The following is a 108,990-nucleotide window of genomic DNA, read 5'->3' as shown; positions in this document are numbered from 1 at the left end:
TTAACATACATCTGAAGTCAAGATAAATAATTATTATATACCACTGTACTGTACTACTGACTGTACAGGCTCTAATTTACGAACCATCAAGGACCTTGCATAAATCTTTACACAATTTCACGGAATCCACTGACCGCTCAACGTCCACATAGTCACAATTTTATATGACTGCGTTTAGCCAGCTAAAGGGCTTCACCGCCGTGTACCCTGAGTAATTTAGCGCTAACTTGTTTTTTTTAAATGATTTAAGATCACTTGCCGGCTAGCATAATGAGCTCGTCGAAGTTAGCCTACGTGGGTAGAACAAGCTCAAGCAATCTAGTAGTTATTAGGCTAAATAATTAGGGGAAATAACAAGGGTACGTCGCTAGAAATCACAAAACTATTATCTATACTATAGATGCTAAGAAGTCAATTGTAGCAAACATAGTTAATGAGATAGACTACCTTACACTGACACAGTCTTTAAGTTGCCAGCAAGCTAACATCAACAGTAGCTACTTGTTACGCGCTTGCATTTCATGTCTCGCCCTTTGCATTCTGGGATGAATTTTTCATTAACTCACCAGTCCATTCTCAGTCAATTCACATCAGTTTTTGGTTTATAGTTAATGAGATTGACTACCATATTCACTGATAGTAATTTGTACAATTCTGGGTTTAACAGTGAGAGATATTAACTTTTTGTGAATTGTCTTAAATTATCACCACAAGAAAGACACAAGCCCATGGCCCACACCAGAGCCGGCCGACACTAACCTACTGAAACCAACAGTGACCTCATAGCAGATTTGCATTACCCCACATGGCCGACAAGTGGAGACAAACACTGAAACATGATTACACATCATTACTGGAAATTTCACTCAAAGAAATGGCAAGAGGTAGTTCACTGCACCTAATCCAATGTCTTCTAATTTGATTATTTCAAACGAAACACAAGTTTCTGACAGATAGTTAAACTGAATATTATGCTATGTTTGTAGAACTTGTTCACAAGTACAGTGTATCTGCCTGAACATTAAATAGCTTCCATTGTTATTGTTCTGATCTCTGCATTGTCGCTTATTAACTTAAAGATCCTGTAAAGTAAATTCCATGTTTTGCTTCTAAGTACATTATATACCTGTGAAATGAGTTCCTGAAAGCATGTGCAAAGCGCTAAAACTTTGTTGCACTGAAATGTGGAGTTAGACCGAAGAACAGTTTCTCTTCCGTTTTCAGATCAGGTTTTAATGGGCGGAGCCAAAAAATGCCCTATCTACGTCATTTCGCCCCATCTACGTCAGATCACTGAATGGCTCCTCCTGCTGTACTATTATTGTAGCTTACATCAGCTAGCTAGCTAGCTTCAGGATGTCTCCCACTGCATCTTCCCTGGATGCAAGAACTAGCTGCGCTGCAACGCCATTTAAGAGCCACGCTCATGGAAAGCTTCGGATAAACTCCAACAGCCACCTCTGCGCCACTGACCATTTCATGGCGGACAGTTTTAACATGGACCAGAGACAGACGGGGTTCACCAACACATGGCTTCTCTTGCAGCGCGGAGCCGTACCGAGCATCGCCCCCCCGGCCGTTCATCCTCCGGTCGCACCTGGACCATCCACCGCCGCCAGCAGTTCATCACTCAGTTCTGTGTGCTTGTTATAATTATACTAGATACCTTTTCCAGAGGTATATCTGCTATAATTAGTGCAAACCGCTAACTTGATATTAGGCTACTCGGTGTAGAATGATGGTATTTTGGTGAAATGGTAGCTAATGTGTTAGAAGTAGAAGTTGGAGAGCTCACTGTCTGCTGTCTCTGCTGTAAATGTTTACTCCTGTGTTACAGCTCAGGGGAATATTTCATTTATATGCATCTGTATGTTTCACTCATTGAACAAATACATTCTAATTGGGTGTGCTTTGCCTTCGGCAAGGGCACAACCTTTGTTCTCTCACATATATATTATTATTAGGATTCCTCCGTAAGGAGGAAACCTATTGTTATTGTTAGTTTTATTATTGGGTGTGCTCAAGCCTTCGGCGAGAGCACAACCTTTGTTCTCTCACATATATATTATTATTATTATTATTATTTTTATTTCTTTTTGCCCCCCTAAAACTCAGTAAATACTTGGCCTACATAGACAACGTAGGTGTCAAAAGTTTCGTCTTGGTAGCGATTGAGTTGCTTCTATTGGAATTTACGTTCCGTTGCATGGTTTAAGCTTAAATTAAGTTTTTGTGGCGAAAAGTGAAGCTAACGGTGGCTAATTTGCTAGCCACAGTCACTGACGTTACTAACGTCACTGCGTCACTAACGTCACGAAAACACGCGTGACTACCTTTGCCAGAACATTCGTTTAGCATCTGTTAACTTGGGGGATAGCTAGGCTAACTATAGCTTTACTGCAAGGCAGCTGCAGAAACGCCACAAGAAAAGAGGCCAGGGTGATAACTATTTACTCATTTTACTTTGTGATATGACACACAATTGTGATGTGTAATGTACAATATAAGCTGATATTATTAAGGAAGTACATCTACTTTCGGAAACAGTAGTCTACTATTTCACTGAAGTATTAGCATCATGACATTAGCCTGTGTTTCCCGGGCAACACATACTACAGTGGTCTATGATGCATCTGTTTTCAATCGTTAAATTAAACATTCCTCACAAATACATTTTCGTTGTAGGATTTATTATGACATTAGATTACAAGTAAACGATTTGTGGGTGAAATTATCATTACCTGTGGTTTCAAACTAGTGTAGCTCACTGCAACGTTGTAGCCTACGCGAGACACATACATATACATATAAAACATATACACAGCTGTTTAGGAAGTCAAACGGCGACAGAACATGTTCGGCACTCCCCTTACTTAAATCAAAAGTCTAACTACTAACCTGAACTTCATTGCCACAGCCTAAACTTTGTCAATCTGTTCATGAAAATAATTAATTTCAGCCTAAACCGTACAACGGAACGTTAATTCAAATTCAACCAACGCAATCGCTACCAAGACGAACACAGCAGTAGTCTAGTACTGTACCGTAGTAGTACAATTTACCGGGGCTTCTCTACACAGGGCTATATCGCATTTTGCGTTGTTACTGACAATGATCGCTACCAGTGAGCTTTTTATGAATGAGCAATTTTCCACTAAATAAATGTCAAGCTTATTTACGTTTTGGGGGGCATATTTTCAGTTAGCAGATGGTACCGTTTGAATTGCGATTCCATCTTCTACTGCCGGGTAACGTCGTAGAATAATCTTCAAAGGGGTTGTTTATTCATGAATGAATGCAATATGAGTAGGCTAAATGCCTGAAAATATCATGAGAAGAGAAAAACTTAAAATGACGTTTAAATCATAGAGATTAGGTCAATTTTTACACCGGTCTGCAATAATGTCACGAAAACACGCGTGACTACCTTTGGCAGAACATTCGTTTGGCATCTGTTAACTTGGGGGATAGCTAGGCTAACTATAGCTTTACTGCAAGGCAGCTGCAGAAACGCCACAAACAAAGAGGCCAGGGTGATAAATATTTACTCATTTTACTTTGTGATATGACACACAATTGTGATGTGTAATGTACAATATAAGCTGATATTATTAAGGAAGTACATCTACTTTCGGAAACAGTAGTCTACTATTTCACTGACATATTAGCATCATGACATTAGCCTGTGTTGCCCGGGCAACACATACTACAGTGGTCTATGATGTATCTGTTTTCAATCGTTAAAATAAACATTCCTCACATATACATTTTCGTTGTAGGATTTATTCTGACATTAGTAAACGATTTGTTGGTGAAATTACCATTACCTGTGGTTTCAAACCAGTGTAGCTCACTGCAACGCTGTAGCCTACTGTACCCGAGACACTAGTGTGAGTAGCTAACAACAACTCCTCAGCTGTTTAAGTCAAACGGCAACAGAACATGTTCGGCACTCCCCTTACTCAAAAGTCTTTCAGTAGGGAAACTATCTGACTACTAACCTGAACTTCATTGCCACAGCCTAAACTTTGTCAATCTGTTCATGAAAATAATTAATTTCAGCCTAAACCGTACAACGGAACGTTTAATCGAATTCAACCAACGCAATCGCTATCAAGACGAACACAGCAGTAGTCTACTAGTAGTACTGTACTGTAGTAGTAGAATTTACCGGGCAGCTTCTCCACACAGGGCTATATCGCATTTTGAGTTGTTACTGACAATGATCGCTACCAGTGAGCTTTTTATGAATGAGCTATTTTCCACTAAATAAATGTCAAGCTTATTTACGTTTTTGGGGGCATATTTTCAGTTAGCAGATGGTACTGTTTGAATCGCGATTCTATCTTCTGCCGGTAAAGTCGTAGAATAATCTTCAAAGGGGGTTCTTTATTAATGAATGAATGCAATATGAGTAGGCTAAATGCCTGAAAATATCACGAGAAGGGACAACTTAAAAGGACGTTTAAGTCATAGAGATTAGGTCCATTTGTACACCGGTCTGCCAAATGTATTCGTTTTGATTCAGCCTGTCAGCTGCCTCTTGCAGGGGAAATGAGAAGACGTCATATTTCATTCTACACTTCACTCGTATTTTGAGTTGTAAATGAGCAGCAAAAAAAAGATGCTTTTAAATCTATGTAATCTTTATAAATAATAAGTAGGCCCGATGCATTTTTATATAAAATATACAGACCCCTGTGCAACCGACGCAAGCAAGCACACCCTACAATTTCCCCAGAAATTGTATCCTCTCTAGTTATTAGGATTCCTCCGTAAGGAGGAAACCTATTGTTATTGTTAGTTTTATTATTAGGATTCCTCCGTAAGGAGGAAACCTATTGTTATTGTTAGTTTTATTATTATTATTATTATTATTATTATTATTATTCTAGTTCCATGGGAGTCAATGGCAGCCCCTAGAACCCTTGGATAACTTTTTGTTAAATTTGGCACACTCATTAAGGACAGTTCCTTCTATACCTACACCAAGTTTCATGTATCCCATCAGACCACTCTAGCGCCACCAATGGGTCAAAGTTGGACTTGTGTTTACACACGCAACTTTTGAACCATATGACTGATTTTCAAAAATGAGGTACCATTGGATTCCCTGGATCAAGACGAGTTCAACGCACCCTATGACGTCAATTTCCGGTTATATAGATTTTCCGCTATTTCCGGTTGTATCAAAAACCTTTGAAAGCCTACTCCTCCTACAATTTTTGTCATATTTTCTTCAAAAAGACCAGAGATGATCTTCAGACCAAGCCTCACAAAAGTTATCCCATGGCGTTTTGATTTTCTAAACCGTTTGTCCGGCACAGCCAATCAAAATCAGCAAAAAAGTAACTAAACAGGAACTTGGGTCAAATCTCAGCAAATCTTTGAGATATCAACACTAAACTTGGTATATCAGTAGACGACACTACAACATGTTACCATGTGCAAAGGCAACTTCATATCTCAAAAAATGATTGATATAAAGCAAATCGAATTTATCGCTAACGCTAAAATAATGCTTTACACATCCGCCGGTCAAAAACTGATACTTTGATTCAATCACAAGTTCATATGAAGATTCTTGAAAATGTTTAGTACACAAATCTGAGGAAAAGTTGACTGTAACATGAAAAGTCGATTTGTGGTGAATATTTGAAACATGCATGCTTGGCTAATTGATGACGAAATTTCCAATGAAATGTCTCCCCTGCTCTTCAGCGCGCGCGTGCTCCACATTCTCACACACTCAGCCTTTCCCTTGACACACACGCGGGCTTGGCGAGACGCATACACAACATTTCAGGCAATTGTGGGCTGACCAAGCCCCCACTCATTCCTTGGCTTGAAGTGAAGGCCCTTGTGGATCTTGATGGTAATGCATTTTAGAAAAAGTTCTCAAAATCCTGAAACATTGATAGTATAGGCCAGGAGTAACTACCACACCACAAATGACGCACCATTATCCATAGGTGGCGCTACGGCCAAGCCCCAATTTTCCATTTACAAAGTGATGCCATTCGCATCCCATTTGTCCCAAAATTCTGAAATTCATTAGATATGCCTTATTTCTCATGAGGAACAAAAAAGCCTCAATAACCTATAACGGCCGCCATATTGGATTTTTTTGTACAATAAAGATTTAGGAAACACGTTTTTTTGCTACTTCTCCTACAATTTTTGTCCAATCTTCCCCAGAATTGGCAGGTATCATCGTCAGAGCAACCCTCACTGAACTCTTCAACAGATTTTTGAATTTCAAAACCGTTTGTCCGGTACAGCCAATCAAAATCGTCAACAAAGCAACCAAACAGGAAGTTGGATCAAATCTCAGCAAATCTTTGAAATATCACCACCAAACTTGGTGTGTCACGTGAAAGACACTACATCATGTTCCCATGTGAGAAGGCAAATTAATATCTTCAAAAATGATTGAAATAAAGGAAATCTAATTTATTTCTAACGCTCAAATAATGCTTTACACATTCGCCGGTGCAAAACTGATACTCTGATACAATCACAAGTTCATGAAGACTCTTGAGAATGTTTAGTACACAAATCTCAGAAAAGGTTGACTGTAAGGTGAAAAGTTGAATTTTGGTGAATATTTTAAAAATGCATGCTTGGCTAATTGTTAAGGAAATTTCTAATTAAATGTCTCCCCTGCTCCTCAGTGCGCGCGCTCCACATTCTCACACACTCAGCCTTTCCCTTGACACACGCGCAAGCTTAGCGAGACGCATACACAACATTTCAGGCAATTGTGGGCTGACCAAGCCCCCACTCATTGCTTGGTCTTTAGCAAAGGCCCATGTGGATCTTGATGGTATTGCATTTCCGATTTTGTATGCAATGGTAAAAAGTTCTCAAAATCCTGAAACATTGATAGTATAGGCCGCGGGCTGAATCCGGCCCCCGAGCAGCTCTGGACTGGCCCCCGGAGTGTGGTCTGGTAACCTCATTCAGTTCGTGATTACGAAAAAATTAAAATTCACTCGTGACCAGGGCCGGACTTACCATTGGGCTTGACTGGGCTCCAGCCCATGGGCCCCGTCCTGTAGGGGGCCCCGCCCGTTTACGTGCAGCGGAGGACTGAGCTATTAGCCAGAAAGCTAAGTTATGCTAGCAAGATTCATAGACAAGAACATTGTGTACGGTTGACAATCCGTAAATATAATTTGACAATATGTTTGACAAGAAGACTAGCTAGCTAACAAGCCATGTCATTGTCCCCAAATCAATATCAAGGTTTTCACGAACAAGGTATCGGCCATATACTAGTACTAGGCTACAGTACGGCCGCAGCATGTGTAGCGGGTTGAATAGCAAATGGATGTGAGATGATCGCATCAAAGTTGACATATTCTCCAAACAGTAATTATAATTTGACAGTATGTTTAACAACAAGACTAGCCAGCAATCTAGCCATGTAATTGTCCCCAAATCAAATCAAGATTTGTATGTGTTGGCCGCAGCATGTCTAAAGTAGAGCTAGGTTGACTAGCGAGGTGAATGGAATGGGATTTGAGATGAGTGGTTACGTGACACTGACTGACACAGTAAATTCAGAAAAGTAAAATTTTCCAAATAGGTTAAAAGAAATATTGAAGTCACTCATTGTTGTAATTACATGTTTGCTTGGTAAAGTTTCTAAAAATTGTAAACAGAGGTTTTGACTGTGTGACTGCGTCCCTGATGTTATTGTTACTTATTTCAGACACTTTGTACAGGCTCATACCAAGGAAAGATGTTCTTTGCTCATACAACGTAACCCGCTCAATAATTTAGAACGGTGAACAATTTTGCTGGAACTACTTGGCTGAAAATCTATGTTATGTTCTCTGATTATGTCGCCGAGTGGTAACATATAAAGAGAAAAAAGTAATGGACCTAAGCAGCTTCCTTGAGCAACCCCGTAGCAGTTCTGATGTTTCTTGGACCTATGGTCACCTAAACTAACATAAAACTTCCTTCCTGTGATATATGATTTCAGCCAGTTCAATACACTATCCGTGAACCCAATAAGCTTTTCCAGTCTATTGATTAGGATGTCGTGATCAATTGTATCAAATGCTGCACTGAGATCTAACAGGATAAGGATAGAGACTTTATTTGCATCAGAGTTTAGTCTGAGGTCGCTAATTATTTTGGTGAGAGCAGTTTCAGTACTGTGATATTTCCTGAAACCTGACTGCGAGACTTCCAGGATGTTATTTTCTTCAAGAAAAGAATTTAATTGGACTAAAACTATCTTTTCCAGTACTTTACTAATAAATGGGAGGTTTGATATTGGTCTGTAATTTGCAAGTAGACTGTTATCCAATTTGGGTTTCTTTAATAGGGGCTTTACAACAGCTGTTTTGAAGGCATCTGGGAAGACGCCAGTTCTAAGGGATGTGTTTATAATCTCTAGCACCGGACCTGAGACACTATCAAACACTCGCTTAAAGAATGTTGTGGGTATAGGATCAATATCTGAGGTTGTGGAGTTAGATTCGCTGACAATTTTGGAAAGTTCACTAAGTGTGATACAGGTAAATGTGCTCATGGTTATGTTGCAGAATCTACTGATGTCAGTTTCGACCCCACTATTAATAATACTCGCTCTAATCAAAGTTATTTTGTTCTTGAAGAACAAAGCAAGCTCTTCACATTTAACTGCTGAGGATGGAGGTGGGGCAGGGACAGTGTTTAGCAGCTGGTCAATGGTGGAGAAAAGAACTCTGGAATTTCTGGCATTTTCTGTAATAATGTTGGAGAAATATTCTCTCCTTGCTAGACGGATGGTTTTGTTAAAGGTGGTTAGTGTATCTTTGTAGATATTGTAGTGGATAGTGATCTTTGTTTTCCTCCATTTTCTCTCTGCTGCACGGCATTTTCTTTTCGTTTCACTAACATTTTTATTTCTCAGCCATGGGGAGGTTCTGCTTGTGCACTTCTTTTTGGTTTTCAGTGGTGCAACAGAGTCTAACACAGATAATAGTGCATAATTGAGGTTCTCTACCATTTCATTCAGAGAGCAATCATGGTAAGTCGGCTCATGTAGAGCAAATTGTTCAGAAAATGTCATCATAGCTGTATCGTCTAAATATCTTCTATGGACTAAGAATTCTTTTTTGGTTTTTGTTAGGATAATTTCCACATTAAAAAGTATATAATGATGGTCTGAGAGGGGTAGATCAGTTATTGAAATATTATTGATATTTAGTCCAGTTGTTATCACTAGATCTAGTGTGTTTCCGATAGTATAGGCCAGGAGTAACTACCACACCACAAATGACACACCATTATCCATAGGTGGCGCTACGGCCAAGCCCCAATTGTCCATTTACAAAGTGATGCCATTCGCATCCCTTTTGTCCCAAAATTCTGAAATTCATTAGATATGCCTTATTTCTCATGAGGAACAAAAAAGCCTCAATAACCTATAACGGCCGCCATATTGGATTTTTTTGTACAATAAAGATTTAGGAAACACGTTTTTTCGCTACTTCTCCTACAATTTTTGTCCAATCTTCCCCAGAATTGGCAGGTATCATCGTCAGAGCAACCCTCACTGAACTCTTCAACAGATTTTTGAATTTCAAAACCGTTTGTCTGGTACAGCCAATCAAAATCGTCAACAAAGCAACCAAACAGGAAGTTGGATCAAATCTCAGCAAATCTTTGAAATATCAACACCAAACTTGGTGTGTCACGTGAAAGACACTACATCATGTTCCCATGTGAGAAGGCAAATTAATATCTTAAAAAATGATTGAAATAAAGGAAATCTTTTTTATTTCTAACGCTAAAATAATGCTTTACACATCCGCCAGTCAAAAACTGATACTCTGATTCAATCACAAGTTCATGAAGACTCTTGAGAATGTTTAGTACACAAATCTCAGAAAAAGTTGACTGTAAAATGAAAAGTTGATTTTTGGTGAATATAAAAAAAATGCATGCTTGGCTAATTGTTAAGGAAATTTCCAATGAAATGTCTCCCCTGCTCCTCAGCGCGCGCGCTCCACATTCTCACACACTCAGCCTTTCACTTGACACACGCGCAAGCTTGACGAGACGCATACACAACATTTCAGGCAATTGTGGGCTGACCAAGCCCCCACTCATAGCTTGGTCTTTAGCAAAGGCCCATGTGGATCTTGATGGTATTGCATTTCCGATTTTGTATGCAATGCTAAAAAGTTCTCAAAATCCTGAAACATTGATAGTATAGGCCATGAGAAACTACCACACCACAAATGACCCACCATTACCCATAGGTGGCGCTACGGCCACGCCCCAATTGTCCATTTTCAAAGTGATGGCATTCCCACACCATCAGTCTAAAACGTCGGAAACTATACATGCCTTATTTATAATGGGAAACTATACAGTGGTGACCCATACAGTCCACCATGTACGGTGAACATTTTGAAAACGTACAAATATCTTCTTATGAACCATGACTCCAATTGACTAGAAGTTTTGTTTGATGTGTAGGCCACACGTAGTTATGCTTGTTTGCTACCACAATAGCTATGGGAATAAGAGTGAATGCAATGAAGAGGTTATTGAAACGCAATACTCTGAGTTGGTGCATGTCAGTTTAGGCAGAGGTAGCTTTTTAAACCTCTTCAGCCATGCCCCAATTTGCCTATATTCAAAGTGATGCCATTTGCATCCCATTTGTCCCAAAATTCTGAAATTCATTAGATATGCCTTATTTCTCATGAGGAACAAAAAAACCTCAAGAACCTATAACGGGCGCCATATTGGATTTTTCTGTACAATAAAGATTAAGGAAACACGTTTTTTCGCTACTCCTCCTTCAATTCTGGTGCAATCTTCCCCAGAATTGGCACACATCATCGTCAGAGCAACCCTCACTCATGTATTCAACAGATTTTTTATTTTCACAACCGTTTGTCTGGTACAGCTCCTCAGCGCGCGCGTGCTCCACATTCTCACACACTCAGCCTTTCCCTTGACACACGGGCAAGCTTGGCGAGACGCATACACAACATTTCAGGCAATTGTGGGCTGACCAAGCCCCCACTCATTGCTTGGTCTTTAGCAAAGGCCCATGTGGATCTTGGTGGTATTGCATTTCCGATTTTGTATGCAATGGTAAAAAGTTCTCAAAATCCTGAAAGATTGATAGTATAGGCCAAGAGTAACTACCACACCACAAATGGCCCAATATCACCCATAAGTGACGCTACAGGCCAAAGATACAAGGCTTTCTGGAATGGGTAGGCTCACCAAGCCCCCACCCTTCACTCCTTGGCTTGAAATAAAAGCCCTTGTGGATCTTGATGGTATTGCATTTCAGATTTGGTATCCCATTGGTAAGTCTACAGCATGGATGTTTGTATACAGTGACAATTTGTGAAGAATATACATTTTTCAATGGTTCGCAATGTTTTGGAGGAATCCGCCATTGCTGCTTGCAGCTATATTTATTATTATTATTATTCTAGTTCCATGGGAGTCAATGGCAGCCCCTAGAACCCTTGGATAACTTTTTGTTAAATTTGGCACACTCATTAAGGACAGTTCCTTCTATACCTACACCAAGTTTCATGTATCCCATCAGACCACTCTAGCGCCACCAATGGGTCAAAGTTGGACTTGTGTTTACACACGCAACTTTTGAACCGTATGACTGATTTTCAAAAATGAGGTACCATTGGATTCCCTGGATCAAGACGAGTTCAACGCACCCTATGACGTCAATTTCCGGTTATATAGATTTCCCGCTATTTCCGGTTGTATCAAAAACATTTGAAAGCCTACTCCTCCTACAATTTTTGTCATATCTTCTTCAAAATGACCAGAGATGATCTTCAGACCAAGCCTAACAAAAGTTATCCCATGGCGTTTTGATTTTCTAAACCGTTTGTCCGGCACAGCCAATCAAAATCAGCAAAAAAGTAACCAAACAGGAACTTGGGTCAAATCTCAGCAAATCTTTGAGATATCAACACTAAACTTGGTATATCGGTGGACGACACTACAACATGATACCATGTGCAAAGGCAACTTCATATCTCAAAAAATGATTGATATAAAGCAAATCGAATTTATCGCTCACGCTAAAATAATGCTTTACACATCCGCCGGTCAAAAACTGATACTTTGATTCAATCACAAGTTCATATGAAGACTCTTGAGAATGTTTAGTACACAAATCTGAGGAAAAGTTGACTGTAACATGAAAAGTCGATTTTATGTGAATATTTGAAACATGCATGCTTGGCTAATTGCTAACAAAATTTTCAATGAAATGTCTCCCCTGCTCTTCAGCGTGCGCGTGCTCCACATTCTCACACACTCAGCCTTTCCCTTGACACACGCGCGGGCTTGGCGAGACGCATACACAACATTTCAGGCAATTGTGGGCTGACCAAGCCCCCACTCATTCCTTGGCTTGAAGTGAAGGCCCTTGTGGATCTTGATGGTAATGCATTTTAGAAAATGTTCTCAAAATCCTGAAACATTGATAGTAAGTAAGTAAGTAAGTAAGTAAGACTTTATTTATATAGCACATTTCATACAAGAATTGTAGCTCAAGGTACTTTACATAAAATCAATAAAAACAATAATACAAGTGATAAATAATTCAAACAATAATAAAAATCCCAATAAGATCTCTGTTCAAGAGAGAAAACAACTTTAAAAAGTAGGAAAACCCTTTTGAGATAAAATTACTTAAATGCTTCGGTAAAAAGGTAGGTTTTAAGCTGTCTTTTAAAAATGTCTAGAGTGTTAGCTTCCCTAATATTTATGGGTAATTTGTTCCATAGTTTTGGGGCGTAATTGACAAAGGCCGAATCACCAATCTTCTTATGACTGCTTCTGGTGACCTCTAATAGGCCTGCATTTGATGATCGCAGTGTTCTAGCTGGTGTGTAGTTTATAAAGGAGTTAGCAATGTAGCTAGGTCCTTGTCCGTGTAGAGCTTTGTATGTGAGAAAAAGGACCTTAAAGTCAATTCTGAAGGTAACAGGGAGCCAGTGTAAAGTAGCTAGGACAGGACTAATGTGTTTTCTCCTTTTAGTTTTGGTTAATAATCTAGCTGCAGAATTTTGAATGAGCTGTAGTCTTTCAGTGGTTTTCTTGGGAAGACCAGTGAAAAGTACGTTACAGTAGTCCAGCCGGCTGGATATAAAAGCATGAATTAACTTCTCTGCATCATTTTGGTTTATGAATGGTCGTACCTTTGCTATATTCCTCAGGTGAAAGAAAGCTGTTTTGGTCACTTTATTAATGTGAGAGTTGAAATTCAAATCTGAGTCCAGGATTACGCAGAGACTCGTCACCTCTGGTTTAAGACAGGGGGTTAAGCCTCCAAGATTCTTAATAAGCATCTCTCTTTTGGATTTGGGGCCACATAGTAGGACTTCGGTTTTGTCTTAATTTAATTTAAGAAAGTTATCATTCATCCATTTGTTTATTGCCAACAGGCAGTTTGTAATGGAATTGATGGCCGTTGCATCGTTGGGTTCAGTGGATATATATAGTTGTGTGTCATCCGCATAGCTATGGAAATCTATGTTATGTTTTCTGATTATGTCGCCGAGTGGTAACATATAAAGAGAAAAAAGTAATGGACCTAAGCAGCTTCCTTGAGCAACCCCGTAGCAGTTCTGATGTTTCTTGGACCTATGGTCACCTAAACTAACATAAAACTTCCTTCCTGTGATATATGATTTCAGCCAGTTCAATACACTATCCGTGAACCCAATAAGCTTTTCCAGTCTATTGATTAGGATGTCGTGATCAATTGTATCAAATGCTGCACTGAGATCTAACAGGATAAGAATAGAGACTTTATTTGCATCAGAGTTTAGTCTGAGGTCGCTAATTATTTTGGTGAGAGCAGTTTCAGTACTGTGATATTTCCTGAAACCTGACTGCGAGACTTCCAGGATGTTATTTTCTTCAAGAAAATAATTTAATTGGACTAAAACTATCTTTTCCAGTACTTTACTAATAAATGGGAGGTTTGATATTGGTCTGTAATTTGCAAGTAGACTGTTATCCAATTTGGGTTTCTTTAATAGGGGCTTTACAACAGCTGTTTTGAAGGCATCTGGGAAGACGCCAGTTCTAAGGGATGTGTTTATAATCTCTAGCACCGGACCTGAGACACTATCAAACACTCGCTTAAAGAATGTTGTGGGTATAGGATCAATATCTGAGGTTGTGGAGTTAGATTCGCTGACAATTTTGGAAAGTTCACTAAGTGTGATACAGGTAAATGTGCTCATGGTTATGTTGCAGAATCTACTGATGTCAGTTTCGACCCCACTATTAATAATACTCGCTCTAATCAAAGTTATTTTGTTCTTGAAGAACAAAGCAAGCTCTTCACATTTAACTGCTGAGGATGGAGGTGGGGCAGGGACAGTGTTTAGCAGCTGGTCAATGGTGGAGAAAAGAACTCTGGAATTTCTGGCATTTTCTGTAATAATGTTGGAGAAATATTCTCTCCTTGCTAGACGGATGGTTTTGTTAAAGGTGGTTAGTGTATCTTTGTAGATATTGTAGTGGATAGTGATCTTTGTTTTCCTCCATTTTCTCTCTGCTGCACGGCATTTTCTTTTCGTTTCACTAACATTTTTATTTCTCAGCCATGGGGAGGTTCTGCTTGTGCACTTCTTTTTGGTTTTCAGTGGTGCAACAGAGTCTAACACAGATAATAGTGCATAATTGAGGTTCTCTACCATTTCATTCAGAGAGCAATCATGGTAAGTCGGCTCATGTAGAGCAAATTGTTCAGAAAATGTCATCATAGCTGTATCGTCTAAATATCTTCTATGGACTAAGAATTCTTTTTTGGTTTTTGTTAGGATAATTTCCACATTAAAAAGTATATAATGATGGTCTGAGAGGGGTAGATCAGTTATTGAAATATTATTGATATTTAGTCCAGTTGTTATCACTAGATCTAGTGTGTTTCTGATAGTATAGGCCAGGAGTAACTACCACACCACAAATGACGCACCATTATCCATAGGTGGCGCTACGGCCAAGCCCCAATTTTCCATTTACAAAGTGATGCCATTCACATCCCATTTGTCCCAAAATTCTGAAATTCATTATATATGCCTTATTTCTCATGAGGAACAAAAAAGCCTCAATAACCTATAACGGCCGCCATATTGGATTTTTTTGTACAATAAAGATTTAGGAAACACGTTTTTTTGCTACTTCTCCTACAATTTTTGTCCAATCTTCCCCAGAATTGGCAGGTATCATCGTCAGAGCAACCCTCACTGAAATCTTCAACAGATTTTTGAATTTCATAACCGTTTGTCCGGTACAGCCAATCAAAATCGTCAACAAAGCAACCAAACAGGCAGTTGGATCAAATCTCAGCAAATCTTTGAAATATCACCACCAAACTTGGTGTGTCACGTGAAAGACACTACATCATGTTCCCATGTGAGAAGGCAAATTAATATCTTAAAAAATGATTGAAATAAAGGAAATCTAATTTATTTCTATCTAACGCTAAAATAATGCTTTACACTTCCGCCAGTCAAAAAACTCTAATTCAATCACAAGTTCATGAAGACTCTTGCGAATGTTTAGTACTCAAATCTCAGAAAAAGTTGACTCTAAGATGAAAAGCTGATTTTTGGTGAATATTTGAAAAATGCATGCTTGGCTAATTATTAAGGAAATTTCCAACTAAATGTCTCCCCTGACCCTCAGCGCGCGCGCTCCACATTCTCACACACTCAGCCTTTCCCTTGACACACGCGCAAGCTTGGCGAGACGCATACACAACATTTCAGGCAATTGTGGGCTGACCAAGCCCCCACTCATTGCTTGGTCTTTAGCAAAGGCCCATGTGGATCTTGGTGGTATTGCATTTCCGATTTTGTATGCAATGGTAAAAAGTTCTCAAAATCCTGAAACATTGATAGTATAGGCCAAGAGTAACTACCACACCACAAATGGCCCAATATCACCCATAAGTGACGCTACAGGCCACGCCCTGATACACAAAGATACAAGCCTTTCTGGAATGGGTAGGCTCACCATAGACCCTGAAGCCGACGCCAAAGCCAGCTAATATTTTGTAAGCCAAATTGAGCCACCATCTGATATTTTTTGGCTCAGCCAGATGTAATTATTTGCGTCAAACAATAATTATATCTATCACATAGAGACATACACACACAAAAAATCAATGATAAACTAAATCAATTTTGCACACCGGATTCGCCACAGTCTTGTGCTCGTTGGTATGATACACAGGACTCACAGTGAATTGATGACCAATTAAAATTGTGCGTTTTCCAATAGTGATGATCATAGACATAGACAGTAAAAGCAGCAATGCGTCTTTCTCTCACGCTGAGCTGAAATGGCGGAAACAACTAGAAAAGGTAATTGTGTTGTTCTCACATACTTTCTTAAATTCTATGTTGCATACTCAGACGTTTGTTAGATCTTCAGTTTTTGGAAGTAAGAATGCCGTTTTGTCAGGACTAGTGTTTTATCGATATTTTTGTACTCTTTTAGAACTTGGAAATATTGAGATCTAGTAAATCAGTATAACATACACATCTGTAGACATGAAGTGGCAGCTTCAGGCATTTGTAGCTATTAACATTTTGGCGGCTGTAGCAGCCATTTAGGTTTTGGCTGAGCGGGCTAGCCAGCCAATAACTTCATCAGCCAGCCATTATTCTCAAAACAAATGGCTTCGGGGTCTAGCTCACCAAGCCCCATCCCTTCACTCCTTGGCTTGAAATAAAAGCCCTTGTGGATCTTGATGGTATTGCATTTCAGATTTGGTATCCCATTGGTAAGTCTACAGCATGGATTTTTCTATACAGTGACAATTTGTGAAGAATATACATTTTTCAATGGTTCGCATTGTTTTGGAGGAATCTGCCATTGCTGCTTGCAGCTATATTTATTATTATTATTATTATTATTATTCTAGTTCCATGGGAGTCAATGGCAGCCCCTAGAACCCTTGGATAACTTTTTGTTAAATTTGGCACACTCATTAAGGACAGTTCCTTCTATACCTACACCAAGTTTCATGTATCCCATCAGACCACTCTAGCGCCACCAATGGGTCAAAGTTGGACTTGTGTTTACACACGCAACTTTTGAACCGTATGACTGATTTACAAAAATGAGGTACCATTGGATTCCCTGGATGAAGACGAGTTCAACGCACCCTATGACGTCAATTTCCGGTTGTATAGATTTTCCGCTATTTCCGGTTGTATCAAAAACCTTTGAAAGCCTACTCCTCCTACAATTATTGTCATATCTTCTTCAAAATGACCATAGATGATCTTCAGACCAAGCCTCACAAAAGTTATCCCATGGCGTTTTGATTTTCTAAACCGTTTGTCCGGCACAACCAATCAAAATCAGCAAAAAAGTAACCAAACAGGAACTTGGGTCAAATCTCAGCAAATCTTTGAGATATCAACACTAAACTTGGTATATCGGTGGACGACACTACAACATGTTACCATGTGCAAAGGCAACTTCATATCTCAAAAGATGATTGATATAAAGCAAATCGAATTTATCGCTAACGCTAAAATAATGCTTTACACATCCGCCGGTCAAAAACTGATACTTTGATTCAATCACAAGTTCATATGAAGACTCTTGAGAATGTTTAGTACACAAATCTGAGGAAAAGTTGACTGTAACATGAAAAGTCGATTTTATGTGAATATTTGAAACATGCATGCTTGGCTAATTGCTAACGAAATTTTCAATGAAATGTCTCCCCTGCTCTTCAGCGCGCGCGTGCTCCACATTCTCACACACTCAGCCTTTCCCTTGACACACGCGCGGGCTTGGCGAGACGCATACACAACATTTCAGGCAATTGTGGGCTGACCAAGCCCCCACTCATTCCTTGGCTTGAAGTGAAGGCCCTTGTGGATCTTGATGGTAATGCATTTTAGAAAAAGTTCTCAAAATCCTGAAACATTGATAGTATAGGCCAGGAGTAACTACCACACCACAAATGACGCACCATTATCCATAGGTGGCGCTACGGCCAAGCCCCAATTTTCCATTTACAAAGTGATGCCATTCGCATCCCATTTGTCCCAAAATTCTGAAATTCATTAGATATGCCTTATTTCTCATGAGGAACAAAAAAGCCTCAATAACCTATAACGGCCGCCATATTGGATGTTTTTGTACAATAAAGATTTAGGAAACACGTTTTTTTGCTACTTCTCCTACAATTCTTGTCCAATCTTCCCCAGAATTGGCAGGTATCATCGTCAGAGCAACCCTCACTGAATTCTTTAACAGATTTTTGAATTTCAAAACCGTTTGTCCGGTACAGCCAATCAAAATCGTCAACAAAGCAACCAAACAGGAAGTTGGATCAAATCTCAGCAAATCTTTGAAATATCAACACCAAACTTGGTGTGTCACGTGAAAGACACTACGTCATGTTCCCATGTAGGAAGGCAAATTAATATCTTCAAAAATGATTGAAATGAAGGAAATCAAATTTATTTCTAACGCTAAAATAATGCTTTACACATCCGCCAGTCAAAAAACTCTGATTCAATCACAAGTTCATGAAGACTTTTGAGAATGTTTAGTACACAAATCTCAGAAAAAGTTGACTGTAAGATGAAAAGTTGAATTTAGGTGAATATTTGAAAAATGCATGCTTGGCTAATTGTTAAGGAAATTTCCAATGAAATGTCTCCCCTGCTCCTCAGCACGCGCGCTCCACATTCTCACACACTCAGCCTTTCCCTTGACACACGCACAAGCTTGGCGAGACGCATACACAACATTTCAGGCAATTGTGGGCTGACCAAGCCCCACTCATTGCTTGGTCTTTAGCAAAGGACCATGTGGATCTTGATGGTATTGCATTTCCGATTTTGTATGCAATGGTAAAAAGTTCTCAAAATCCTGAAACATTGATAGTATAGGCCAAGAGTAACTACCACACCACAAATGGCCCAATATCACCCATAAGTGACGCTACAGGCCACGCCCTGGTACACAAAGATACAAGGCTTTCTGGAATGGGTAGGCTCACCAAGCCCCCTCCCTTCACTCCTTGGCTTGAAATAAAAGCCCTTGTGGATCTTGATGGTATTGCATTTCAGATTTGGTATCCCATTGGTAAGTCTGCAGCATGGATTTTTACAGTGACAATTTGTGAAGAATATAAATTTTTCAGTGGTTTGCAATGTTTGGAGGAATCCGCCATTGCTGCTTGCAGTTATATTTAGGATTCCTCCGTAAGGAGGAAACCTATTGTTATTGTTAGTTTTATTATTATTATTATTATTATTATTATTATTATTCTAGTTCCATGGGAGTCAATGGCAGCCCCTAGAACCCTTGGATAACTTTTTGTTAAATTTGGCACACTCATTAAGGACAGTTCCTTCTATACCTACACCAAGTTTCATGTATCCCATCAGACCACTCTAGCGCCACCAATGGGTCAAAGTTGGACTTGTGTTTACACACGCAACTTTTGAACCGTATGACTGATTTACAAAAATGAGGTACCATTGGATTCCCTGGATGAAGACGAGTTCAACGCACCCTATGACGTCAATTTCCGGTTGTATAGATTTTCCGCTATTTCCGGTTGTATCAAAAACCTTTGAAAGCCTACTCCTCCTACAATTATTGTCATATCTTCTTCAAAATGACCATAGATGATCTTCAGACCAAGCCTCACAAAAGTTATCCCATGGCGTTTTGATTTTCTAAACCGTTTGTCCGGCACAACCAATCAAAATCAGCAAAAAAGTAACCAAACAGGAACTTGGGTCAAATCTCAGCAAATCTTTGAGATATCAACACTAAACTTGGTATATCGGTGGACGACACTACAACATGTTACCATGTGCAAAGGCAACTTCATATCTCAAAAGATGATTGATATAAAGCAAATCGAATTTATCGCTAACGCTAAAATAATGCTTTACACATCCGCCGGTCAAAAACTGATACTTTGATTCAATCACAAGTTCATATGAAGACTCTTGAGAATGTTTAGTACACAAATCTGAGGAAAAGTTGACTGTAACATGAAAAGTCGATTTTATGTGAATATTTGAAACATGCATGCTTGGCTAATTGCTAACGAAATTTTCAATGAAATGTCTCCCCTGCTCTTCAGCGCGCGCGTGCTCCACATTCTCACACACTCAGCCTTTCCCTTGACACACGCGCGGGCTTGGCGAGACGCATACACAACATTTCAGGCAATTGTGGGCTGACCAAGCCCCCACTCATTCCTTGGCTTGAAGTGAAGGCCCTTGTGGATCTTGATGGTAATGCATTTTAGAAAAAGTTCTCAAAATCCTGAAACATTGATAGTATAGGCCAGGAGTAACTACCACACCACAAATGACGCACCATTATCCATAGGTGGCGCTACGGCCAAGCCCCAATTTTCCATTTACAAAGTGATGCCATTCGCATCCCATTTGTCCCAAAATTCTGAAATTCATTAGATATGCCTTATTTCTCATGAGGAACAAAAAAGCCTCAATAACCTATAACGGCCGCCATATTGGATGTTTTTGTACAATAAAGATTTAGGAAACACGTTTTTTTGCTACTTCTCCTACAATTCTTGTCCAATCTTCCCCAGAATTGGCAGGTATCATCGTCAGAGCAACCCTCACTGAATTCTTTAACAGATTTTTGAATTTCAAAACCGTTTGTCCGGTACAGCCAATCAAAATCGTCAACAAAGCAACCAAACAGGAAGTTGGATCAAATCTCAGCAAATCTTTGAAATATCAACACCAAACTTGGTAAGATGACTCGGAACCGTCTTCTGAGGATGTCCAATCAATTTGGTGTCATGTGATCGTGTCATGTGATCGGCGTGGCCGCAGAAACCAAAAATGTTTTTTGGCCAATAACTGTTGATTTGTTTGCCTTTAGTTCATGAAAACTCTTGAGAATGTTTAGTACACAAATCTCAGAAAAAGTTGACTGTAAGATGAAAAGTTGAATTTTGGTGAATATTTGAAAAATGCATGCTTGGCTAATTGTTAAGGAAATTTCCAATGAAACGTCTCCCTCTGCTCCTCAGCGCGCGCGCTACACATTCTCACACACTCAGCCTTTCCCTTGACACACGCGCAAGCTTGACGAGACGCATACACAACATTTCAGGCAATTGTGGGCTGACCAAGCCCCCACTCATTGCTTGGTCTTTAGCAAAGGCCCATGTGGATCTTGATGGTATTGCATTTCCGATTTTGTATGCAATGGTAAAAGTTCTCAAAATCCTGAAACATTTATAGTATAGGCCAAGAGTAACTACCACACCACAAATGGCCCAATATCACCCATAAGTGACGCTACAGGCCACGCCCTGATACACAAAGATACAAGGCTTTCTGGAATGGGTAGGCTCAACCAAGCCCCCTCCCTTCACTCCTTGGCTTTAAATAAAAGCCCTTGTGGATCTTGATGGTATTGCATTTCATATTTGGTATCCCATTGGTAAGTCTGCGGCATGGAATTTTACAGTGACTATTTGTAAAGAATATACATTTTTCAGTGGTTTGCAATGTTTGGAGGAATCCGCCATTGCTGCTTGCAGTTATATTTATTATTATTATTCTAGTTCCATGGGAGTCAATGGCAGCCCCTAGAACCCTTGGATAACTTTTTGTTAAATTTGGCACACTCATTAAGGACAGTTCCTTCTATACCTACACCAAGTTTCATGTATCCCATCAGACCACTCTAGCGCCACCAATGGGTCAAAGTTGGACTTGTGTTTACACACGCAACTTTTGAACCGTATGACTGATTTTCAAAAATGAGGTACCATTGGATTCCCTGGATCAAGACGAGTTCAACGCACCCTATGACGTCAATTTCCGGTTATATAGATTTTCCGCTATTTCCGGTTGTATCAAAAACCTTTGAAAGCCTACTCCTCCTACAATTTTTGTCATATCTTCTTCAAAATGACCAGAGATGATCTTCAGACCAAGCCTCACAAAAGTTATCCCATGGCGTTTTGATTTTATAAACCGTTTGTCCGGCACAGCCAATCAAAATCAGCAAAAAAGTAACCAAACAGGAACTTGGGTCAAATCTCAGCAAATCTTTGAGATATCAACACTAAACTTGGTATATCGGTGGACGACACTACAACATGTTACCATGTGCAAAGGCAACTTCATATCTCCAAAAATGATTGATATAAAGCAAATCGAATTTATCGCTAACGCTAAAATAATGCTTTACACATCCGCCGGTCAAAAACTGATACTTTGATTCAATCACAAGTTCATATGAAGACTCTTGAGAATGTTTAGTACACAAATCTGAGGAAAAGTTGACTGTAACATGAAAAGTCGATTTTATGTGAATATTTGAAACATGCATGCTTGGCTAATTGCTAACGAAATTTTCAATGAAATGTCTCCCCTGCTCTTCAGCGCGCGCGTGCTCCACATTCTCACACACTCAGCCTTTCCCTTGACACACGCGCGGGCTTGGCGAGACGCATACACAACATTTCAGGCAATTGTGGGCTGACCAAGCCCCCACTCATTCCTTGGCTTGAAGTGAAGGCCCTTGTGGATCTTGATGGTAATGCATTTTAGAAAATGTTCTCAAAATCCTGAAACATTGATAGTATAGGCCAGGAGTAACTACCACACCACAAATGACGCACCATTATCCATAGGTGGCGCTACGGCCAAGCCCCAATTTTCCATTTACAAAGTGATGCCATTCGCATCCCATTTGTCCCAAAATTCTGAAATTCATTAGATATACCTTATGTCTCATGAGGAACAAAAAAGCCTCAATAACCTATAACGGCCGCCATATTGGATTTTTTTGTACAATAAAGATTTAGGAAAAACGTTTTTTTGCTACTTCTCCTACAATTTTTGTCCAATCTTCCCCAGAATTGGCAGGTATCATCGTCAGAGCAACCCTCACTGAATTCTTCAACAGATTTTTGAATTTCAAAACCGTTTGTCCGGCACAGCCAATCAAAATCAGCAAAAAAGTAACCAAACAGGAACTTGGGTCAAATCTCAGCAAATCTTTGAGATATCAACACTAAACTTGGTATATCGGTGGACGACACTACAACATGTTACCATGTGCAAAGACAACTTCATATCTCAAAAAATGATTGATATAAAGCAAATCGAATTTATCGCTAACGCTAAAATAATGCTTTACACATCCGCCGGTCAAAAACTGATACTTTGATTCAATCACAAGTTCATATGAAGACTCTTGAGAATGTTTAGTACACAAATCTGAGGAAAGGTTGACTGTAACATGAAAAGTCGATTTTATGTGAATATTTGAAACATGCATGCTTGGCTAATTGCTAACGAAATTTTCAATGAAATGTCTCCCCTGCTCTTCAGCGCGCGCGTGCTCCACATTCTCACACACTGAGCCTTTCCCTTGACACACGCGCGGGCTTGGCGAGACGCATACACAACATTTCAGGCAATTGTGGGCTGACCAAGCCCCCACTCATTCCTTGGCTTGAAGTGAAGGCCCTTGTGGATCTTGATGGTAATGCATTTTAGAAAAAGTTCTCAAAATCCTGAAACATTGATAGTATTGGCCAGGAGTAACTACCACACCACAAATGACACACCATTATCCATAGGTGGCGCTACGGCCAAGCCCCAATTGTCCATTTACAAAGTGATGCCATTCGCATCCCTTTTGTCCCAAAATTCTGAAATTCATTAGATATGCCTTATTTCTCATGAGGAACAAAAAAGCCTCAATAACCTATAACGGCCGCCATATTGGATTTTTTTGTACAATAAAGATTTAGGAAACACGTTTTGTTGCTACTTCTCCTACAATTTTTGTCCAATCTTCCCCAGAATTGGCAGGTATCATCGTCAGAGCAACCCTCACTGAACTCTTCAACAGATTTTTGAATTTCAAAACCGTTTGTCCGGTACAGCCAATCAAAATCGTCAACAAAGCAACCAAACAGGAAGTTGGATCAAATCTCAGCAAATCTTTGAAATATCAACACCAAACTTGGTGTGTCACGTGAAAGACACTACATCATGTTCCCATGTGAGAAGGCAAATTAATATCTTAAAAAATGATTGAAATAAAGGAAATCTAATTTATTTCTAACGCTAAAATAATGCTTTACACATTCGCCGGTGCAAAACTGATACTCTGATACAATCACAAGTTCATGAAGACTCTTGAGAATGTTTAGTACACAAATCTCAGAAAAAGTTGACTGTAAGGTGAAAAGTTGAATTTTGGTGAATATTTGAAAAATGCATGCTTGGCTAATTGCTAACGAAATTTCCAATGTAATGTCTCCCTCTGCTCCTCAGCGCGCGCGCTCCACATTCTCACACACTCAGCCTTTCCCTTGACACACGCGCGGGCTTGGCGAGACGCATACACAACATTTCAGGCAATTGTGGGCTGACCAAGCCCCCACTCATTCCTTGGCTTGAAGTGAAGGCCCTTGTGGATCTTGATGGTAATGCATTTTAGAAAAAGTTCTCAAAATCCTGAAACATTGATAGTATAGGCCAGGAGTAACTACCACACCACAAATGACGCACCATTATCCATAGGTGGCGCTACGGCCAAGCCCCAATTTTCCATTTACAAAGTGATGCCATTCGCATCCCATTTGTCCCAAAATTCTGAAATTCATTAGATATACCTTATGTCTCATGAGGAACAAAAAAGCCTCAATAACCTATAACGGCCGCCATATTGGATTTTTTTGTACAATAAAGATTTAGGAAACAAGTTTTTTTGCTACTTCTCCTACAATTTTTGTCCAATCTTCCCCAGAATTGGCAGGTATCATTGTCAGAGCAACCCTCACTGAATTTCTTCAACAGATTTTTGAATTTCAAAACCGTTTGTCCGGTACAGCCAATCAAAATCGTCAACAAAGCAACCAAACAGGAAGTTGGATCAAATCTCAGCAAATCTTTGAAATATCACCACCAAACTTGGTGTGTCACGTGAAAGACACTACCTCATGTTCCCATGTGAGAAGGCAAATTAATATCTTAAAAAATGATTGAAATAAAGTAAATCTAATTTATTTCTAACGCTAAAATAATGCTTTACACAAAGTTGACTGTAAGATGAAAAGTTGAATTTTTGTGAATATTTGAAAAATGCATGCTTGGCTAATTGTTAAGGACATTTCGAATGAAATGTCTCCCCTGATCCTCAGCACGCGCGCTCCACATTCTCACACACTCAGCCTTTCCCTTGACACACGCGCAAGCTTGGCGAGACGCATACACAACATTTCAGGCAATTGTGGGCTGACCAAGCCCCCACTCATTGCTTGGTCTTTAGCAAAGGCCCATGTGGATCTTGGTGGTATTGCATTTCCGATTTTGTATGCAATGGTAAAAAGTTCTCAAAATCCTGAAAGATTGATAGTATAGGCCAAGAGTAACTACCACACCACAAATGGCCCAATATCACCCATAAGTGACGCTACAGGCCACGCCCTGATACACAAAGATACAAGGCTTTTTGGAATGGGTAGGCTCACCAAGCCCCCTCCCTTTACTCCTTGGCTTGAAATAAAAGCCCTTGTGGATCTTGATGGTATTGCATTTCAGATTTGGTATCCCATTGGTAAGTCTACAGCATTGATGTTTCTATACAGTGACAATTTGTGAAGAAAATACATTTTTCAATGGTTCGCAATGTTTTGGAGGAATCCGCCATTGCTGCTTGCAGCTATATTTATTATTATTATTCTTTTTGCCCCCCTAAAACTCAGTCAATATTTGGCCTACATAGACAACGTAGGTGTCAAACGTTTCGTCTTGGTAGCGATTGAGTTGCTTCTATTGGAATTTACGTTCCGTTGCATGGTTTAGGCTGAAGTTAAGTTTTTGTGGCGAAAAGTGAAGCTAATGGTGGCTAATTTGCTAGCCACAGTCACTGATGTTACTAACGTCACTGCGTCACTAACGTCACGAAAACACGCGTGACTACCTTTGGCAGAACATTCGTTTCGCATCTGTTAACTTGGGGGATAGCTAGGCTAACTATAGCTTTACTGCAAGGCAGCTGCAGAAACGCCACAAGAAAAGAGGCCAGGGTGATAACTATTTACTCATTTTACTTTGTGATATGACACACAATTGTGATGTGTAATGTACAATATAAGCTGATATTATTAAGGAAGTACATCTACTTTCGGAAACAGTAGTCTACTATTTCACTGAAGTATTAGCATCACGACATTAGCCTCTGTTGCCCGGGCAACACATACTACAGTGGTCTATGATGCATCTGTTTTCAATCGTTAAATTAAACATTCCTCACAAATACATTTTCGTTGTAGGATTTATTATGACATTAGATTACAAGTAAACGATTTGTGGGTGAAATTATCATTACCTGTGGTTTCAAACTAGTGTAGCTCACTGCAACGTTGTAGCCTACGCGAGACACATACATATACATATAAAACATATACACAGCTGTTTAGGAAGTCAAACGGCGACAGAACATGTTCGGCACTCCCCTTACTTAAATCAAAAGTCTAACTACTAACCTGAACTTCATTGCCACAGCCTAAACTTTGTCAATCTGTTCATGAAAATAATTAATTTCAGCCTAAACCGTACAACGGAACGTTAATTCAAATTCAACCAACGCAATCGCTACCAAGACGAACACAGCAGTAGTCTAGTACTGTACCGTAGTAGTACAATTTACCGGGGCTTCTCTACACAGGGCTATATCGCATTTTGCGTTGTTACTGACAATGATCGCTACCAGTGAGCTTTTTATGAATGAGCAATTTTCCACTAAATAAATGTCAAGCTTATTTACGTTTTGGGGGGCATATTTTCAGTTAGCAGATGGTACCGTTTGAATTGCGATTCCATCTTCTACTGCCGGGTAACGTCGTAGAATAATCTTCAAAGGGGTTGTTTATTCATGAATGAATGCAATATGAGTAGGCTAAATGCCTGAAAATATCATGAGAAGAGAAAAACTTAAAATGACGTTTAAATCATAGAGATTAGGTCAATTTTTACACCGGTCTGCAATAATGTCACGAAAACACGCGTGACTACCTTTGGCAGAACATTCGTTTGGCATCTGTTAACTTGGGGGATAGCTAGGCTAACTATAGCTTTACTGCAAGGCAGCTGCAGAAACGCCACAAACAAAGAGGCCAGGGTGATAAATATTTACTCATTTTACTTTGTGATATGACACACAATTGTGATGTGTAATGTACAATATAAGCTGATATTATTAAGGAAGTACATCTACTTTCGGAAACAGTAGTCTACTATTTCACTGACATATTAGCATCATGACATTAGCCTGTGTTGCCCGGGCAACACATACTACAGTGGTCTATGATGTATCTGTTTTCAATCGTTAAAATAAACATTCCTCACATATACATTTTCGTTGTAGGATTTATTCTGACATTAGTAAACGATTTGTTGGTGAAATTACCATTACCTGTGGTTTCAAACCAGTGTAGCTCACTGCAACGCTGTAGCCTACTGTACCCGAGACACTAGTGTGAGTAGCTAACAACAACTCCTCAGCTGTTTAAGTCAAACGGCAACAGAACATGTTCGGCACTCCCCTTACTCAAAAGTCTTTCAGTAGGGAAACTATCTGACTACTAACCTGAACTTCATTGCCACAGCCTAAACTTTGTCAATCTGTTCATGAAAATAATTAATTTCAGCCTAAACCGTACAACGGAACGTTTAATCGAATTCAACCAACGCAATCGCTATCAAGACGAACACAGCAGTAGTCTACTAGTAGTACTGTACTGTAGTAGTAGAATTTACCGGGCAGCTTCTCCACACAGGGCTATATCGCATTTTGAGTTGTTACTGACAATGATCGCTACCAGTGAGCTTTTTATGAATGAGCTATTTTCCACTAAATAAATGTCAAGCTTATTTACGTTTTTGGGGGCATATTTTCAGTTAGCAGATGGTACTGTTTGAATCGCGATTCTATCTTCTGCCGGTAAAGTCGTAGAATAATCTTCAAAGGGGGTTCTTTATTAATGAATGAATGCAATATGAGTAGGCTAAATGCCTGAAAATATCACGAGAAGGGACAACTTAAAAGGACGTTTAAGTCATAGAGATTAGGTCCATTTGTACACCGGTCTGCCAAATGTATTCGTTTTGATTCAGCCTGTCAGCTGCCTCTTGCAGGGGAAATGAGAAGACGTCATATTTCATTCTACACTTCACTCGTATTTTGAGTTGTAAATGAGCAGCAAAAAAAAGATGCTTTTAAATCTATGTAATCTTTATAAATAATAAGTAGGCCCGATGCATTTTTATATAAAATATACAGACCCCTGTGCAACCGACGCAAGCAAGCACACCCTACAATTTCCCCAGAAATTGTATCCTCTCTAGTTATTAGGATTCCTCCGTAAGGAGGAAACCTATTGTTATTGTTAGTTTTATTATTATTATTATTATTATTCTAGTTCCATGGGAGTCAATGGCAGCCCCTAGAACCCTTGGATAACTTTTTGTTAAATTTGGCACACTCATTAAGGACAGTTCCTTCTATACCTACACCAAGTTTCATGTATCCCATCAGACCACTCTAGCGCCACCAATGGGTCAAAGTTGGACTTGTGTTTACACACGCAACTTTTGAACCGTATGACTGATTTTCAAAAATGAGGTACCATTGGATTCCCTGGATCAAGATGAGTTCAACGCACCCTATGACGTCAATTTCCGGTTATATAGATTTTCCGCTATTTCCGGTTGTATCAAAAACCTTTGAAAGCCTACTCCTCCTACACTTTTTGTCATATCTTCTTCAAAATGACCATAGATGATCTTCAGACCAAGCCTCACAAAAGTTATCCCATGGCGTTTTGATTTTATAAACCGTTTGTCCGGCACAGCCAATCAAAATCAGCAATAAAAGAAACCAAACAGGAACTTGGGTCAAATCTCAGCAAATCTTTGAGATATCAACACTAAACTTGGTATATCGGTGGACGACACTACAACATGTTACCATATGCAAAGGCTATTTCATATCTCCAAAAATGGTTGATATAAAGCAAATCAAATTTATCGCTAACGCTAAAATAATGCTTTACACATCCGCCAGTAAAAAACTGATACTCTGATTCAATCACAAGTTCATATGAAGACTCTTGAGAATGTTTAGTACACAAATCTGAGGAAAGGTTGACTGTAACATGAAAAGTAGATTTTTGGTGAATATTTGAAACATGCATGCTTGGCTAATTGCTAACGAAATTTTCAATGTAATGTCTCCCTCTGCTCCTCAGCACGCGCGCTCCACATTCTCACACACTCAGCCTTTCCCTTGACACACGCGCGGGCTTGGCGAGATGCATACACAACATTTCAGGCAATTGTGGGCTGACCAAGCCCCCACTCATTCCTTGGCTTGAAGTGAAGGCCCTTGTGGATCTTGATGGTAATGCATTTTAGAAAAAGTTCTCAAAATCCTGAAACATTGATAGTATAGGCCAGGAGTAACTACCACACCACAAATGACGCACCATTATCCATAGGTGGCGCTACGGCCAAGCCCAATATCACCCATAAGTGACGCTACAGGCCACGCCCTGATACACAAAGATACAAGGCTTTCTGGAATGGGTAGGCTCACCAAGCCCCCTCCCTTCAATCCTTGGCTTGAAATAAAAGCCCTTGTGGATCTTGATGGTATTGCATTTCAGATTTGGTATCCCATTGGTAAATCTGCAGCATGGGATTTTCTATACAGTGACAATTTGTGAAGAATATACATTTTTCAATGGTTCGCAATGTTAGGAGGAATCCGCCATTGCTGCTTGCAGCTATATTTATTATTATTATTCTAGTTCCATGGGAGTCAATGGCAGCCCCTAGAACCCTTGGATAACTTTTTGTTAAATTTGGCACACTCATTAAGGACAGTTCCTTCTATACCTACACCAAGTTTCATGTATCCCATCAGACCACTCTAGCGCCACCAATGGGTCAAAGTTGGACTTGTGTTTACACACGCAACTTTTGAACCGTATGACTGATTTTCAAAAATGAGGTACCATTGGATTCCCTGGATCAAGACGAGTTCAACGCACCCTATGACGTCAATTTCCGGTTATATAGATTTTCCGCTATTTCCGGTTGTATCAAAAACCTTTGAAAGCCTACTCCTCCTACAATTTTTGTCATATCTTCTTCAAAATGACCAGAGATGATCTTCAGACCAAGCCTCACAAAAGTTATCCCATGGCGTTTTGATTTTATAAACCGTTTGTCCGGCACAGCCAATCAAAATCAGCAAAAAAGTAACCAAACAGGAACTTGGGTCAAATCTCAGCAAATCTTTGAGATATCAACACTAAACTTGGTATATCGGTGGACGACACTACAACATGTTACCATGTGCAAAGGCAACTTCATATCTCCAAAAATGATTGATATAAAGCAAATCGAATTTATCGCTAACGCTAAAATAATGCTTTACACATCCGCCGGTCAAAAACTGATACTTTGATTCAATCACAAGTTCATATGAAGACTCTTGAGAATGTTTAGTACACAAATCTGAGGAAAAGTTGACTGTAACATGAAAAGTCGATTTTATGTGAATATTTGAAACATGCATGCTTGGCTAATTGCTAACGAAATTTTCAATGAAATGTCTCCCCTGCTCTTCAGCGCGCGCGTGCTCCACATTCTCACACACTCAGCCTTTCCCTTGACACACGCGCGGGCTTGGCGAGACGCATACACAACATTTCAGGCAATTGTGGGCTGACCAAGCCCCCACTCATTCCTTGGCTTGAAGTGAAGGCCCTTGTGGATCTTGATGGTAATGCATTTTAGAAAATGTTCTCAAAATCCTGAAACATTGATAGTATAGGCCAGGAGTAACTACCACACCACAAATGACGCACCATTATCCATAGGTGGCGCTACGGCCAAGCCCCAATTTTCCATTTACAAAGTGATGCCATTCGCATCCCATTTGTCCCAAAATTCTGAAATTCATTAGATATACCTTATGTCTCATGAGGAACAAAAAAGCCTCAATAACCTATAACGGCCGCCATATTGGATTTTTTTGTACAATAAAGATTTAGGAAAAACGTTTTTTTGCTACTTCTCCTACAATTTTTGTCCAATCTTCCCCAGAATTGGCAGGTATCATCGTCAGAGCAACCCTCACTGAATTCTTCAACAGATTTTTGAATTTCAAAACCGTTTGTCCGGCACAGCCAATCAAAATCAGCAAAAAAGTAACCAAACAGGAACTTGGGTCAAATCTCAGCAAATCTTTGAGATATCAACACTAAACTTGGTATATCGGTGGACGACACTACAACATGTTACCATGTGCAAAGACAACTTCATATCTCAAAAAATGATTGATATAAAGCAAATCGAATTTATCGCTAACGCTAAAATAATGCTTTACACATCCGCCGGTCAAAAACTGATACTTTGATTCAATCACAAGTTCATATGAAGACTCTTGAGAATGTTTAGTACACAAATCTGAGGAAAGGTTGACTGTAACATGAAAAGTCGATTTTATGTGAATATTTGAAACATGCATGCTTGGCTAATTGCTAACGAAATTTTCAATGAAATGTCTCCCCTGCTCTTCAGCGCGCGCGTGCTCCACATTCTCACACACTGAGCCTTTCCCTTGACACACGCGCGGGCTTGGCGAGACGCATACACAACATTTCAGGCAATTGTGGGCTGACCAAGCCCCCACTCATTCCTTGGCTTGAAGTGAAGGCCCTTGTGGATCTTGATGGTAATGCATTTTAGAAAAAGTTCTCAAAATCCTGAAACATTGATAGTATTGGCCAGGAGTAACTACCACACCACAAATGACACACCATTATCCATAGGTGGCGCTACGGCCAAGCCCCAATTGTCCATTTACAAAGTGATGCCATTCGCATCCCTTTTGTCCCAAAATTCTGAAATTCATTAGATATGCCTTATTTCTCATGAGGAACAAAAAAGCCTCAATAACCTATAACGGCCGCCATATTGGATTTTTTTGTACAATAAAGATTTAGGAAACACGTTTTGTTGCTACTTCTCCTACAATTTTTGTCCAATCTTCCCCAGAATTGGCAGGTATCATCGTCAGAGCAACCCTCACTGAACTCTTCAACAGATTTTTGAATTTCAAAACCGTTTGTCCGGTACAGCCAATCAAAATCGTCAACAAAGCAACCAAACAGGAAGTTGGATCAAATCTCAGCAAATCTTTGAAATATCAACACCAAACTTGGTGTGTCACGTGAAAGACACTACATCATGTTCCCATGTGAGAAGGCAAATTAATATCTTAAAAAATGATTGAAATAAAGGAAATCTAATTTATTTCTAACGCTAAAATAATGCTTTACACATTCGCCGGTGCAAAACTGATACTCTGATACAATCACAAGTTCATGAAGACTCTTGAGAATGTTTAGTACACAAATCTCAGAAAAAGTTGACTGTAAGGTGAAAAGTTGAATTTTGGTGAATATTTGAAAAATGCATGCTTGGCTAATTGCTAACGAAATTTCCAATGTAATGTCTCCCTCTGCTCCTCAGCGCGCGCGCTCCACATTCTCACACACTCAGCCTTTCCCTTGACACACGCGCGGGCTTGGCGAGACGCATACACAACATTTCAGGCAATTGTGGGCTGACCAAGCCCCCACTCATTCCTTGGCTTGAAGTGAAGGCCCTTGTGGATCTTGATGGTAATGCATTTTAGAAAAAGTTCTCAAAATCCTGAAACATTGATAGTATAGGCCAGGAGTAACTACCACACCACAAATGACGCACCATTATCCATAGGTGGCGCTACGGCCAAGCCCCAATTTTCCATTTACAAAGTGATGCCATTCGCATCCCATTTGTCCCAAAATTCTGAAATTCATTAGATATACCTTATGTCTCATGAGGAACAAAAAAGCCTCAATAACCTATAACGGCCGCCATATTGGATTTTTTTGTACAATAAAGATTTAGGAAACAAGTTTTTTTGCTACTTCTCCTACAATTTTTGTCCAATCTTCCCCAGAATTGGCAGGTATCATTGTCAGAGCAACCCTCACTGAATTTCTTCAACAGATTTTTGAATTTCAAAACCGTTTGTCCGGTACAGCCAATCAAAATCGTCAACAAAGCAACCAAACAGGAAGTTGGATCAAATCTCAGCAAATCTTTGAAATATCACCACCAAACTTGGTGTGTCACGTGAAAGACACTACCTCATGTTCCCATGTGAGAAGGCAAATTAATATCTTAAAAAATGATTGAAATAAAGTAAATCTAATTTATTTCTAACGCTAAAATAATGCTTTACACAAAGTTGACTGTAAGATGAAAAGTTGAATTTTTGTGAATATTTGAAAAATGCATGCTTGGCTAATTGTTAAGGACATTTCGAATGAAATGTCTCCCCTGATCCTCAGCACGCGCGCTCCACATTCTCACACACTCAGCCTTTCCCTTGACACACGCGCAAGCTTGGCGAGACGCATACACAACATTTCAGGCAATTGTGGGCTGACCAAGCCCCCACTCATTGCTTGGTCTTTAGCAAAGGCCCATGTGGATCTTGGTGGTATTGCATTTCCGATTTTGTATGCAATGGTAAAAAGTTCTCAAAATCCTGAAAGATTGATAGTATAGGCCAAGAGTAACTACCACACCACAAATGGCCCAATATCACCCATAAGTGACGCTACAGGCCACGCCCTGATACACAAAGATACAAGGCTTTTTGGAATGGGTAGGCTCACCAAGCCCCCTCCCTTTACTCCTTGGCTTGAAATAAAAGCCCTTGTGGATCTTGATGGTATTGCATTTCAGATTTGGTATCCCATTGGTAAGTCTACAGCATTGATGTTTCTATACAGTGACAATTTGTGAAGAAAATACATTTTTCAATGGTTCGCAATGTTTTGGAGGAATCCGCCATTGCTGCTTGCAGCTATATTTATTATTATTATTCTTTTTGCCCCCCTAAAACTCAGTCAATATTTGGCCTACATAGACAACGTAGGTGTCAAACGTTTCGTCTTGGTAGCGATTGAGTTGCTTCTATTGGAATTTACGTTCCGTTGCATGGTTTAGGCTGAAGTTAAGTTTTTGTGGCGAAAAGTGAAGCTAATGGTGGCTAATTTGCTAGCCACAGTCACTGATGTTACTAACGTCACTGCGTCACTAACGTCACGAAAACACGCGTGACTACCTTTGGCAGAACATTCGTTTCGCATCTGTTAACTTGGGGGATAGCTAGGCTAACTATAGCTTTACTGCAAGGCAGCTGCAGAAACGCCACAAGAAAAGAGGCCAGGGTGATAACTATTTACTCATTTTACTTTGTGATATGACACACAATTGTGATGTGTAATGTACAATATAAGCTGATATTATTAAGGAAGTACATCTACTTTCGGAAACAGTAGTCTACTATTTCACTGAAGTATTAGCATCACGACATTAGCCTCTGTTGCCCGGGCAACACATACTACAGTGGTCTATGATGCATCTGTTTTCAATCGTTAAATTAAACATTCCTCACAAATACATTTTCGTTGTAGGATTTATTATGACATTAGATTACAAGTAAACGATTTGTGGGTGAAATTATCATTACCTGTGGTTTCAAACTAGTGTAGCTCACTGCAACGTTGTAGCCTACGCGAGACACATACATATACATATAAAACATATACACAGCTGTTTAGGAAGTCAAACGGCGACAGAACATGTTCGGCACTCCCCTTACTTAAATCAAAAGTCTAACTACTAACCTGAACTTCATTGCCACAGCCTAAACTTTGTCAATCTGTTCATGAAAATAATTAATTTCAGCCTAAACCGTACAACGGAACGTTAATTCAAATTCAACCAACGCAATCGCTACCAAGACGAACACAGCAGTAGTCTAGTACTGTACCGTAGTAGTACAATTTACCGGGGCTTCTCTACACAGGGCTATATCGCATTTTGCGTTGTTACTGACAATGATCGCTACCAGTGAGCTTTTTATGAATGAGCGATTTTCCACTAAATAAATGTCAAGCTTATTTACGTTTTGGGGGCCATATTTTCAGTTAGCAGATGGTACTGTTTGAATCGCGATTCCATCTTCTACTGCCGGTAACGTCGTAGAATAATCTTCAAAGGGGGTTCTTTTTTAATGAATGAATGCAATGAGTAGGCTAAATGCCTGAAAATATCACGAGAAACGAAAAACATAAAAGGACGTTTAAGTCATAGAGATTAGGTCAATTTTTACACTGGTCTGCCAAATGTATTCGTTTTGATTCAACGATGAGGCTGCCTCTTGCAGGGGAAATGAGAAGACATCATATTTCATTCTACACTTCACTCGTATTTTGAGTTATAAATGAGTAGCAAAAAAGGATGCTTTTAAATCTATGTGATCTTTATAAATAATAAGTAGGCCCTATGCATTTTTATATAAAATATACAGACCCCTGTGCAACCGACGCAAGCAAGCACACCCTAACATTTCCCCAGAAATTGTACCCTCTCTAGTTCTATACTGTTTTGTTCGGCTTGACGTAGCGTCCATTATCTGGGTCGTAGGTAGCATACTTGAGAGAGGTGGCGCCTTCCAGCAAGGGGGCCGAGCTTCAGCTCCTTCAGGCGACACGCCCCCCCAGTCTCAAACAGAGAAGACTGCTGATTTTCTTACAATTTCAAAGCCTAATTTAACATACTTGTCTGTGTTTTTTTTTCCTTCGAATTTGGATGGGTAGTTAATAACACATTATTCTGTGGTGTGGTGAACTTTAAACTTGTTTTTAATTCCACTTTACAGGATCTTTAAGTTCATGAAATCTTCAACCTGACCTATAGTATAAAATTGGATTCAAATTGTTTACGTAAATATCTTATTTTAACAATCAGTTAATCTGTTTTGTGCTGACACATAATTAGCAGTTACACTTTACATTTAAATAATAAATTCAGGAATAGCCTTTTATTAATTTCCAGTGGCATTTAAAGATGGGGACTTTTGTTATTCAGTTGTGTAGACTTGAAAGTAAAACCTATGACACCTGAATAGCAGTTATGATTGTTTACTGAGGATGACAGTGCTTTTACCAACTGCATTAATCTTATTTGTATAATGTTGAGTATTTTACCTCAGGTACATCTGCCTTGGAGGGAAGATTCTCATGGGAGAGTTACTAGCAGCATACTGTCACAGTCATCAAAATTGGTGTCTCGAACCAAAGCCTGAGGAGAGGCATGAGGTACACACACACATACATGCATGCATGCACGTGCACATAGACATACACACACACACACACACACAAACATGCAGGTAGAGTAACACAGACACACTCACACATGTACACACACAGAGAAACACGTCCTATTTTTAGCTTCGTTAATGCTGCATCCCTGGGGATTCAGGGCTCCCTGCAGTTTTCACTTCTCCACTAGCCTCCTGTTATGAGGGGCAGGGTCAGGGAGACCATATCTTCACTTAGGATTGTCTGTTCCTCACAGAACACACTACACCACAGTGCATGCACCCAACCCAAAACAAGAATATTAATTGATGTTTGTCTATAGAGATGTTTACTATAGTGTACATGGACAATTATTTCTGCATGTGATGTCCAAGATAAGGTTCCCTCTGGGAAAAAAGGTATGATCTTATTGGGTGTGCTTTGCCTTCGGCAAGGGCACAACCTTTGTTCTCTCACATATATATTTCTTTATTATTAGTGTGTTTGCTGCAAGCAAAAACACTATTGTTATTCTGCATACTTATTGTTGGAATGCTGCTTCGGCATTCCAAGTATTGTTCTTTGAATCTTTATTGTTGGAATGCTAATTCAGCATTCCAAGTATTGTTCTTTAAATCTTTATTCAACTTATTGTTGGAATGCTGCTTCAGCATTCCAAGTATTGTTCTTTGAATCTTTAATCAACTTATTATTTTTCTTCTATTTCTTCCGTGGCACCTTTCAGCGCCTTCAGATCTTCAGCTATTAAAACAGCTATCAAAAAATTCAGCAGTGTCAGGCCATGGGTGCTGTGACTTTTCAGCTTTGTACCTCTTATGCTTGAATTAATATAAATCAATATTCATAATATTTTAAACATGGGTTTCCAATGGAGTTTTCTTTCAAATCCTCTCAAACTTCTTTAAACTTCTTCAACTTCCAAATCCTTCTTCTTCCTCAATCTTTCAGCTAGAGCCACCATTTAAACTTTAAAATGTTGACAAAACCCTAAACTATTTTTAAATAATTCAGCTTTTTGATATCAATTAAACTTTTTTCAATTTCACTGATTATGTTTCATGACTTTTTCAAGCCGTTTCTGAGATTTACATGGGTGTGTACGTGAAACCCTAGAGTGCAGACTGAAACGCTTAGAGTGGAGTGGAGCTTCGGATGTTGTTGAAAAAATATTTCTAGTTTGCCAGCATTGCCACAATTTTTGCTCTTCATGCTTCTTTTTTGAATCAATAGATAGCTAATTTTGTGCTGGTCGTAGACAGTTGTCTGTTGAATCCAACAGACGTACACATTTGTTCAAAGCCCCACAAAAGCGAGACAAAGTCCAACTCTTGCCCCATAGAGACCAATGCAAATCTGGTGACAAAATCTTAAATTTCAGCAAAAAGAACAAGATATTGAAAATGCCGGTAGAGTCGTATTTCTGACCGCACAGAAATATAAGGGACATCTCTGGTTTCGGCAGAGTCTTGGGTCTCGGAAAATATCCTTATTTTTTGGATTGGACGTATAGTTTTGCGTCTAGGTTAACTTGTTTGAGGTGTGGATTCTAGCTACATTTCTGTTATTCTCTGCCCTCAGCGCGTTAGCAATCATAGCTGCACCATCACCGTGGCAACGACAGACACACACCACTCAGTCTCTCACACTAGTGATGGGCATTCCGGTGTTGGACCGAATTCTCACTCCCCCGCAGAATCCCACTCCCCTACGCGTGAACGCACACTGCCTTCCTAGCATATTGCTAGTTGTCGTTTGACGGACCGAGGCGATTTTTACAAGGTTCCCTCGTCTTAGGCTTTGAGGAAACTGTCAGTAGGCTATTTAATTCATGTTTCATCAAAATATAAGTTATGTTGTGCTGCACTTGAGAGCCTATATGATTTGTATGTCGTGCTACTCGTAAAATCCGAATGATTGTCTCAAGAAAATACATTTACATTACATTTATTCATTTAGCAGACGCTTTTATCCAAAGCGACTTCCAAGAGAGAGCTTTACAAAGTGCATAGGTCACTGATCATAACAACAAGATAGCCAAAAAACATCGCGAGTAGCCAAAACATGAAGCACACATTGTGAACAACCAAAGTAAGTGCCAAAGGGAAGAACCATAAGAGCATGTAGTTAAACAAGTTACAATTAAACAACATGAACCGCTAAGTGCAAGTGCAAGTGTACCTGTGGAAAAAAAAAGCAAGCAACAGTAATAAAAACAATATATTACAGCGAGAATTATTTTTTTTAATCAGTTACCACTAACCACAAGAGCAACAAGTCTCTAAGCAAGAGTCAATGTGATCCTTGAGGAAACTAACATCCGGTCAAGCGAACCATTCCTAAGTACCGTTGTACTCCCGGAACAAGTGCGTCTTGAGCCTTTTCTTGAAGGTGGAGAGACAGTCAGTATCTCTGATGGAGGTGGGGAGTTGATTCCACCACTGGGGGGCCAGACAGGAGAAGAGCTTGTGTTGGGACCGGGCGGTCTTGAGCGGTGGGACCACCAGGCGGTTGTCTGAAGAAGACCGTAGGTGACGGGTGGGGGTGTAAGGCTGCAGGAGAGACTTGATGTAGACGGGTGCAGTCCCGTTCACTGCTCGGAAGGTCAATACCAGGGTCTTGAATCTGATACGGGCCATGATAGGTAGCCAGTGGAGAGAGACGAGGAGCGGGGTAACATGGGAGCGTCTGGGTAGATTGTAGACCAGGCGGGCCGCTGCGTTTTGAATCCTCTGAAGAGGGCGGGTTGCACATGCTGGGAGACCAGCGAGCAGCGAGTTGCAATAGTCCAACTTGGAGAGGACAAGTGCTTGGACTAGCAGCTGGGTGGAGTGCTCAGACAGGTATCTCCTGATCTTCCGGATGTTGTAGAGGGTGAATCTACACGACCGGGAGACCCCAGCAATGTGGGCCGTGAGGGAGAGCTCGTCGTCCATGGTAACCCCAAGGTTCCTGGCAGAGGATGAAGGGGTCACCGTCGCAGATCCCAGGGTGATTGAGAGATCGTGGGAGATGGAGGGTTTAGCCGGGATGATGAGAAGTTCTGTTTTGGCGAGGTTCAGCTGGAGGTGGTGCTCGGTCATCCAGGCGGAGATGTCTGTGAGGCAGGCCTCAATCCTAGCTGAGATCCCCGGATCGGTCGGGGGGAACGACAGGTACAGCTGCGTGTCGTCAGCGTAGCAGTGGTAGGAGAAGCCATGGGAGGTGATGATTGGTCCAAGTGAGGTGGTGTACAGAGAGAAGAGGAGGGGTCCAAGGACGGAGCCCTGTGGGACGCCAGTGGAGAGCTGGCGAGGTCCTGACAGTTTGCCTCCCCAGGAAACCTGGTAGGATCTTCCCGACAGGTAGGATGAGATCCACTGGAGTGCAGTGCCAGTGATGCCCATCTCAGAAAGTCTGGCGAGCAGGATCTGGTGGTTAACCGTATCAAACGCTGCAGAAAGGTCCAGCAGAATGATGACGGATGACCTGGAAGCCGCTCTGGCAGACTGGAGGGCAGTGGTGACTGAAAGGAGGGCAGTCTCTGTGGAGTGGCCAGTCTTGAAGCCCGATTGGTTGGGGTCAAGCAGGTTGTTCTGAGAGAGAAAGTTAGACAGTTGGTTAGATACAGCACGTTCAATTGTTTTTGAAAGGAAGGGTAACAGTGATACCGGTCTGTAGTTCTGGAGGACGGCAGGGTTAAGGGAGGGTTTTTTGAGTAGAGGGGTAACTCTAGCCTGTTTGAAGGCAGAGGGGAAGGTGCCAGAGGTAAGAGAGGAGTTTAGGACATGGAGAAGAAAAGTTATGATGGAGGGGGAGATGGTTTGAAAGAGAGGTGAGGGGATAGGATCAAGGGGACAGGAGGTGGGGCGATGAGAGAGAATGAGGTCAGAGATCTCTGCCTCAGACAGGGGAGAAAAAGAGTTTAGACATTTAGTTGGGTCAGTCATGGAGGGTGAGAGGGTAGGAAAGGTGGGTTTAGGGAACCGACTGCTAATGACGGCGACTTTTTCCTCAAAGAAGGAGGAGAAGTCGTCTGCTGTCAGGGTGGAGGGAGGGGGTGGGGGAGGTGGGTTAAGAAGGGTGGAGAAGGTAAAAAAAAGTTTGTGGGGGTTTGAAGCGGAGTTGATTTTGTTCAGAAAGTAGAGGGTTTTAGCACCAGTTATGTGAGAAGAGAAGGATTTGAGGAGGGAGTGATACTTATCAAGGTCCAGACCGCCTTTGGACTTGCGCCATCTCCTCTCAGCTGCCCGAAGGGTGTACCGTTCTTCACGAATAACATCCGTAAGCCACGGGCAGGAGGGAGAAGATCGTGCAGGCCTGGTTGACAGGGGACAGAGAGAGTCAAGTGATGCAGTTAAAGTGGTTAACAAGGTGTCTGTGGCAGTGTTAGTGGGGTGGGACGAGAACTCGTCAATGGGGGGGAGGGAGGATGTTACAATAGAGGAGAAATGGGAGGGTGATAGGGAGCGGAGGTTGCGCCGGAAAGTTACAAGGGGAGGGGAGGTAGAAGGAGTTGGAGGGAGAGAGATAGATAGAGAATTGGATAAAGTAGTGATCAGAAATATACAGTGGGGTTACAGAGGTTAAGTCAGTGATACAGTTAAGTGTCAGGATGAGGTCTAGCTGTTTGCCTGCCTTGTGGGTCGCCGGTGTGCTCAGCAGCGTCAGGTCGAAGGAGGTCAGGAGAGACAAGAAGTCAACGGCCTGCGTTCCTTGGAGGTGGATGTTGAAGTCCCCAAGGACTATCAGGGGGGTTCCATCATCCGGGAGGACGCTGAGGAGCATGTCCAGCTCCTCCACAAAGTCGGCTAGCGGTTTGGCAGTAACAGGGAGTGGTGTGGATGTGTATTTAATATGTGGGGAAAGAAGCAACCCTGTCCCACCACCCCGCCCGGTTGAGCGGGGTGAGTGAGTGAAGGAGTGGTTGACGGAGAGAGCAGCTGGAGTTGCAGTGTTCTCAGGGCGGATCCATGTCTCTGTCAGCTCAAGGGCATGAAGAGAAGCATGAGATGCAAACGCTGGGATGAAGTCTGCCTTGTTCACAGCAGACTGGCAGTTCCAGAGCCCTATAGAAAGAGAGAGGGCAGGTGGAGAAGATCTGGATAGGTAGTGAAGGTTAGAAGTTGACCGTATATACTTTGTGATATATCTACGTCTACGAGTAGTGTAATGAACGGGAATGCTGAAGAAACACATGCTAGCTATGAATATGTTCTAGGTGGATTAGAATACAAATAGGGTGATACTTATCAGAAGAGGTGATCCACCTCGTCGGCCATCCTCGGTGGACTCCCGCAGGTAGACTCCCTGTCTTTGTTCAACCGAGTCTTCGTGCACCGAGGCTGCCAGAAGAGGCTGCCTCTGCAGTGCTACTCGCCTAAATATGCTAAAGGCGCAGCTGACAATGGCCCTAATTATGTAAACAAAGCCAGGGTCTCACTCGGCGACAAGTACCCTGAAACTCGATCTCTAGCTAGCTACCTATTGACCAATTTAGCTGCTATACCCTTACCCTCTGTCCGAGAGGCAAATATTTGGCAAAACACAAATGCGCGCACTGGGGGGGCTTTTTAAAATAGAAGTACTTTGGAGCTGCACTTGAAAATCAATGTTGATGTCGATGTTGTGCTACACTGTCCTATTATCAGAATGAGGGTTATATGTGAATTATGTTGTAGTTGCTGTTATGTCACTGTATGGTAAAAGCGAGCATCCTTTATATTCATTTGTACGAATCACTTTTAGTAGAACTATTCACTTCTGATTCTTGATTACGTTGTACTTGCTGTTATAGGTACTACTAAATGCACTATATGCCAATTAATTGTCATATAATCGTCTGGTAAATGAGTATAGCTACATTATTTTACAAATGTAGGCTATATAAAAAGGCCCCTGCTCACAGGTCCCTCCTACCAGAATTCAACTTCTATTTCCCTCTCAGTAAACTACTTGCCACACAACTGTTCTGTGTTTACAATCATATCCATTTTATAGATCCTGCTTCCCACAGCCTAGTTTGTGTCTTCTAACTTGCAATGTACAGTGCTTGGTTTTAGTACCTGATAAGCCAAGCCTGGACCTTCCCCTTGTGAATGGCTAGTGAAAAACATCTAATAAATTATGACATTTTGATTGGTTCCATCACATTTATTTTAAACAAAAAACTATAATTATATATTTAACAAAAGGTAGAAAAAAAGAAAGAAAGTGATAATTTAAATAAGAGTTTTAACAAGTTTGAGGCTTGATCATGAAAACAGGTCAGGGATGTTTACAGCAGGCAGCACAGACTTATTCCTCTCAGTTGGATTTTAGCACAACAGTGATGGAACCTTCTGAGGCAGCTGTCACAGCCAACCTGAGATTTTGGATAAACATTAAGATGAATTTGTGGAATGATAATGAATGATCAAACATTAGGAATGGCAAAAACTGTCACTGTCACCTATAATAACATTACCACTTATACAAAGAAATACCAATGCTTCATTATAAATGTGTTTAGTAGTGAAAAAAGTATTGTATTCAATACCAGTTGACAAGCTATTACCCAGTTAGTGTCGCCATCCAGATTGTCCACATCCCCGCATAGTTGGGGTGTGTCAGATCTTATAGCCCCAAGATATGGGGGAGGGGGGGGGAGGATTTCGGCAGGTATGAAAAACAGTGTTGCCAAAATCCTACTCCCCTTGTAACTTTTACATTTATGCAACTAGTATCAAAAGCTTTTTACGGCACACTCTACAGGGCATGAGGAGCCACCAAAATAATTTGGGGGGGTGTCAGATCTTGTAGTCCCAAGATATGAGGGGAGGGAGGATTTCGGCAGGTATGATGAACAGTGTTGTCAAAATCCTACTCCCCCAGTAAGTTAAAAAGAAATACTGAATTGTAGGGCTGCAACATCGAATCGATTAAATAGATTAAAATCGATTATTAAAAGCGTTGGCAACGAATTTCATTATCGATTTGTTGTGTAGCGCGATTATTACGCCACTCAATATGTCGCGGAGATGTTTGAGTATTTAAAAAAAAAGTTTAGTTGAGCGCGGAGCGGAGGTAGAGGAAAGGCCATCGGAGAGACGTTGTTGAGTGACGTTGTTCTGAAACACATGGCGGAGGCAGATAAATCAGTACGACCCAAGTCATCCAAGGTGTGGGAGCATTTCACACTAAATACATCGAAACAGTGTGTTAATTGACCGAGGTGAAGTTATTTTCATATTCGACATTCGTCTCACATTCGGAAGACGCTACTTTGCAGCATCGCGTTAGGGACCGGGTGAAAACAACCCATAACAGTTTCAAAATCTTGTTCTTTTTGCTTTCTCTGACGATTTTGTCACCAGATTTGCATTGGTCTCTATGGGGCGAGAGTTGGACTTTGTCTTGCTTTCGTGGGGCTCTGAACAAATGTGTACGTCTGTTGGATTCAACAGACAACTGTCTACGACCAGCACAAAATTTGCTATCTATTGATCCAAAAATGAAGCATGAAGAGCAAAAATTGTGGCAATGCTGGCAAACTAGAAATATTTTTTCAACAACATCCGAAGGCCTCCACTCTAAGCGTTTCAGTCTGCACTCTAGGGTTTCACGTACACACCCATGTAAATCTCAGAAACGGCTTGAAAAAGTCATGAAACATAATCAGTGATATTGAAAAAATTTGAATAGATATCAAAAAGCTGAATTATTTATGCTTAACCAGCATTCCAACAATAAAGAGAAACATGAAAACAATAGTGAGAATGCGAATGCTTAACAGCATTCTCACAATAATAATAATATATATGTGAGAGAACAAAGGTTGTTCCCTTGCCGAAGGCAAAGCACACCCAATAAGAATACGTAGAAACACTTAAGGTGGCTTGGTGGCTTGGCCACCAATAATAAATAAGTCATAGACTATTCTTGTGAATTTCGTAATCATTTACATTTAGTCATTTAACAGACGCTCTTATCCAGAGCGACTTACAGTAAGTACAGGGACATTCTCCCTCATAGAGAATCAGACTGGTAATCTGTCACTTGTTACATTACAGGTTGCTGCCCCTATTCATCTACCAAGACAGTCTTGAGAGATAGCCTTAATCTCATTGGCCCTGAGTTGATTTGCCAGTGTCCAAATTCCTGATTGCAAAGATGATGGTTTTAGCAGTAATCCCACACATGGAGAGAGCAATTATGCAACACCGCACTAGATTATTTCCACCTTCTGTGAAGACGTGTGTCATCCCTTTTCTGGTCTTTGCAACACTAGAACTACAAGAATAACTGTCTGTCTTGGAGAATGTAAATGTTTCTAGCAGTTGAGTGTGATGTGTTTGCGTGTGTGCCTACCTTCAGGCTTGCATACAAATAGTCTTGTTACCAGCCAAATTAGAATGCCTTGATGTTCAAATGAAACAAACAAGTACTATGTGTTCGGGGCAGTTTGTATCCAATTCTCCAGGAGGCCATGCCATAGAAATAAATTAATTTGCTTTACTAAGAATAATATTTTACGGTGTCTGATCTGATTGTCTTTAACTTTTTGTAGCCTGAACTGGTTCTATTGGAGAGAGATGAAGGGGGTGGAGATGTTAGGTCACTGATTGTTGTGAGACTAGATGGCAGCAGAGATTAAATAAAGATGTAATAATGTAATCTGGCTCTTTCACGAGATTCTCAAATGTCTATTCTTGATGACTCGATGACTGTCCAGTTCAGTTTGGTCTCCAAGCAATCTCTCACCATTTTCCTATAGCCCCAACCCATACTTCTCCTTGACATTCCAGAATCCATTTATATTTAGTTTCAGGTTAATTTACCCCAATAAGTCTCTACCACATCTTTCTAATTAAAAGTGATTGTATCCTCGCTTTCATAGTTGTCCTAGCCTAAAGTTCAAATCATCTGAAGGCCTAATGACATCATAACCCTGTGTGTAGAGTTAGACTAATGTAATCTGACTGCTAGCCTGCTTTTTTTTCTCCATTAACCTTAATGTCCTGGAGGAGCTGCGCTGTGGTGGGTGGGTTTTGGTGCTCCGGGAGTTTGCAGCTGTAGGGAAGAGGGTTCATACGCTGGTGATGGATAGACTGTCCCTCTTACGTAACAGATTTACATCTTTATCTCACACAATGGGATGTTACAGATTGGCCGACAACAAAAACTACCAACATAGTATTATTGAACTGTGTCCTTAATGGATAGTGAGTAAATCAATTAATTGTGAATTCTGATACCACTTCTGATATCTCCATGATGAAATATGTCATGCACTTTTTCCACCTGCCCTAGCTAGGTTTATATGAATACATTAATTAGATTACTTAACTATTCATGTCATTTTGGCATTGTGTACATGGATCACATTTTCCATATTTATTGTTATACAATACAGATTCAACACATAATATTGCACAATAATGCACTCTAGATAACACTCTATGATATTATTGAGACTGTCCTTCCCTCACTGTATACTCTAACACCTGTAAACAAAATGCTGCTGTGAACAAATGAAAACCAACTGATACAACACAACATTCCTTTTATAACTTCAAGAACTAAATCCTAACATGGAATGCAGAACTGACCAAGCTATTTAAAAACACCATCCTTCCACAGGGTAGAGAAAGAGCAGAGAATGAGCATGTGGTAAAAATACTAAATGCTGACTCACAGAAAAACGCATCACAACATTACATTTTAGCAACTTGTTATACAAAACTGACATTTCACAATTACACACTGCATTGCAGTGTCATGCATACACAGTGTTGCACATTGCAGTTCAGCCATTGATAGTAACACAAATGGTTTTGTTGAAGCATTAAGCTCATACATTCTACTACTGCAGAACTGTTCTTCCAGCCCTGTTCCTGGAGAGCTACTGTCCTTTTTCAGCACACCTGATTCTAATCAGCTGGTTGAAAATTAGTCTAACGGGGGTTGGAGCAAAAACCTACAGGATTCCCTATGGATTCTCATAGCTCTCCTGGTCCAGGGTTGGAGATCCCTGTACTTCGATGTGGGGGTTGAGGGCAGACTCGAGGGCAGAGGTTGACTTGAGGCCACATGCAGTCAACTGACTAAAAGTCGACCTGGCTTCCTCAAAAAGAAGGGCATGGAATCCAGTCCTTGGTCCTCAAACAGAGTTGTTCCTACAGTTGATTTGCAGCGAGGTGCGAGACACCTCTGTGTGCACGGTGGACATGGGGAAGTGCTCATAGTCTTCCACTAGTGGCTGACAGCGGCAGTGCAGTAGCGTCTCCCTGACCTCCTGCCTGAAGTTGGAATTGAGGAAGCCATAGATGATGGGGTTGATGCAGGTGGAGGACATGGCCAGCAGGTGGCACAGCGAAAACAACAGGTCGTGGTGACAAACGGGCAAGGCTTCCTGGTACCAGTCCGAAACAACGTTAAACATTGTCAGTGGCAGCCAGCAGAGGGCAAAGGCTGTCACCAGGGCGACTAGCATGACGTTGACTCGCCGACTGTGAGTCATACGCTGGTTCTCCGGGGTCCTGGCCCGATCCAGCATTTCCTGGCGCTGACGGAGACGCACAAAAACTCTGATGTAACAGAGCAGAACCAGCAGCAGTGGGCCGCAGTACTGAAACACCAGCAGCCAGGTGGTATATGCCAGCTTCTGCTGCTGGGATGGCCAGTGCTCCAGACAGGCCTCCATGTGAGAGGAGGGCTGGGGGAACGAGAAGAGTCTGGGGGGTGGGGACGGAGATGTTGTGGGGTCAGAAGGAGGTTGACGATGGGAAGAGGGCCAGAGGGGAGCAGAAGACTGGGGGTAGGAAGAGGGATCAGAGTGGGAAAAGAGCTGCAACTGGGGCTGAAGAGAGGGAAGAGGCTGAATCTGGGGGTAGAGAGAGGACTGGGTATAAAGAAGGGGTTGAAGCTGAAAGGGAGGCTGATGCTTGGCATGGCTCTGAAGCTTGGGCTGAGATTGAGGCTTGAAATGAGGCTGGGTCAGGTTGGCATAAGGCTCATTTGTGAGCAGGTGGAAAGCCATGAAAGGCAGTGAGGTAAAGCTGGCAAGCATCCAGATGATGATCACAGCCACGTAGGCCTGCGGGATGCTGGGCTTCCAGCCGGAGGGGTTGATGATCAGCTGGTGTCTCTCCAGGGCAATGAGCACCAGTGAGAGGACAGACACGGTGACAGACACACACTGGATGAAGGGCACCAACCTGCAGAGCACAGACCCGAACACCCAATGGTCCATGAGGGTGTAGGTGACAGTGAAGGGGAGGCAGAAGGCACACATCATGATGTCCGATACAGACAGGTTGGCGATGAGGATATTGGTGACGTTGGCTCTCTCCCGGCGACGGGCGATGATGCAGATCAGGCAGCAGTTTCCCACAAGGCCCAACAGCATGGTAAAGCAGTAACACACTACCAGACACACAGTCACCGAAGGGGACAAATGGCACCACTCTGCTGTCTCAAGTGAGAGGTGACCTGGAGGGAAGGATGGGGTGTTGTTCCCTATCCACATCTCCTCCAGCACAGCCTGGCCTCTGCTTATGCCATCCTGCTCCCATACCAGGGATTGGTGGAGGGACCCATTGAAGGGGAGGGACATGCTCCTGTTGATGGCTGGGGATCGGTGGAAGGACTCGTTCAATGGGGGAGGCATGCTCTGGTTGGTGGCCAGGGATTGGTTGAGGGGCCGATTCCCAATGAAGGGCAGGAATTGGCTTTCACTCCCCCTCCAGGACATCTCAGCAGAGGTCAAGAGTCATCTGAACCTTAATGTCAATCCTCTTCAATCACAGCCTCCAGCAGATACACATCTCTTGAGAGACAGAGTTAGAAAGAGAGAGTGAAAGAAAGGAGAGAGTAAGTGAAAGTCTGAGAGACAGAGAGAAAGAAAGATAGAAAGACAAAAGTGAAAGAAGGAAGAGAAAGTAAAAGAAGGAAAAGAAAGACAGAAAATATAGAAAGAAAGAGGGAAAAATACCTAAATAAATATACTAGGGTATTATTTATCAGGGCAGGAGAACCTACTACCACATCATATTTATGGGAAGGAGTTATGGGAAGGATGAGACACTCCACAATGACATTGGAGAACTTGCCCATGCAAATAGTATAATTGTCTGACAGTGGACCTTAAGCAATCTCTTTCTCTATCTGTAAAGGTATTCACTGGGATGTCACATTAACAAAGACAAACTGTACAATAACACCCTGACGACCACACAATGATATTCTTTCTATTGAGGTAAGATTTTTTGAAAATAGGTAGTGATGGCCCAGAATAATACCAATACAATAATTATGTTGTTACAGCCCACATAATAGCACTTCTTAGAATACGAATGAATTTCTGCTCAGAGGTGTTTGTCTTGGCCTGTGTTCTGCATATTAGTTCAATTGACACCTTAACCCAAACATTCTCTGGATGTGATAAATGTGTTCACATCCAGAGAATGTGATAACTTTAGTTTTTATAGTAAAACTGCTCATACAGTGTTGTATGTCCAAGTGCCGAGGCAGGTGGTGTTAATCCAGAGATTCTGGATTTTTTCCTGTAAAACCTCCTGAAGGCTGCAACGTTGGAAGGCTAATAAGAATGTGTTATTCTCCAGTAATGGCCACTACTCAATCAGTCACTCTGCCATCCGTCTCCATGACATCACTCATGATGCCTGAACACAGATTGGAACACAGGGAGGGGAGGGGAGAGCTCAGATCTTCACCAATTCATAAGGGAAATGCATAATTACTGTAATATGACCATGAACCCAAAGCGACAAGCACTCATGAACCTGTTCATCAAAATGACAGCCAGTTTGAATAAATCCATATGGAACTCATTAACTAATCTTTGATCTACAACATGTGCAATGCCACAAAGAGATGAACCCCCTCAGTCCAACTGCTGCCTGTTAAAGAGGCCACTGAGTGGAGGCTCATGGTAACCAGTATGAAGCTGGACCCAACCCTATACTGTTTCATTGTGTACTTTATGTCCACAGAGCCAGAGATGGTCTGGTCTCAGAAAGATCACATCTACTGTAACACACTCAATTTCATTCACTTTATTAATCCTGTAAGAAATTCATGGAAATTCATATCTCTGAAGTGTGTGTGAGGGCACCCTGACCTGACATCTCTCCCTTAGTAAACCCCTTCCCTGCTGCTTCTCCTCTTTTCCCCTCTCATCTTTCCTGTCTCTGTTGCTTCCTGTCTCTAGCCTCTTCTCTCCTTTTTTTCCTTTCTCTACAGATTTTCCCCTTTCTCTCCGTTGTGCCTATCTCATTCTTCTCGTTCACAGTAGGAGGTGGGGTGGTTGGAGCTGGACAAAGGCAGAGCCAGGTCAACATCCATCTCTGTACCTGTAGAGAATGGCTCACCATCATTGAGATGAGAGGTGATATAATTACAAACTGTTCCTTTTGCTCACCAATGAATGAATGCAAAGCTAGTCTTAGTTCACCACTAGCACTTATAAACGCTTCATAAACATAAGCTCAGGCAAAGTGGTGCCTTTTCTTTTTATAAGCAGCTGTTCTCTGAGACTGGGTTGTTCCGGGATATTGTCCTGGTTAAACCATAAACACACACCCTGACGGTCCCTCTGTATAACATCTCCTATTGGAATATCTGGTGTGAGTGTGAATTTGTGTGTGTGTGTCTCCAAGACCATCCAAAGAAAGGGAGCCTGTATTCATCCACTTGTCCATATAAGAGAAAATTCTGAGAATGTATTGACAAATGAAACCACCCTATAGTTAATCTTCATTCTCGTAATTAACTTCTTGTAATTGGAAAATGCATAATAGACACAGAGGAGTAATTTATCTTTCAGGCTCTTTCATCTCTGTCAAATGAAGAGGTGTGAGAAAAGACAGATAGCTGAATGAGCCAGGCAGGAGAGCTGAGCTCTTGAACAGTAGCACACACCTCTGGCACTTTCCACAACCATCTCATACATCTGGAGGCATGAAGTGTTTGTCTGCTGTCACTCTTATCTCTGTTTTTATGTCATCTTACTTAATAAGATTCTACAGTACATCTACAGCACAGTGACCTGTGAGGTACAGTACAAATCTGTATTAAAACCAGTGTCCCAATCCACATCTGAAATGCATCAATGTTGTGCTGTAAAAAAAACAACATTCTAGAGCTCAGCATGAGAAGGGAATAGGACTGATAAATAAGTGTGATAAGAAAAGACAAGTAAAAGAAAGACTCACCTGGGCTGTGTGTGTATGATGCTTTCTCTAGGAAGGCTAGGTGTGTGTGATAAGGAAAACAGGTGGCAATCCACAGCAACTGGTGGGAGAAAACGGACTGACTCTCTCCAGTGCATGTGTGTGTGAGAGAGAAAGAAAAGAGAGAGGCAGAAAGAGAAAGAAAATGAGGGAGAGCTTACATCAGAAAGGTCCCAGATTGCCTGAAGAGCAAAAGCTAACCAGGATGTATACTGCCACACTGTGGTGAAAAAGGATAACCATGCACAACACACACACACACACACACACACACACACACACACACCACACCACACAGATCTAAATGGACTGAAAGGGAGTGGAATAAAACGGACAAAGACAGCATTTTCTGAATGCAAATCAGTTACATTGATTCAATGTATTCCTTCTGGGGTGTCAGGAACATGATTAGATTAGATTATACTTTATTTGTCATTGTGCAGTAAAACCATACAACGAAATGTACTTGTGCAGCAACAAGGTAATAATGATCATCAAAATAGTTTCCTTTGGCTACCAATGGCTTACAAAACAAGTCTAGACAGGACTGCACTCCTTTGTCTTGTCTGACTTCAGGACCATTTTGGCAGAGCAGGCATCCCTGTTTACAACCAGTTCACACTGAGGAGGAACATCTATTGCGTCAGGGATCCTAAGAGAGAGGGAGAGAGGGGAGGGACAGGAGAGAAAGAGAAAGGAAGGAGTGAGAGTGTGTACATGTGTAAGTGAGTTAAACCACTTAAAGTAAAAGGGGGACTGAGACATCATGGTGGTGTGGATATCTTACTTGCTGCAGCAGCCAATGCCTTCTTCAGAGCAGGAACACTCGTAGCAGTTCTTCACCCATTCAGAGCCAAACTCATGCTCAACACCCTCCTTATCCACACAACCTACTCAAACACAAATTCATGGGTCAACATCTGACTCACAGGTTACATGACACATTCATAAAGACACAGTTCAGTAGCACCTGGAACACTTTGGCACCAGGTTAGTCCAAAAAAAAAAAAGTTAATCGGTGGCATCTAGAGATTTGCTTCCTCACCCCTTCTAACGCATAAGAACACTTTAGAAATGTGTAGTATCAGTTAGACTCTCAATGGAAGTTGTGAGGAATAACAGTCAACTTTTCTGGTAGATATTTGTTAATGTGCAGACATGGGACAGATATCAGTTACAGTAAAATATGAAGTGTTTGATTTGCCTCTCAGTTACCACCTAGGGACTGACCCATTGGTTGTATTCTCAGGGCAAATCAAATGGCATAGAACAATGTAATTAACAGTAGACCTAGTTGAAAGTGTAAATTGTCCAAGGTCTATTTGTAAGGACTCACCTTTAGGTTGGCTCTTAACATCTTTGTTCTGCAATTCCTGAAAGTAGCAGTCAGCTTGACACATAACCATCACTGCCAGCACACACACAACCACTCGCAGAAGAGGACCCTGACACAAAGACAGTATCACTGTTACTGATGTGCACCATTATTATTATCATGTAGCTGAATCCTTAATTCTAAGTCAATTTGAACATTCCAAACTAACATTTTGTGCCATTCAGCAATACAAGCAGCCCCAACAGCGAATCCCCAGGTACTTACCATGCTGTGTTATTGAAGCTACAGTAGAAGCTGAAATGTATGCTTTCTCTGAGCCACCAGCTTTATATCTTTACCTTTCTCTGATGAATAAGGATATGATTGTTTCCTCATATTTGTTTAAAGGTAGGCCAAGCAAATACTAGTCAAATAGTCATCAATTCCAGTGGCCACACCTGTTCAATCACAACAAATGATTTTCCAACTGCAGGCAGGAAACTTTGTTTGCAACATTAACTGCAAACAAAGATACACCTCTTATGGGTTTTCTCTCTTCATATATCAACAGTGTGCAACAACATGACTGTAATAATAATAATAACAGTAGGAAGAGGAGTGTGGTAGAGGAGGAGAAGGACCACGGTGGTTTAGGCAGTTATTTGTAAACTTTTATTGCTGAGCCAAAAGGCAATTATTTATTTTTTGCATTGCAAACAAATACATATTAATTATTATTAACATATAAAAACAAAATAGTCTATAAATTAAGACAAACAACAAATACTTAGCGTAAAAAGCTGACTGGAGCATATTCTACTCATGACAGACAGACAGCTAAGCCCTTTGCACACATCTTGGTTGGCTACATCTAGCACATAACATACTGTAAACTGACATTCTTGTCATCAATTATTTCATGCTTTACAATTACATTAATTATTTCATCATCATCATCATCATCATCAACATCAAAAAAACTATCAAATTATAAATAGCAAAACCACCCAGTTCCATTGTGTTAATTAAAGCGTGTAAAGTGTGTAATACTGAAAGATCGTTGGCAAAATAGAACACCATTACAAAAAATTTTTTACATCCCTTGGGTTTGGTCATGGTGGAAATCTTGTCATAGTGAATTGTTATTTCTGTGGTTATGTGAACAAACTCAATCAAGTCACACTCCACAGGGTACTTGGAGACCTGCTCTCCTCACATACACAGGGAGGGTGAACTGTGAAACCAATACAGTGAGTTAAAGTGAACTTAACCAGACTCTGTGGGCATCAATGATTGCCAACACAAGGTGTAACATGTAACCATGACCCACCCATCCCATCTCCTCTTTTCACCCTAAACATGACCAGACGAGGTCAAAGTACCCACTGACATCAATTAAATAAAATGACAACCATTCATTAAAACTAAGAAAATATCTCCTTGTCCCCTGTACATGAACCCTTCTCATTGTTCTAACCAGAAACCACCCCCACACATCAGCGTGTTTGAGTTTAAAAGGTATAAACAGCATCCCAGTTGAGGCGAGTCTCGATAGACCTCCTAAAACAGTTGTCATGTGCGAGTTTTATATTTGGGACTACGGTTTTCATACACACACATATGCACACAAGCACACTTTCTGAAGCTGGTTAAAAAATAGCCCCCATTCTATCTTATCAGGGACCTCATGAAATCAGGCTTGTCGAAGGGCCAGTGGTACTGGTTGGGCACAGGCCCGTTGACGTTGCACTCAAAGAAAGAGAACATGGGGAACCAGATGCGAGCGCGGCGGCTGTGATGGAAAGCCCGGGTGTTGGCCAGTGTGTGGTAGTACAGGAAGAGGCGGGTGGTGATGTAGAAGGCTATGAACACGTCGATGGAGTAGTGCTCATGGGCCGCCAGGATGAAGAAGATTCCAAACAGGTTCAACACCCAGGAGATCGTGTGGATCAGGTTCCAGCTGCGGGGGGTATCTGTAAGGTGGATGGGGGATGACATCATCATTGATGGCCATAATGATGTGCATTTTAAGATCGGAAAAGACTGCACATTTTGTATACTGTAGGAGTTGTATGTAATCCTATAAAATACAGTACATAAAATTAAACAAGGAAATACACTTACACTCTGTGACAAAAAAGTTGAGTATAGTGAGAACTACAGTGTGCCCACTGAACATGTAGTCACCACAGGTGTGGACGCCGGTCAACGTCATTCCAAAGCCACTCCAGATTGCTATTGCCCTCTGCAGTTTACCCCAGGAATCACCATACATCTGGCAGATCGAGAGAACAGGATGGGCCACTACAGCATGTATAAATTGACTTTTAAAAGGTGTTTATTTTACCTCTTAGAAGAACTGCTGACTCAATCAATGATGAAACGAGCAAGAACATTCTTAAGAAGTAATAAAAATAAATATGATGCGACTTATCTAATCAAAATGTGCATGTGTGTATGTGTGAGCCACACCTTGCTTGCACACTGAAGGTGCTGTCCTGGTACTGAGAGAGAGGTGACGAACATGGTGACACAGCGCAGAAGAAACACGGTCCCCATTAGAGAGCACAAACGCCTGAACACAATGGACCTAGAGAGAGAACAGAGAAACAAAGAGAGATAAACAGAAAGAGAGAGAGACAGAGAAGGAAAAAAAAGCAGGAAACGTGAGGAAAGACATTTGCCACGAACAAGGAACTGCAAATGCTCCAGGGTACCACCTAAGGCACTGTTGGTTAGTCTAAAGCTAAATTTAAAGTGTTTAAAAAAAGCATTTTTTCAGATGGGTCATATGGCTGAGCGGTTAGAGAATCGGGACATTAATCAGAAGGTTGCCGGTTTGATTCTGGCCGTGCCAAACGACATTGTGTCCTTGGGCAAGGCACTTCACCCTACTTGCCTCTGTGGAATGTCCCTGTACTTACTGTAAGACTTATGACTAAATGTAAATGCATTAAGTCGTGAGACCGGCTCCATCGTGTGGGTGAAACAATAGCATAGTTGAATAGTGGCTGATGCCAATAACCAATCAAGTGCCTTGGGGTACAACATAGGGTTGTGTGGAAAGAAAGACAATTTATGAGATTAAGACAACCTACATTCACAGGCTGATGGAAGTCCACCAATATAGAAATAAAACTATATTTGATTTATGGGAACACTCAACATCTGGAAACATGTTCAAGGATTTAACAGTGGCTGTCAGTGTATTTTATCTTGAGTCTCCAGAACACCTGAGTGACACAAAGCCAGATTCAATGTCGAGTACCTCAGGTTTGTACTGTGGGCAAAATGTATTTCTTATTTCTTTTTACTTTTGTCGATGTGATACCTACTGTCGCTCATATGCAAAACCACCAATAATTATGCATCAAGTCAGTCTTCAACTGATTAGATTTATGTAGCCTTACTGATCTGCCTGAATACATTTGCTAAACTTGGAGTGTTGGCAGCATTGACTGAATACGTATTGTCTTAGAGGGGGACTATGGCATGATGAGCCAGGTCTTTGATGGATAATCACTGTATGCTAACCGTAACCTGGCCAGGGCTCTGGTTAGTTACGAATTCTGTAATATATCATATGCTGAGCCAAGGTACGCTAGAAATTACTGACGTAACCTCCCATGTAGCAAAACAACCTGAACATTTGCATATTGAAAACTATTGCAATTTAAATAGACTAGTGCACAGTGCATGTGATAAACACACACACACACAGATTTCTGGAATCATAGATGGATAGTGCAGTGCCTGTGATGCAGCTGGTGATGACAGTTCTTCTCAGTGGCTTTGGTACCTATATTTCTCAGATCACAATTTTAATTCTCTGTCACCTCTGATGTACAACCTCATCTATGTTCAACCTCATCTATTCTAGTCACTTATGCAGATCATAAAAGCAATTTCTTATATTAAAACACAATTGCTATGTCCTAGTACATTCATGCAAATGATAATGTAGCCTTCATTTGTCTGCTGTTTCTTATGTTATCAATTGCTTATGTTATGTTGATGAAAATGTATTAGATTGCTTCTCTGTTAAATTGTCTTACCACCACAAATATCTAAACATTTAGTTAATAACAGAAGTCATTACATGCACAATGGTTGAAACAGTTGTCAAGATTGTAGGCTTAATTCACCATACAGCGCTTGCATGTACAGTTCTGCCTATGAGGTGTTTGCTATGTTTACATAAACATTTGTATTTTTTCTTTGTGCTATGCAATGCTGTAAAATAGTCTGGTATTTTCTGTATCGCATTCGCATAAATAAGACATGACAACTGAACGAGGAGACATACGCACATCGTTCCTGTTGTATGCCCGTTTGTGGATCACCATTATGGAACGCCATGTTAGTCAGAATTAAATAAATAGGTTAATAAATAGATAAATACATAAATAAATATGGCTATGAAATAAACCCTGAAATTAAAAAGTATGGCAATAAATATATAAATATAGCATCATATAACTAGAGGGTACAATTTCTGTGGAAATAGGGTGTGCTTGCTTGCGTCGGTTGCACAGGGTCCGTTTTTTAATGACATTTTTACAACTGATATTTCTGTATATTTTATATAAAAATGCATACTTATTATTTATAAATATCACAGATTTAAAAGCATCTTTTTTTTGCTTCTCATTTACAACTCAAAATACGAATGAAGTGTAGAATGAAATAGGTCTTCTCATTTCCCCTGCAAGAGGCAGCCTCATAGCTGAATCAAAACGAATAAATTTGGCAGACCGGTGTAAAAATGTACCTAATCTCTATGATTTAAATGTCCTTTTAAGTTTTTCCCTTCTCGTGATATTTTCAGGCATTTAGCCTACTCATATTGCATTCATTCATGAACAAAGAACCTGAAGATTATTCAACGACGTTACCGGCAGTAGAAGATGGAATCGCGATTCAAACAGTACCATCTTCTAACTGAAAATATTCCCACCAAAACGTAAATAAGCTTGACTTTGTTTAGTGGAAAATCGCTCATTCATAGAAAGCTCACTGGTAGCGATCATTGTCAGTAACAACGCAAAATGCGATATAGCCCTGTGTGGAGAAGCTGCCACCAACAAATCATGGCCACCAACAAAACTCAGCAAAACTTGTTCTTGCTCCGGCTTTAGCTGTTGGATATTCGGCAGCGTTGCCACAACGGACCGAATTGGCTTTGCTCGCATCTTTCTCTGCCGCCATTACGGAACTACAACACAAACTAGCGCACAACATCAACGTCATCGTTCTCAGCCGCTCCGTTTGCTGATTTGCCGGTAGAAAATCAACCTGAAAAATCTGACTTACGTACCTCATGGCCAGAGCTATGTACAGAAGCAAAAATCAAATTGAGCGGAAGTACGTAGGAGGGCAGAGCCAGGCTAGTACTTCCTACGGCAGCTGAAGAAATTTGTCGTGGGCCGAAAACTGGATATAAGACACCTCAGGTTAAGAGTAAGGGAAAACACCATGATATAGGGTTGTCTTGACATTGCTGTCTCTCAGTAGGAGACTGAGAGAACATCACATTTACCAAACGCTTACAAAAGATAACGAGAGCTCAGACCTTGTACGAAGAACAGAGGGCAGGGCAAACTGACATTTTGGGGTTTAGAAGATAATCACACCATGGCAGGATAACTGCCATGTAGATCAGGGGCGTTCTGTGTGTTATATAAACTGTCTGTATTCAATTATTGAGTAGGCTCTCAATCTCGTGTGCGGAGAGACCTAGTGTATGTTGCCTTTCTGACTTGATCAATAAACGTGAGTTTGCATCTGAAAACGTGGATTGACTCCCTGTGTCGGCCTTTCGCACCTGTTCGGCTAGAAAGCCAGCCACCACAATTGGTGACCCTGACGTGATCCACAAACCTACATCTTTGATAAGGTAAGAGAATCACTTATAAAAAATGTAGTTCGTGGCGTGTTTGGACAGAAGGTGCAAAGTCTCATGTTTTCAGATGCAAAAACGTAAGCAATGTTGCATCAAACAGAATTTGTCTTGTTAAAACCCCATGTACGTCAAAATCCCGAATGAATGATGAGTAAATGTATATGTGCTAAACCTTCTACTGTCGCGGAGACAAGTGTCTTGTCGAAGCAGCGTTGTGACGTGGGGGATTATGTTGGACGCACATTTTGTCCCTAAGACGTAAAATCTTAGTTGAAATAGACGCAGGGAGGATTATTTCAAATAAACTTTTGTTACCGAGTGGAGCAATAATATGAGAAACGGAGTAACAGTAAACCGCATAGGATTCGAATGTTATTCATGAAAATGCGTGCGTATTTAGGCTAATTTGCCAAATCTAAATACGGCTAAATTATATAGACTTGATGTTTGAATTTGGCTAATAGTTTAAGGGACAGACTTTAACAAAAGCATTTACAATTTCTTTGCGGACACTAAACAAATGAACTGTACAAAGTCTATCAGAACTGTATATAGGAAGTAAAACATGTATGAAGATAATCAAACTAGTTCATTCTGAAAGTTTTGTGTACTGAAAACAAACAAGGTAAAAGCAGAGAAATTAGGAGTACTCTAAATTCTTAGTCTAAAAAGTTAAAATACAGGGAGTTATAAACCTGTAATCTTTTAAGACGCGCCGAGCAAACACAGAAAAGAGCTTCAATAAAAATAACGGCGGCAGTATGTAAGGGAGGTTGTACAAACATTGTGAAAAAGAAGAAATATATACATAACCAGTTATGTTAATGTTTTAAATAAATAACAGCATCACAATGTTTGTAAGAATGGAGTCAGATAAAATAAACGATACTTGTAAACTGTTAAATTATTGATAAAATAACTGGTGATTGAAGAAAGGTCAAGCAAGTTTTAAGTGAAGATACGTGTATGGGAATACGTTTGTAGAAAGGGAAAAGAGGCTGTAAACTTTAGATTGAAGAGAAGGAGTGATGTTGAAAGGTCAAGGAAGTCGTTATGAAGGTACGTGCAGGGATTGAAGGAATGGAATCAAATAATAAAAAAATTAAACGATGTTCAGAAACTTATAGAATAAACTTTTTATTAATTTTCCTATAAAACGGAATATGTAAATGTCGAATTTTTAAAGGAAGGATTAACTGTAAATTGATTTACATCTGTTCTTTCTGAAATTACAGACGGCGGGGCAAGTGAGCCTGGCACAAGCACGAGGAAGTGTTCAAACAAACTAGACACCCGAGTTGTACATGAGGAGGTTTATTAAACAGATAAAATATGTGTGTCAAAAATTGCATTTGCAAAAAGGTTTTCCCGTCCAACAACACCTCTGCCACACACATATAGCAATAAACTAACACATTATTTAACTAGGGGTATAGTCTTGAGGTTTTTAACCCGATTCATATCTCATTATAGCTGAGAAACGGAGAAAGGGGGGTTTTCTCAAATGGTTAATCATATACTTGTATCAAGTCTAGATCATCCAAGCCCACTGTTCCAAAGCTGCCTCTCATGGCAACGAGGAAAGGAGGCAGAGCGAGCCTAACCAGACACACTGACCAGACTCTCCCAGCCAGAGCACCTGATGGTGGCCAAATGAGTTCCAGCTCTGCCCTACCCAGAAGGACTTTGGTGGGAGGGGCAAGGGCAAGGGAGGGGCAGAGGCAAGGCCAGACCCCCCAGGGGCAGACAACGAAGGGTTGGAAGGCGGTCTGACAGGCCCAGTGACTAGAGGCTGTGGACAGCAGCCTAGAGCACACTATTTGTGGGCCCAGCCACAGGCAGAGTTAATGTTGCCAACCTGCTATCAAGGTGTAGTTACGATACACCTTAGAGATAACGTGACTGCCCTCCGAATGGAGGCCCCAGGTAGGAACACATACACAACCAGAGGCCGGTTTTGTTGAAAGATGGAAAATTTTGCATAACAATTAACATTTTAATTAGTTATGCTCTAAAGGGAAACACCTGTGACCACCACTGTAAATCCAGCTAACACTTTTTTCTGCCGCATGGGGTTATCCCCATGATTGTGAAGCTCAAGACATTTGAGCAGGTTAAGATTGAGAACCAATTCGAAACGTAGCCATTGGAATGCTGAACTAACTCTGTCAGTTGGCAGATCTTGTTTCAGGAATCCAGAGGTTTGAAGGATTTTCTGTGGTGGAACGGGAGCCAAGAAGGTAAAAAAACATTTAACAAGGTTTAATTAATGTCCCCAACTCTGTTTAAAGGCAGACCCAAAAAGAGAAAGAGGTGAAAATATTAGATAAATGTAAAGGAAATATGAAGAATTGAGTTTTGCCACTATTAAACATGTTATCTTCTGTCTTTGTAGGAATCGCATAGATCACATTACTATGTGGAGGGGGGAGTTAATGAGTAACGGAAGACAAACAAAAATTCAAACTATGGTCTCCAGGAGTAGGAGGCAACTTGAAATCGATAACTTTAAACAGTATTTGGTAGATAATTAAACAGCCACACTAAAGAAACATTATGAATGATAAAGTAAAAGATTCATAAAATTTGGAAGTCTAATCTTTTAACAATGCCGAAGCTTTTGTTGAAGATGTTGTGTAGGAGTGTCCAGGATCCATCCAGGGCGTATCCCAAGGGAGAGGGAGAGGGAGAGAGAGGAGAAACCTCCCAAGCCAGTCACTATCCAGCCTGGTGACCGGGTCCTTCTTAAAATCTACCGGAGAAAGTGGAACACTCCGCGTAGAAACACAGGGACACAAGCGACTGTGACTAACAGTACAGTGTCAAGGGTCAACCATGTGATTTCATCTGGAATCACTGTTAAAAATCCCGGATCAGACTTGATAACACCTATTGACTCTGATCTCCCTGTGACAGTACAGGACTGTGCTGTCCTAAAGCAAAGCACACAAATAACGTGTTTAATCTCAGTCCTAGGACTGGGCGTGGTCGTTGCTTAAGACCAAGGACCATATCCAGGGCTTGAAAGTCTTACCAAGCCACCCTGGACAACGGCGAACAGTCACTCAAACCTGTTCCCAAGAAAGGGATCAGAAAATGAAACTCAATCGCCGGGAGAACGAACAATCCCTTCCCTGGTTGCGTTCCAACTGGGAAGAAGGGGGGTGAGTGATACGCAGGGAGACACGGGGGAGAAAAGGATGCACAGCAATTTTGACATTCGAAATGTGAAACCAAAGTAACTGTTAACAAATATGCCTTGGTGGTTAAGGTGATAGAACCAGGGGTTTGTTGATGACTATAACAATGTTCTGTTGGCTCTGAGTTAACAAACTCCCAGCTACTACTGTCGTGGCACGGAGAACCGACTGGCGGTCAGCAGAACAAGCAGGAATGGGTGATGTATACCAACACCCACTATTGTTCCTGATAAAGTTTCACAAAAGCTATCACTAAACTGAAAACTCCGGATTGGAGGGCTAAGTTACTAGTGCTGCATACCTATCTCCCTGTCCCGGTTTCTATAAACTCACCTCCACTATGATGACAGAGTGCAAACGAATGCACCAAGATCATCTAACGAATTGGTAAGGTAGGGCTGAACTCTAGAGATGTTTTAGGAGAAGGCATGTACAGCAATGACTAACGTAGAATGTATAGCCCAAGTACTGGCTCAGGCAATGCCAGCAGTTAGAACTATGGAAAGATTCGAGGTTGAAATAAAAATTGCTGCAGCCCACTTCAAGGTATCTGTGGACTGATTTCACAGCACAGGCTAACGAGTTGTCAGACTTATGTATGCTCTAAGGCCAGGACCGAGGAGTTGTATGTCACTTCTAACACACCTAGGTTGGGAAGAGTGCGAGGAGAAAACCAACCGGTGGCTGACCGTACCTGAGAACATGATAAAACAGAATGTCCCCACGTGCGAAGCAGCATGCCTCACATATCTAGGATCTCGTGAGTATACTCTTAGTGTCCAAGGGGACCCGGAAGAACCGGTCCAAAGAGACATTAAGCTTAACTGCCAATACCTAGAAGGAATGTTGCCACGTTTGGAGGAGGAGGTGGCCATTCCGAAAGGGGTAACTCTAACGCAAGAGAAATCTTTCGAGTGTTATCAGAAAACGGGCAATATAGATGTAGGGACCGTACCAGCTCAGGACTGTAGTTACATCTGGGAAGTAAGTGGGCAATGCACCAAACTGATCAATGGGCAAGCAAGACAGATTAAGGGAGCTCAGCCAAGGCGTCCAATTCCCCCGGCCTGCCCTTATCATTTTCAAACTCAAATTGTGGCTGATGTGTTTTGGCTCTGTGATTATGCAAAAGTCTAAGGTCGACACTGCCCATCGATTGGAACGGGAGATGCGCTAGAGTCCACGGGGTCACTCACGTGGTCTACTTTCGATTGCCCTCAGAGGCAGACAAAGGGGAGAACCGGGTCCGCTCTAAACGGGCCTACTCTTCCAATGTTACCATCGACTCTATCGGTCAGCCAAGGGGGGTGCCCAATGAATTCAAAGCCAGAGACGAGGTAGCGTCAGGTTTTGAATCAATTTTACCATGGATAACGACTAACAAAAACACTGAGTGGATCAATTATATTTATTATAATCAGCAAAGGTTTATCAATTACACTGAGACTGCACTCGCTGCTCTGGGAGAACAACGGTCTTCCACCTCAGCCATCACCTGGCAGAACAGGTGCTGGATGGCTCCTGGTTGAGGATGGAGGGGTTTGTGCTAAAGTTGGTGATGTATGTTGTACGTTCATCCCAAATAACACTGCCCCAGCAGGAAGGTTTTCCCAGGCCATGGCTGACCTAAAGTCCCTGAGGGAGGAGGTGCAAACACATGCGGGACAGGGGACCGATTGGTTTGGATTTTTGAAATTACAAATGGGAAACTGGGGTTTTGGGTTTGCAAAAATGGGAATAACTATCCTCCTGACTATCATAATCTTAGCGAGTGTCATATGCTGCTGTGTGCCAATTCTCCGGTCTCTAGTTGTTTCTAGCCTTGCCTCCCCTATGGCGGTTGTACGCGCAAAGAGAAACATGCCAACCTCTCTTTTGCTTGCAGAAGGACTCCCCGGTCCGGACTTATCCAATACCTGAATGGGACGCGGGAGAGGACCACCACGAATAAGCTTGACTCCAGGCCATGCTATACCCGGTCTCGGAGGAAAGTCACTACGATAAGAATAACTTGTTAATTTGTTGGCTAAGAAATTTTGAAAGAGTTTTTGATTTATTTTGTTTAGATTTTTCAGTGTTGATTTATTTTGTTTAAATTTTAAGAGATTTTCTTTGGAACATACAAATTGTTGTAAATTTTGGAAGGATTGCCCTTTCAAAGCATTGCTTGTGTGTATTAATTATATGTTTTGATTCATGGTTTCTCCTCCAAAAAAGGGCCTGGGGCCCGGGGGGAGTTTTAATCCAGAATCTTGAACTACGACTGTTGGAAAGTTGTGAACAATGGACGGAATCCTCTGTGCTCATACACAAGGTTATTTGGACCTTGTGAGGGTAGTGGAGGGTCGGTCACTTTTTGGAACTGGTTTTAGCAAAGAGGTTTAACCCTTGTGCTGCCTTCGGGTCACATGACCCAAAAGTTCATAACGAACCATCGTTGTGTTTACCCAATTTTACCCAATACAAAAACAAATAAAAATTATTTTCTTTTAACCTTCGCAATGTGGGGGGGTCTGAGACAGCCCACCGGTTAAAAGAAAATGCTTCACTTTGTTTTTGTATGCAGTAAAGTTGTCGCAATACAACGGTGGGTCACAATGACTGATGGGTCAGAATGACCCGAAGATAACACAAGGGTTAAGATACTGGATTTTATGTACTAGCCTCATAAAGGCATTAAGGAATATTAGATTAGTGTATTGGTCTGTGGGGGAAATAAGGAGTAAAGAAGCAGTTATACGGGTATCATTTTATTATAGCTTGAAACCACATAGCCTTGACCACAAGGGCAAGTAGCACTGAACCGAGGTACCAGCAAAAGGGATATCTTGTCACATTACACAAATTTGGACCACTAGTCTCAGTTAAGTACACTAGCATACTATACGTTGTAGCTAACCAAGTTAGCATTGAATTATATAACAAATGATGTGTCTTACTATAAGTCGAGACTGTTGAAATTCCTGTTTTATAATTTTTCAGTTTGTTTCTTTTAATGTTTAAACGTTTTGGGTGGTGCCCGGGGAATTTCTATCGATTATATATCCAGTTCTCTTGTTTATAGTGAGAGGGAGAAGACCCTCTCAAAGGGGGGTTATGTCATGGGCCGAAAACTGGATATAAGACACCTCAGGTTAAAACTAAGGGAAAACACCATGATATAGGGTTGTCTTGACATTTCTGTCTCTCAGTAGGAGACTGAGAGAACATCACATATTTACCAAACGCTTACAAAAGATAACGAGAGCTCAGACCTTGTACGAAGAACAGAGGGCAGGGCAAACTGACATTTTGGGGTTTAGAAGATAATCACACCATGGCAGGATAACTGCCATGTAGATCAGGGGCGTTCTGTGTGTTATATAAACTGTCTGTATTCAATTATTGAGTAGGCTCTCAATCTCGTGTGCGGAGAGACCTAGTGTATGTTGCCTTTCTGACTTGATCAATAAACGTGAGTTTGCATCTGAAAATGTGGATTGACTCCCTGTGTCGGCCTTTCGCACCTGTTCGGCTAGAAAGCCAGCCACCACAAATTCAACCTGCCAAAGACAATGATGGTGCACTTCTACACAGCCATCATTGAGTCCATCCTCACCTCTATCACCATCTGGTACAATTTTGCCACTGCCAAGGACAAGAGCAGACTTCAGCGTATCATCCGCGCTGCTGAGAAGGTGATCGGCTGCAATCTGCCTAGGGCCTGCACACCTCGAGGACCCTGAGGCGAGCAAGGAAGATTGTGGCCGATTCCTCCCAGCCTGGACACACTGTTTCAGCCAATCCCCTCCGGCAGAAGGCTGCGGTCCATCAGGACCAAAACCTCACGCCACACAAACAGTTTCTTCCCATCCGCTGCTGGCCTCTTCAACAAGGCCAAGGACTCACACTGACTTGACCACTAATCACTTTATCTGCACAAGACACCTTACCATATTGTTGCCCTATTTGTACTATAGCCATTTTATTTCATTCTAAATATTTAACATTTTTGTCCCCTTAGTATAGAGTTAGACTTCTTATTTAAGATTCTTATATGTTTAATGTGTGCACTTTCCTGCCACAGTAAATTCCTTGTCTGTGTGAAGTTTCTTGGCGATAAAACCCATTCTGAAAAGTATTAATAATTGAAAGACGTAGAAACAGAAAAAAGTTGGAACAGTGAAGAGCATTGGCCAATCGGATTGATTCCTTGTTTCTTGTAACGTAGCAACCGTTGGTCATTGTCAACATTTCTAACCTAGAATCTAGGTTACAGTATCAAGATGGAGGAGAAACTAATCATGTGTCTGCACACCCAGTTCTGTTCAAACACTGAATTTAAAGATAACATAAATATAATAATCCATGGTGCAGGTTTGCCGATGTTGTCGTTGTCCCTGGTGAGTTTTTTTAATACTTTTAAATTCAATCTCGTCACATTACGTGACTTTGTTGTGCAACTGCAAAAGCTACTCTAACTCTGATTAAAATGCTGCTGCAAAAAGGCTGAACTATTGTGGGTAGTAGATAAGATCATGTTACATCTAGCCAACGGATCATGTACACTACCGTTCAAAAGTTTGGGGTCACTTAGAAATGTCCTTATTTTTCAAAGAAAAGCACTTTTTTTCAATGAAGATAACATTAAATTAATCAGAAAAACACTATACATTGTTAATGTGGTAAATGACTATTCTAGGTGGAAACGTCTGTTTTTTAAAGTAAATATCTACATAGGTGTATAGAGACCCATTTCAAGCAACTCTCACTCCAGTGTTCAAATGGTACATTGTGTTTGCTAATTACCTTAGAAGACTAATGGATGATTAGAAGAATTAGAATGCCAAAGGTCTCCAATGCTGTAATTGCTGCAAATGGAGCATTCTTTGACGAAAGCAATGTTTGAAGAACAAAATTTATATTTAGAATAAAAATAATTATTTCTAACCTTGTAAATGTCTTGACTATTTTTTCTATTCCTTTTGCAACTTATTTGATAAATAAAAGTGTGAGTTTTCATGGAAACCTGTCTGAACTGTCTGGGTGATCCCAAACTTTTGAACGGTAGTGTATGTCAAAGTGGTATTTGTACAGAACACCGTACTGTAGGCGTGAATAATGCATGCATGGTCATCATCGTCGTCCATCTTTGGCCGAAGCGAAGCTAGAGAGAGGATTCAATGGGAGATTTCCTTCAGTAAGCTAGATCTACTGCTTCAAATTGAAAACGGAGACGATATTTTGATTACAGACAAGTTCCTTAACCTCTGTTGTCAATATCGCCGATAAAAAGTAAATACTGTTACGAAGCATTTGTTTGTAGGTAACGAACGATAGACATAGCTAGCTATGTGACCAGGTTTCGCCGTTCTATGGCAGCTATGATGACAGTCGTAGCTAGCGTTGTAAGAACTCGTCACTAGAATGGCCATAACTTTAAAACAAAAGATCATATTTCAAATCTGCTGTTCTACATTGCCCACACAATTATGTATATATATATATCAACTCTAACATGGCCTGTATCTTGTATTGAAAGTGCTCGAAAATTTGCTCGTCTAATGTATGGTGGACTGAGAAAACATATTTGTCCAAGCGGAGCGAGCGGATGTCGTGGGAGAATTCCTACTGTGTTAGATTTAATGCTTCAAATTGAAAACGGAGAAGATATTTAGAGTAAAGACAAGTTTCTTAACATCTGTGCTCAATATCGTCAACTAAAAGTAAAAACGTTTCAATTACGAAGCCTTTGTTCGTAGTAACGCCAGCTGCAGTAAACCTTTCGTGACCCCGGTTTGGCTGTTGGCGACGGTCGGAAACAGACGGACAGTGTTGAGCCTCGATTTTTGCAGATTTTTGTGAAACTTGCTTAAAGAAAAATGATCTAGCTAGATTATGTACACTTTAAGCTCAATGTACATACCTTGTTTGGCCAATTTGGTCGATTGTGGAAAAAAGTAGAACCGTTTTTAGTTATGGAGAGCCATCGCGCTAGCTTGGAATTGCGTTATCCCACTCATCACTTCAGTGGTCATAACTTTTAAACAAAATAGTCTATCTTAAATCTGTCTGCTGTTCTGAATTCACAACAAAATTACGCAAATTTCATGCACTCTAACCCAGGGCCGGAGTGGGAGCACTTTTCAGGCCGGGAGTTTCAGGCCCAAGACCGGCCCTTTTTTTTGTATACCAAAGAGGGCCGGATGCAGCCTGCTTTCACTGGGGGTGCAGTGAACATTTCTGGGGGGTATCATGATTACAGAAAGGGATCGTATTATTTTTTATATTGATACAATTTTTGAGACTGCTTAACGATCTGAGTGTTAATCAGGCACGGAGCCAGACGTTGTAAACATTCGGAGCCCCAATTTAGGACGTATGGGTTTGATGTGATGCAAGATAGGGACTTCTACACTTAATCCGAGCGCGCACAGCGAGCGAATTTTTTTGGCCATTATTTGAGCGCAAAATAGTTTTGACGTTTTTCAATTGGTAAAACCTTGTCTAGTGATGCCATCTCTACGCCCATCCATCCTCCCTGACGCATATCGTTACGGTATGGCCGCCCGTCCCAGCTATCGGTAGCCGATCTGATAAAACTTTTTGGAAAAGTCGGGCTATGGACCCAACCAACTCTTTTTGGGAGGGGAGAACTCCCTCACATGGTACAACCCATGTAGAGGCTGAGGTGTCAGAATGCGGAACTTGTGTAGCCTACTTTAAGAGAAGATAGACTAACGTGACAAATGTCAACCAAAAAAATTATCCTCGACTGGCCCAAAAGTGAAGCGGCCCACCGGGAACTCTCCCGATTCTCCCGATTACCCACCCCGGCCCTGCTCTAACCTGTCCTCTAGCTTGTATTTAAAGTGGTTAAAAATGAGGTTTTCTAAAAAAGTATTGACGACGGAGAAGATTTTTGTCAGAATGGCTCCGTGAAATCGTCTTGATAAAGGATGATTTGCCTAACATAATCATACAAATATTTATATCATTAGAAAGCCCTACTTCTTGTCTTCAAAATGGTATATATAGTTCAGGTCTATTATTTGAAAAACTATGCATATTCAGGCAGGAAAGTGTTAAACAGTGTCAAAAATTGACGCGGTGAGAAACAGTTCTGTCAGTGCATGACGTCACAATGGAATTTGACTTGAACATTCTGAACCATTGAAACCCATTCATTTTTTTTTGCACTTTAAACTTTAATATCTTAAAAACTGTAAAAGTTATCAATGAGAAAAGTAATAGCACACTAGAGCAGTTCAGACTTTATCAAATGAAGTTTGAACAGTGTTTCTAGCTTAAACAGTGTGAAAGGAGTAGGCGACGGAAAAAAGTGTGAGGAAAAAAAAAAAATAAGTATGCAGAATAACAATAGTGTTTTTGCTTGCAGCAAACACACACACACCAAAAATAAAATAATAAGTATGCAGAATAACAATACTATTTTTGCTTGCAGCAAACACACTAATAATATATATGTGAGAGAACAAAGGTTGTGCCCTTGCCGAAGGCAAAGCACACCCAATTATATAGCTGAATACATTTACTTACATCAATAAATAAATACATTTACTCATTTCAAAATTACGTTTTTGTAAAGACAACATTTATTTGTTTCATTGGACTTTTATTTCCTAATGCCACATTTATTTATTTTTTGAGACTTTTATTTCCTAACGTCACATATATGTGTGGCGGCCTGCGGAAACCCTTCACATCGTGAACATTTTTAAAGGCAGATAGGGACACCTACTGTAGATTCGAGAGATGGAAGACATTAGTCGTGTCAGAGATCGGTCCGTGTACTTGGTGGCCAACGGATTTTCGTTTTGAAATGAGAAAACCAAAATCGGGAAACGAGTTGTTTGCCGACTACCATTTAGAAATAGGAAAACAAAAAACTGAACACCACCCATTTTCCGTTTTGATAATAGAAAAGGAAAAAATAAATAAACGACCCGTTATCTGATTTTCTTTGATGTGCTTATACACGGAAATCGGGAATTCAAATAGTGTGTGGAAATCTTCTTTCTCAATTTTGCGTAGATTTGCGTGTTGTGACACGGAAGTTGCTCCCACGAGCTTGACAGTCACTCTGGTCCACATATTCAGGATGTCAGCAGAGGGCGCGCTGCCATTTGTATGGAAGCAAATCAGTGATATGTTTTTAATTTGAAAAGGCATTGAAGACTTAATATTGAAATTTAAACAATACCGAATTGAATATGAATATATATTTCAATGGAAAAAACAAATATGACCCAAAAATTCAAGACTCAGAAATTCAGGTTGCTCTCGTATATAAGAAAACAAACGTTGTACAAACGTATATAAGAAAACATTTGATTTCTTACTGTTGAGACGGTTGTTAGAAGAAGACCGCAGGTGGCGGATGGGGGTGTAAGGCTGGAGAATAGACTTGATGTAGTCGGGTGCAGTCCCGTTCACTGCTCGGAAGGTCAGTACCAGGGTCTTGAATCTGACACGGGCCGTGATGGGAAGCCAGTGGAGGGTAGAGCCCGACCGATATATCGGCGGGCAGATATTATCGGCCGATATTGGGCATTTTCCAAACTATCGGTATCGGCATTATAATGGCCGATAAATAAAAAATAAAAAATTTGGTGTGTTTTTGTTCAAAGGACTTTAAGTTTCATATCTTACGTTTGTATTTTTCTACATTTTATTTATCAAAAACTGCAGTAACATTATTTTAGTGAGGAAATAATAACAGGAGTCAGATGGCTGAGCAGTTAGGGAATCGGGCTATTAATCAGAAGGTTGCTGGTTCGATTCCCGGCCATGTCAAATGACGTTGTGTCCTTGGGAAGGCACTTAACCCTACTTGCCTCGGGGAATGTCCCTGTACTTAGTCGCTGTGGATAAGAACTTCTGCTAAAATTGACTAAATGTAAACTACAAATAACTACTGTTAGGGAAATCAGTTTGTTTTGTTACGCGTTTCTGGATTTTTAAAATATTGTTTTATATCGGCCGATATCGGAACATGTTTTTTTTGCAGTAGTCCAACATGGAGAGGACAAGTGCTTGGACTAGCAGCTGGGTGGAATGCTCAGACAGGTATCTACTGATCTTCCGGATGTTGTAGAGGGTGAATCTACATGACCGGGAGACCGCAGCAATGTGGGCTGTGAGGGAGAGCTTGTCATCCATGGTAACCCCGAGGTTCCTGGCAGAGGATGAAGGGGTCACTGTCGCAGATCCCAGGGTGATGGAGAGAACGTGGGAGACCGAGGGTTTTGTCGGGATGATGAGGAGTTCTGTTTTGGCGAGGTTCAGCTGGAGGTGGTGCTTGGTCATCCAGGCGGAGAAGCAGGCCTCGATCCTAGCTGAGATCCCCGGATCAGTCGGAGGGAATGACAGGTACAGCTGCGTGTCGTCAGCGTAGCAGTGGTAGGAGAAGCCGTGGGAGGTGATGACTGGTCCAAGCGAGGTGGTGTACAGGGAGAAGAGGAGGGATCTAAGGATGGAGCCCTGTGGGACACCAGTGGAGAGCTGGCGGGGGCCTGACACTTTGCCTCCCCAGGAGACCTAGTAGGATCTTCCCGACAGGTAGGATGAGATCCACTGAAGTGCAGTGCCAGTGATGCCCATCTCAGAAAGTCTGGCGAGCAGGATTTGATGGTTAAGCTGGTGAACATTACCCACTCCGGTTCAATGCCCCCAACCTCCGCAGGGATACCTGAGAAACTCTGCTGGAGGTGTGAGTTGAAGATCTCGCGAACAGGGGCCTCCTCCAAACGGTCCCATCTCACCCGCACTACTCACTTGGGTTTACCAGGTCTGTCCAGAGTCTTCCCCCACCCCCTGACCCAACTCACCACAACATGGTGATAGGTTGAAAAATCCAAAACATACAACCTCAGATCCGACGACATGATTACAAAATCAATCATCAACCTTCGGCCTAGGGTGCTCTGGTACCACGTACACTTATGAGCATCCTTATGTTCGACCATGGTGTTTGTTATAGATAATCCATGACTAGCACAGAAATACAACAACAAACACCCATTCGGGTTCAGATCAGGGAGGCCTTTCCTCCCAATCATGCCTCTCCGGGTGTCCCTGTCATCTTCCACGTACCTGTTGAAGTTTCCCAGCAGTACTATGGAGTCCCCCACTGGGGCCCTAAAAGGGCAAAATACTCCGATCTTCTGTTTGGTCCATATGCACATACAACAGTCTGAATTTCCCCCCCCACAAACCATAGACGTAGGGAGGCGACCCTCTTGTCCATCGGGGTCGCCTCCCTTCTCCTCCAACTCCAACTTGTGTATACAGTTTCTCTTCCCTGAAACATACTTCATTTTCTAATCTAGGGTGGCTGGTGCCGTCTTGGCGTTTAGGGCTACGTCAAAAACTCTTTAGTTTGCTTAACTACTGCACTAAATCACACTTGACTGGTGGGGACCTCACCCATACTGTTATTGTAACTGTTATTTGTCGCTTTGCATTCTCTAATTATACTTTTTTCTCTCTGTTGCCCATCTAACCTCCCCTGTGGTGTGGGGGGGTTGAGCTTTCAACATCGGCCTGGTTGCTGATGTGACAATGTTGGACCGAGTCCCCAAGTAGACTTTGGTCTCCTATGACGGACCACACAGAGTTCCTGGTCCCTTCCTGTCCTTCTCCCTGGCTGTCCTCTGATGCATTTGGTGGAAAGCATATTGGTGCAAATACATTTGCAAATACATATTGGTTATGCTGTCACAATCAAACCACAGACTAGCTCCTGGTTGATCTGCAGCTGTGTGACCATTGGTCAGAATTTAGTTTGGCACAGCTTTAATGCTGTTTTCAGAGATTAGCAATTTCTTTCTTTAAAAAACAATATATTGAAAAAGTAAAGGGTGTGGAGGTATACCAGACATTATTAGAATAATCTGGTGTATATTTGAGATTTTTTGACAGAAGTCTGAAAAGGTTATTGAGATTAGTGAGGATTTCATGCTATTTTCAGAGATTAGCGATTTTCTATAATATTTTTAAAAACTTTATTGAAAATGTAAAGGGTGTGGAAGTATACCAGACATTATTAGAATAATGTGGTGTACATTTCAGATTTTTTGACACAAGTCTGAAAAAGTTATTGAGATTAGTGAGGATTTCATGCTATTTTCAGAGATTAGCAATTTTCTATACATTTTTTGAAAACTTTATTGAAAAAGTAAAGGGTGTGGAAGTAGGTCATACATTATTAGAATAATCTGGTGTATATTTTAGAAGTTTGAAAAAGTTATTGAGTTTATCAAGGATTTCATGCTATTTTCAGAGATTAGCTATTTTCTATAATTAAAAAATATATATTTTGAAAAAGTAAAGGTTAGTTAAAAAAAGTTACAAAAAAAGTTAAAGTTAATTGAGTTGAATTGCTGATGAAGGGGCTATTTAGAACGAGGAGCGGCATTGCTCAAATGCACCGCTATTCCTCTTCCTCCAGACAGACCCATAGCTGGCAAAGCCTACTTTATGGCAAACTTTGCAGAATCTATGCAAGCGCAGCACACCTTAGCTGGCATGAAAAATATATATTGCCCAGTGGCAGTCCCTGAGAGAGTAAGGAGTCCTTGATCATTGCATTTGTATTGTTTAGTATTACTGCTATTTTTCAGAATGTTTTCCTGCTGTGGTAGTATTGTTTACTGTTCTATTACCTACAGTGTGCGAATTATACAATGACAATCGGGGGGGGTCAAACCCCCCCGCAACAACGTTCACCCCTGCCGCCGCCCCAACCAAGTAAACGGCAATGGCACACACACGCACTACTAAAACTACAAACACTATTGTAGTCATTTCTTTCTGAAATAAAAAATTTGATCTTTACAAAACTACCAGAGGAACATATCTGGCTGTTCATCACAAAATACGGTAGTTGGAAATATCTCCAGATTCTGACAAGCAATGACACAGATAAATTAAGCTATCTTGCTTGATACAGAGCTAGCGATAGCTATCTTTTAAGTTGGTGGGTGGTTAACCATGTTTCTATCATTAACATTCTTGTGAATATTATACAGCTAATTGCCATTACAAATACATTTGTGACAGATTTTTGTGGGGTATTAGATAACTTGCCTTTCTGAACTTTCTCACGACGCGGAACGTACCGCTACGTAGCTACACTGAGGTGATTGAACCAGCACACTTCCTGGTCACTCGCGCTGTTTCTTGAGTTGTATTCAGTGTTGCCACAGTTACTTTGAAAAAGTAACTTAGTTACGTTACAGTTACTTGATTTTAAAAGTAACTTAGTTACTTTACAAGTTACTTGATTTTAAAAGTAACTAAGTTAGATTACAAGTTACTTTATTAGTTACATTCAGCAGCTGCCGACAACAACCCCGCCGCCTCAACATAAAAATAGGTGCGTTCGACTTCATGCAGCGCCGCCGGTGCTGCATGAAGTCGAACACACCTATTGACAACCGTCTCTATAAGTTTGACTGTGCAGTGCTGCGACTCCAAATGTTTCTTCAAATTTGACGTCATGTTTTTGTAGCTTGATAGCACTTTGTCGGCACCAGCACAGAGTGTACAACGAACCTTGATATTTCCATCTTTAGCTGACAAATACTCAAAATAGTGATTATATTTCCATCTCGATAATGCGCATCTCTCTCTCTCCTGCTACATTGTTGTTTGTGTCACTGAGTGGTAGGTCTATGTATATACACGTGACGTGACCCTAGTGCTGAAAACGTGACTTAATTGTCGCGTAGGCTTAACTCCCAGAGACGCAAGAAGAAATCAAATATATATTTTACTATAAATGACAAAATAGTAACGCATAGTGATTTGGACAAGTAATTTTAATCTGATTACTGGTTTGGAAATAGTAACGCGTTAGATTACTCGTTACTGAAAACAGTGGTCAGATTAGAGTATCACTGGTTGTATTGGGCACTTGTCACTCGCGCTGTGTTTATTGAGTGAATTTTGACTAGATGGCAGTCAGTGTAATACTGTGTGTGATATTTCCTGCTATGAAGTCAACATTTCTGTGTATCGCCAACCTGTTACTGAATGAAAATGGTAAATATATTGTTATATTTACGATTACAGGTAAGAACGATATATAAATGTATCGACCCCCCAGACCTGTGGTTTTTACCTCTTTTAGGGGGGTCCGAGCCTTAATCGGGGGGGTCAGCCCTTACAAAAAAGAAGTATACTTCAAGCTTATTTTGTAAGTATACTTAGTATAAAAAGTATACTATTATCATGTTACTTAAAGTATACTAGCAGTGTACTTATTTATATACTATTTTTGTACTAAGTAAACTGAATTGGTCCACTTTTTAGGTCACTTAGTACACTTTAAAGTACACTTAGTGTATTTCAAGGTTTACTTTTGAATACTGTAAAGTTGCCTGTGTAGTGCACTTTCAGTTCATCAAGTATACTTCCCAAAGTAATAAAAAGTATACCTTGGAATACTCTAAAGTAACCTGTGTAGTGCACTTTCAGTTCATGAAGTATACTTCCTAAAGAGCCTCAAAGTATACTTTGCAATACTTTTAAGTGCACTTTCAATTAATGTAAGTACTTCAAGAAGTAAACTTAATAAATTAAATTTTACTATTGCTTACTAATATATTATAATGTTTAGGAGCCCCTCAAACGCCTCAGATTATAAGTCACTTAGCGAGAACGGGGGCCCTTGCAAAGTTACAATGCAGTTTCTTAGCTGAAAGAAGCTATTAACTCCGCACGCGTTGATGTTTTCAGAATCCAGCTCTTCTTATGAAACGTAACAGTAATTTAACTCATGGTTAGAATGGTAAACCACCACAACAATGACTACGCAACAAAACACTACATTCTAAGCAGACACATTTAAAAAACGAAATTCATGAAGTTACATTTGTTTTTCGAACAAACGGCAAACTTATCAGCAAATTTTAACACTATTTACCGCCTTGCATCATGGGAATTGACCAGCCAATGAGCCACGCTATCTTCATTTTTTCACATCGTTATTTTGTTCTTCAGTCAGTTTGACAGTATAACCTTCAAATTCATAATGCAACCCTTCTGTCTGCTTCTTTCTCAAGTAGCTTTTTCTTTTTTTCCTTTAATACTCCAATTGATAATTATTAGTATAAGATTATAGGGCTTCAGAATGTTTTGGCAGTAATTAAGGTTACAGCTTCAGTACCAAAAAAGTTTCAACGTGCAATGCATAATAGATTTTCATAGACATGAATAATTAGAATGAGATGGATCTAAAAAATGTAACCTGTCATGTACTTTAAAATTATTTGGACTGTTTTTGCTGTATAATAATAGAAAACGTACATCCTACTCCAGAAGAAATGTATACCATTTCGTTTCTAAGCATACTTCTTAAAAGTACATCAAAAGTGAACTATTTTCTAAGTATACTTCTGACAAAAGTGAATTATTTTCAAAGCATACTTAAAAGTATATCAAAAGTGAACTATTTTCTAAGTATACGTCTTAAAAGTATATCAAAAGTGAACTATTTTCTAAGCATACTCCTTAAAAGTATATCAAAAGTGAACTATTTTCTAAGTATACATCTTAAAAGTATATCAAAAGTGAACTATTTTCTAAGCATACTCCTTAAAAGTATATCAAAAGTGAATTATTTTCTAAGTATACTTCTTATAAGTATATCAAAAGTGAACTAAAAGTGTACTATCCATATTTTAGTATACTTATAGTATACTTTAATATTAGTGGTGGGCCGTTATCGGCGTTAACGCACTGCGACTCTTATCGGCGATAAAAAAAATATCGCCGTTAATCTATTCTCAAAGTTGGGTTGGGAGCTGGGTCTATACTACGCAAGCTATGATGACTTTCACCTTGATATTTTAGCGCGGATGTATACCTAGCCGAATTGCACTGTAGGGGGCGAGAACGAGTCTTCGAACCTGTGTGTATGCCTTGTGTATGAAATTATCACATCAAATGTGACGTGCTAACATGGATGCAGCTATGAAGCCGCCTGGTTTGCTTCAGGAAAAATGTATTTTTAAGAAGATTCCCAATGGAAACCTCGACAAGACTAAGGTTGTTTGGACCTTGTGCTATGCGGAATTAGTTTACTGTACGAGTTCTTCCAAGAAGTTTGTGATGCATTTTGGAAACAGGAGATGAGCTCCTGGTCTAATGCGCCACCTGGCTTGAGAAACCCGTTCTCAAAGACTTACTTTTAGTCATTATTTGGGTAGCACACATATTCTGAATGCCTTCGGCGGAATTCAAATGAACCATTTTAATCTAGATTAACGCCAATATTACAGTGAGATTAATCTAGATTTTAAACAATTATCTATGCCCACCACTATTTAATATACTTCTTTTTTGTAAGGGAGACCCCCCCAAACCCCCCCGTAATTCGCACACTGATTACCTACCTGTGTTTATGGAGCAGCAAAATCAACAGGAAGATGTAGCATAGAATCAAACCACATGCCTCTGCCATTGCAAAAGCCCAAGGGATTCTGGGTACACTGTTAAAGAGAAAAAGAGAGGTAAAAATGAGAGAGAGGGAGAAAGAAGGAAAACGAGAGAATGAGAGCGAGAGAACAAGATGGATGCATTGTAAATAGAGTGGGCAGGTTACAGCCTACAGTCTACTATCGGTACCAGTGGAAGATAAGAGTCATTTAGAGAGGGTGATAAGGTGTTACAAGACATATCTGCGTGCATCACTCCACACTCCAGACTCACCTGTCCAGGAAGATGTCCGGCAGAGGCGGATAAGTCCTCATATCCGGGACACGCTCGTGCACAATGACCATGACGAAGGAGGTGAAACCGAACACAAACATGACATAGACAGAGCTGATAACCGTTTTCCAGAGCTCTGGGTCCAGACGGCCCAGATTATGGTTCTGACGACACTTCCCATTAGCGTGGCTATGACCTAGCACACCTCCAGACCCCGCCCCCACCCCATTACACTCCCTCAGTCGCAGCTCAGTCCCATTCCACAACCGCTCACCGCCACTACACCAATGGTCAGCTCCGTTGCAGCCCCACGTACCCCCACCTGCGACCACAAGGGTAGCCCCAGCCCCATCGTTGGGCCGCAGTCCCAGTTCATCCAGGAGCTCCTGGTTCTGTCTCTGGAGGCGGCGGAGGGCCAAGGCTAACCGTTTGATGTCCCCCAGTACGGTGAGCCCCAGAGGTGGCCCGCGAAGGTCAGCCTCGGTCAGGGCCAGCAGGCTGGTGCCGTCTAGACGGTGTTGAGTGCACAGCAGCTCTACGTACACTGTGAAGCCCTCCTCTCTCAGCCACCGGGCCACCTGCTTGCAGCTCCAGCTGCTCACACTGGCCTGGGGGGGCGCCATCCCACTGGAAGAGAAAAAAAGAGACAAGAGGGAGGGAAGCGATGAAAATCTGACGGGAGTTGAAAGAGTGAGGTTTACAACTCACATTCACATGCACTCACTCACTCACAGTGTTTAACTGTGTCTAATCTGAGTATCAGCGAACACTCCTGAGAGCTAATCTGCTGCCTTGTCAAAGGCTGATATAGCTTGTCAGTCCAGTTACACTAGACTCATACAGTCCAAACAAGTCTACCACCTTCAGTTCAATCGAGAGAGAATGGGTCTGTCACCAAGATTTCTTAGGAATGAATCAGCCCCACAACACAATGCAACCTGCACAACCAGTGTGGATGAAGTAAATCCATACTTACAATGTAAGCCTGGAACTAGGCCCAACCCTGACAGCAATGACTGACTTTTTTCTTAGGACACAATGAGTGACACTTCTCTGTCACTTTAGAATCCTAAACAAAGCTCTTACATCAATTTAAGTATGCAGCCCATCCAGCTCAACAGGAAAGGAACTGAGTCTCTATACAGGGAAACAGGCAGTGATAACAAGAGTGTTCAGCATACCGACTAAACAAATATCCAATCCCACAGACGGCTCTTGCTCAGAACCACAGGAGTCGCCTCTTCCACTCTGTGTCCCCTGTTTACTCTGTGTCCCAGTCTTGGACACTGTAGCCATCTCTCCGTCTCTCTACACAGGGAGAACTTTAACCTCCTGATAAGAGCCAGCTCGGCAGCACAGCCCTTCCCACCGCAGTATCCTCCCCTGCTCCAAAGGTCTGACTGAGATGCCACCAACAACTGCTGAATAAGCTCTTCTCCTCAGAAGCACAAGTGAACTCTTAACATTTAACCGACAGAGGATAGATATAAGAAGATACTGTCTCTTGCACAATGAGCCAGCTCTCCCCCTCGTTTGTTGGGAGTCGCTGAGATTGAGTTTATCGGTGGAGACAAGCAGTGATCGGGTGTGAGCTGCAATGAGGATCACTTCCTGTCAGTAGCAGAGGGAGACCAGAACTAAGGAGGCAGTTTGATTGGCAATCAGACAGATACTTCCATCCTCTACAGGGCAGTAAAACACAGGTTAGATTAGGGAGAAACGTGTCTGTAGAGACACATTGTGTGGGTTTCGTGTGAGGTAAAGAAGAGGTCAGTTTAAACATGAGGAAAAGAGTGGCTGTAGTAGAACGTTGGGCCTACTGGACAAACAGTCTCTTGTGTAGCCTAACTAAGGAGAAGTGTATAACACGTGAAGGTTACATGGGTAAAACTAATAAGGATCGCCATGGTCATAATCAAGGCTGCAGTGTTCCAATGTCAAGTCTTTTTTTTTGGGGGGGGGGGACCAGATGGGTGACCTTGACAGCAGATTGGGAGAAGCTTTACTTCTACACTGAGATCAACACAACGTCCATGTAGGCCTTGGTTCAGGAGAGATTTTTACCACTGTCGGGTCAAGCAAGGTCCTGGCTGGCAAGCCTGCTGTGCAGTGAGCAGGCCCAACCCCCAAGTCACCGGGTGAAAAATCTCACAGCTGTCTCACATTTAGAGAGTTAGGCAATGTCTGAACGTTTACTGGAAAGAACAGTGTTTCACAGCAGTCACACAGTGCTAGAATGTTGTAATCATAAAACAACAGGAATATTTGAACATCTGTCCATTTCATAGAATGTGCTAACACTAGAAATGTAATGGCCATAAACCCTTAAAATCATGTATCAAGTCCTGGATGTAATACGGGGACAGTCAGTGTATCTGAGACAATAATGATCACAGATCAAAATCTTGAAGATTGTAACAACACACCCTGGACACCTGACACCAACTACCACCCGACCTCTGTAATGTAACTCACCGCAAAAATCTTCGCAGTTGTTTCTTGTTCAAATGCTATCAAGTTGAGTCCAGGCCCAGGGGTAGGCCTAAGTGTCTCTAGAAGACACAAGCTAAAGTCTGGTTCCCCAGCACGCCCAAACCTCTATCTGGATTTATCTATACTTAGGAACCTTGAATGCCATGTCAGCGTGTCTGGCGGGCTTACCAAGCCAAGTCTCTCTCTCTCTCTCTCTCTCTCTCTCTCTCTCTGAATTGTGACGCGAGAGAGAGAGCGAGAATCCGCATCTGTTCATAAGATCACAAAAGATCTCAAATTGCGTACGTTCATTTATAACGTATGTCAGTACATTATAACGGACTACAGCCCTGTATTGTGTAGATTATAGTAGAATGCTGACGAGCGTTTCATTCAATGGCACAGCGAACTTGCTTCTGAACAGTTCGGTCTAGGGATCATTGTCCAGAATCAAATTCACAACAATTGAACTCCCACTTAAACACCCGTTATTAGACACTGAGCTTCAGTGACTTAGTTGCGTACCCCATTTAACATTTGGCGAACTTCCCTTGTCACATGCAACACTTAGGCCTACCTTGGACAGTGTAGTTCAGATACCGAAATCGGCACTTTGTCACATAAATGCGTGTACCCCTCCTTTATGGCTTGGTTGTACGAGAATCCAGTGTTCACAAAGGTATTTCATCGCCAACATGCTTCAAACAGTTTGGCAACAGCCGCTAGTAAACAGGAAGAGCAGATAGGAGAGTGGCTCAGCCAAGAGCGGCACATTCACAGACCGTCTTCTCTTTACACTATACTGCCCTCTGTCGGCGAATAGGAAGCGCTTGTTTTGCTCGATCATAATTGGGTGTGCTCAAGCCTTCGGCGAGAGCACAACCTTTGTTCTCTCACATATATATTTATTTATTATTATTTATTTTCGCCCCCCTAAGGATCAGTCAATATTTGGACTACATACACAACGGCGGTGTCAAAAGGTTCGTCTTGGTAGCGATTGCGTTGGTTGTATTTTTATTTACGTTCCGTTGCATGGTTTAAGTAGAAATTGCGTTTTTGTGTTGAAAAGTGAAGCTAACGTTGGCTAATTTGCTAGCCACAGTCACTGACGTTACTAACGTCACTACGTCACTAACGTCACGAAAACACGCGTGACTACCTGTAGCAGAACATTCGTTTCACATCTGTTAATTTGGGGGATAGCTAGGCTAACTATAGCTTTACTGCAAGGCAGCTGCAGGAACGCCACAAGCAAAGAGGCCAGGGTGATAACTATTTACTCATTTTACTTTGTGATGTGAAACACAATTATGAAATGTAATGTACAATATTAGCTGATATTATTAAGGAAGTAGGCCCACATCTACTTTTGGAAACGGTAGTCTACTATTTCACTGAAGCATTAGCATCATGACATTAGCCTCTGTTGCCCGGGAAACACATACTACAGTGGTCTATGATGCATCTGTTTTCAATCTTTAAAATAAACATTCCTCACAAATACATTTTCGTTGTAGGATTTATTATGACATTACATTACAAGTAAACGATTTGTGGGTGAAATTATCATTACCTGTGGTTTCAAACCAGTGTTGCTCACTGCAACGCTGTAGCCTACGCGAGACACTACAAAACAACTACACATCTGTAGGAAGTCAAACGGCGACAGAACATTAATGCAATATGAGTAGGCTAAATGCCTGAAAATATCACGAGAAGGGAAAACTTAAAAGGACGTTTAAATCATAGAGATTAGGTCAATTTTTACACCGGTCTGCCAAATATATTCGTTTTGATTCAGCTATGAGGCTGCCTCTTGCAGGGGAAATGAGAAGACATCATATTTCATTCTACACTTCACTCGTATTTTGAGTTGTAAATGAGCAGCAAAAAAAAAGATGCTTTTAAATCTATGTAATCTTTATAAATAATAAGTAGGCCCTATGCATTTTTATATAAAATATACAGAAATATCAGTTGTAAAAATGTCATTAAAAACGGACCCCTGTGCAAACGACGCAAGCAAGCACACCCTACAATTTCCCCAGAAATTGTACCCTCTCTAGTTACATTTACATTTTACATTTAGTCATTTAGCAGGGCAAGGCACTTCACCCCCCCGAGGCAAGTAGGGTGAAGTGCCTTGCCCAAGGACACAACGTCAGTTGGCATGACCGGGAATTGAACTGGCAACCTTCGGATTACTAGCCCGATTCCCTCACCGCTCAGCCAACTGACTCCAGTAGTAGCCTGTTTAATTATAAGCTATTGCTTATTAAAAATAGATCAAATTTAAACATTACGAAATTCTGTTTTGCATGTGTCAGTAATATCCCTGTCTTTGTGAAACTGTGTTCGCAATAACGCAGATATGGTAGCCTAGTCCTGGCCCTGACCGTCCAATTATGTCAGTCGAAGGGGAAGCAGTGGTAAAGTAGTGAGAAGAACAGCAGCGTGGCTGAGTAAGAAGGCAAATTTATACAGAAACTTAAGGACTGAAAGAAAATAACCATCGAAGCGTTGGTTTCAGGGGCTGAAGAGACGGACGTGAAAAGTTGGACAGGTGACTCTGAAGGTATGTGTGAGACAATCAGATGTGTCAAGTAACGACGGAGATGTTGTTATGCCACTGCATACTTATTAATAATTAGGGTTCCTCCGGTAGGAGGAAACCTATTGTTTTTGTTAGTATTCTTCTTCTTATTATTATTATTCTCCGCTAAATGGCTCAATAGCTCAAAAAAAAACGTCAGGGAGGACTGTTTTTTGTAGACAAGAGCCTGATAAAGATAGCCAGTATTTTTATAATATTTTGCCATTTTGCGTAGGAACCCGCATCGCTGCTTGCAGCTATATTTAGGGTTCCTCCGGTAGGAGGAAAGCTATTGTTTTTTTTTGTATTCTTATTATTAGGGTTCCTTCGGTAGGAGGGAACCTATTGTTTTTGTTAGTATTCCTATTATTATTTTTTTTCCTCTTCTCCGCTAAATGGCCCAATAGCTCAAAAAGTCTTTGACCCAATTTTTTCAAATTTGGCCCAATGATACAAAAGGTCACTCACTACTCCCAGACCGCTAATGCCCCATGTACGCCCATGTGGCGCTATAAGCCACGCCCAAAGTCTACGTGATTTCCCCAGTGCCCCATTATTCCAAAATGCCTGAAAATTGGTATACACACCTTATTTCTCATGGGGAACAAAAAAGCCTCAAGAATCCATAAGGAACCCATGATAGATTTTGCTGTCCAAATTTGGTACAACCTTCAAAACCCTTCTCCTCATGAACCATAAATCCAATCGACTTGAAAATTGTTACAGATTTGTAGAACACATGTCTTTCTATAGGGTCAAATTGAATAAGGATTGCAATACAAAATGGCTGAAAGAAGTGTATTTATGTAAATGTCCACATTGCCACAATATCTTTGTGTTAATAAATCAAATATCATTTTGACTGATGGTTTTTCAAACCTTTGTGCCTTCAAGATGACATCATTCTGAAGTACCATACGCAATTTCACCTTGATGTGTCAATATATGATTGAATTCAATTGAATTGCTCCATAGCGCGCATGCTCCAAATTCTCAGACTCATCCTGCCCCTTGACACTACATTTACATTTACATTTAGTCATTTAGCAGACGCTCTTATCCAGAGCGACTTACAGTAAGTACAGGGACATTCCCCAGAGGCAAGTAGGGTGAAGTGCCTTGCCCAAGGACACAACGTCAGTTGGCATGACCGGGAATCGAACTGGCAACCTTCGGATTACTAGTCCGACTCCCTCACCGCTCAGCCACCTGACACCCCTCGCCAAGCTTGCGCGTGTGTCAAGTAGGGTGACCACCTGTCCCGCTTTGCGTTGTATCGCACAGCATTTTCACCCCTTGTCCCGCACGTCCCATATTGAAAATGCTGTGAGATACAGTGCAAAGCGGGACAGGTGGTCACCCTACTTGAGCTTGGCGAGACGCACACACATCCTTTCTGGAAATTGTGTGCTGACCAAGCCCCCACCCTCGGTTTTTAGCTCCTGTTTCATTTCGCTTCCAATCGCAGCTCGCCGTTACGAATATAAACTAGAGAGGGTACAATTTCTGGGGAAATTGTAGGGTGTGCTTGCTTGCGTCGGTTGCAGGTGGGTCCGTCCTCTAGGTTTTTCCCTTCTAGTGATATTTTCAAGCATTTAGCCTACTCATATTGCATATTTCATTAAGAACACCCTTTGAAACAGCTGCGAACCCCCTTTGAAACAAGCTAATGTAACAACGGTGTCACTGGCAGTATGGAATCGCGATTCAAACAGTACTGTACCGTCTGCTTACTGAAAATATGCCCCCCAAAACGTAAATAAGTTTGACTTTAATGTAGGGGGAAATGGCTAATTCAAAATAAGTTTGCTAGAGGCAAGCTAGCTGCTGTTGCTCCACAGTTCACTGATTGTTTGAAAGCGCCGGAAATGAGAAAGTTTCTTTTGACATAAAGTTTAGCTGTGGCATTGAAGACAGTACTACACACTGCCAGTGGGCGAGCCGAGTCTGACTTAGGCTAACGTCAAAACAAGCCGCGGTGTCACTCAAATTCCAAGTGTTACACAAATCACAAAAATATGCTGACCCGCTGGCAATCTTCGCAATCGCCATATCTTTAAAACACTACCCTCCTTCTGATTTTTGATGTAGAATTGACCCTGGTACGAAATTAAGAAAATACTCATCAGAGATCGACAACAGCTGACGCAATCGTCAACGGAGGCTGACGGGGCTCTCACGTAGCAAACCAATCAAAGTTTTTACAGCAACCTACATTAAAATCTCACCATCTGGCTGTCTTCACAATAGTCATATCGTCATAACATTGCCCTCCTTCTGTTTTTGGTGTAGAATTGACCGAACTATAAAATTACGAAAATACTAAACTACTATGACGCTTGCATGGCTGCCGCCCAGGCAGTCTCACGGGCGACCCGCACTCGCTCAAATTACAAAGACTTTCACAACCTAAATAAAAAATCAGAGATTGCAGTTCCACTCGAAATTGCTTTCTCAACAAAACCCAATGGTTGGTAATTTTGGGGGTTGGCATTTTTCACTCATAATCCAAGCTCCAATTTGCGTGCTTGAACGTCTCTATCACGTTGTATCCATGCGTCGTTGCCAATGTGTGCTGACGTAGTGACGTAGGCTAGCACTGGTACCCTTCGTCGACAGAAGACACTTTTTGCCACAAAAACGTTGTAACCTCCTAAACTGTGCAACGGAGTGTAAATAAAAATACAAGCAACTCAATCGCTACCAAGACGAAACTTTTGACACCTAGGTTGTCTATGTAGTCCAAATATTGACTGTGGCTTAGGGGGGCAAAAATAAATAATAATAAAAATAATAAATGAATTATTCATCAAAAAGTTCGAGGAGGGCAGCCTTTAGAAGAAAAAGCGATTCCCCACAGACCTTTTTTTTTCCGCGCTGCAAGAGAAGCCGTGTGTTGGTGAACCCTGTCTGTCTCTGGTCCATGTTAAAACTGTCAAAAGTTTCTCCCTATGCGCCAGGGAGACCGCATAGGCTTACAGTGCGTTCACACTGCAGCAACGCAAATCGCTTGCCATCGCTCGCCATCGCTCGCCTTCCCACAGTTCACCACGCTCGGGGGCGTTTCAAACAGATGAATGTAGAATGTAGTTCTCTAAAGTCACTGTTGTAGTTGTCATGGCCAAGTGTGCAGACTTGGGTTTACGTACTCACAACATCGATCAAAATACAACTTGTATACAAAATACAAAACTGTTTAATAGACATACACGTTGACATGTGTAAAAAACTTTTTATTATATTACTCGAAGTCTCTGCTAATCTGTCGATACGATACAGTAGGGAGTTCCAGCCGGGCTAGCTAGCTAGTTACCACAGAACAAAGGTACGTAATGTGACTAGACTGAATTTGAAAGTACAAGCACCAACAACTTCGGCAACCTTGCGCCATGCATCGTTTAAAAAAAAATAACATCTGTACGAATACAGCTATGTATCGTACAGGACTGGGTAAGCAGTGTGAGTGAGAGTTTGAGAGAGTGTGTGTGTTAGTGAGTGTGAAAAAAACGTAATTTGCACACTGGGTCTCCATCAGGTCAACACATTTGGATTGAAGTTCAAGTAATGCCACTGCATTTCACAGTCAAAACTGTAGTTTATGTCAAGTGTAGATGGAAAAAGCTTTGTTTTTCACAACTGAACTGACATGGATCTGGAGGGTCATGCAGAGGCCTGCTCAACAGAGTTCAATAGAGGATGCTGAGAGCAACAACAGAGAATGCTGAGAGCATCACAGACCCCTTGCTGGACTATCCCTCTCTTGCTGGACAGCTTCATTCAGCTGGCCTGCCCTGCCTGCCTGCCCTGCCTGCAGAGACAGACAGTCACCCCACAGACACAGTAGCTCTGCAGACTGCTTTTTTGAGGACATTGATGAAAAAGGACAAACCAGGATTTTTTACTTTGATGAAAGTCTAAATGTTTAATCCTTTCCATGTCCCAGTATGCCAAGCTGCTGACTTTGAGTGTCTTAAGTGATGAAACCAGTTCAAGTGATGGGAGTCAGATGGCTGAGCGGTTAGGGAGTCGGGCTAGTAATCCGAAGGTTGCCAGTTCGATTCCCGGTCATGCCAACTGACGTTGTGTCCTTAGGCAAGGCACTTCACCCTACTTGCCTCGGGGGAATGTCCCTGTATTTACTGTAAGTCGCTCTGGATAAGAGCGTCTGCTAAATGACTAAATGTAAATGTAAATGTAAGTGATAGACTTTTGAGCTGAATCCAATGATTATTCATCTGAATAAAAACCACTCAAGAGAAGTACTGCTTCTTGGATGATTTGTGCTCCACATCAGTACATCTCACACATTTGCCTTTGTTTCCATGGGATTCATGGAACTGCTAGTTTCTGCTCCACCATTTCCACCATAGTGTAATGATAAATATAATTTAGGACAGCAATTACCTTTTTGTGTTATCCTTTCACATTACACACATTTAGTCAATGTTCTTAAAGATCCTGTAAAGTAAATTCCATGTTTTGCTTCTAAGTACATTATATACCTGTGAAATGAGTTCCTGAAAGCATGTGCAAAGCGCTAAAACTTTGTCGCACTGAAATGTGGAGTTAGACCGAAGAACAGTTTCTCTTCCGTTTTCAGATCAGGTTTTAATGGGTGGAGCCAAAAAATGCCCTATCTACGTCATTTCGCCCAATCTACGTCAGATCACTGAATGGCTCCTCCTGCTGTACTATTATTATAGCTTACATCAGCTAGCTAGCTAGCTTCAGGATGTCTCCCACTGCATCTTCCCTGGATGCAAGAACTAGCTGTGCTGCAACGCCATTTAAGTTCCCTGTTGATAATGAAAGGAAAAATAGGTGGATAGATTTTATGAAGAGCCACGCTCATGGAAAACTTCGGATAAACTCCAACAGCCACCTCTGTGCCACTGACCATTTCATGGCGGACAGTTTTAACATGGACCAGAGACAGACGGGGTTCACCAACACACGGCTTCTCTTGCAGCGCGGAGCCGTACCGAGCATCGCCCCCCCGGCCGTTCATCCTCCGGTCGCACCTGGACCATCCACCGCCGCCACTCAGTTCTGTGTGCTTGTTATAATTATACTAGATAACTTTTCCATAGGTATCTCTCCTATAATTAGTGCAAACCGCTAACTTGATATTAGGCTACTCGGTGTAGAATGATGGTATTTTGGTGAAATGGTAGCTAATGACCCTCTACTGGACCCCCTGCAGTTTGCCTACAGAGCCAACAGGTCTGTGGACGATGCAGTTAACATGGCCCTCCACTTCACCCTACAGCACCTGGACTCCCAAGCATCCTATGCCAGGATCCTGTTTGTGGACTTCAGCTCTGCCTTCAATACCATCATCCCCGCCCTGCTTCAGGGCAAGCTCTCCCAGCTGAACGTGCCTGATTCCACCTGCAGGTGGATCACAGACTTCCTGTCTGACAGGAAGCAGTGCGTTAAGCTGGGAACACAAGTCTCTGACTCCCGGTCCATCAGCACCGGATCACCTCAGGGCTGCGTCCTTTCTCCTCTGCTCTTCTCCCTGTACACCAACAGTTGCACCTCCAGTCATCCGTCCGTCAAACTCCTGAAGTTTGCGGACGACACCACCCTTATTGGGCTCATCTCTGGTGGAGACGAGTCTGATTATAGGTGGGAACCGGCCAACCTGGTGACCTGGTGCAGCCAGAACAACTTAGAGCTCAATGCTCTTAACCCTCGTTCTGCCTTCGGGTCACATGACCCAAAGGTTCATAACGAACCATCGTTGTGTTTACCCAATTTTACCCAATACAAAAACAAATAAAAATAATTTTCTTTTAACCATTCCAATGTGGGGGGTCTGAGACAGCCCGACAGTTAAAAGAAAATGCTTCACTTTGTTTTTGTATGAGGTAAATTTGTCGCAATACGACGGTGGGTCACAATGACTGATGGGTCAGAATGACCCGAAGATAACACAAGGGTTAAGACAGTGGAGATGGTTGTGGACTTCAGGAGGAACACAGCCCCACTCACCCCCATCACCCTGTGTGACTCCCCAGTCAACACTGTGGAGTCCTTCCGCTTCCTGGGCACTATCCTCTCCCAGCACCTCCAGTGGGAACTGAACATCAGCTCCCTCATCAAGAAAGCACAACAGAGGATGTACTTCCTTCGGCAGCTGAAGAAGTTCAACCTGCCAAAGACAATGATGGTGCACTTCTACTCAGCCATCATTGAGTCCATCCTCACCTCCTCCATCACCGTCTGGTACGCTGCTGCCACTGCCAAGGACAAGAGCAGACTGCAGCGTATCATCCGCACTGCTGAGAAGGTGATTGGCTGCAATCTGCCTACCCTCGAGGACCTGCACACCTCGAGGACCCTGAGGCGAGCGAGGAAGATTGTGGCCGACTTCTCCCACCCTGGACACTCCCTGTTTCAGTCACTCCCCTCCGGCAGAAGGCTGCGGTCCATCAGGACCAATACCTCACGCCACAAAAACAGTTTCTTCCCTTCCGCTGTTGGCCTCTTCAACAAGGCCAAGGGACCACACTGACTCTAATGACTTCCTGCTTAAAACACACTGCTTTTTGCACTGCATTACAAAATTGTATCTTGTACATTTGTATTTTTTGTAATATTTGTATTTTTATATTGTAATTTACGGCAACTTATATTTTATTTTATTGTATATTTAATTCTATTCTAATCCCACTTAGTACTGCTAGTTTATGTACCCTTAGTATAGATAGTCCACATAGTATTTACATTTTAGGTCCCTATATGTTTATTGTATGCACCTTCCTGCCAAAGCAAATTCCTTGTCGGTGCAAACTTTCATGGCGAATAAATCCCATTCTGATTCTGATTCTAATGTGCTAGAAGTAGAAGTTGGAGAGCTCACTGTCGGCTGTCTCTGCTGTAAAGGTTTGCTCCTGTGTTACAGCTCAGGGGAATATTTCATTTATATGCATCTGTATGTTTCACTCATTGAACAAATACATTCAAATTCTATACTGTTTTGTTCGGCTTGACGTAGCATCCATTATCTGGGTCGTAGGTAGCTTACTTGAGAGAGGCAGCGCCTTCCAGCGAGGGGGCCGAGCTTCAGCTCCGTCGCCCCCCCAGTCTCAAACAGAGAAGACTGCTGATTTCTTACGATTTCAAAACCTAATTTAACATACTTCTGTGTTTTTTTTCCTTCGAATTTGGATGGGTAGTTAATAACACATTATTCTGTGGTGTGGTGAACTTGAAACTCGTTTTTAATTCCACTTTACAGGATCTTTAAACTCAACCGATTGTTGTCTGAGACTCCCTCACAAGCACAGTCAGACAGCAAATGGTTTCCTTTACGGGTTTTTAATGAAGTCTTCTTCTCCACATCAAACCGTGAAAACTATGTAATACACGGTATCAAAACCTATTAGACATAACGTTAGCTGGTTAGCAAACACAGCATCAAAAGTAACACAAAGTTAAAGTACATAACAAACAGACAAAATACCTCATTGGCTGCATGCTCTAAAAGGAAATCTTTTCTTTTACAGTACCTTTCAGCTTTTAAAGGCATTAATATCTTAATGTAATTCTCTTGACTAATGTACTACCTAACTAACATGTGTGCAAGGACATCAGCTTTCTTCTCTGTGTTTCGCGCTCAAAAACTAGCAGCTCCACCAAGGCTCCAAAATAAAAGTCTTCTCTGTTATTACAATAATGTCAATACAATACAGTAATGCTACATACAAATACAAAATGTACAACTCTGAAAAACCTTTACAAAATATTAAAGTAATATGGTGGCAACAGTTACACTCCCACCAAATCACACAACCTTACTCTGAGATTTCTTACACATACTGACTGTTGCAGTTAAAGACTTTGACCTTAAAACATTACACTCATGTCATTAACCATTACGTATGGAAAGCAAAGATAAACATGAAACTTCTTCCATAGAATGAAGATAAACATTAGAAATATTAAACTAGGTCTGCTTCAAGCAGAGTGACCAACTTATGCACAGGTCTCTCCAAGAAAACTGTCTTAGTTGTGGATTTACCCTTTTCATTAAATGTGGTGTCACTAACTAACAATCTGATCTTTCTCACCCTATCATCTGACCCTGGATAAACTTCAGTTATTCTGGCCAGCTTCCATTCATTACGTGGGGCTTGATCATTTTGTAAAAGCACAATGTCATTTACTTTTAGGTTTCTTCTGTTCTTCTGCCACTTTTGTCTTGGTTGTAAACTCAAAAGATATTCCTTTTTCCATCGAATCCAAAATTCATTGGCTAGATATTGAACTACACGCCATCTCTTTTGAAGATAAAGATCTTCCTTGATAAACTGTCCAGGTGGAGGAAGAATGATGGTGGACTTCATGGTAAGAATATGATTCGGAGTCAAAGGTTCAGGTGAGGATGGGTCATTCAAGTGTTCAACGGTAAGTGGTCTGCTATTAATGATCGGCATCCCTTCATATAGAAAAGTTCTGAGAGATGAGCTATCAAGTCTTTGTGCTGACTGGTCCAGAATGGCAGTGAGAACACTTCTTATAGTTCTAATTTGCCTCTCCCAGACGCCACCCATATGACTTGCTGCTGAAGGATTCGTCAGAAACTCACATCCTAGAGTCTTTACTCTGTCTTCATCCATTCCTTTCATGAGTTCTGAAAACTCTCTCCTCGCACCAATGAAATTGGTTCCTTGGTCACTTCGAAGTTGACGAACATTTCCTCTTATAGCAATTACTACTCTTAAGGCATTGATGAACGCATCAGTCGTCATGTCATCAAGCACCTCTATGTGTATTGCTCTTGAACATAGACAGGTAAGTAAAAGTCCATACCTTTTAATGTCTTTTCTTCCTTCTTTAACATGGATCGGACCAAAGCAGTCGATGCCAGCGTAGGTGAATGGAGGACTTGTTTCCATTCTATCTTCAGGTAAGTTACTCATTTTATGTTCTTCAGTACATCTTCTGTACTTTCGACACTTGACACATTTAAAGATATATGACGAAACTGCACTGCTGCATCCCAGGATCCACAATCCATTAGCTCGCAGTTCATTAACAGTTATTCCACGTCCCTGATGATGAACTCTTTCATGGAAGTGTTTGACAAGTAAATCTGATATGTGACTGTTTTTTGGAAGTATTGCTGGGTGCTTCACACATGGGTGTAACGTGGCTTTACATAAACGTCCTCCCACTCTTAGGATCCCTTCTTCGTCCAAAAATGGACAGAACTTGTACAGCTTGTTGTGCTTTGTCTTACACCTCACTTTCTTTACTTTCAAGCTCTTTATTTCATCTGGAACGCTTCTTCTTGAACTGACTTAATGATAACAGTTTCTGCTTCTTTCCTTTCTTCTAGGCTTGTACTTTCATTGGTTCTTTGCTTGTCCGCTTTGTGTTCTTTAACTCGTCGTTTCAATCTGGCAACTGCTTGCACTACCCTTGACCAGTCAGAAAACTTCTCAAGGCGGTCCAAAAATGATCTGGTTTCCCTTGCCTTGGTATTCAACACAAGAGCCTTGCGGAGCTCAGGATCATCTTCCTTAACTTCTTCCACCTTGCACGCTCTGTCAGGTAGGTCATTTTGCCAAAGAAACTTTGGTCCAGAGAACCAATTGGAGGTCTTGAGTTGCTCTGCGGTCAATCCTCGGTTATTATCCTCAGATGCAACGTGGACCCATTGTTCAGGCTTCGTACTTGTCTTGATTCTTTGTATGCGGTTGACTACAAACACTTGAAATCTTCTTGCATCGTTGTTTATGTAGCCGAGGACGACTGTAGGAATTTCATCATCCTAGCCAATCTTTTCTCTGCACATTTGTTGAAGAATTTGCTTTCCAATAAGGACAAAAGGTGCCATGAATCCCAACGGATCGTACACAGAGGCTACTGTAGAGAGCACACCTCTTCTGGTGAGTGGATTGGACTTTACTTGAACTCTGAATCTGAATGAATCAGAAGTGATGCACCATTCAACTCCAAGCACTCTCTCCATATGAGGTAAACTCAAGGCCATGTCTTGCTCTTTAACTGTGGCACGTTCTTCTTCTGGGATGGATGCCATCACATTCTCGTTATTGGAGACAAACTTGTGGAGTCTTAGCTTGCCAGCGGAGCAAAGTTCTCTTGATTCCTTGACGAGTTGGATGGCTTCCTTCTCAATGTGAACACTTGCCAGACCATCATCTACGTAGAAATGTCTTTGTATGAAGCGGATCGTGTCTTCACTGTACCGACCCTGCCCTTGTGCCGCCAGATGTTTCAGGCCAAAGTTGGCGCAGCCAGGAGATGAAGCCGCTCCGAACAGGTGGACTTTCATTCTGTAGGTTGAGGGTGTGGTTTCCAGGTTGCTCCCACCATAGGAATCGTAAGTAATCCTGGTCTTCCTTTTTCACATGAAACTGATGAAACATCCTTTCGACGTCACACATCACTGCGATCGAGCCCTTTCTGAATCTACACAGGACACCCGCTAACATGTTTGTCAGGTCGGGTCCAGTGAGTAGATGATCGTTAAGAGATGTTTCTTGAAATTTGGCAGAACAGTCAAATACCACACAAATTTTCCCTGGTTTTTGCGGATGATAAACCCCATGGTGTGGAATATACCAAGCCGGGCTGTTGTCAATTTCCTCCTCAGGGACTTTCTCTGCATCGCCACGTGAAATTATGTTGTTCATGAAGTTCACGTAATCCTTGTAGTATGCATGATTCTTCATTAGTCTCTTTTGAAGACAATTTAGACGATGTGTTGCACATATCTTGTTGTTCGGTAGTTTTGGTCTTTCCTGTTTGAACGGTAATGGCATTTCGTAGTGCCCATCATCCTTTTGTGTGATGTTTTCTCTCATCGTTGACAGGAACTTGAGATCATCTTGAGACACAGGATGCTCTTCTCCAGCTCTTTCTGAGAAGTCTGACTCAATGACCTTTAGGATGTCTGAGCGGGTGATTTCTTTGACTTTGGTTCTATTCACATAGTGTACTTCAGTTGTCAGACTGACGGAGGGGTTAACTCCTGGTGTCACTTGCCTCACTACTATGCGATGGCTGATACCAATGGCATCTCCATAATCTACACAGGCATTCCCATGGCCGACTATGCTCCACCCAAGGTCTGTGCGCTGTGCATAGGGCTCATTTTCTTCGCCAGACACAACTTCTCGTGGGAGTAAGGCTTGTGAGCAGTTGTACCAAATGAGCAGACCTACTTCACAGTCTTGTAAAGGTGCCACGTCATCTTGGAGGTGTTCTAGATGGGACCAAGCTTTGGCAGTTTTAGATGTTGGAATGTGAGTTCTGTTGGCGGGAATAAAGTCACGTGTGTAGGTTGGTGGTAAATACATCTTCTTGTTGGAGTAAAAACCCCGGACTTGAAGGTTGTTTACTCTTTGAGAGCTTACCAGTGTTGTTCTTGAAGTCATGGTAGAGAGTTTTAACTTGACCTGCTCTTTGTCAGCCTCCAAAGCATTAGCTACTTCACTGAGAACAAAGGTCGTGTCACTTTGTGAATCCAAAAGAGCATATGTAAGTACTTCTTGTGATGGTTGAGCGGCAGATGACAGCCAGACAGGAATTATTGCAGAGGTTTGTTTATTAGTTTCCTCAAGGATTACTCTATTTGAAGTAGCTAATGCAATTGTTTCACGTTGTGTTGCTTGGGGCCTTTCCCTACTCCTTTCCTGACTTGTAGTTGACCTGTCTTGACTCTGACTTTGTTGGCCTTTGTCTCTCTCTTCATGCAGACAAGTAGGATGGCGCTTGTTGCATGTGTCGCAAACGCTCCTTTTGTTGCAACTCTTTGAGAGGTGACCGGGCTTAAGGCAACCGAAGCACAGTCTTTCAGCTTGGACAAACTTGACTATCTGAGACTGCCTTTTCCACAAACTTCCTGCATTTGAGCAAAGTGTGCCCAGTCTTCTTACAGAAAGTGCAGGTTTTCATGGTCTCTTCATTGGAACTTGTAGTCAGTGTCTTTGCGTTAACACTTTGATATCTTTGTGGTTTTGGCTTTTCAATTTCACCTTGTTTCAATGACTGCAATGATGTAACTGGGTTACAGGCAATTTTCGCTTCTCTTATCAGTAATTCAACAAACTGACTAAAGGAGGGGAACTTGCTGCTTTTCTCTTCAACTTCTATGACCTTCCGATTCCATCTTGCAGTTAGCCAGTCGGGTAATTTTAACAGTATTTTTCTGTTTTCATTGCAGTCGTTTAGAATCTCCAATGCTTTGATGTGGAGCATTGCGGCCTCGCAACTTCTAAGAAAATCAACAAACTCTCTGAGCTCAAAGCTCTCCTTAGTGCCAATCCTGGGCCATGCTTGGAGTTTGTCTCTGTATGACTTTGCAACTGTAAATGGGTTTCCATATCTTTCCTCAAAAATCTCCCATGCAGACACAATCAGGAAGATTCAGTCCCAAGTAGGAAATAGCCATCCAGTGCACTCTTGGCTTGTCCACTTACATATCTACGGAGGTAGTATATCTTCTCCTTCTCTTGAATATTCTTTTGGTCTATCAAAGTTTGGAAAGAAAGCTTCCAGTCACTGTCTTTCAATGGATCGCCACTGAATACTGATGGTTCAGGAACTGGGATTCTGTTGGCACTTAAAGCATCTGCCAGGACCTTGACAAGCTCTGTTGTGCTTTCACTCGTGGAGGTAGTAACGGCTTGAGGGGCAGGAAACACAGGGGGCAGGTGTCTTGTGGGGCCCCGCAGCTGGTTATCTGCAACCAACCCATGGTCTGGGATGTCTTTTGGCTCTTGATTGTACACCTGCATTCTCGCTCACGCTGCACTGAGCTCCTTCATGGTCTCCAAATGCTGTATTCTTCGTCTTTCCTCAAGAGTTATTTGTATAGCTATGTGTTCTTCTTCCAGTTTAGCTTTCATTTTAGCGTCCTCGTCTTCTCTCTTTATTCTTCTATTCACTTCTTCTGCTTCTTGTTCTAAACGACGCTTTAGAGCGGCGGCCTCTTGAGCAGCAATCTTCCTTTTAACCTCTGCTTCCAGGCACTGTATTTCCAATTGTTCTCTTTCTTGTTCTTGCAACACTTCCAGAACAGCTTGGCTTGCAGCAGCGTCAGCGGCAGCTTCTTGATGTTTCACAGAAGACATGTTTGAATGCTCTGAGGCGCCCTTTAAGATAGAAGCAACAGTTCCTAATTCACTTGTGCTTGAGTTCCAAAGAGAGCTTGCATCTGGACAACTTTGTTCTCCTCTCTCTGGCGTCTTCCCATTCAGACGTCTCGAGGCTTTGGACACGATGAAGCTGGAAACCTCTACACACAGATCCACTGTCCGACGAATGTCATGGTCTGGTGTTGTGACTTCGCGCAGCTCTTCATAAACACGCTGGACGTCTGCACAAAGGCCTCTGGTGTCGCCAATGATATCATGAAGCAGACTGTCTGCTAATGGCTCTGATTGTGATAATGGCTGCTTAGCGGATTTAACTTGTGTTCTCCATTTTTGGTAAATGTAGTTAAATCTTTGTTGCAGTGGTTTAATTTTCTTGTCTTGCATTTCTTTGCCTTTCTCTGTTAGATTACGTACTCATTCACCAAGTCTTAGCTGAGGCACTTCCTCCGGTTGGGCTTCGGTGTCCCTAACCTCATCTTCATCCAGCTCGTTTTCACTATCCCTAACATTATCCCTAACCTGGGTTGGAGACTGACTAGGCTCTGCCATTGTCAAAGGGTCTTGAATAGCTTACGTGTAAATTGTAAATTAAACTAGAACTCTGAAGTAAAATAAATGTCTGGATGAATTGCTAAAGCTTACTCAAATGTGTATTAAATGTGTGTATCTGCAGTGTCTTAATATTTCAACTGAAAATATTATCATTAGCTATGATTATCAACAGCTGTACAGTTAGTAGGTAATTCCCACCTAAGTAACTCAAAATGCACTTAGAAAATGTATAAAAGAAATCTTGGTTCCCTTGGAACACTTATTGAGAACTTAAACATCAAATGGCAAATAGCCTTCACTTAGCACTACCACAAAACACACTTTAAATTGGTAATAGGGAGTCAGATGGCTGAGCGGTGAGGGAATCGGGCTAGTAATCCAAAGGTTGCCAGTTCGATTCCCGGTCATGCCAACTGACGTTGTGTCCTTGGGCAAGGCACTTCACCCTACTTGCCTCGGGGGAATGTCCCTGTACTTACTGTAAGTCGCTCTGGATAAGAGCGTCTGCTAAATGACTAAATGTAACAGAATAGAAATTCAAAACAAAAAGGTATGTAGCCTATGACTTAGCCTTTAGCGTCTTAAAACTGGCTATACTGTAAATGGCAAGTTTCTGGTTAAACTTGCTGAGCAAACAAGATGCATTCACCACTCACACAACAGTCCTTCAATTTTAGCCGACACATAAACCTTTAAGCAAACCTTTGTAAAGCACGCTTCTTAGCCCACTCTTATTAGTGTCCAAGTTCTTATGGCTTTGCTTTGAAACGATTGCTCAATCAGTGTGCGTGTGTGTGCGTCTTCAACTGTGAGAAAGTGCGTGATTTCGACTCATCTGCCAGTCCTTTGACGAACGTTCCACGCACCGTAGCCACCACGTTGAGAGTAGCTAGCGTTAGCTAGTCTTGAGACTGCTGCTTCGTCCACTTGCGTCGACGAACAGTCCGAGTTTTCAATGTGACTCCCTCCCAAGCACAGTCAGACAGCAAATTGTTTCCTTTACGGGTTTTTAATGAAGTCTTCTTCTCCACATCAAACCGTGAAAACTATATATATACACCGTAATACACGGTATCAAAACACATAAGACATAACGTTAGCTAGTTAGCAAACACAGCATCAAAAGTAACACGAAGTTAAAGTACATAACAAACAGACAAAATACCTCGTTGGCTGCATGCTCTAAAAGGAAATCTTCTTATCTTCTTTTACAGTCCCTTTCAGCTTTTAAAGGCATTAATATCTTAATGTAATTCTCTTGACTAATGTACTAACTAACGTGTGTGCAAGGACATCAGCTTTCTTCTCTGTGTTTCGCGCTCAAAAACTAGCAGCTCCACCAAGGCTCCAAAATAAGTCTTCTGTTATTACAATAATGTCAATACAATACAGTAATGCTACATACAAATACAAAATGTACAACTCTGAAAAACCTTTACAAAATATTAAAGTAATATGGTGGCAACAGTTACATTGTCATTTTACCATACTGTTCATATTGAACAGACATCAGTGTTTACTTGGAAATATGACTGTATATTTCCACTTTTGATTTGTATTTCGATCTTAAGTTTGGTCTTTAATTTCATTCGGAAGTGGTATTAAAGAATGTATAATACATTACAACACATATTTTAGAACTGTAATCACCAGCTGCATATCAGGCACGACACTAACTATGATCCCAGTTATTAATATGTGTGGCATTTTAATCACTGAATGCATCACGGGCACTGTGCACGAGTGAATATAACAACAGGATTTATGAAGGAGGCATGTCTTAAAGAATATATTGTGCTTATTAAAGTTATGCATTGTGCTTATTAAAGTTATGAACTTAGAAGTGTGCCCAGGCTTAAACATTGGGTCTCACACTGAGTGTGGGAAGCAGGCTGTTCTTTGTGTCTCTATCTCTTCATTTTCAGAAACAACCTTGAAACCGGGTGGAGACGGCACCCGAGCAGGTGGGACGCGGAGGCAAGAACAACTCCCTGATGCACGAGAGAACAAGCTCAACCTTCCTTTCATCTTTCTGTTTTAATTGCACTGTATATTATATGCTGGGGAGGGAAAGATAGCCAGTTGGACTTCGTGAACCAGCCCAAACTCTGTTGCGGGTAGGGAAACGTAGACAACCCCAGAGCTCTGTACTTGTTGATTTCCAACTGCTGCATTAAAGCTGATATTATCGGACCTCTGCGACTCCAGACCACTCTTTCTAGAACACAGATTTGTGTCATAGAATACCATCATTACATATTGGAATAGACACATAAAGAATTAGAATCCTTCAAATGGTGACCCCGACGCTGAAAAGAGGGAGTCCAGAGGGTTCTGGCCCGACCGACGAATCGGGGGAGAGACCCATACACCGGTGCGAGGAGACAGACGTAATCGTCAGAGGCCTCAACATAAAAAAAGGTAAGCAGACACCTGTTAATTCAAAGTACTGCTATTCGGAACTGAGAACCAAATTTAGACGATTACTATGTTTCATCGTACCTAGTCAAACGAACAGTGGTGGGAAATCAACCGTTTTTGTGTTTTGTCCTTGTCCAAGGGGAGGTTAGAGTCCTCTCCAGGGGTTAGAGTCCCTAAATTTGTTGTCTTGTCCAAGGGGAGGTTAGAGTCCTCTCCAGGGGTTAGAGTCCCTAAATTCGTTGTCTTGTCCAAGGGGAGGTTAGAGTCCTCTCCAGGGGTTAGAGTCCCTAAACTCGTTGTCCTTGTCCAAGGGGAGGTTAGAGTCTTCTCCAGGGGTTTGAATCCCTAAATTCGTTGTCTTGTCCAAGGGGAGGTTAGAGTCCTCTCCAGGGGTTAGAGTCCCTAAATTCGTTGTCTTGTCCAAGGGGAGGTTAGAGTCCTCTCCAGGGGTTAGAGTCCCTAAACTCGTTGTCTTGTCCAAGGGGAGGTTAGAGTCCTCTCCAGGGGTTAGAGTCCCTAAATTCGTTGTCTTGTCCAAGGGGAGGTTAGAGTCCTCTCCAGGGGTTAGAGTCCCTAAACTCGTTGTCTTGTCCAAGGGGAGGTTAGAGTCCTCTCCAGGGGTTAGAGTCCCTAAACTCGTTGTCTTGTCCAAGGGGAGGTTAGAGTCCTCTCCAGGGGTTAGAGTCCCTAAACTCGTTGTCCTTGTCCAAGGGGAGGTTAGAGTCCTCTCCAGGGGTTAGAGTCCCTAAATTCGTTGTCCTTGTCCAAGGGGAGGTTAGAGTCCTCTCCAGGGGTTAGAGTCCCTAAACTCGTTGTCCTTGTCCAAGGGGAGGTTAGAGTCCTCTCCAGGGGTTAGAGTCCCTAAACTCGTTGTCTTGTCCAAGGGGAGGTTAGAGTCCTCTCCAGGGGTTAGAGTCCCTAAACTTGTTGTCTTGTCCAAGGGGAGGTTAGAGTCCTCTCCAGGGGTTAGAGTCCCTAAACTCGTTGTCTTGTCCAAGGGGAGTTTAGAGTCCTCTCCAGGGGTTAGAGTCCCTAAACTCGTTGTCTTTGTCCAAGGGGAGGTTAGAGTCCTCTCCAAGGGTTAGAGTCCCTGAACTCATTGTCTTTGTCCAGAGGGAGGTTAGAGTCCTCTCCAAGGGTTAGAATCCCTGAACATTGTCTATTTGTGTGGAGTCAGATTGAGTTTAATAAAAATAGAGAGGAGTGTGGTGTGTTTTTTCCTTTGACCAAGAAGTTAAAGAAATCCCGAGGAGAGTTGGAGAAAGGTGGGGGCTAAAAGAGTCAGTTACGTTGAGATGTTACAAAGGTTATCCCAGAGGGTATACCCCTGGTTTATAAATTGGTTCTAATACAATTGGAAGAGTTATACTAGAGCAAAATTAAGTGAATAGACGGTAAACGCTAAACAGCTGTGTTGGTCAAAGAATGGTTTGAGGAAATGTATGTGAAAAATTATGAGGAAGCAATTGGAAAGTTACATAAAGGATTGGTTTAGAGAGGATCATGGAAGGTTATGAAATAAAACAAGAACGTTTTGTGGATGTGAAGAGATGATTGGTTTAAACACTGATGTTTTGAAGAGGAAACTATGAATATACTTTGAAGGTATATGGGATAACATTTTAAGTCAAAATAGTAAAATCTAGGGTTTTTAAGACTTTTGATAAAGGTATTAGATATAATTTGGTTAAAAATGAGAAAGAGAAAATAACTAAATGTACTTTTATTTGGAGTTTAATTGTAATTTGGTTTTAAGTTTTATTTGAGAGTTTTATCAGAGCCTGGCATACTGTTTGAGATAAACAGTTAGGCTGTGATAATGTTGTATTATGAAGAGGGTTATTATAACATTCAGTTCTGAAATAATTTGGGAAGACTCATCAAGTCTGATAAATTGTGGTTATGATGGTTTGAGCTAATTGGCTCGTTTTGAACTGCAGCAAAACGAGTTATGAAGTTCTACCTATCTGACCTTTATAGAAAATATAGTTGGGAAAAATGTTTGGTTAATAGCTACATTAAGAACATGATTTGGTTTATATTTCATTTAAGAAGCATACGGATTCTGGTTTGGCATAATGAAAATTGCTTTGATCATATCTTTGATAAAAAGAGCTGTGATTTGGTAAAATAGAGAATCTAAAACAATATTGGTCTTAAACTTAACTGTTTTAAAATACAGAAAAGGTTTTTTGGAGTGAAAGAAATTAGACTAACAGTTGATTTTCTAAAGAAGGGAACAAAGAAACAGATTGTCATTTCTAGGCATGACTAATAGGAGTTGACTATCAAATCAGAATCAGAATCAGAATCAGAATCAGAAAGGGATTTATTCGCCATGAAAGTTTGCACAGACAAGGAATTTGCTTTGGCAGGAAGGTGCATACAATAAACATATACCTAAAATTTAAATATGTGGACTAACTATACTAAGGGTACATAAACTAGCAGTACTAAGTGGGATAAATATAAGTTGCCGTAAATTACAATATAAAAATACAAAAATACAAATATTAAATGATGATGTATGGTCTTATTAGATGCTGTTACATGTGTTTGCTCAACAATAAGAAAACTGAAGGGTCAATACTGCCTGGTAATTATAGATACAGTATGTTTACTATGTGAATTGAAGTCTTTCCCAGTCCTATACCAGATGCATAACACCATTTGAATTGATTTATTGGAGATCATGTGTCATACCACAACTTAAGCCTTTCACATAGCATGATGAAGAGGCGAATCAAATGGTTAACCAATTTTATAAAAAATGCTAACTAGAAAAGAGATGTCTTCTGCTAAATTCTGTTCCAGGTGAAGCAGTAAACCAAAGAGTGGAGGAGTCAAACGAGGAGATTGGGTATTGATTAAAGTTATCAATGAAAGGAGGGATCTTATGAAAACTTTAAAATATCCTGTCTTATTTCTGGTTTTTCTATTTGTTTCGAATTTATTTTATTTTATTACAATTCTAAAAGCTTGGCTAAAGTATGTATGTGGTGAAGGGGGCCTGTGAGCATGTCCAGGTCTGCCGTGGATACATGGATGTTGGGTTTTCCCCTATAACATCATTAGGGTTTTCCCACTGTGTCCAGTGTGTCCTCACCATTTGGCCATAACGCTGCATAGTCTCATCATTATTGTTGATTTGTATGCCAACATTGTGTAATCAGTAATGGGATATTTTTAAATTTGTGTTTGTTGTCACACCCTAAAAGGGTGTGAAAGGAGGGATTTATTTGAACTTTAAAAATATCCACTTTAAATCCTTAAATGGGTTCTTGATTTCAATATCTGTGTTTAATCATTGGTGTTCGACTGTTCGCATCTCATTTGACTCAGTTACTGCTTGATCATGGGAGATAAGGTGATGCTGGGACTGTAACTCTTTTCTGCTTCAGGATGAGTCAGACCGGCGGGTCTGACTACCTAACCCCTGTTCTAAGGCCCCATTCCCCTGGAGACCATGTCCCCCCCTTTCTCACTGGATGATCTTCCCCTTGAAGACCCTGTCCCACTTGCCCCAATACATCATCCGATGTTCGGAGAAGCCTGTTGTACATTTATGGACAGGACCATTCAAGGTCATCGAGAGAACCTTGCATGCCCTAAGGGTGCTGGGGAAAGGAAGTACGTGGTACCAGTGGAGCATGTGTTGTGCTGCTCCAGAATCCAGTTGTACGTTGCAGGAGTTGGTGGAGAAGGGCCAGTGAACCTTTTGCTATTGCTACGAATGTGAGAGTCCGGAAAAGAGGGTTACGACTAGGTCAAGAGTGATACTGCTTGACCACACTAGAATAGTACTGGACTAAGAAGGTTTCCGCTATTTTACTTAAGAGTGTGCTATATCAATATCAACATGACTGTTGCTGTATCCCATGTATCAGGTCCCTGTGTAACAGGATCATTGTCTCGGCTGAGGATAACCCGACGAAGGGGTTCCAAATGCCGTTGCTGGGGCTGGCTGACCAGGACGAGGAGGCGGTGGTTGGTCCGGGCTATGTTGATTGATCTCTGGTGTTTTCAGAGATCAAAAGAGGGATTAAAGAATGTATAATACATTACAACACATATTTTAGAACTGTAATCACCAGCTGCATATCAGGCACGACACTAACTATGATCCCAGTTATTAATATGTGTGGCATTTTAATCACTGAATGCATCACGGGCACTGTGCACGAGTGAATATAACAACAGGATTTATGAAGGAGGCATGTCTTAAAGAATATATTGTGCTTATTAAAGTTATGCATTGTGCTTATTAAAGTTATGAACTTAGAAGTGTGCCCAGGCTTAAACATTGGGTCTCACACTGAGTGTGGGAAGCAGGCTGTTCTTTGTGTCTCTATCTCTTCATTTTCAGAAACAACCTTGAAACCGGGTGGAGACGGCACCCGAGCAGGTGGGACGCGGAGGCAAGAACAACTCCCTGATGCACGAGAGAACAAGCTCAACCTTCTTTTCATCTTTCTGTTTTAATTGCACTGTATATTATATGCTGGGGAGGGAAAGATAGCCAGTTGGACTTCGTGAACCAGCCCAAACTCTGTTGCGGGTAGGGAAACGTAGACAACCCCAGAGCTCTGTACTTGTTGATTTCCAACTGCTGCATTAAAGCTGATATTATCGGACCTCTGCGACTCCAGACCACTCTTTCTAGAACACAGATTTGTGTCATAGAATACCATCATTACATATTGGAATAGACACATAAAGAATTAGAATCCTTCAGTATTAAAGGTCTTAAAAAGTCTTACATTTAACCTGTTTATACCTGTAGACACCCTGTGAAGCCCCCACTCCAGAGACAGTTGGTGACAGAGAGGTGCAAACATTAAAGGAGACATGACATGCTGTTTTTGGATGCTTTTATATAGGCCTTAGTGGTCCCCTAATACTGTATCAGAAGTCTCTTTCCCGGAATTCAGCCTTGGTGCAGAATTACAGCCACTACTAGCAGTCCCACAAGGAGCTTTCCTCAGAACCCGCTGTTTTGGTGTCTGTAGCTTTAAATGCTAATGAGGAGCGGAGGGGCGGCACCATGTGCTAATGTTTACAATGGATGTATCGCATTGGCTGTCCCCGTTGCTGTAAGATGCCTCGAATTTGCCCATTCTCATCTGATAACCCTGGTTTGCAGAGGTACACACTCAGTCATTTCAATGAGGGGAAAGGCGGATATCGCGCGCGCCATAACACCAACAGCAGAACGGTTATCCAAATAATAATAATAGAAGTGTACAACACTCACGTTACAGCATGTGTATTCACACACATACTTGATGCTATCTACCTTTACATTACTGTAACTCAGCTGTTAGCTGCAGAGCTAATGTTACAGCCACATTCTAAGGGTAGCAAGCTAGGTAACCATATACAGTAAAGCTACAAAATGATATAGCGTTAGTTAACTTACTTGCCCGATGTTAGTAGCTGGAGGAAGGAGAGTTAGTACTGATCCAGAATTTAATTTCAGCAAGGCCAGTTTTGTATTAGCTCAAGTTGAGGAAACAGTCGTGGCTGAAGTGTTTGGCGCAGACTGACAAAACAAATGTGCCTACAACAGAAGTTGTGTAGGCGCATTTCCAGAGAAAATAAAATTAATACACTGGGTCTTCAGAGGCTCGGATGAAGGAACTGTAAAAATATTTTTGTTTTCCTTTGTACATCCAAACTGAGCAAATGTAATGCTTCGTTCGTTTGCAAGCCATGATGTCTCTCGAGGATAAAAACACTTGCACGGTCGTAGCTCAGTTTCTTATGGGCGGGCCAGACTCTCTGGGCGGGCAAAGCAGAGAGAGGGGAGGTAACCTTCCTCCTTGTGACGTCACAAGGAGGAGATTTTCAAACAGAGCAATTGAGCCTTCATTTTCTCAAAGGCGGAGAAGAACACCCAGGTCTTGGTTTACGACTATCGAAAATTCTAGCCACTGGGGGACCAAAGGCAGGCTAGGGGAACTTATATTAATGTTAAATAACCTCCTAAATTGAAGTTTTCATGTCATGTCACCTTTAAAGATCCTGTAAAGTGGAATTAAAAACGAGTTTCAAGTTCACCACACCACAGAATAATGTGTTATTAACTACCCATCCAAATTCGTAAGAAAATCAGCAGTCTTCTCTGTTTGAGACTGGGGGGGCGTGTCGCCTGAAGGAGCTGAAGCTCGGCCCCCTCGCTGGAAGGCGCCGCCTCTCTTAAGTAAGCTACCTACGACCCAGATAATGGACGCTACGTCAAGCCGAACAAAACAGTATAGAATTAGAATATATTTGTTCAATGAGAGAAACATACAGATGCATATAAATGAAATATTCCCCTGAGCTGTAACACAGGAGTAAACATTTACATTTACTCGGTACGGCTCCGCGCTGCAAGAGAAGCCGTGTGTTGGTGAAGCCCGTCTGTCTCTGGTCCATGTTAAAACTGTCCGCCATGAAATGGTCAGTGGCACAGAGGCGGCTGTTGGAGTTTATCCGAAGCTTTCCATGAGCGTGGCTCTTCATAAAATCTATCCACCTATTTTTCCTTTCATTATCAACAGGGATGGCGTTAAATGGCGTTGCAGCGCAGCTAGTTCTTGCATCCAGGGAAGATGCAGTTGCGGGTGGTGGGAGACATCCTGAAGCTAGCTAGCTAGCTGATGTAAGCTACTTTACTTTACAGGATCTTTAAGTTAAACATGCCTTAAGAGTAGAGTAACAAATAGAGACTAAATGTGTAAATGGATGTTGAAACTCAGTTCTCTGAGTTGGTGCATGTCAGTTTAGGCACACTCTAAAAAATAATTCATGGGATCAGTAAGTAAAGCTTAAAATCATGAAAAATCATATCATCATTAAAAAAAAATCATAACAAATTTAATTTGTTACATATACATGTTTTAGTAAGTTGATAACTTATTTTAAGAAGTAGATCAAAATTAAAATAATGAAAAGTGTTTTAACTTAAATATATATCGATTATGAACAAACACTTTTACCTTTTCTTAACAATAGAAAATGATTCAGTTAGTGCTACTTGTCATTCTACTGAGCGTCTTTCAAAAGCTTAGTTCAGTACTGAACTTGCCCGGACATGTTTTGCTGCTTGACCACGCCTTCTACAAGACAAAATACGAGCGGGAGAAACGGGAGTTTGCAAGAAAAGTGTCTTGGTGTGTATCTTTCTTTGTTTCATTTGCAACATGTACTAACTGTATCAGTACCGGTATACAGAATTTGTGTTTTAATTTTTTTTCCGTGTTTCACAGGGTAAAATTTCAGTTGTAGCTTGTCCTAAGCTAATTCACCAACTGTTGAGTTAGCATACTTTTAGCTAGCTAGGGTCTTAAGAGCACGTGCTCTTGCTTCAGATGCTTAGGGTGCTTCAGAGCAGTCTTTTGTGTCTTTTGTTTGCAGTGGAAGCTTAACGATGTTGGCACTGAACTGCCATTAATGTTTGCATTCTGAAAAAGCATGGAGTAAGAAAAAAGCCAATTTCTGTGCAGGTTTTTGCAAGCAGATTTTTTAGTTTTAACCCTTGTGTTGTCTTCCCCATCGACCTGCAACTTTTTGTGGGTCAAAATGTAAAATAAATCAATACGTTTTGGTTGTCTTTTTTGACACTTGTCACTTTTTTCGAAGTATCTGTCAATAGTTTTCTGTGCTTTTTTTACGTTTTTTTAAAGCTGTTTTTGTCACTTTTCCTGACGTTTTTCCCAGATGTTTTTGTAACTTTTGTCCGTTTTTTGTAACTTTTTTCAATGTTCTATTATACATTTTTCTTTACATGCTATACAATTGAATAAAAAGTAGTGAAGTTACCAATTAGTTATCTTGTGAAGAGCATTGTTTTTTGTAGGTTATATTGGGTTAATTAATCTTGAATTAAAAATCTTTTGGTATGGGTGATGTTGTGTTGGTTCACTTTCACTGGAGAGTGAATATTGGACTTTTTGAGAAATTTGACAGAAACACAATTTCACACATTCTTTGGTCTTTTTTCCAAGGGATGTAATTATTAAAATCCCAAATTCATAGAGGAGCAGTTTAGCATATTTGTTTCTTATTCACAGGATGACTCTGTGGAAAAAAGGAGAAAGGTTGCTATCCGTGGCTCAATGGTGTATCTCAGAGAAAATGAGGAGGATCTCTTCAAAGAGCAGTTGGTAGGTAACTCAGACACTAAAGTTCAGACACACTGTACTTTGTGTTACTCTGATTTTAAATATGATGACTAAAACACTGACATTGATTCTGACCTACTTATGCTAGGATGGTGGGGATATTGTCAATGAAGTGATGAAGATTGTCATATCCAGAGGTGCCACCATGTCTGATCCAACCAGCGCGAGGATCTTCATTGAGGGAACAGAAGTCCTGCAAGACCTGGATATACCCAGAGCCTGTGCCTTGCTAATGGGGCTGATGTACGGACTCAACCTCAGCTACCCAAAATAACTGAAAAATACTTTTGAGGTATTTCAAAAGATATTCCTTGAGCTGGATGGGCTGAAAGCCAGTCCAAAGGTAATGTCTTTCAAAAGTAAACTGCTGTGCTAAAATGTGAAGAATTAGACTGTCCTCAAATTCAACAGGATATGTTGCACTGTTATGTTTTGTTGTGCAAGAAACAGCACCTGTACTGTTGATAGTTCGCACTTACACCTACTTACAATGCCAAGTCCCTTGGAAAACATGCCTCTATATTCGCCATGTAGAATACATATAGCCATTTTAATTTCTTTTTCCAACATCAGCAACATTTAATTTATGTATTCCTTTTCACATGGTATATGGTGTGGGGTTTTTTGTATTCTTTAACATGCACAGAGAATGAAGCACTGGATTCAGGGGATTGTCTAAGCAGGCATGTTTATTTTGTTTATAAGTTATAAAATAACACTATAATAATATAATTTATGAATTTACTTTGCTGTTACAATAAAATGTTTGATCATAAAAAAGGAATTGCTATGTGTATTTTATTCTGGCTAAAATGAATTAAGTTACTAACACAAAGTTAAGGTAACAATTTGCATGGACATTTCTGAGTAGAATGGAAGCAAATTAAATAACTTAAAATGGCCTAAATTAAATAATTTGAGAACTTAATATTACCTAAACATTTTCAGGAAATGTAAGTAGATTTACTTTAATTAAGTTTGTTAGTCATGTTGGTTGTACTTAAATAATTGAGTTAGTCTGACTATAAAAGAATCACGGAATGTACTCAATAATGGCTGAGTTGGAACTACTTAAAAAAGTCCATGCAAATTGTTACCTTAATTTTTTTAAGTTGAGCCACTATAATTTTCTTTAGAGTGCAAAGGTAGCCTTTTAAACCTCTAGGTTTAAAACAAATTCAGATTTGATTGGAACTCTCACTTTTATACATTTAGAACATGCTTTGCAGTGTTGCCAGGTCCGTGATTTTCCCGCGGAATTGGGCTACTTTTGAAGTGTTGCCGCGGGTTGAATGTTTTGTCCATTGGTTCGGGTAGACCTATTTTGCATGCAAATTACATTAATATCTTAAAAATACATATTCTAAATGAAATTATTTATACCCAAATCCTACCAAACTGACTCCAGATCAGCACGTACACACATTGACATGGGACAAGCCCTCTTACACACGCACTGTGCGTGTGCACACGTGCCTAATGCTCTCAGTCTCCTGAGAAAACCTCCTGAAAACTGCTTTTAATGCTGGCATACTAAACATTTGGTGTTTGTAGATATTACAATACATTTGACAATGATAGCAATGCTGTTGGACTTTAAAAGCAGTGTATATGGTTTGGCAGGGGCATATTTTGAGTTCTGATATTGAGCTGGTTTTTGGGCTGGTTTTATTGGCCATTGAGCTGGTTTTGGGCTGGTTTTGATTGGCCATTGGGCTGGTTTTGTCACACAGACCTGGCAACCCTGATGCTTTGTAAAAACTCCAACGACCACCTTTGAAAATAAAGTTGCCAAAAGAAAGATTAATCGATGTCTGTTTAAGGGTGCAACATAAATTGGTGTTTCCGTCCAGTCTGGAGTGTTTTTACCACGAAGGAAGAGGAACTAGAGAGGGTACAATTTCTGGGGAAATTGTAGGGTGTGCTTGCTTGCGTCGGTTGCACAAGGGTCCGTTTTTTATGACATTTTTACAACTGATATTTCTATATATTTTATATAAAATGCATAGGGCCAACTTATTATTCATAAAGATTACATAGATTTAAAAGCATCTTTTTTTTCTGCTCATTTACAACTCAAAATACGAGTGAAGTGTAGAATGAAATATGATGTCTTCTCATTTCCCCTGCAAGAGGCAGCCTCATAGCTGAATCAAAACGAATACATTTGGCAGACCGGTGTAAAAATTGACCTAATCTCTATGACTTATACCTTATACGTCCTTTTAGTTTTTCCCTTCTCGTGATATTTTCAGGCATTTAGCCTATATTGCATTCATTCATTATTATAATACGGGTGGTTGAAATCAAGCATTCTGATTGGTTGAGAGTGAGTCACGGGGTGTGCTTTATTGAGCATAAAGTACTGTACGGTGTACAGGTGTTTACAGTACGCCTGTTTACATTTGCCTTAAAATGGAGCGTTCCATATTAGTGCGCACTCAAAATAACGGTTACATTTTTGGTTGTCATTGGTAATTTTCGTTGTCACTTGGTTGTCACTTGGTTGTCGTTGTAATTTTGTTGTCATTTCAAGATTAACAGTAAGCAAACATGTTTCATGTTAACTTCGATCTTTTGGGGGGAAGAACTTTTGATGAGTGGTTAGCCGAAGATGAGAGAGCAAGAGTGGTCGAAAGCGATGTCATCAGAGACGAAGGGGACATGAGAAACGTTTTCCATGGATGCACAATTAGTGGAAATATCCAAATCAATATAAGCAAACCGTAACGTGTTTAGACCTAATGTTTAAAATAAATATTATTTTATTGAAAGTGTCCCATTGTCATTGTTGTTGTTTTAAAGGCAGCTGTTATGAAATGAGTCAATTGCGAGATCTAGCTAGCTAGCTAGGCTAACAAACGTGAAGTTCATGATGCTGTTTGTCCGTTGCATAGCAACAGCCACTGTTTACAGGGACTATTTTCTCTCAGCTACTGAAATGCGATACACAATGTTTGTTGTCTATAACTA

General features: G+C 41.2%; 3 protein-coding genes across 5 annotated transcripts; all 3 read right to left on the bottom strand.

Moving 5' to 3' along the window:
- Window positions 1–46,445: 46,445 nt before the first annotated feature.
- On the bottom strand, window positions 46,446–47,973 carry LOC136943446 (neuropeptide Y receptor type 4-2-like). The gene has a single exon (XM_067236772.1). It carries the CDS (start codon window positions 47,952–47,954, stop codon window positions 46,446–46,448), a length of 1,509 nt encoding a protein of 502 aa, XP_067092873.1. The 5' UTR covers window positions 47,955–47,973.
- A 2,954-nt stretch (window positions 47,974–50,927) lies between these two features.
- On the bottom strand, window positions 50,928–52,220 carry si:ch73-288o11.4 (beta-microseminoprotein). Its single transcript, XM_067236928.1, has 4 exons — window positions 52,139–52,220; window positions 51,875–51,983; window positions 51,326–51,428; window positions 50,928–51,190 (listed from the first exon to the last, which is right to left on the bottom strand). The coding sequence occupies exons 1-4, from the start codon at window positions 52,139–52,141 to the stop codon at window positions 51,076–51,078; spliced, it is 330 nt and encodes a 109-aa protein (XP_067093029.1). The 5' UTR covers window positions 52,142–52,220; the 3' UTR covers window positions 50,928–51,075.
- A 282-nt stretch (window positions 52,221–52,502) lies between these two features.
- Window positions 52,503–79,862, bottom strand: LOC136943581 (sphingomyelin synthase-related protein 1-like). Of its 3 annotated transcripts, none has more exons than XM_067236947.1 (6): window positions 79,722–79,862; window positions 76,673–77,299; window positions 76,357–76,452; window positions 54,326–54,443; window positions 53,978–54,128; window positions 52,503–53,826 (listed from the first exon to the last, which is right to left on the bottom strand). In XM_067236947.1, the coding sequence occupies exons 2-6, from the start codon at window positions 77,293–77,295 to the stop codon at window positions 53,522–53,524; spliced, it is 1,293 nt and encodes a 430-aa protein (XP_067093048.1). In that variant the 5' UTR covers window positions 77,296–77,299; window positions 79,722–79,862; the 3' UTR covers window positions 52,503–53,521. The 3 variants fall into 3 exon arrangements, with proteins under 3 accessions (XP_067093048.1, XP_067093049.1, XP_067093050.1); XM_067236948.1 differs by lacking the exon at window positions 79,722–79,862 and adding an exon at window positions 79,148–79,257; XM_067236949.1 differs by lacking the exon at window positions 79,722–79,862 and adding an exon at window positions 77,854–77,913.
- Window positions 79,863–108,990: the final 29,128 nt, after the last annotated feature.

The sequence above is a fragment of the Osmerus mordax genome, chromosome 5 (genome assembly GCF_038355195.1).
Source record: "Osmerus mordax isolate fOsmMor3 chromosome 5, fOsmMor3.pri, whole genome shotgun sequence".
Lineage (NCBI taxonomy): Eukaryota > Metazoa > Chordata > Actinopteri > Osmeriformes > Osmeridae > Osmerus > Osmerus mordax.
The sequence above is the reverse complement of the archived record's forward strand: the minus strand, read 5'-3'. Positions and strand labels throughout refer to the sequence as shown.

What these genes read in the sequence shown, in the direction of transcription:
- LOC136943446 (XM_067236772.1), bottom strand. Translation starts at nt 47,954, where the DNA reads ATGCCTCCCCCATTGAACGAGTCCTTCCACCGATCCCCAGCCATCAAC.
- si:ch73-288o11.4 (XM_067236928.1), bottom strand. An exon ending in TGTTAAGAGCCAACCTAAAG is followed by an intron (nt 51,429 to 51,874) that starts GTGAGTCCTTAC and finishes GTGTTTGAGTAG; the next exon opens with GTTGTGTGGATAAGGAGGGT. An exon ending in GGCATTGGCTGCTGCAGCAA is followed by an intron (nt 51,191 to 51,325) that starts GTAAGATATCCA and finishes CCTCTCTCTTAG; the next exon opens with GATCCCTGACGCAATAGATG.
- LOC136943581 (XM_067236947.1), bottom strand. Translation starts at nt 77,295, where the DNA reads ATGGCGCCCCCCCAGGCCAGTGTGAGCAGCTGGAGCTGCAAGCAGGTG. An exon ending in ACCTTCAGTGTGCAAGCAAG is followed by an intron (nt 54,129 to 54,325) that starts GTGTGGCTCACA and finishes TCGATCTGCCAG; the next exon opens with ATGTATGGTGATTCCTGGGG. An exon ending in CAACTTTTTTGTCACAGAGT is followed by an intron (nt 53,827 to 53,977) that starts GTAAGTGTATTT and finishes TCCACCTTACAG; the next exon opens with ATACCCCCCGCAGCTGGAAC.